The 144179-nt window shown below is 41.0% G+C and overlaps 1 protein-coding gene and 1 long non-coding RNA gene across 2 annotated transcripts; both read left to right on the top strand.

The window, feature by feature from the left end:
* The first annotated feature begins 33077 nt into the window (after nucleotides 1-33077).
* LOC116479554 (cyclin-Y-like protein 2) lies at nucleotides 33078-82717 on the top strand. Its single transcript, XM_032171606.2, has 10 exons — nucleotides 33078-33458; nucleotides 52702-52776; nucleotides 55122-55156; nucleotides 59702-59802; nucleotides 62857-62892; nucleotides 66114-66165; nucleotides 67247-67366; nucleotides 71811-71977; nucleotides 80754-80916; nucleotides 82005-82717. The coding sequence occupies exons 1-10, from the start codon at nucleotides 33248-33250 to the stop codon at nucleotides 82113-82115; spliced, it is 1071 nt and encodes a 356-aa protein (XP_032027497.1). The 5' UTR covers nucleotides 33078-33247; the 3' UTR covers nucleotides 82116-82717.
* A 10657-nt stretch (nucleotides 82718-93374) lies between these two features.
* LOC131380825 (uncharacterized) lies at nucleotides 93375-105298 on the top strand. The gene is made up of 3 exons (XR_009209074.1): nucleotides 93375-93510; nucleotides 102566-102617; nucleotides 105091-105298. It is a non-coding gene; the product is annotated as an uncharacterized LOC131380825 (long non-coding RNA).
* The last annotated feature ends 38881 nt before the right edge of the window (nucleotides 105299-144179 follow it).

The following is a 144179-nucleotide window of genomic DNA, read 5'->3' on the forward strand; positions in this document are numbered from 1 at the left end:
GCATAATTTGCAATTCTTAGGGGCTAAGATAGAGAAAGAGAGAACAGAGGAGAAAGCCGCAGTGGGGGCTGGCCATGATCTTGGACCCTTCATTCCCTAAGCATGGCAGGCCTTAGGTTCCCCTTCAACATAAAGGGTCACTGTGGGTGGTCACTGAGGTCACTTCCAGCCCTGATGGTCTTGGGCAAAGTGTTGGGAGTGCCCAGGGCAGTGCATGGAGGTGGGAAGGCAGCTCAAGCCCCTGGGAAATGATTAACCACTGGCTACTCAGTCCTAGGTGCTCTCAGATCCATCCCTCACCTCTTGCAGACAGGCCAGTCCAGGGAGAAAAGATCAAGGCCTCTGACCGGGGCATCCAGCCAGCCCACTCACCACTGCCCCTATCCCAGGACTGGAACACTCAATTTACTACTTAATGCCAAGAATACGCTGCAGGCTGGCCCTCAGTTGCCCACCAACCTCCCCATCTGCACCCTGACTAAGGCCATGCTTGTCACACTCTTAGCACAGTCCTCCCAACCCTGGCAGGCTCAGTTGACAGTGACCTTCTCTCCTGTCTCCCCACTGAGGTTTGTTGTTCACTTAGGGAGTGAAGCAGAAGTGTGCCTCTCTGTTCCAGGTGCCTCATCAGGGTGATTGTTGGCAGCAGCTGCTCCTGCCCATGGAGCTATACGAGAGCTAAGGCTGGGCAGAGGTGACAGGCCAGGGGCCCCTGTGGCTGAATTGGTTCCCCAGGGCTTCCCTGGCACTTACTCTGGACATCCTGTGGGAACTTGGCCCCACTCATGCACCCACATGAGTCCATGTTCATCAGAGCAATGGACAAGCTAAGGCCAGACTTCGCTCCCATTTCCAGTGCTAGCTGCCGCCCCACACCACACACACCTGTACATATCCAAGTGTGCTTATAGACATAAAATGATATATATCCCACCAGACTGTGAACTTCTGAGAAAGTAGTGTCTGGTTTCCTTCTCACCAGAAACTGTTTCTGAGAAAGAAGGGTCCTTGGCCTACTGCAGGCCCAGAAACCTCCTTCCCACTGGATTGCATGAGGACCCATTCTCCATTTCTGATCAAGGGCTTGGATTCTCATGTAGAAGCTTATTGTTATTCAAATTCTAATTCTATCTTGCAGATAGAATTAGAAGCCAGGGGATGACCTTGGAAAATACAGTCTATTTAGTCCAATTGTTCCTGCATGTCTACTCCATGTAATAATGAAGAATTTGCTCCTTTAGGCTCTAGCGCTGACAAGGGGCTATTATCCATGGGAGTGAGATTAGTCTGATAGAATACAAAAGCCACACACATAAAGGGCTGCTTTCAGCCCCAAGAAGAGGCACCCAGGCCAGTGCCGAAGTGAGAGAGGGAGGGGCAGGGAGGCTTCTGACCAGATTCTGCTCATGGGGAAATTTTGGCCAGAGCTGAACAATACATCTCTACCAGGTCACACCACAAAACACGGCTTGTGTCAAGAAAATACACCTATTTGTGCTTCAGTTTTCTTATATATAATTGGGTGGTGATGATATCTACTCTTGCTCATCTGGTAGAATTATAATCAGTAACAAACAAGTAATATAATGTACGTGAAACCTCATTCATTCATTGATTTTTTTTTTTCTTTGAAACATGGTCTTGCTCTGTGGCCCAGGCTGGAGTTCAGCGGTATGGTCACCACTCACTGCAGCCTCGAATTCCTGAGCTCAATCAATTCTCCCACTTCAGCCTCCCAGGTAGTTCAGACCACAGGTTAGCCATGCCTGGCTAACTTTTACTTTCCTTTTTTTTGTACAGATGGGGTTTTGCCATATTGCCCAGGCTGGTCTCAAACTCCTGGGCTCAAGCAATCTGCCTGCCCCGGCCTCCCAAATGCTAGGATTACAGGCCTGAGCCATTGCACTTAGCCTATTCATTGATTTTCTTTTTAAAAATTTTTCATTTGTTTTTATTATACCATTCATTAATTTTTAATAAACATTTACAATATGTGATATTCATTAGGCATCAGATATGTGACAAACATCATGCTAGGTGAGGCAGCTGATGTAATGAACAAAATCCAGTCTGAATGTCCAAGGAACAAAGCAAAATTTGCACTAACCATAAAAAACAGCAATGATGGTGGTGAGGATGGTGGTGGTGATGATGGTAATGATAGATGTTCACCCCAGAAGGCTCTGATGCCTGGTGACTGATTTGTGTGTGTGGTGATTGTTCCTCCTCTTGTTCATCTTGGCTATGAACTAAGAGAGATTAAAATGCTTTTGTGCAAAGGAAAAAGTATGCATATTCTATGAAATACATTTCTCTGCCTGTTTAAATGTAGGATTTTCAAGAGAAGCAGGGATATTCAGTGTTCACCACTTGGGTGAATGGATGGGTTTTCAGCATCAGGCCTGGGAGGCCCTGACAGTCATGTCGTTGATCTCAGGCCTGTGGGGGTGCGTGTGTGCAGGACGGTTAGGCTGTGGCATGTGGCCTGGGAGCTTGCTTTCCTCCCTGGGCCTCTAGTGTGTCCACTTGCAAAGTTAAAATGTCTACTTTCCCATTGCTTAAGCTTTCTCAAGCTAATTTATCACAACTCATTCTGCTGAGATTCACCATGATGATAATGGTTTACCAGAGAACAAAGAGAAATGTTATATATATATATATATATATGTCTTAGATATAGATTATATATGTTATATATCTGTATACATACATGGGTTTTGTTTTTGGTTTTTTTATATTGTTTTTTTCTGTAGCAGCAGTCTTACCCTGCTGACTGGGCTGGTCTCAAACTTCTGGCCTCAAGCAATCCTCCTGCCCGGGTTCCCCCAAATGCTGGGGTTACAGGCGTGAGTCACTGTGCCTGGCTACGCTTCATGCTTTTGAATACTTTTTGATTGAAATAAGACATGAGAAATACCCATGAGCTAGTATTACAGAACAGGCTTCTAGTGGATAAAGACAACAAACACCCCCTACTACTGAGTGTTCTGCTGTGGCTTTTAATAGTATTTACAGGATAACTAAGTGAAACATGAAGAAAAACAGAAAAAGAAGTGGTGCTTGTATAAAGTTCTTGTATAGAAAGAGAATAAGGAGAAAAAAACTATCAAAAATACGGAATATATAGCAGACCTGTTTTCTGAAGATAGTACCTGTATTTCTATAGTGGTGGGAGGACGGAATGCAGAAGAGAGGTGGTGGGAGAATGAGATTTGCTACAGTACACATCCATATTGAGGGCATCATGGCAAGTTCCTGTTCCCTATGCCACAGTGGTACAGTTGACAAATTCTTCAATAGAATCCACTCTCAAACATCAATTTTATAAATTATCTGAAAATATAAAATTATAAAAGAAAAAAAATCCCAAAGCATTTATTTCAAAGACAGGCTAAATAAAATTTGCTACTGACTTACTTCAAATCTTGCATAGCAATGAGTAACATTCTTTCCTTAGATATTCATCCTCTTTAAGCTAGGATTTAGATTACCGTAACTATATTTTATGATTAACTGAATAGCTTCATTAGCAATTTCTTCATCAGGTAATTTCATGGCTATTTTCCAAATGAAATCTATTCCCATCAACTTCAGCTTTTCTATATTCTGTTCAAAAGAAAAAACAAATTATATAGCACACTAGGATCACAAAATTACAGATCACTATTTTCTGTTACATCTTGAGTCCACAACACTTCAGTTCAACATGAATCAAGGCTTCAGAACCTCAGCTATATATGAAAACACTATCATACTGATAGGGAACTTGAAAACAAAAACCCACCAACCACAGAAGCACTGGCAACCTCTGTGGGAGCTAGAGTAAGTATGGAGAGTTTTCTTCATATGTCCCTAAACCCAAAGCGGACATACACATAGACAGGCTAGTGAAGCAGAAACACAGGAGGAATAAGCTGGGCCCCATCTTCATAACTTTTCTTCAAATGGAAATGGAGTCAGGCTAGAAGCGGCTACTAATTCTTGGGGTTCAAGCTAGTTTCTCCAGAGCTCTGTTAGAAATACCAGGATGGGCCAGGCGTGGTGGGGCTCATGCCTTTGATCCCAGTACTTTGGGAGGCTGAGGCTAGGAGTTCAAGACAAGCCTAAGCAACAGAGCGACACCCATCTCTACAAAAATAAATAAATAAAAACAAATAACAGGATACAGGCTTTACAAGAGCTTGTAAAAATTTCGACCACCCAAAGAAGTCAGATACTGAATAAAAGGGACTTGAAAGGCAGCTCTCACTTTCGTCTAAGGTGGCCAGAAACTGGGGGGCCCCGGGGGAAAGGGCCGCAGACACCTGTGGGCCGGCTCCGCGGGTGGCCCTGAACTTGGATGGTGGTCCTGCAGCTCTGGGCGCCACGCAGACTGCTGTGCCCACTGGGGCTGGGCTCACCAGGAAGTAGGATCAGCAGAAACGCGGGCGCTCACAACTGCTGCCGGGTTCTGTTTCCTTAGGCCTCTACCCGCTGGGCCCCGTCCCTCCCGTGCCTGGTGGGTGCTTCCTCACCTGCTGCTCTCCCCACAACGGGGCTGCTCTTTTGCCCAGGGACTCTGGGGCGGTCCCGGCCACCGAGAGCGCGAGGTCGCAGGTCCCAGTACTCACGCCTGAGGCCCTGACGTGCTCGGGCTGCCCACGCGGGCCTGTGGTCCCCACGCCGGCTTGTGGCCCCCATGCCTGGCTCGGGCACCGGCAGAGGGAGGGCGCCCTCTGGAGTGGGCGCCCTCTGCCGCGCTGTTGCCGCCCCCGCCGCTGGAGGTCAGCTCCTCTCCCCGGCCATCCAGGCCTCAGCTCCGCCCTGCCCCTTGGCCGCTCCGCTGTCCTACCCCCTGGCCACCACCAGAGGAGGACACCTTCTTTCCCTAGCTGTGCCCACACAGTGCGGCCCTACCCGCGGGCAGCCTCCACCCGCTGCTGCCCCAGCGCTGTCCTACCCCCGGTCGCGTCGCCGAGGCCGCCGCCACAGTGCGGTGCTACCTTCTGGGCACCGAAGGAGGGAACTCTCCTTTCCCCAGCCATTCTGCCCCACTGTCCTGCCCTACACGATGGCCGCCTACCTCTGACTGCCCTACCCCTGGTCTGCCTGCCTCCATTACCGCCCGCCTGCTGCCTGCTGCCCCAGTCCCCTCCACCATGGCAGCCGCTGCCACTGCCCAGATAGTGCAACATCCTGCAGCGGTCTCCTTAGCACCTGCAAGTACCTGCCTCCAAGGAGGACGCTGGCGGGTGGCCTTGGCGCCGGCTCCTCCTCTGGCAGAGCACAAAACAGCCCTGTGCAAAAACTACAGGCTACTCAAACGCTGGGCCAGGCCCTCAGCAGGCTTTTATACCAGCTTTATGCAAATAAAGGCTCCTGGAACACGTGTTCTGATTGAATGAGAGCAAGTCTATAGGACAACTCTGATTGGATAATTTAGTCCAATCAGATTAGGTCAAAAGGTTCCTTCTCATCCAATCAGAACATGTGTCCTAGGAGCCTGCACTTGCAGAAGGTGGGTATATAGCTGTTGAGGTGGGTCAGTCTTCTCGTTTGACTCTCTTCTGGTTCTGTGTGCTGTGCTGTCCTGTTCTGGCAAAAGGAGGACGAGCTGGCCTACCTGCTGGGCGGCTTTATTGGAGGCTGGAGTCTGTGGATGGCTGCAGTGAGATGGCAACCGCTAGGAAGGGGACCTACGGCAACAGGAGGTTGGTTGGTGGGTGGATTGCACGGGAGGTAGTATTGCTCTGCTGGTGGTGGCCTAGCTTCAGCGTCAGCGGTACCAGTGCCACCAGGCTACCAGGGGATGAGGGATGTGACTTTGGAGTTGGAGGCTGGGGGGATAGAACACTGCTGGGGAATAAAACACTGCTGGGGGGATACAACACTGCTGGGGCCGGGGGAGGAGGGTGGCACAGTGTTGCAGCAAGTGGCGGGCCCAGGGAAAATAGGGTTCATATTTCTGGTTGTGACCCAGCCAGGCGTGGGGGACAGCATGCCCATGCAGACAGCCTGGGAACGTCAGGATTCCTGCCGTGGGTTCCCAGGTTTGCATCCTTGCACTTTGTGTGGCCAGGACTGCCTAGGAGCCACTGGGCAGGGAGCAGCCCCATTATGGGAGAGCAGCAGGCAAGGAAGAACCTAGGGGGCACGGGAGGGTCGAGCCCTGTAGGTAGCTGCATCAGGAACCAGGAACTCACACCTGGATGAAAAGGGGTCACCAGGTGTGAATGGCACTGAGGGACTGGTTCCCAGTTTCTGCTGCTCCTGATTCCACCACATTGTAGCTCCAGTGGTTGTAGTTTACGTGGTGCCCCGACACTCAGGACCTCCACCCAAGTGCGGAACCACCGCCAGGAGCCAGGGACTGTGTTGTCCGCAGCCCTCACCCCCAGGGCCCCAGTTTCTGCAAAGAGAGGCTGCACTTTGGAGGCTGGGTGGGTGTGAGTGCGTCAGCTGAAACCTGGCCCCTTATCCCAAGTGGCCAGCATAACACAGTGACACAACTTAGTGTCACCACTCTCCTCACCCTACTTTTGAGTCAGATGGTCTAAGGGGCCTGGTGGAGTGTGTTCAACCACAGGAAGGGGCAGATGTGAGATGGTGGTGGGGCAACAGACCCAAGTTGGCAGTCAAGGTCTGGGGGGATGTGGAGGGTCTTCTAGGAGAAGTGGAGGGGCCATGGGGCTACGGGGTCAGGAGAGGGGTGGGTAAGCCAGGCCCACTCTGCACAAGCACCATAGTCCTCCAGCCAAGCTGGCCCCAGCACGCCAGGTGCCATCCTACCCCTATGTGTGTTGTTAGGCACCAGGCAGCCTGGCACAGAGCAGGAGCCTGCCTCCTGGAGAAATCCAGCTCCCATCAGCAGCCTGGCAGCTACACGCACAGAGGCCATTGCCCAGTGAGCAAGTGGGTTTGGGGGAGGGTGGTCGGCCCAGCCAGAAAGAGAAAGAGCTGGGAGTAGAGCCACCTCTGGCTGGGCTTTAAGGTGCGGTCTTCCCAGACCTCCAGGGCTCCAGGCTGCCAGCTGCCTGCCGAGGTTCTGGGTTTCCTCCTTAGCCTTCAGTTTCCTCACCTGACCAGGAGGACCTATATGGCAGTGTTTAGATTATTAGACTTGTTACTTTGGGAAACCCTCAGCCTACTGGCTTTCTGAATTTTTTTTTCCTGGCTTTAAGGATCTTTTCAATGGATTGTCTAGAGATGGGGAGGCAGGAAGGCTGGGATACTTTCTCTTGGCTTAACAGTCCCTTCAGGGCATTCCACTCCTTTTAGGATCTTTTAAAGCACGTGCCTGGCAACTCATCCTGTACCTGAGAAAGCTGGGAAGAACTTCATGCATGTCCAGAACTAGAATGATGTGTTCCCTGACCCTGGGCCCTCATCTCACCCCAAAACCTAAATCCGTCGGGGCAACCAGCTTCAGGCACAAGACTGAATTTGTTGCCTGTTGTCTTGAGATTGACCCAAGGTCTTCTTCTCATATGAGATGGGGATCCCAGGCCCCCTGTATTTAGGATCCAACCACCAGCCACCCTTGTGGGCCCACCTGGGCCTCTTCACTCCACTTGTGTACGAGAGCCAAATGTCCAGACCTGGTGTCCTATTTGTATCTCTCTTATTCTCAGTGTATGTTTGCTATAATGGCAATGATACGGCATTTCCATATAAGTTTCAGGATATGGAATGTTCCCCACCCCAGAAAGTCCCTACCCCAGCAAGCCCTGATTCCACCCCCTTTGGGCTGGCTGTGCATGTGCTCAGCTTGATGAAGACAAAAATGGCCTATGCAGCCCACACTGCTGAGTATGATCTGTGGACATAGCTTCCTGATCCTGCATCTCCTTCCCCCTCATTACTGAGGTCTATTCTGTCTCTCACTTTTCACCTGAACTGCTCCTGAAGCCAAGATGAGGAATGGGGAGGGGTTACTGAGAGGGTCTTCTCCTGGGGTAAATCTTTGCTCTAAAAAGCCTGGGCTTGCCCCACTCTGTTATCCCCTCCTTTGAGCTCCATTTCTGCCAGAGGTTGGCAAGATGCAGCCTATCCCTGTTTGGTCTTGTGCCTCCTATAAGCCAAGAAATAGGTTTTTATTTTCAAATGGTAGAATTCGTCAAAAGAATAATAATACTTAAGGACATTTTGAAATTTTCCATGTCCAGAAGAAAACTTTTGTGGAGGTGCAGTCATGCCTGTTCTTTTACAGGGTGTCTGCAGAAGGCTGCAGTCTTGCTACAGTGGCAGAGTTGAGTCTTTGAGACAGAGAACAGTGGGAAAACCTGAAAATACTGACCCCAGGCCCTCTAGGGACTGTTTTTAGTTCTTGATTTGAGAGTTACATGGTGGGACTGGAGGCTTTACACCAAATCTTTTATCACTCCCACTGCTGTAGTCTCTGCTGCTGTGTCTGTAAAGTTAGGGTGCCATGGTGCCTCCCTTGAGGGTATTGAGCTCCAGTGTGCTAGTTTTGGGGGTGCCTGCTTCATGGTTGCTTATCCCACCTACAGAGGTCCTGAGCCTAATCCGGGCCAGCAGGATGAGTTGGTCATTGGAGGCTGGAGCCTGGAGGTGGCAGAGGCACTATGGAAGCTGGTTTTGCTACAGTCTATGGCTCTGGAGGTGGTGGCTCCTGCTCCCTGGACACCAAGGATGTATCTTTCTGAATTTGGAAACCTTCCTTAAACTGCCAGCCTCAGGACCCAGCCTGATAATCCCCAACAATCACATGTAAGTGTGCATTCGATACATGCAGTGTATTTGCAGAGTTATGGAACTATAGGCACAGTATAATTGAAGTGCATTTCCATTCATCCCCAAAAGGTGATGCTGTTTGTGACCAGTCCCTATTACCTTCTAGCACTAGACCACTATACATCTCCCCTGTCTCCAGAGATTTTGCCTTTTCTGGACATGCCTTGCCAGTGGAATCACAGAATGTGGTCATTTGCTGCTGGTTTCTTTCTGTCAGCTTAATGTGTTTGAGTTCCATTCCTTTTGTAATGTGTATTATTACTTTATTTTGATTGACAAAAAGTATAATAAAGATATACCACCCATGTATTTCCTTTCATTCCTTGAGATGTATTCAGGTAGTTTTCATCATGAATAGTGCTGCAGTGAATCTTGGTGTGCACGTAGGCTTTCATAGCTTATAGGCGCATAACTGGGAGTGGAATTGCTGGGTCAAAACAGTAGTTCCTTCTTAAACATTTTGAGAAATTGCCTCATTGTGTTTTAACTGGCTGCACTATTTTACACTCCCACCAGCAGTGTGAGGTTTTCCTATTTTTCTCATTCATGACAACATTTTTTGTTGTTGTTGTTGGATTACAAGGTGTAAAGTGGTATCTCTCTGAGGTTTTGATTATAATTTCCCTAATGGACTAATATTGAATACATTTATACATACTTATTTACAATTTGTATATATTTTGGCAATGGTAAAAATTTCTATTAAAATCTCATTTTTAAAATTGTATTTTTGTCTCTTTTTATAGTTTGTATTTTTCAGTTTAAAGTTAACAGTTTTAAAAAATTACAGTTTAGAAAACATCTTAAAAACATTTTAGTTTAAAGTTACAGTTTTAAAAAAGTTACAGTTTAAAAAAATGTCCTTCCCTATGTGTTTTTTGGGGGGTTGTATTTTGAATAGTATTGTTTCTTTAATTATATTTTGAGAATATTGGTAGTGCACAGAAATGCAATTGATATTTCTATCTTGATCTCAATAGTCTGCAATATTGCTAAACTTATTACTTTGAGTGAGTTTTTAGTAAATTCCTCAGGATTATTGTTATTATTATTATTATTGAGACAGTATCCTTCCCAGGCTGGAGTACAGTAGCATGAACATGGTTGACTCCTCCCACCTCCAGAGTAGCTGGTTCTACAGGCATATTGCCACCCTGCCCAACTAATTTTTGTTTATTTTTTGTAGGAATGAGATCTCACTATGTTGCCCAGGCTGGTCTCAAACTCTTGGATTCAAGTGATTCCCCCACTTTAGCCTCCCAAAGTTCAGGGATTACAGGCATGAACCACTGTGCCTGGCTAGGACTTCTTATATATGAGATTATGTTTTGGATATGAAAAGGCAATTTTACACTTTCCTTTGGAATCTGGAGTCCTTTTCTTCATTTGTTCTTGCATGGTTTTTTTTTTTTTTTGTGATACTTTAAGTTCCGGGATACATGTGCAGAACATGCAGGTTTGTTACATAGGTATACACGTGCCATGGTGGTTTGCTACACCCATCAACCCGTCATCTACATTAGGTATTTCTCCTAATGCTATCCCTCCCCTCTCCCCCCAACTCCCCAACAGGCCCTGGTGTGTGATGTTCCCTTCCTTGTGATTTTTTTTTAACAATGTCATCAAGGACAATGTTTAATAGAAGTGGCAAAAGCGAATATTTGTGCATCTTGTTCCCAGTCTTATGTGGAAAACATTCTTTCCACTAAGTATGACATTTTCTGTAGGTTTTCTATAGATTACCTTTATCAGGTTGTGGAAATTCTCTTCAATTATTGGTTTGGTTAAAATTTTCGTTATATGCTAGGTATAGTGAATTTTTTTTCTGTGTCAGTCCAATAACCATATCTTGGTCTTCCACCATTTTTACTATATGATATATTACATTAATTGTTTTAGCAGCTTTATTGACATACAACTGATGTACAGAAAACTGAATGTTTATTATATTCAATATGTTAGGTGTGGACAAACACTTGTGATATAGAACCACAATCAAGATAATAAATATATCTATGTTAATTGTAATGACCACAGGGCCCACACATCCAGGGACTTGAGAAATCATTTAGAAGGATGGATATGAATGGAAACATCAAGTTTTTTTAGTTGCCACATAAACTGCATATCTGTGCCACAATTCCTCTTGGTGTAAGGGTCCTTAATTCTTTTTAAATGTTGTTGGGTTCGTTTTTGCTAGTATTGAGAACTTATTTTGTCAAATTCAACAGGGGTAGTGTTCTGCAGTTTTTTTATTTTCTTCTGTGGTTTTTGTATTATAGTAATTCTGGCCTAGCATAATTAATTGGGAAGTTTTTCCTTCTTCTTTTTTTCATATTTGTAAAGGATTGGTTGTAATTGTTCATCAAAAACTGGCAAAATACGCATCACTAATGCCATTGAGATTGGGCATATTCTTGGCATGAAGATTTTTATTATTTTTATTTTAGATTCAGGGAAAACACATGCTTGTTTGTTACAAGGGTATGTGGCATGATGCTGAGGTTTGGGCTTCGACTGAATGCATCACATATGCAGTGAACATCATACCCGATAGGTACTTTTTCAACCCTTGTCTCCTTCCTCTCCCCACCTTCTGGAGTCTCCATTGTTTTTTGATTCCCATCATTAATTCCATGAGGACCCAATGTTTAGCTCCCATGTATAAGTGAGCACATGTGGTATTTGTTTTTCTTTTTCTCTGTTAATTTGCTTGGGGGAAAAGGCCTCTGGCTGCATCCATGTTGTGGCAATTTGCGTGCATCTAGCTCTGCTATACATAATTAACACCAGAGGCCTCAATATTTTTTCTTTTGCAAAGATAGGGGATTGGACTAAATGTATCCAATGGATGTTTTTAAGCAGTTTAAATATAGAGCCTGTTAGATCACTTGCTCATTTTTCTAAAATATATTTGGGGAGACAGAAGGAGCATTTGAGGATTTTAGGCTATGGATGGCCTCACATTCTCATCTAAATTGTCATGGGACCATTGGCTAAAATTAGAGTATTTTACCCAAGAAAATTCTTACTCTCCTCACAAGAGAATATTTGCATCTGCTACAGAATTTTCTTTTATCCTTGATTATCATTTCTGGTTTTCTGGGTCCTTTAGGGCTGTTTTAAGCTTTGTGTGGACTGATAGACAAGATGTAATTTAACTCTTAGAGAATCAACCTATAGCACATTTCAGAGGACAATTCATGTGATCCCTTGATTCCATTCCTATCCAGTGACTTCCCCTGTGTGGGAAAGATTTCCAAAGATTCATCAAGGAATAATATATAACTTTCTTTTGAATTATTTTGCCTGGGTTTTTTGAGCTTGAATCTTCAAAAAGAAATCATTTATAGAATGTATATTATTTAGATACTTTGTAGCTGCAATTTGGCATGCAAAACTATTTTTAAGAGGTATAAGTTTCTAAGTATATTAAATAGAAAATATTCCTTTCTAGATACAGCATTTGTGCATATTAAAAGCTGTTTACTGAAGAAAATAAAATGCGTAATTCTATTTATATGGGGAACCTAGAATGGGCAAATTCATAGAGGTAAAAACAGAATAGAATTTACTGGAGGTAGAAGCAAGAGTTGTTTAGTGAGTACAGAATTTCTGTTGGGGAAGATGAAAAAGTTTGGGGTATAGGTAGTGGTGATAGGTACATAGCATTGTAATTGCATTTAATGCCACTGGATTGTATACTTACAAAGGGTTAAGATGATAAATGTGGCATGTATATATACAATGAAAACCTGTAACTTATAAGAAGATATATATATACACACACATATACATACATACATGTATACATATACATGTGTACATGCATCCATAGGCTTCAGATTAAATTTGCCTCTTCTCCCTAATTTATTATAGAATGCCAAGTTAGGTAGGGAAGGAAAAATAGATTAATTTGATCCTGGGAATTTTTTTGATTTTGAATTTTATTTGGCTTCCCACTGAGAGTAGAAACTCAATTTGAATGTGTGTGCCACTCTTCTCTATAATTCAGAAAATATTTCACTATTTTGTTTATTTGCTATAAGAGCAAGGACTCTATAATTTTTTTCATTATGGTACAAGGATATTTTTAGGACTGAATACTTATCAGATGCAGAGGAAGGTAATCTTGAAGCTCAATTCCCAAATTAAAGTGTTTTGTATACAATTTCTTACCATTTTTGCAGTGTTGACCTTAGGGAATTTTCTAAGCTCACCTATTTGATTTCACTGAGCTATAATATAATGTGCAGTTTCTTTTCTTGTGGGCCAAGAAGTAGCCACGTAAACAGTTGGGATTTGCTTCCATAAAATTCCTCTCTAGTCAAATAAACAGGTCAGAGAATAAACTAAAAATTAATTTGTGGAAGTCAGCATTCATTTATGACTAACAAAGAAGAGGAAAATTCCATGAGAAATAGTAAGCGCAGAGCTGCTTCCTTAATAAAAATCTACCAATCTATTTCAGATTTAAACCCAGTTGTTAATTAAAAGGGACACGTAAAATACATTGGCATTAAAATAACCTCAAAAAAAGGAAACCCGCTATCACCCCTCTCTTTGAACATCATTCTTGAAGTGCTAGCCCATGCAGACGGGAGAACTGAACAAGTGTGTATATAGGAAAGAAATGAAAAACTTGTCATTTTTGGATGATATAATTGTCCACCATGGAAACCCAGAAGAGTCAACAGCAACTTAGAACTAGTAAGAGGTTGGTTACAATTGGAAATTCATTTATAAAAGTCAGGTAGATGGGCATGTCTTCTACCTGCAGATCTGGAAATATATCAATGAGGGAGGTGGAACACAGGTTCTAGCTGGGTCTTACAAAAGTGAGGAGGAAGCACGTGGGCAAGGCAGGGCTCCCAAGGCACCAGAGGGCTCATGGCTTCTCTTTGTTCTCCCCACCACTTTCACTGGGGCCCAGGAGCTGAGTTCCAAGACTTGGGGAATAGTGGAATTCTGAGCCAAAGTGGCTGATGCACCAAAACATCTTTTAAAGAACAGATAAAGCACAGAAGAGTACCTGGGAGAGCTGGCTGAAACCAGGACACGGTGGGACCATTGGAAAGGACTCTAAACCACAGCAGCAGCAGGAGAGCTAGACTTGCAGGGACCCAGGCTCCACACTAGGGACCTCGACCTTGTCCTGCAGGGAGTGGACACCCATGAATGGACATTAGGTGGGTTTGGTTTGCACACAGCCTTGGTGTATGTTGACAGTGTTGTAACTGATGACTAACCCAGCCTCACATTTGCAGCCCACAGCCCCTTGCATACAGGAGAACATCATTCTTCTGGTCCTATGCCATGTGATTGTTACTGAGGAGGATGGAGATGACATCATCTACCACGCCTCCTCCCCAGGTGAGGGCTGTGGTGAGATGCACCCTGCTGGACCCTCCTCAGGAGACAAAGCTATTGGCAGTTATTCATGAATGATGCAATGGTGCCACCTCTGCCACAGACTCGGCTGTCTGCCCCTGCCCTCATACCATGACCAGGGTGTGACTACAGGTGTTAGAGCTGTAGAGAACTGGGACTGTGCTCTCCCGACTCTCCTAACACTGACAGCAGAGGGAGGACCCAGGCTGTCTTACATTTCCCAGCAGAAGCTATTGGGCTAAGTAAGTCTCTGAAGAGAGAGCAGGGCCAGCTTCTCTCATCCCCTAGCCCCCAGGGGCTTTCCAACTGCTGTGGAAGCTGTGTATGAAGCACTCTCCCCACTTTGTGGGGCTCTGGCAGTCCCACAGCACACAATTAAACATGGCCTTGCTCAGAGGTGACATTTGATCAGAAAGTTGTGGGAATACTACTTAGGTTAATTAGAGAGAACTTGCCCGTGAAAGTAGCAGGAATGTAAATCACTCTCCTGGCGAATTAGCTCTAGATCCATGTGCTCCCATTCAACAGAAGCGCTTATTTCAGGACCACGGTGGTAGGAAGAGTGAGTACGCTATACCCTGAGTCCTTACTACTGTGCAGATAATGCCAGGCCTCTTTAACTAGAGTGAGTTTTGCTAATTTGAAAAATGACACTAAACAGAATTTTACCATTATGAGTGATTGTCAATGTTTCACCAACTCTTTATTGACAGATGAAGCTGCTTTGGTGGAAGGTGCTAAAAAGCTGGGCTTTGTACAGTGAGAACACCTTACTCGGTCATCATAGAGGCAGTAAGTGGCAAACTTGTGCACATTTTAGAACAGCTACTTTCTTGACGATTGTGTATTGGACATAGCATGTCTATTGCAAGAATGATAGATAAATGTTTATTTTTCTATCTGTGAAAAAACAGAACTGTTGAAAAGTTGTTAATGTAATTATATTACTAGTGTTATTTGCATTACAATACTTGTTCGTTCTTTAAGATGCTTCCCCACACACCTTTTTACATTGGTGTGAAAATATCAGTAGCAAAGAACTTCAAAAGTCTAATTTTCATTCTACAATAGTTGGAAAATTAATTTTGTGTTGCACATAAGGACATATCCTATGCCTCTTGTAGCCTCAGCACCTAAGATTTCTTACACAGTGAAGCCTCACAGTCCTCTGGGCTTCTGGCTGCCTGGCTGAGAGAGAAGGGGTCAAAGCTTAATATCCCTAATCTATATAGGAGGGTTCTTCTTCACCAAAGTAAAGGGAGGTCATGTATTTTCTGATTTTTTTTTTTTTTTAGTTTTGCTCCTATGGTCCAGAGGAAGAAATTTAGTGATAGAAAAAAAGATTGTATCAAGAATAAGATCAAATAGGGACCTTTGAGATGGGCAACAGGGTAAAATGAAAATGAAGACAAGCAGGGCAGGGGAGTTTGTCATGATGACCAGTTAAAAGGGCTATAGTGCATTCGAAGTTCACTTCCAAGGGGTATAATAGCGTGATATTGTTTCTGACTGTTTAGTACTATAGTCAGTTTTTGCCTTTGCTTCTATGCAAAACCTGTGAAATATCAGACCTTGTACAAAGTGCTTATTTCTTAGCATCTGCAGTTTCTTTTCTTATAGAGTACAAAGATCAGATTGTGTTTATTTTTTTTAACCAACAGAGGGAATTTAGCTTAGGGAAGTGTGCAAAAATAGAACAAAGTGCTGATTGAGTATAGTATTTCCTTTACAGAAGCTTTTTAAAAATGAGGCCTTTCGCTCTTGCGTTTGGGGAGACTTCTAACCTTAACTGGAGAACTTTCAATTGCATGGGTGCTGCAACATCTATCTGTATTGCAAAAATGGAGGTTGGGGATAGTGGGCATAGACTAGTCAATCATAAGTGGGAGAGACAGACAAGAACAGCTGCTTCTGCCTCACTCACATGCCAAAGAAAGACGAGCATCTAGAGAGCCTGTTGATACCGTTCTCTTGGTGTTAGATGCCAGATTGGTACCACTTTGTTATTTCATTGAAGTTTTTAGGTCATATTTCTGGGAGTAAAAAAGAACACCCTATTCATTAGGACTTGCAAATAATCATAATAAATATAATTCTATTAAACCATTAATACTGGGGTGTCGTGGAACCACAAATTGTCAAATTAGATACCAGGTATTTACCAGGTATTATGATGACCTTGCTGGTCATCATAAGAGCTGAGTCCATGGGTGCACGTGGAGGTGGTTGGCATAACCATCGTACCGAGAGATGTGGCTCCTGGGAGTGGAAGCCCTGCTGCTAGACAATGGGTATTATAGCATTCCTCAGCCTGAGGAGAAAGGGAACTGGTGGATCCAGAGAGAGGTGAAGAAAGATGGGTGAAGTCTGGATGAAGTAGATTATTAGTTGTATTTTAGGATGCAGTGAGGAGTAAAGTGTTGTGGAGATGATTATTCAGTCATGTACTTGGTCATTCAAATACATTACTTCACTGATTATTTCTCCTACCCCAAGAGGTGAGTGCTATCACTATTCATCAGTAAGTGCATACACACCATCTGGGATTTTGTAGATGGAAAGAAATTGTGATTCTTGACTTTCTAACTCGAAAGAACCCAAAGAAGAATAGCATTTGATTAATTGCCCTAAAACCAGGTGCAGAGTTACCATCTCTTATCTGCACCAAGATCCAAAAGGCTTTGAATTCAGAAAGTTTTGTCCTAAGTTTGGGGAATAGTCATTTGGCAGCAAAATCTAATCAGAACTGACATGAGGCTATTATAATCTTTATGAATTTCACTGCATGTGATACTCGTACATTTTTCTGCAGAAAGTGGATATGTTATAGCAAACAGTGTTACCCCAGACCCTGCTGGGAACATTATGATAAATGGTCTAGAATGTGCATATACCTATATAAAATTGGAAAATCCTGAATTCAGAAGCATAACTAGCCCCAAGATTTCTGATGGACGCATGCAGCTTTGTGTTCTTGATCTTCATTCCTTGGAGGTAGTTACACCAGCCAATTGTTAGGACAGCCAGATCACTGAAGAAAAATGAGAAGCTTTTACCAGAAGAGCAAGCTATGACCCTAGAAGACTTGTCAGAAAATAGTGCATGTTGCAAGAGGCTTGAGGGTGGAAAGGGGAGAGAAAGCAGAAGAGATGGGGGCAGAGAGAGATAGAAAGTGGGTTTATGAGTGGGAGAAAATTGCTTTGACATTTTAATACTTTACAGTTTTAATAGGTAAGAGCCTATTTATTTTTTCCTTTAGATGGTACAGGAACAGACATTAGGAATCCTTAAAGTCCTGGAATTTTCTAGGCCTGTATCTCTTTTATACATTTAAAATATGTTTTAAGTGTATGAAGGAGTTTATGAAAGTTTAAGTATATGAAGGTTTTTAAATATATCTTTTTAAGAGCTTTATCTCAGTTCGTTTGTATGATTGTATGGCATGACTCAATATAGTACTTAAGCATTAAATACAGTAAACATCTCTCCAAATCTTCTTCTCCTTGGAATTTGAGACTTTTATTAAAGAAAATGAAGTAAGTTATTTTCTTTGTTTTAGTCAATAGAAGTAAAGTTTCATGTGCTCCTTTTCTTTGCACTTCTAGAGTTTGGTGTTCTTGCATCAGCAGCTGCAGACAAGTCTGAATAGTTTATACGTGTGATGAGGGCATTATTTTCATTGGCATTTCCCACGTCCTACCTCCATCTGAGCATGCCTCTAGAGATATGAGAAAGTGACAAATGATGACAGATGAGATAAATTCATCTCATTAGAGGCTTGGTCCATGTAGGACAGTTCTACTGTGCATGTGTGTAAGCATTTTTCCCCAGAGCAGTTTTGAAAATTAAGACGCATAAATATTTGCTAAATTATTTTATTCCCCTAGGATATTTATACTTTGTTATAAGAAAACGCATCTTAATTTTTTTTTGCCTCTTTAACATTGAATGGTCAATGCTAAAACCAGGTTCTGCTGCTATCTGAATTGCATCTTTTCCTGTTATTAAAATTAGGGGAGCTTTTCTGTAACCTTGGTTAAACGATTCATGAATTGTTTGCCCTGTCTGCTTTATAAGCTGTTAGATAAAGGTCGGCACTGCATTTGCTTGTAGGAAATACCTTCCAGATCTAATCTTTAGGTTTGCAAGTGTGAACTTTGGTTAGACAAAAATCCTTGGGGTTACATATTTAACGAGAGAGATTGGGGATGGTTGATGACTATGATAGCTCATGGAGTGGGTGGTGATGGTGCTCTGGGTATGGAGGTGAGGGACGTGTTAGGCAGCTCTCCAGAATTGTTTATGCCCCATCTCTTGTTGGAGACTGTCCATTACTTTCTAGTTGCATTAACTAGGACCAGCAGTTAATGGACAAGCAAGAAGGGAGTTAGATAAAAATGGGTGAATATGGATTAAGATGTGAAGATGAATTTTATTATTATTATTATTATTATTATTATTATTATTATTTGAGATGGAGTTTTGCTCTTGTTGCCCAAGCTGGAGTGCAATGGCACGATCTCGGTTCACTGCAACCTCCACCTCCTAGGTTCAAGCAATTCTCTTGCCTCAGCCTCCCGAGTAGCTGGGATTACAGGCGCGTGCCACCATGCCCAGCTAATTTTTTGTATTTTTAGTAGAAACAGGGTTTCACCATGTTACCAGGCTGGTCTCGAACTCCTGACCTCAGGTGATCTGCCCGCCTCGGCCTCCCAAAGTGCTGGGATTACAGGCATGAGCCACCTCACCCAGCCAATTATTTTTAAATTATATGGGAGAATAGGAAAGAACAGGTCATTTGTGGTTACAGTTGTGGTCCTATTTCTTTTTAATTAATCTTTTACCTGATGTCACTTAAACTTTTTTTTTTTTTTTTGAGATGGAGACTCACTCTGTCACCCAGGCTTGAGTGCAATGGTGTCATCTCGGCTCACTACAACCTCCTCATCCCAAGTTCAAGCGATTCTCCTGCCTCTGCCTCATGAGTAGCTGGGATTACAGGCTCCTGCCACCACGCCCGCCTACTTTTTGTGTTTTTAGTAGGTACAGGGTTTCACCATGTTGGCGAGGCTGGTCTTGAACTTCTGACCTCAAGTGATCCACCTGATTTGGCCTCCCAAAGTGCTGGGATTACAGGCATGAACCACTGCGCCCAGCCTCACTTAATCTTGATAACACTCTTTTCAAGCAGTTGCTTTACATATTGAGAAACTAAGACATGGATTTGTTTTTTTGTTGTTGTTTTCTGTTTTTTGATATGGAGTTTCACTCTTGTTGCCCAGACTAGAGTGCAATGGCATGTTCTTGGCTCACTGCAACCTCTGCCTCTTGGGTTCAAGCAATTCTCTTGCCTCAGGCTCCCAAGTAGCTGGGATTACAAGTATGCACCACCAAGCCCGGCTAATTTTGTGTTTTTAGTAGAGATGGAGTTTCACCATGTTGGTCAGGTTGGTCTCAAACTCCTGACCTCAGGTGATCCACCCACCTCAGCTTCCCAAAGTACTGGGATTATAGACATAAGCCACTACACCTGGCCTCACTTAATTTTGATAACACTCTTTTCAAGCAGTTGCTTTACATATTGAGAAACTAAGACATGGATTTGATATCTTTGGTAAGCGCACACAACCACTAGGTAGTTGAGAGAGAATGCAGGAATTTATCCAGAGCTGAGGAGAGACTATCCTCACTCTTAGGCATTTAAAGTTGATTGGGAAGCACCAAACTGAAGAGCCACAGAGATGGGTGGTCCAGGGCTGCTGTAGTTGAAGTGTGTCTCAGAAGAATAACATGTTGACATAGGCATGGATTGGAATGTACAGAAAAGGAGAATGGTGAGGCTTGTGTGTGCTTGAAGTCTGGAGGTTGTGCATGGAAGGATGAGTGGAAGATGAGAGGAGGCTGCACAAGTGGGTGGAGAGCAGTAAGAAGAATTTATGGGTGACTGGGACTCATGAAAGCCTTGGTGGGTGAGGGTGGACCATGATGAAAGATGTGTAAGGAGCTATAGATGCTTTGGTGAGGAAAGGAGAGAGGAAGAGTTTATTGGTGATGAATTGGGAATGTTCTAGAGATTTGTAATTTTTTTTCTGCTCCAGTTTAAAGATGAAACAATGAGGAGCTTTTGAGTCAAGTGGATCTGTACTGAATCTCCCAGTTTGCTACCTAAAGATCAAGTTACTTGATAATTCTGAGCTAAAAAAGTAAAGAATACTTTTAGACAGTGGATCCAGAAGTCAATCACATACACAGCCAGTGCTAGAATTCTCTTTTTCTTTTTTTCCTACTGCAAATAGCTTTGCTAGTATATTTTTGTGGCAGGGGAATAAATAGGTTTATGTCCATTAGATGTAAATGAAAAGACTAGGAGATACACAGTTATGTTCAACTTTGAGGAAAAAGGTAGGGAAAGATAAAGCTTGACCGTTTTTAGGAGTGTCAGACCACCTTTTGTTTTTATTGGTGTTTAGCTGTAGGACACACATTCTATCAACAGAACAATGGTGACCTTTCATTTTTTACTCTCCCAGTGACAGAAAAAGGATGTAATTGTTCAAAGTCTTTCAGTGCAACTTTAACTCTACTGTAAAGGGGCTGTAAGTATTGGTGCAGTGTCGTGCATAGCAGAGAGTTCTTGGCAACCACTTTGTCAATCAGCTGCTTTTCCTAACTGTGGTCCTCATCATTTCCTTACTGTTTGCCCAAAGTTGAAAGGCTCTTTCAGGTAGGTTGTCAAGTTGACTTAGGTGTAAAAGCCCATGCATAATAATGGTGGTTCAAGGCAGAGTGGCACAGATGGTCAGTTTTAGCCAATAGTTGTTTCAGAAACAGCAAGTCAATGTGTCAAGCAAAATCCTTGGAGTATGCATTCTGATTCCAGTTTTACCAGCATTGTGTTATGACTTTGGGAAGATAAAGAATTTTGGCTGGCCTGTGATGATCTTCTTTAAGTGCTCTGATATGTAGATATATGTTCTCTAGCAGCTATTCTTCTAAATTGTTGTGGTTTATTTTTTTTTTCATCACCAAGAGCTGTGTTGTGGGTATAACACAGCTGTGGCTGCATTATTGCTGCTCCTTTTGGTCAGGCTTTTTGTCCTGTCTGCTTCCTAGTACCCAAATCTAAATGTATTCCCTAAGGGATCTGTGAATCTTACTTTTTTTTATTTTATGTATGCCCTAAGGAATTTGTGAATCTTATTTGTTAAATCGTGATCTTATGTATTGAGGAAAATAATTATTAAGCTTATTTTATTTGACTGTCAAAAATATAAAGCTATTCTAGGATTACTGATTAGTTGCAAATCTTAGTAATCTTTACCAATTGTGGGAAGAATGGTGGTTTCTTTTTTTTTTAATTTTATTATTATACTTAAGGTTTTAGGGTACAAGTGCACAATGTGCAGGTTTGTTACATATGTATCCATGTGCCATGTTGGTTTGCTGCACCCATTGACTCGTCATTTAGCATTAGGTATATCTCCTAATGCTGTCCCTCCCCCCTCCCCCCACCCCACAACAGTCCCCGGAGTGTGATGTTCACCTTCCTGTGTCCATGAGTTCTCATTGTTCAATTCCCACCTATGAGTGAGAACATGTGGTGTTTGGTTTTTTGTCCTTGGGATAGTTTACTGAAAATGATGGTTTCCAGTTTCATCCATGTCCCTACAAAGGACATGAACTCATCATTTTTTATGGCTGCTTAGTATTCCATGGCATATATGTGCCACATTTTCTTAATCCAGTCTATCATGGTTGGACATTTGGGTTGGTTCCAAGACTTTGCTATTGTGAATAGTGCCTCAATAAACATACGTGTGCATGTGTCTTTATAGCAGCATGATTTATAGTCCTTTGGGTGTATACCCAGTAATGGGATGGCTGGGCCAAATGGTATTTCTAGTTCTAGGTCCCTGAGGAATCACCACACTGACTTCCACAATTGTTGAACTAGTTTACAGTCCCACTAACAGTGTAAAAGTGTTCCTATTTCTCCACATCCTCTCCAGCACCTGTTGTTTCCTAACTTTTTAATGATGGCCATTCTAACTGTGTGAGATGGTATCTCATTGTGGTTTTGATTTGCATTTCTCTGATGGCCAGTGATGATGAGCATTTTTTCATGTGTTTTTTGGCTGCATAAATGTCTTCTTTTGAGAAGTGTCTTTTCAAGTCCTTCGCCCACTTTTTGATGGGGTGTTTGTTTTTTTCTTGTAAATTTGTTTGAGTTCATTGTAGATTCTGGATATTAGCCCTTTGTCAGATGAGTAGGTTGCAAAAATTTTCTCCCATTCTGTAGGTTGCCTGTTCACTCTGATGGTAGTTTCTTTTGCTGTGCAGAAGCTCTTTAGTTTAATTATATCCCATTTGTCAATTTTGGCTTTTGTTGCCATTGCTTTTGGTGTTTTAGACATGAAGTCCTTGCCCACACTTATGTCCTGAATGGTATTGCCTAGGTTTTTTTCTAGGGTTTTTATGGTTTTAGGTCTAACATATAAGTCTTTAATCCATCTTGAATTAATTTTTGCATAAGGTGTAAGGAAGGGATCCAGTTTCAGCTTTCTACATATGGCTAGCCAGTTTTCCCAGCACGATTTATTAAATAGGGAATCCTTTCCCCATTTCTTGTTTTTGTCAGGTTTGTCAAAGATCAGATAGTTGTAGATATGCGGCATTATTTCTGTACAAAAATCACAAGCATTCTTGTACACCAATCACAGACAGAGAGCCAAATCATGAGTGAACTCCCATTCACAATTGCGTCAAAGAGAATAAAATACCTAGGAATCCAACTTACAAAGGATGTGAAGGACCTCTTCAAGGAGAATACAAACCACTGCTCAATGAAATAAAAGAGGATACAAACAAATGGAAGAACATTCCATGCTCATGGGTTGGAAGAATCAATATCGCGAAAATGGCCATACTGCCCAAGGTAATTTATAGATTCAATGCCATCCCCATCAAGCTACCAATGACTTTCTTCACAGAATTGGAAAAAACTACTTTAAAGTTCATATGGAACCAAAAAAGAGCCCACATCGCCAAGTCAATCTTAAACCAAAAGAACAAAGCTGGAGGCATCACGCTACCTGACTTCAAACTATACTACAAGGCTACAGTAACCAAAACAGCATGGTACTGGTACCACAACAGAGACAAAGATCAATGGAACAGAACAGAATGGTGGTTTCATATGAGTAGAGTATGACTAGTGGTTTTTTAAAATGAGGAATACATGGGAATTCTCAGGGCATTATATTTTACCCATGAAATAATTCTGTTTTTAGTAATAGCTACTTAAATTACTTTCATCTAGGTTTTGTTTCTCACATGATCTGTTTCTTAAACTTTTTGTTTATTTAACATCATATTTTACACATGAAATAATTATGTTTTTAGTAATAGCTACTTAAATTAATTTCATCTAGGTTTTGTTCTCACGTGATCTGTTTCTTAAACTTTTTGTTGATTTGACATCGAATTCTAAGTACTACAGAAAGTACAAAAGGCATCAATGTGAGGCAATGGAGAGAGGGAGGCTGTAAATATAGAACAGTGTCCGTATGAAAACACCACAGAGGCATATTCTATTTGTATAGGGGTATTTTATTTTTACAGGATTTTATTTTTTCCAAAATTCAAGCTAGGTTCTTCTACTGTTTTTATAAAAAAGCATCCTAAAACTATGTACTTCATAGCATATTAGATTATCTGTAGAATCCAGTACCCTAGCCCTGTCTGTCATCATGGAAATACTCACAGGGCAATGAGCTGTGTACACCCACATGTTTCTGGGCAGAAATGGATTGGCTGCCTACTGGGTTGTGTCTTACCTGATTAGGAGCTTCTTCAGCATCAGGGAGCAAAGTTGTACTTGAGCAATTTAGGATGTGCATTTTACCCTTTCCACTTCTGCACAAAAATATAAATGTTGGGATATGAGTTTTACAGAGTTGGGTGCATGTAGGCACTGATGTTTCTCTGATAACTGTCCTGGAAACTTTGGCTCTCCCCAGTGTTGTTTTTGTTTGATTTTATGTACAGAACAGATTTTAGTCTTGTTTGGACACATCTATACCCAATTTGTTTTCCAAAGCTCATGCCTGAGCCCAACCGAAGGCTGTATTCCTATTTGACCACTCAGCATTCTCATGGACACTGGAAAAACAATAATACAAAGCCATGTGAAGCATGCTGGCTACAAGGTTTATTGAAAGGTTTTCCAGCCACAGTGTTTCCATATTTTTATAGGGTAGTGTATTTTGCGAGACACTTTTAAAAGTATTAAAATACATGGAGGAAACATTATGCCATCTGGATATTTTGCCACAGAAGGTAAGTGAAATGTGAAAATGCTATTTTCGACCATTGGAGTTGTACTTTCTGGCATGTTGGCTGGCTTCACAGGAGCATATTCTACTGCCTGTCCCTTTTCCCTCCCACCTACTCCTCCTGTGCCCATGGCAGGGACTAGATGTGTGGCCAAATCCAAAGTCAATTACCTGTATAGCCCTCCGTAACTCATCACCAGTAGTGCAGAAACAGGAGGCATCCCATGTAGAATCAACTTTAGTTACTGGTCCCTTTCTTAGAAAACTCAAACATTGTCATAACTGTCATAAGAAAACAGTGTTTTCTTATCCCTCTCTTATCTTTATGACATTGGTTGATCTATGACTTGAACAAATAATTCATGGAACCCATTGTGAGCAGGAAAGGAGTTATCGTTATCTGAAAGGCTTTAAACCACCCTGATGTCAGGTTTTCCTGCCAGTGATGATAGCTGGAGATATGCTCAGATGCTGGCTGCTTTCTTGCCTTACTGTGTTCCGTGGAATGCATGATGCATGCACTTGTGAATACATGCACATACATGGGTGTAGCTGCTTGAAAGACTGGATCTTTCATGGGACAGCACATTAGGCTTTTTTTTTTCCAAACAAGGTCTCATAATGTCATCCAGGCTGGAGTACAGTGATGTGATTATGGCTTATTGTAGCCCCAAACCTCTGGGTTCAAGCAGTTGTCCCACCTTAATCTCCCAAGCAGCTAGGATCACAGGTACATGCCACCAAGACTGTTTTTTTTTTAATATTTATTTTGGAGAGAAGAAGTCTCCCTATGTTGCCCAGGCTGGTCTCAAACTCCTGAGCTCAAGGTACATTGGGCATTATGCTGCTATGTTGAAACATACTTCCTGCTTCCTTGTATTGACACCTGCTTACCATACATGTACACACGGATAATGCACAGGTCCTGTATCTCTCTGCTGTGGGGAATTAACTCATGCAACTTACTGTGCACTGTCCATCTTGCAGTAGAAGTGGTTTAGTTAGAAAATGGGAGAACTGTTTTTAAATATCCCTTTGGAACTGTGTAAATGTTGAATTAAAGTGTCCTTAAAAAGCAGTGGTTTCTTTAACTTTTGAGCATGTGTGATGTCCCCTATGAGGTAAAACATTCTGCTTACTTCCATTCACCAGTGGCTGATTTGCAGGCTTGTGCACTCTGTGGCTTACGCTGTTCTCTCTGAGGATGATTATGAGGAGTGGCTGAAAGGCTATCAAGAAGCCAGCACCACATTGAAAAATGGAGCTCAGTGGTTGGAAGAGTGTGGTCAGATCATTGAGAAGTTAACCACACGTGATAGTCTTTACAGGTCCAAGAAGGACTTAAGCAGCTACCGAACAAAATCTTTGAACAGGAATCCTTATACTATATAGTGATGTTTTCTTGTTCTGTTTCTTGTTCTTTTCCTATTCTCTTGTCTTGTTCTCTGAGACATTTCTTTGTTTGCTCTAAAGAAGCACTAAATTTTCATGGCTATCTGAAATATCTAGCCACCCTCAACTGAGAATGACAGCTTAAGAACTCTCAGGTCAAAAACAGCATCAGTGACTTTCTGGCTTTGCGTACTAAAGATTAGGCTTAATGAGATTAGTTCACCGTGTTGAGTTACATGAGCAATCAGAGTGCTGTGGGCTGATTAGACAATGTACACACTAAGCATTCTCACACTTACTTATGGTAATAATATTTAAGTTTTGCCATTGCTACTCTGTATTGCCTACTTCATTTTGTTGTTGTTGTTATGGTGGCTGTCTTCACTCTATCCTAAGGCATTAGGTAGCTTTCTTTTTATGGAAGTCCTTCAAGTCTGAGAGCTGGATTTCAACTTTTTCAGTTTTATGTCAGCAACCATTAGACCGTCCATTCTCCAATTTCTATAACTTTGAAGCCATCACCTGTTTGCTTTTTTCATTTCTTTTTTTATTTTTTAATTCCTTTTAGTTTTTTATGCTCAGTTTTTATGTTTCTTATTCAATTGTTTATATTCAGTCATTTTAATGGAATTTGGGTAGGAATAGAACTGAATTCAAGTGTTCATTTGCCTTGATTTAATGGAACCATCCAAAATCACTTTTAGAATCTGAAAACAGTGATTATATAGACTGGGCAATTTACAAAAAGAAAGAGGCTTATTGGACTTACAGTTCCAAGTGGCTGGGGAGACCTCACAATCATGGCAGAAGGTGAAAGGCACGTTTCACATGGCAGCAGGCAAGAAAAGAGAGCTTGTGCAGGGAAATTCCCCTTTTTGAAAGCATCAGATAATGTGAGACTTACTCGCTATCATGAGAACAGCACAGGAAAGACCTGCCCCCATGATTCAGTTGCCTCCCACCAACTCATTCCCATGACATGTGAAAATTCAAGATGAGATTTGGATGGGGATACAATCAAACCATATCAACACTTTACTTGCAAATTATATTTGAAATTATATTGTTACTATGTTGCTAGTCATTTACAAAACATTTAAACAAATTGCAATGCCAGAACTCATATATTGACATGCAATGATCCCTGGAAATCAGTAGAGAAATGTATTAGAAGAAAAGTTCTGGAAAAGACCAGACTGATTGTTGGCCTTATCACCCAACCTCAGGCATTGGTCACATTAGCTCACAGCGCTAAGAAAAACCAAGTACTAATCTTGTTACTCAAGACTTTAGGTACTATTAATTTAGATAGGCAAAAGATTTACTACAAAGTTATCCTGAAGAATATGTCCCTCATGCAGAGGACCCAGGAGATTATGATGACCCCTGGAAAGCTTGACCAGCAGTAACAGTAAAAGTTACATAGGGACATGAGTGCAGAAATATTATCTCTACTGAAAATAAGTTTTATACTAGGCAAGAGTTACAGGGTATATGTAGAACTTTAGCACACGGGGTCAAACCACATGTATAAGTTCTATACAGTTTATGGGTTAACAATGGTAAATCCATTATGCTTATGAGAAGTGAATTAGCACAAATGATTGGAATAGCAAATAACTCCAGGGTTCATGATGAATTAATTGCTAGAGCACAAAATAACCAAGACCTCTCTGACTTATGATGGGGATGGGTAATAGCAGTTTGGATGAGACAATACCCAAACATCATTCCTAGGTTAATCTAAACTAAAAAATGGAAGACTTTAGAAGGAGCCATTAAAATACTCAAGAATATGGAAGATTATTATTAATGTCTGATGGGACAGTACTTTATAGAACACCTGGGAAATTTCCCATCAAAAATGACTTTTTAAAAAGTCAAGTTAATATATCCAAGATAAATCCAATTACTCACAACATACACATAATATACCATACTGAGGTGGGAAATTGAAGAAAAATAAAATTAAAAAGAAAGAGAAATAAGCTTTCCTGTATTAGACGGACTTGTCCCAGAGGCAGCAACAGGCACATCCCAGACCCAGGAAAAGTCTTGATAATATTATCTAATGTACTCTGGAGACTCTCCCAGCACTCCCTCAACGTAGGGAGAAGAAAAATTTTCCTTTGTTTTAGGGTATGAGTTTAGATTCTTGTTCTCTGTAACTAGTAACTTCAAGTATTCTGTTTTATCTAAAAAGTACAGCGAAGGTCATGAGAAGCCTGAGCAGGCCTGAACTACAGCTATCTAGACACCATAGTGAAGGTTATGGGATAAGCCCGTGCCTAGGCAAACCTAGATAATGGACATCTGGGTTGCACAGCAACAGTTATGTGCAATCCTGAGTTATGAACCTGTTACAATTTGATTAACTTTGTCCTGCCTCTGTATCCCTGCTTTCATGCCACTGTAAGCTTGCTTCAAGCTAGCCTACCCCCTTTTGTAAAGTGTATAAAAGTCAAATGCTGTCTTTGTTTCAGGCCCAGTCTTTGGATGTGAGTCTGCTGGGCCTGAGTGCACTCAATAAAAGATTCTCCTGTTTTAACCCGAGGTCTCTCTTGTCCTCCTAGATCCCACAACAATATAACACTGATCTTTTGACTGCCATAAAATCTTTCTTGCCTCTAAACCAACACTTCATTCTGTAGTTTAATCTTCTTTCCACTTCTTCTGTTCTCTTAGCTTAAGGAAAGATTATGACAAACTTTGTATGTTTTTCATATGTACTTGCAAAAGATTATACAATTTTGTTGTGATTGTTCTTGCTTTAGGCTGAAACTTCCCTAATCTTCCCTTAGAGATTGTGACATAGCATGCTAGTTTCCTTTTCCTATCCAATTGTTTCTTCTGCATTTATCACCCTAGCTATGTGATGATGTTTTCTGAGCTTCCCTGCAGCTTGTTATAGCTATTTGACTAAGCCAGTGATTTGTAAGCACTGTGCTATGTGTACCTTCTATAAATCCTTCCTCCTTCTTCTCTTCATCTACCAAGCAATCTGGAATGAAAATACAATAGGTGGACATCAGTAGCCTTCCTAGGTAGTGCAGGCAGGAGTGATGGGCAACACAGTCTGTTAACTTCTTTAGTAGAAGATAAGTTTCAGAACAATAAGAATCTTGTTTATGTTGGTCAAAGCAATATCCCCAGTGCTCACACGAAGTGTATGGCATGTGCTAAGGGCTCAGGTATCAAATGGGTATTGAATGAATGAATAAATTAATTAGTTCACTCTGGAGTCATGAGTAAACAAGGTCTCAGCTTATTTCACATAATCAAACTCCTGATTAATTCAAATCACATTACTCTATTTTTTTCTCTTTACTGCCTCAGCCTTGCCAATGTTATAGAAAAATAAGACTTTTTAAAATGTACATCAATATTCAGTTCCATTAAAATGTTTTAAAAGCTATTTTTATAACAGTGCTTTCCAATATTTTCCTGCTTAGCAAGTTTAAAATTCTAGGACTTCAGACAATATTATTCTTAACACAGAATGCAGCCACTGGATCCTGAGGATTTCACTAGATGTTAGTTACTGAAACTGAACTTTCTTGAATTCTTTTCCTTTCACTGTGGTCTCCTGCATTTCAACATATCACCTATACTTGTCCTCAAACTTTATTTAAATTTTTCAACAGAATTAAATTAAATATTAATCATCACTCCTTCTCTGTTTTGTGAAGTGATCCTTTTCTTCTTCTGATAACGATTCCTCTGGGCCCTTTTCATGGCCACTTTTGTGGTTATAGGGTTTGTAAATACATTTTTTGCAAATGCATATAATTTTCTTAATTATTTTTTACTCTTCCTCCAAAGTTGTTGCTATTTAACTCTTCGTGAGAAAAATTAAACTCATGTTTTACTTTTGTTATATACTTATTTATACTTCAGCTCCTTGATTTTTGCTCAAATTGCTTTTCAAGTTACCTGCCTTTTAGAGAAGACATTATTTGGTTTTCATTAGGTGTATCAAGCTTTTCTTGATAGGTGTATCAACAAGTGTAGACTTCTCTATACAGAATTTTCTTTTTCCAGAGTAGTTTTCTGAAAAGTCTATTAAAATAGAGAAAAATAGAGGTCTTCAAAAGAGTTCTTCCTAAACCTCCCCTCTACCAGAAATATTTCTATGGTCACATGGTCCTTTCTCCCTTCTTGCTTTTGTCTGAGTCCAAAACTAATCTCTCCTTGATCTGGATTGCATGCACTTGTGCCTTCTCAGGGCCCTTTTGTGTTTTTTCTTCTCTCTTGACTTCAAAAATGAGGTTTCTGTATTGGCTGTTACCCTTTAACATAGAAGTATACCCACCCTTTTTAAAAATCTCAGAATAAAAAGGCTTGCTTTACCATATATCTCCTTTACTACCTCATCTCTCTTCTCAGTGAAATATTTGGGAAGAGAAGCCCTCAGTTTGTGTCATTGTTTTCTCACCTCCAGTTCACTTTCTCCACTGCCTGACATTCAGCTCACTCACGCACATCCCTTGTCACTGAGTTGCCATAGACAATATTTAGCTTTCCTGCCCTCCTGGCAAACTTTAACTCTGTGCATTGGGATAATATGTATTCAGCACCTATTGACCAGGCACTGTGTTAGGTCCTGTTGTTATAGAAATGAGAAGCAGACATCCTCTCCATTCTGATGAGACTCAATGGAGCAGCTATTCCTGATTCATGTGCAGGTCCCTTGACGTGGCCTAGCTTTTGCAAGCTTCACTTAATGCCATGTAAATCTCCCTATTCTCCAAGTCTTTCTTTCCAATTCCCCTTACTATACACAACTTCAAAGGCAATTATCTCCATGCTCATGGCTTCAGTTGCCTTCTCTATTCTTTGAGGACAATACAATTATAAATGTTTTCATTTAATAGCTTTATTTTATACAAGATATCTCATTTGCTATAAACACAGATTCAAAGTTGCTCCATAAAAGTAATCGCTAAAATATGGTGACATTTTTAGCATGTAAATTTTAGGGAATTTCTCCAATTACTCTTAATGGTTTGATTTAGTATGTGTATTATTTTTGAAAATATATGTTGGGATGTCACAAATGGACTTAGTCTACAGAGATTTATATCCAACTCTTGACTAGAGAGCTCCATTTTAATGTGATGCTGAGACTAAAAACCTATCTTTTCCTTCTTACCTATTTTTCTTCCTACATTCTATGCTAGGAGAAAGGCACCACTGTTTCCCCAGTCCCCCACACCAGAGCCTTAGCAGCTCTGTTTTCCCTCTATCTCCCCTCTTTTTAACATATAATTACCAAGCACTACCTATTCTATCTCTCAAATGATCACAAAACTTTTCCCTTTGCTTTAATCACTGCCACTGCCTTTAACATTACTCTTCTTTAAGATGAAGCCTGTTAGTTGGTCCTGTTGTTTCCTGCAATCCTTTGTTATTGTTCAGAGTGACCACACTGCACACACATCGGACAGTGATGCCTCACCTTTGTATGGTTCAAAGATTCTCATGTTTTCAGAATAAAATTGAAACCACCCCAGCACCAAATTTGGAATCAAATAGACCTGGGTTTGTATCCCAGGTTCATGCACTATCTAGAAGTATGGTCTCAGAAAACTGAACTCTCTAAGCCTTTGTTTGCTTATCTGCCTAAACTCTCTGAGAGTGGGGACTGTTTCACATATACAGTGCCTGGCACATAGAAGGGACTTAATCAATTATTATTATGCCAAAGGATAATAAATAGAGACACAAACAGGAAGACGCACAAAGTGGAGGGTCCTATGCCAGCCTGGAAGAATGAGATGAGACAGCAAGAACTGGGCATTTAGGTAGGGAGGAAAGAAATTCACTGGACCCTATGGGGAAAGACTAAGGGGTGGGAATGCAAGGCAGAGCCAGTCTTTGTTCCTGGTGCCCAGCCCTGGGAAAGCTGGCTATAGGCATGAAGGAGGCCAATGTGGAGGATACCTCCCAGGGGACCCTGGGGACAGTGTCAGCCACTGAATGAAGAATGAAGGGGAGGGATTTTTAAATCGACATGAAAAAATCGTTGTTCTTTTAAAAATTATACTAACCTACAATATCACTTCCTCTAAAAGACCGACTTCCACCTTCACTTTCTGATAATCAGGCTGGGGGAATTGGGGAATATAGACTACCTGGGATCAAATCCTGGCCACCCCTGAGCAGTCATGTGACTTTGGGGAGCTTATTTGCTTCTTCATCTCAATTTCTTCTGTAAAATTTGTAAAACGAGATTATTTCTGAGGGTTAAATGAGCATATCACAGTTGGAACACTGTCAGGCACATACTGCTTGCCAGTTGTTGACTATTCATCTTTATTGAATTAGGACTATGGTACTCTACTTTATAGTTTTCAAGTTTGTATGAGAAAATCATGCTTAGTGCATTGATAATCAAAGAAAGGAAATCAGAAAAACCCTGCCATGGAAGGAAGAAACAGAGGGGAAAAAAGGGAGTGGGCTAGTTTCAGTATTTCAGAGCTTGTGGAGACAAGTTAGTTCCCTATTTTATAAACAAGGAAGTGGAGGCAGGATGTGTCCTGGGATCTCATGCAAGATACACAGTGATAACTCTTTATTGAGAGTAGAACTAGGGTCCCAGGAATTGCTATGGACAAAGTTCTGACAAAAATTACCCCTTGGAAGACAGGAGGGGAGTGTTTAGATACAAAAACATTCAACAATTTAGGCGTATCTAAATTCAGTGAGCAAATGAAAAATGTACTACTTGGCAAAACGAACTTGCTAATGGGACCCATTCTACTAACTGGGACTTCCTACAGAACTTATAGAGGAGGATGGCTTCAACTAACAAATCGGCCTGTGTTTTCCTCAGGACCTAAAATCTCAGAAAGCCTGTGATGAATGAAAGCATTAGTCCCAATAGCACTGCACAAGGGGCCAGGAAAGCAGCAGCATCATAAGTGACAGGGTGGGGTAGCCCAGGCTGGGACACTGTGAGCTGTGGGGCGGGGCAGCAGCTGGGCAGGGCATTGTGAACTGTGGAATGGGGCAGCCGGGTGGGGCATTGTGAGGCACATGCCTGGGATCCCCCTGGGTCAGTGGGCTTCAGTCTGGAGGTGACTGAAGAAGGAGGAGCAGCACCCTTTGTAGTCTCTTCAGGCAGTTGTTGTGTCTCTTCAGCATTTGTTGAGTTCACAACCTATTTAAAAGCCAGCTGGTCTTCACCCCTCCCAGACAAGTCAGCTCAAGGGAGGCGGTGGGGTGCAGGCCTTGGCCTGAGCCCCACCCAGGGCTGAGCTGTGGAGCAGGCAGGAGAGCAGCAGGCAAGACCATCTCTGCAGGTGCAGTGAAGCCCTGGCCTAGAGCAGCAGGTGTGAGAGGCCAAACCTGCAAGCTAAGGCACAGGTAGTGGCAGAGAGGAGTAGAAGCACCCCATGGGGAACACACTGAACTGTTGTGTGTGCACCAAGTGGGGCTGGCACCGGGGGCGTGTGTGGCCCTGTGAGCCTGAGATCTGTGAGGCAGCAACTGGGAACACAACGCCAGTAGCACCAGTGCCTGCTGCTGTAGAGCCTACTGAATTTGCTTTTGAAGCTGTTGAGAGCCTCCATGTACACCACATCCAAGACCGAGAGATGACAGAAGGTAAGGAGGTGATGGATGCCATCTGCCTTTGGCACACCTTTGGCTGCCACTGTCCCCAGGGTCCCCTGGGAGGTATCCTCTACATCGGTCTCCTTCATGCCTATAGCCAGCTTTCCCAGGGCTGGGCACCAGGAACAAAGACTGGCTCTGCCTTGCATTCCCACCCCTTAGTCTTTCCCCACAGGGTCCAGTGAATTTTTTTCCTCCCTACCTAAATGCCTAGTTCTTGCTGTCTCATCTCATTCTTCCAGGCTGGCATGGGACCTTCCACTTTGTGCCTCTTCTTGCTTGTGTCTCTATTTATTATCCTTTGGCATAAGAAGCATTATTTGAGGCTTTTTTTTTTTTGGTATATTCTCTCCTGTTTCTAAATAATATCTCAAATACCCCAGCATTCCAGTATCTATCCCATTCTCTCTCTTTACCTATCCAGATGGTGCCTAAGTAAAGGAACCAGGTAAGTGCCCAAGTGTTCCCTTCCTTCCATTTATTAGAGTATGGAAGAAATAATACTAATACTAATACTCAAGATAATTCATACCCAAATATTTTGGAATTTCTTATTTAAATTCAAAATAGAGGTAGCCATGGTATTCTTAATAGGTTGTTGTAAGTCACCTTGATAGAAGCTGCTAATTCCTTCTAACTATAATTTGAACACAGAAGGAAAGAAAATGGAGCATGCTTAGAATAATTGGGAAAGATGTGAAGTGTTATTGCCAGGGCTGCAGAAAAATTAACGTGTTTTCCCCCCAAAGAAATTTACCCATGAAGTTCTGTTTACTTTAAAATTCCCAGTTTATGCTGGGAGTGGTGGCTCAGGCCTGTAATCCCAGCACTTTGGGAGGCCTAGGCAGGTGGATCACCTGAGGTCCCGAGTTTGAGACCAGTCTGGCCAACATGACAAAACCACATCTCTACTAAAAATAAATAAATAAATAAATAAATATTAGCCAGGCATGGTGGCGGGCACCTGTAATCCCAGCTACTTGGGAGGCTGAGGCAGGAGAATCGCTTGAACCCAGGAGGCAGAGGTTTCAGTGAGCCGAGATGTGCTATTGAACTCTAGCCTGGGTGACAGAGTGAGACTCCATCTCAAAAAAACAAAAAAGAAAGAAAGAAAGAAAATTCCCAGTTTAACACAAAATGGGTCTCCACATTTATTCTGGTGACTTAACAGACTTCATTTACCTCCTTGTTCTCAAAGAGAGGTGGAGTGGTTCATGGTCAAAAGTTTCAAAGAGATGAAACATAAGTTTAGACTTCAATTTGTAATGTAAAGATTGAAAGTCAAAATGCCAGACCTTAACTACGCAAGAGTGTTTGTTGCCATGGTTCCTCTTCCCCCTCCTGCCAGAAGCATCTTGTTCAAAGATAAGAGAGTTGGAGTTCTTCAGACTTTAAACTGCTGGGAGAGGCAGGGGAATGGGAGGAGGTAGTAAAGAGGAAACATTTAAAATTTTGCCTCTAAAATTTTGGAAAGAGATAAATCTAGGTAAAAATTATTCTGGGTAATGATATGTCTTGAATAAAAAGTAAATCTTCCAAAATAGAAAACACTGTATAGTAAAGATATTTAAATCCAGTTGGTTCATTGGTTTCATTTAAATGTCAGAGATTTCATTAATTTAGAGGAAGTGTCTTGTAGCTCTTCTATATAAACTTTGGTTGGGCTCTTAAGTTTTTAAAAAGGTAGAATAATTAAGACTCATGATGAACGTGACTTTGTAACTGGGATGTATTATACTCACTTTTCAGGATATTTCAGAATTGTCTTAGAATAAATAAATACGTTATGTGAATTAATTGATTATACCTTTATCCACAAAGCATGTAAGTACTTGTGTAAACTTCTGCTTTGCTTGGAAGTGTAAGGTAAGACTCTGAGTGATTTTATACATGAGTTAGTAGATTGGTAGTTTTGGATGACAGCCCAAAATAGGCTCTTTATTGTCATTCTTCAGGATTGACAACACTTTTTTTTTTTTTTTTTTTTTTTTTGAGACGGAGTCTCACTCTGTTGCCAGGCTGGAGTGCAGTGGTGCGATCTCGGCTCACTGCAACCTCCACCTCCTGGGTTCAAGCGATTCTCCTGTCTTGGCCTTCTGAGTAGCTGGGACTACAGGTGCGCACCAACACACCCAGCTAATTTTTGTATTTTTAGTAGAGACGGGGTTTCACCATGTTGGCCAGGATGGTCTCAATCTCTTGACCTCGTGATCCGCCCACCTCAGCCTCCCAAAGGGCTGGGATTACAGGCGTGGGCCACCTCACTCGGCCTACAACATGTTTTATGTATGTCTCATTTGGCCCCTCCAAATACAGATAAGGCCTCTGTATGTTCTCCCTGTATTGCTAATGAAGAAACAAAAAGAGATCTTAAATGACTAGTAAGACAGCTACTAAACAGCACTAAGGTTTTTAAGTCCTCAGAATGACATGGAAATGGTAGATATGCTGAATTTAGTTCTTTAAAGTTTTTAAAACTCCAGAATGCATCTTATATTTTACCTGTAAAGTAGACCTGTATTTTAAAATGATTTTTAAATGATTTTTAAAATTATTTATTCCATTTAAAGTTCATTTTACACAACTGAAAGGCAACATTTACCTCTTCATTTTTTTTCTAAATAAAGGAGAGTGTGACGACGTTACCCATGCTGGCCTCAAATTGCTGGCCTGGGCTCAATAGATTTTTCCACCACAGCCTCCTGAGTTGCTGGGACTACAGGCATCTGCCATCTTGCCTGGCCCTATCTCATGTCTATACATTTATTTCAATGGATAAGAATAAAAGTAGAGGTAGTGAAATAGCTCAGGTTTGTCATTCAAATAAACAAGCTGATAAATTCTAAAGAATTTCTCTTGGTTACTGTGAATTGAAGCTGAGAGTGCATAGGACAGGAGAAGGTGGCAAGAGGCAGGTAAGGAACCAGGCATTAAGCATGGGGCGATAAGGAGTGTTACAGCAGAATAGCTTTAAAAAAAAGTTTGTGAGCACAGAATTTCTCATTTTGTGTTGATTACCATGACCATTAAATTTTTATTTCAATTTGTCTTTTTAATTGTATTTGTGTGGAATTCAATAAAACAATAAGCAAAATCTCAATTTCATCATTTGCCTATTAACTTTTCATAGGAACACAGCAGAACACCAAATGATAAAAGTATAGACACATTGAAAGTTTGCTTTTAAAATCTTTATTTGAGACAATTTTATATTGGTATTCCTGGAAACTGAGAAATTTCTACTTAGGTGAAACATTTTGGTTTTTTACAGTGAGGAACTGAATTATTTCAGTTGTTTAGAAAAAATTAGACACAAGTTATGCTCTACTTTTGTCTTCTCTCCTGAAACATTTCAGAAGAACAAGATTTATTTAAGGCATTTCAAAAAGCTGTTTCTAAGAACCTGGAATAGATTTCAGATTACTCAAAAGTGTTTTTTACTACCTTACCTTCATTTAGCAGCATAGCTAATGTAACTCAAGGTAGTAACTGTAACACAAAATAAGGTACTGTGATATTATTCAGTTTCACTATTACTCACCAATTTTTCATGCAGCCTTTTATGTTCTGACTTTAGAAGCTTTACTAATTTTGGGGGTAAAGGTGTTCTCCAGTGACCCATTTCTTTCCCCTACCCTAGGGGTGAAGGAAAGAAAGAATGGACAGTATGAAGTGAAAAAGCCTCTGAGCAAGACTTGTCCTCTTTTCAGTAGCTATTTTAAGCCCTTCTTTCCAATGTGTTTAATGGAAAACATACAGAAAATACAGAAAAGTAATTTTTTATACTCAGAATACTCAAAGCTAACTTTCATTATGATTCTGGTATTGATCCTTTCTTAATCTTTATGCATGTGAATATAACATTTCTTCAAAAACAAGATTACTGTATATGTGCTGCTTCCTAACTTTTACCTGACACAGTGAAATAATGACATAAGTTCCTGAAACAGTGCTTGACATCTAGAGAGCACTCCAGGATGTCTTTCCATGCCTGTGCACCTGCACCCTGTTCTACCTCATGCCTTCTAATAGAATCTTGGTAAACTATGGACTGGTTGGAGCCTTACTTATTTACCTGTCATTTATGATTGGATATCTTTTATAGTAACATCATACACAGTTACATTTTGTTTGATCATGGGGACACAGATAAAATATGTACTTTGATAACTGATGCATTGTACCTCCCTATAAAATTCAGATGGTATATTTTTGTCTCAGAACATAAATCAATGGGATGAGTCATTTTGTAGCTAAGGTAGTTTGGTATTAAATGTTCCTTTGCCAAACTGAAGTTAACCATTGACTTTTCACTGGACATTAGCATTTCTCATTAAAGTTTTTGTGATTCTTGGTAGCTCTTTTGTGGTTCTTGGCAGTTCTGAATAGCTGCCCCTTTAAGAGTTCTGATGCTGTCTTAGATGACCAATCAGGAGACAGCACTAGAAGAAATCTTAGAAGATGTGGGAAAACTGGGAGAACTTAACTAGTTTTAGGTATACTGAAACATATCTAATGAGCATATGTGTTCCAGATGCAGGGCAAATGGTACTACACAAGACAGACTCCCCATCCTAACTCTGAACCTTACATTCTAGAGGGAGCTAGGGATCAATAGCACTTGAATAATCAAGAAAGTGAGGTGGTGAAATGTTTAGAAGAAAGCAAAACAGAGCAATGGATTGAGGAGGAGGAGAGTTTTACAGTAGGGAAGGAGGTGGAAGTTGACTGCTTTCCTTAGGTGACATGTGAGCAGTTCTAAAAGTGAGGGGAACCTTGTGAGGATGTGGGGAGCTTCCACACAGAGGAATAGCTGCTTTTGAGTTCCTTAAATGGAAGCAAACTTGGTTTGACCAAAGCACAAAAAAAACACAAGGGTGGCTGCAGCAGATTGAAAGACAGGCCAGGTGGTTAAGACCTTACAGAAAGACACAAGGATGGCTGCAGCAGAGTGAAAGGCAGACCAGGTGGGTTAAGACCTTGTATGCAATATGAGCCTTGACAAAGATTAAAGATTTTGTGATGAGAAGCCATTGGAGGAATATAGCCCAGGGAATACTGATAGTTCTTTAGGAAAAAGATCAGATAAGCTGCTCTGTGAGAATATGCTGGGATGCAGGTGAGGGTGGAAGCAGGCAGACCAGCTAGGAGGCTGTTGGAGTGGTTCGGATGAGAGTTAACAGTGAACAGAAAAATAAGAAGGACCTGAAATAGGCTGACTTGAAGAAATTAAGTGAATCCAGAAGTAGGTAACAAAGTGATCAATAGACAAGTCACAAAAAAATGCAGATGGTCTTTAAACACATCTTAACACATAAGAGAAGGGCAAATGAAAACTATGCTGCAGTTTCTCTCTTATTGGGAGAAATTTCAAAAACTTTCCAATACATTCTTTGGTGTGGCCATGAAGGAAGTTGTGTCCATATGTTGCTGGTGGAAATGCAAAGTGGCTCAGCTCCATAAAGAAAACTTTGACATAATCTTACAGCACTGTAAATGCATTTATTTATTTATTTTATTATACTTTAAGTTCTAGGGTACGTGTGCACACGTGCAGGTTTGATACATAGGTATACATGTGCCATGTTGGTTTGCTGCACCTATCAACTTGTCATTTACATTAGGTATTTCTCCTAATGCTATCCCTCCCCCAGCCCCCTACCCCACAACAGGCCCGGTGTGTGATGTTCGCCATCCTGTGTCCAAGTGTTCTCATTGTTCAATTCCCACCTATGAGTGAGAACATGCAGTGTTTGGTTTTTTGTCCTTGCGATAGTTTGCTGAAAATGATGGTTTCCAGCTTCATCCATGTCCCTACAAAGGACATGAACTCATCCTTTTTTATGGCTACATAGTATTCCATGGTGTATATGTACCACATTTTGTTAATTCATTCTATCATTGATGGACATTTGGGTTGGTTCCAAGTCTTTGCTATTGTGAATAGTGTTGCTATAAACATATGTATGCATGTGTCTTTATAGTAGAATGATTTATAATCCTTTGGGTATATACCCAGTAATGGGATTGCTGGGCCAAATGGTATTTCTAGTTCTAGATCCCTGAGGAATCACCACACTGTCTTCCACAATGGTTGAACTGGTTTACAGTCCCACCAACAGTGTAAAAGTGTTCCTATTTCTCCGCATCCTCTCCAGCATCTATTGTTTACTGAATTTTTAATGATCACCATTCTAACCGGCATGAGATGGTATCTTGTTGTAGTTTTGAGTTGCATTTCTCCGATGAGCAGTGATGATGAGCATTTTTTCATGTGTCTGTTAGCTGCATAAATGTCTTCTTTTGAGAAATGTCTGTTTATATCCTTTGCCCACTTTTTGATGGGGTTGTTTGTTTTTTTTCTTGTAAATTTGTTTAAGTTCTTTGTAGATTCTGGATATTAGCCCTTTGTCAGATGGGTAGATTGCAAAAATTTTCTCCCATTCTGTAGGTTGCCTGTTCACTCTGATGGTAGTTTCTTTTGCTGTGCAGAAGCTCTTTAGTTTAATTAGATCCCATTTGTCAATTTTGGCTTCTATTGCCATTGCTTTTGGTGTTTTAGTCATGAAGTCCTTGCCCATGCCTATTTCCTGAATGGTATTGCCTAGGTTTTCTTCTAGGGATTTCTATGGTTTTAGGTCTAACATTTAAGTCTTTAATCTATCTTGAATTAACTTTTGTGTAAGGTGTAAGGAAGGGATCCAGTTTCAGTTTTCTGCATATGGCTAGCCAGTTTTCCCAGCACCATTTATTAAATAGGGAATCCTTTCCCCATGTCTTGTTTTCATCAGGTTTGTCAAAAATCAGATGACTGTAGATGTGTGGTGTTATTTCTGAGGCCTCTGTTCTGTTCCACTGGTCTATATATCTGTTTTGGTACCAATACCATGCTGTTTTGTTTACTGTAGCCTTGTAGTATGTTTAAAGTCCGGTAGCGTGATGCCTCCAGCTTTATTCTTTTTTGCTTAGGATTGTCTTGGCAATGTGGGCTCTTTATTGTCTTTATTCTTTATGCTTAGGATTGTCTTGGCAATGTGGGCTCTTTTTTGGTTCCATATGAACTTTAAAGTAGTTTTTTCCAATTCTGTGAAGAAAGTCATTGGTAGCTTGATGGGGATGGCATTGAATCTATAAATTATTTTGGGCAGTATGGCCATTTTCACTATATTGATTCTTCCTATCCATGAGCATGGATTGTTCTTCTGTTGCAGGAAGTCAGGGACCCCGAATGGAGGGACAGGCTGGAGCTGCAGCAGAACAACATAAATTGTGAAGATTTCATCTTAATATGGAAGTTTATCAGTTCCAAAATAATACTTTTATAATTTCTTATGCTTATCTTTACTTTAATCTCTTAATCCTGTTATCTTTGTAAGTTGAGGATGTACGTCACCTCAGGACCACTGTGATACTTGTGTTAACTGTAAAAACTGATTGCAAAACGTGTGTTTGCTGTAGTCCCAGCTACTCGGGAGGCTGAGGCAGGAGAATGGTGTGAACCCAGGAAGTGGAGCTTGCAGTGAGCCGAGATCGCACCACTGCACTCTAGCCTGGGCAACAGAGCAAGACTCCATCTCAAAAAAAAAAAAAAAACACCATGTGTGTTTGAACAATATGAAATCAGTGCACCTTGAAAAAGAACAGAATAACAGTGATTTTTGTGGAACAAGGGAAGACAACCATAAGGTCTGACTGCCTGTGGGGTCGGGCAAAAAGAACCGTATTTTTCTTCTTGCAGAGCCTATAAACGGACGTGCAAGTAGGAAACATATTGCTAAATTCTTTTCCTAGCAAGGAATATTAATATTAATACCCTAGGAAAGGAATGTGTTCTGAGGGGGAGGTCTATAAATGGCCGCTCTGGGAATGTCTGTCTTGTGCAGTTGAGATAAGGATTGAGATATGCCCTGGTCTCCTGCAGAACGCTCAGGCTTACTAGGGTTGGGAAAACTCCGCCCTGGTAAATTTGTGATCAGACCAGTTCTCTTCTCTCGAACCCTGTTTTGTGTTGTTTAAGATGTTTATCAAGACAACACATGCACCACTGAACATAGACCCTTATCAGTGGTTCTGCTTTTGCGTTTTGTCCTGTTCCTTCAGAAGCATGTGATCTTTGTTGGACCCTTATCAGTGGTTCTGCTTTTTGCCCATTGAAGCATGTGATCTTTGTACCTACTCCCTGTTCTTACACCCCCTCCCCTTTTGAAACCCTTAATAAAAACTTGCTGGTCTGAGACTCAGGCGGGCATCATGGTCCTACCAATATGTGATGTCACCTCTGGCAGGCCAGCTGTAAAATTCCTCTCTTTGTACTGTCTCTCTTTATTTCTCAGCCAGCTGACACGTATGGAGAATAGAAAGGACCTATGTTAAAATATTGGGGGTAGGTTCCCCCAGTATTCTTCCATTTGTTTGTGTCCCCTTTTATTTCATTGAGCAGTGGTTTGTAGTTGTCCTTGAAGAGGTCCTTCGCGTCCCTTGTAAGTTGGATTCCTAGGTATTTTATTCTCTTTGTAGCAATTGTGAATGGGAGTTCACTAATGATTTGGCTCTCTGTTTGTCTGTTATTGGTGTATAGGAATGCTTGTGATTTTTGCACGTTGATTTTGTATCCTGAGACTTTGCTGAAGCTGCTTATCAGCTTAAGGAGATTTTGGGCTGAGATGATGAGGTTTTCTAAATATATAATCATGTCATCTGCAAATAGGGACAATTTGACTTCCTCTTTTCCTATTTGAATACCCTTTATTTCTTTCTCTTGCCTGATTGCCCTGGCCAGAACTTCCAACACTGTGTTGAATAGGAATGGTGAGAGAGGGTATCCTTGTCTTGTGCCAGTTTTCAAAGGGAATGCTTCCAGTTTTTGCCCATTCAGTATGATATTAGCTGTGGGTTTGTCATAAATACCTCTTATTATTTTGAGATATGTTCCATCAATACCTCGTTTATTGAGAGTTTTTAGCATGAAGGGCTATTGAATTTTGTCAAAGGCCTTTTCTGGATCTATTGGGATAATCATGTGGTTTTTGTCATTGGTTCTGTTTATGTGATGGATTATGTTTATTGATTTGCATAAGTTGAACCGGCCTTGCATTCCAGGGATGAAGCCAACTTGATTGTGGTGGATAAGCTTTTTGATGTGCTGCTGGATTCAGTTTGCCAGTATTTTATTGAGGGTTTTCACATCCATGTTCCTCAGGGATATTGGTGTGAAATTCTCTTTTTCTGTTGTTTCTCTGTCAGGCTTTGGTATCAGGATGATGCTGGCCTCATGAGTTGTGGAGGACTGCCTCCTTTTCTATTGATTGGAATAGTTTCAGAAGGAATGGTACCACCTCCTCTTTGTACCTCTGGTAGAATTTGGCTGTGAATCCGTATGGTCCTGGACTTTTTTTTGTTGGTAGACTATTAATTATTACCTCAATTTCAGAGCCTGTTATTGGTCTAGTCAGAGATTCAATTTCTTCCTGGTTTAGTCTTGGGAGGGTGTATATATGGAGGAATTTATCCATTTCTTCTAGATTTTTTAGTTTGTTTGCATAGAGGTGTTTATAGTATTCTCTGATGGCAGTTTGTATTTCTGTGGGATCAGTGGTCATATCCCCTTTATCATTTTTTATTGCATCTATTTGATTCTTCTCTCTTTTCTTCTTTACTAGTCTTGCTAGTGGTCTATCAATTTTGTTGATCTTTTCAAAAAACCAACTCCTAGATTCATTGATTTTTTGAAGGGTTTTTCATGTCTCTATCTCTCAGTTCTCTTCTGATCTTAGTTATTTCTTGCCTTCTGCTAGCTTTTGAATCTGTTTTCTCTTGCTTCTCTAGTTCTTGATGTTAGGGTGTCGATTTTAGAGCTTTCCTGCTTTCTCTTGCGGGCATTTAGTGCTATAAATTTCCCTCTACACACTGCTTTAAACATGTCCCTGATGTTCTGGTACATTGTGTCTTTGTTCTCATTGGTTTCAAAGAACATCTTTATTTCTGCCTTCATTTCGTTATTTACTCAGTAGTCATTCAGGAGCAGTTTCTTCAGTTTCCATGTAGTTGTGCAGTTTTGAGTGAGTTTCTCAATCCTGAGTTCTAATTTGATTGCACTGTGGCGTGAAAGACAGTTTGTTGTGATTTCTATTCTTTTACATTTGCTGGGGAATGCTTTACTTCCAATTATCGGGTCAATTTTAGAATAAGTGCCATGTGGTGCTCAGGATGTATATTCTGTTGATTTAGGGTGGAAAGTTCTGTAGATGTCTGTTAGGTCTGCTTGGTGCAGAGCTGAGTTCAATTCCTGGATATCCTTGTTAACCTTCTGTCTCGTTGAGCTGTCTAATACTGACAGTGGGCTGTTAAAGTCTCCCATTATAATTGTGTGGGAGTCTAAGTCTCTTTGTAGGTCTCTAAGGACTTGCTTTATGAATCTGGGTGCTCCTATATTGGGTGCATATATAGGATAGTTAGCTCTTCTTGTTGAATTGATCCCTTTACCATTATGTAATGGCCTTCTTTGTCTCTTTTGATCTTTGTTGGTTTAAAGTCTGTTTTGTCAGAGACTAGGATTGCAACCCCTGCTTGTTTTGCTTTCCATTTGCTTGGTAGATCTTCCTCCATCCCTTTATTTTGATCCTTTGTGTGTCTCTGCACGTGAGATGGGTCTCCTGGATACAGCACACTGATGGGTCTTGACTTTTTATCCAATTTGCCAGTCTGTGTCTTTTAATTGGGGCATTTAGCCTTTTTACATTTAAGGTTAACATTGTTATGTGTGAATTTGTTCCTGTCGTTATGATATTAGCTGGTTTATTTTGCATCATTAGTTGATGCAGTTTCTTCATAGCATTGATGGTCTTTACAAATTGACATGTTTTTGCGGTAGCTGGTGCTGGTTAATTCTTTCCATGTTTAGTGCTTTCTTCAGGAGCTCTTGTAAGGCAGGCTGGGTGGTGACAATCTCTCTCAGCATTTGCTTGTCTGTAAAGGATTTTATTTCTCCTTCACTTATGAAGCTTAGTTTGGCTGGATATGAAATTCTGGGTTGAAAATTCTTTAAGAATGTTGAATATTGGCCCCCACTCTCTTCTGCCTTATAGGGTTTTTGCCGAGAGATCTGCTGTTAGTCTGATGGGCTTCCCTTTGTGGGTAACCCGACCTTTCTCTCTGGCTGCCCTTAACATTTTTTCCTTCATTTCAACCTTGGTGAATCTGACAATTATGTGTCTTGGGGTTGCTCTTCTAGAGGAGTATCTTTGCAGTGTTCTCTGTATTTCTTGAATTTAAATGTTAGCCTGCCTTGCTAGGTTGGGGAAGTTCTCCTGGATGATATCCTGAAGAGTGTTTTCCAACTTGGTTTCATTCTCCCCATCACTTTCAGGTACACCTATCAAACATAGATTTGGTCTTTTCACATAGTCCCATATTTCTTGAAGGATTTGTTCATTTCTTTTTACTCTTTTTTTCTCTAACCTTGTCTTCTCTATTTCATTAATCTGATCTTCAGTCACTGATACCCTTCCATCCTCTTGATCGAATTGGCTACTGGAGCTTGTGCATGCATCACTAAGTTCTTGTGCCATAGTTTTCGGCCCCATCAGGTCATTTAAGGTCTTCTCTACACTGTTTATTCTAGTTAGCCATTTGTCTAACCTTTTTTCAAGGTTTTTAGCTTCCTTGCAATGGGTTTGAACATGCTCCTTTAGCTCAGAGACGTTTGTTTTTACCGACCTTCTGAAGCCTACTTCCGACAACTCGTCAAAGTCATTCTCCATCCAGCTTTGTCCCATTGCTGGCAAGGAGCACCAATCCTTTGGAAGATAAGAAGCACTCTGGTTTTTAGAATTTTCAGCTTTTCTGTTCTGGTTTCTCCCCATCTTTGTGGTTTTATCTTCCTTCATTGTTTGATGCTGGTGACCTACAGGTAGGGTTTTGGTGTAGATGTCCTTTTTGTTTATGTTGGTGCTATTCCTTTCTCTGTGTTAGTTTTCCTTCTAATAGTCAGTTCCATCATCTGCAGGTCTGTTGGAGTTTGCTGGAGGTCCGCTCCAGACCCTGTTGGCCTGGGTATCACCAGCAGAGGCTGCATAACAACAAATATTGCAGAGCAACAAATATTGCTGCCTAATCTTTCCTCTGGAAGCTTCGTCTCAGAGGGGCACCTGGCAGTATGAGGTGTCAGTCAGCCCCTACTGGTGGGAGTCTCCAAGTTAGGCTACACAGGGGTCAGGGACCCACTTGAGGAGGCAGTCTGTCTGTTCTCAGAGCACAAACACTGTGCTGGGAGAACCACTGCTCTCTTCAGAGCTGTCATACAGGGACGTTTAAGCCTGCAGAAGCTGTCTGCTGCCTTTTGTTCAGCTATGCCCTGCCCACAGAGGTGGAGTCTATAGAGGCAGTGGGCCTTACTGAGCTGCAGTCGGCTCCGCCCAGCTCAAGCTTCCAGCCACTTTATTTACCTACTCAAGGCTCAGCAATGGTGGATGCCCCTCCCCCAGCCACTCTGCTGCCTCACAGTTGGATCTCAGACTGCTGTGCTAGCAGTGAGCAAGGCTCTGTGGGTGTGGGACCCACCAAGCCAGGCATGGGAGAGAATCTCCTTGTCTGCCAGTTGCTAAGACCTTGGGAAAAGCACAGTATTTGGGCCGGAGTGTCCCATTTTTCCAGGTACAGTCTGTCATGGCTTCCCTTGGCTAGGAAAGGGAAATTCCCTGGCCCCTTGAGCTTCCTGGGTGAGGTGATGCCCCACCCTGCTTTGGCTCGCCCTCCGTGAGCTGCACCCACTGTCCAACCAGTGCCAATGAGATGAACCAGGTACCTCAGTTGGAAATGCAGAAATCACCCATCTTCTGCTTCGATCACACTGGGAGCTGCAGCCTGGAGCTGTTCCTATCTGACCATCTTGGAACAGATCTCCTGTAATGTATTTAATCCAGAAATTCTACTGTGAATAATTTTTCCTGAAGGTGTATCCATGAATATAAAATAACATCAACACAAAATTTTTGTTCTATTATTTTCAATAGCAAAATATTGCAAAAAACGCAAACGTTTAGAAAGGGACTGGCAAAATAAACTGATACAACAATGCAAAGGAGAACTATGGAGCTGTAAAAAAGAATGAAATCTCTCTTTACTGCTGTGGAGTGATTTCCAGGTTATATTATGTAAAAAAAAGCAATGAGGGGCTGGGTACAGTGGCTCACGCCTGTAATCCTGCACTTTGGGAGGCCAAGGTGGGAAGATCACGAGGTTAGGAGATCAAGACCACCCTGGCTAACACAGTGAAACCCTACTAAAAATACAGAAAATTAGCTGGACCTGGTGGCAGGCACTTGTAGTCCCAGCTACTTGGGAGGCTGAGGCAGGAGAATGGTGTGAACACAACAGGTGGAGCTTGCAGTGAGTTGAGATTGCACCACTGCACTCCAGCCCGGGCAACAAAGCAAGACTCCATCTCAAAAAAAAAAAAAGCAAGGAGGAGAATGTACAGTAATATACATAAAAGAAGGCAGGGGAAACATATATTTGCTTACTGTAAAAAAAAAAAAAAACTGGAAGGGATTCTTGATGATGATGTGTGACAGTTTTTCCCTTAACTTCAGTGGGTAGACAAAGTGCATATTTGCTCAAGATGTTATTTTGGCATTGGTTTTCCAGTGAATGCTAACCATTCATTTTTTGCTTTTGAGTTAATTTGTGAAAGCTTTTCTTTGTAATTTATTGTTCATTTTTTAGTATATAGTTTGCTCTTGCGTTCCATTTGATCCTCATAATGTTTTGAATTTGTTGATATAAGAATTATACTTGTTTTACATGTGAGGACAAGGCCTCTGAGAAGTACAAATTAGGTTTTTCAAGGTTTGGATATATAAGACTTGGTAAACTGAGAGTGTAAATTCTACATAAGACTAGAATTTATAGAACAACTCATGAGTTTATTTGAATACCCTTTTTATTTTACTTCCTTAAAGTTTATTAAAGTAATTAGGCTTTAGAGTTCAAACTGCAACAGTCAATGGTGAGAAATGAAAAGGAGGTACTTATAACCCAGAAGTGTTCTTTTTCTTTTAAAGACAGATTATTGCTCTCACTCAGGCTGGAGTGCAGTGGCATGACTGTAGCTCACTGCAGCCTTGAACTCCTGGGCTCAAGCAATTCTCCCACCCCAGAGCATCTGAAGTAGCTATGACTATAAGCGTGTACCACTATGTCTGGCTAATTTTCAAAATATGTTTTATAGAGATGAGGGTCTCACTGTGTTGTCCTGGCTGGTCTCAAACTCCTGGTGTCAAGCAATTCTCCCACATTAACCGCGCAAAGTGTTGGGATTAGAGGCATGAGTCACCACACTTGGCTCAGAAATGTTCTTAAAAGCCTAAGAAGTAGAGTTAAGTGCTCTTAAGACATATATAGGCCAGGCACGGTGGCTCACACCTGTAATCCCAGCACTTTAGGAGGCTGAGGTGGGTGGATCATGAGGTCAGGAGATCGAGACCATCCTGGCTAACAAGGTGAAACCCCGTCTCTACTAAAAATACAAAAAAATTAGCCAGGCATGGTGGAGGGCGCCTGTAGTCCCAGCTACTCAGGAGGCTGAGGCAGAAGAATGGCGTGAACCTGGGAGGTGGAGCTTGCACACCACTGCACTCCAGCATGAGTGACAGTGCGAGGATCTGTCAAAAAAAAAAAAAAAAGAAACATATAAAGGGGGAAAGTATACTACCTAATATGAAATGTCACAGCTCAGTCACAGTCACTAAAACAGATCAAGGAGTTGAAAAGTTATGGCAAGACTGAGAACTGACGTGCAGGAACAGCAGTGGTTAGGAAGCCCAAGGTGAGGTTGTCCGACCTGGGAAAGCAGAACCAAGGCATGAGTGAGCTTGAGATGGGCACAAAGGAGCTCCACATGTGCCCTCAGGTGATGCAGGCAGGCCAGCTCAAGGCTAGCAGGTAGGTAGCATCTGATGTGTGAAAAGTCTGGCCTTAGATAAAATCTCAAACTGCATCATAATTGAGAGACTTGGAATGATTTTATGGGCCATAAAACTAATACCAGGTACAGTATAGGGATAATAGAGCAGGTCGCTAAATGCAGTAAGCCTTTACATAAACAGATGCCCAGCAGTTGGCTCAGAAAGTGTTGACGTATTTTATTTAATTGGGATATATGAAAGTAATATGTTGAAATTAATCTCTTTCTCTGAATATGCTCCTTCTGTCAGTTAATTCCTTCATTACTGCCCTCTTCCTGTTAATATTTTGACAGGAAAAGTTATTTCTTGCCAGTTTACAGTTGCATAATTTTAACACCTTTGGCCTTTAATAATGCATTTTAGTTATTCTAAATTGCATACATTGTTTTGTTACGTTTTTAACATCTTTACAATTGAGATAGATCTTACGACTAATAGAATCTAGAGAAAAACCAGTATTCAGTGTCAGCGGGTCTACAGATTCCTTCCTCTGAAGGATGTTTACATTTAGACCTGGGCACAACTGTTTTTAAGTCATATGTTTCCCCATCATTCTATTATGCTGCCAGATTACGTTGTAATTTAAATTGATAATACGAAAACACTGGGTCTTAAAATACGTGATAGTTATAACCCCTAATCATGAGATCAAAATTATTTTCCTAGTTTCAAACATTTTAGGAGGTTACAAAAATAATTTTTGAAGGCATTCATATATAAGTTGTGTAGTTACTGTGTTTTTATCCTCTGGATATCTCTAAATCTCTGCATGTGCCTGTCTATGGGGCCTAATATTTTATTTAATAGTTGGCAGTCTTTTGTGACAGTGAAAAAAGAGTAGTGTGATTTCTCAGAGTCTCCTTAGGCTCTTGGGAAAAGAGTTAATGGAGAATGCAGAAATAACAGTGTATGTGTTTAAGTTTCTGTCTAATGGCTTAAGTGTCCATTCTATAAAATAGCAATATGTGGTATTTGTCATCAGCAGAAATTACAAGTTATATAGAAAATTGTGGTAGGCTATAGACATAAAATGAACATTTTCTGAAAACCTCATGCAAATAAACACTAGTAAATTCCTAGTGAATTCAGTACATACAGTATGTACAAATGATATGAAACTCATCAAAGTGGAAATAACATTGTTAACTATGGAAAAATGGTCAAAGTGTATAATCTAATAAACAAATATAAGTTAGAGCCTCAATAATGTTCGTCCTTCACATCAGTAGGAATTGTTTTAAGTATCCAAAGCTGAACTAGAAGCTAAAACTGGTGTGATTTGAAGCACTGTGCCCTAATATGCCCATATCTTCTTTAGAAAGCAACTTAACGCTATATATTGATTCATGAAAACAATCTCACCTTTGTTCTAATCATTCCACTTTTGAAAATCTTTCTTAAGCATCTCTAGAAAAAAGTACAAGATACTATACATGAAGGTTTTCCTCATAAGAACAAAACTTTGTAAATGCCTAAATCACCAACGATAGGGCATTGGCTAAGTAAAGTATAGGAATAACACTTGATGAGCCAATATTTTCCAAAGGGGTCAAGGTCATTTGTAAGAAAATAAAACATGAATGGTGTACTGCTTAGAGCTTTTTTTTTTTTTTTTTTTTTTTACCATGCATAAGGAAAACAAAAGGTAATGGTTGTGAGTTTTAAACAAGGCATTATTTTGGCTCTTGCAAATTTCCGTTCTTGAAAAGACATTTCTTAAGAAGTAAGCAAGAGACTTTTACCTATTCCTGCCTTTAGCGTAATCATCAGTACTATCAGTAGTGCTGACTAACCAAGTCTCTTACAGTTGCCAGTTGAAGAAAATCTACCTCAAAATAGATAAAAATGTTTATTGAAAAATTAACTTGTATAGCCAGGGAGTTAACAGGAGTCAGTGAGGCACTACTTGACCAAGGAATCAAATGATATCCCCAGAACCTATCTCGGTTATGCTCTTCTCTGTTGATCTCTCCTGAAAATACCCTTCTCTTGATGGCAATGGGAGCCACTGGCAACTCCTGGTCAGCTACCAGTCCTGTGAGCCAGTTCTTCCTTTCTCCTCTAATTCTTGGGAAGTCCCAGATGAACTGCGATTGACTGGCCAACCCCTTGGTCAGATGCCCAGCATAAAACGCCAGGAATGGGGGAGTGACAGCTTGTTACTTGGGCTGATCTTGTTTTATTTCCTGTATGTTTTCATTTCTTCTTGATTCTTGTATTGAAATACACAATAGCACATCTTGGTTTTATGTGTGGGGTATATGTGTATGGGCGTAAGCCTGCTACTTTTTGAATCTTGTACATAATTTTCCTGGGCTTCCATGGAAAATTCCAAATTAAACATTATGACACAGGTACTGAAACATTATATGAATTCTGAAAACATTACTTGTTATGTTTCACACTCAAATGATAATATATTTGCTTTTTTGATACAAAGTAGTCATGGACTTTTTCAGAAGCTTTAGGTTAGGGACGGCTATACAAGTCTCTTCCTGTCATGTTGTGCACAAACGATTTTATTTTTCCACATAGCTAACATTATATCATCAAATTTTCAAATATGTGGGAAAAAAACTTGAAAATGACTTTTGTGTAAGTTTTTTACATAAGAATGTTTTCTCCCAATGAACTTCAAATCATGGAGAAAAAGCAGATTTGTTAGCTATGTAATATTCTAGTGAGACGGCAGTATTATTAAAATGGATGATTCGGATTTCTGCTAAATCAGAAACTCCCAAATTATTTTTATACTAGATTCTAACCACTTTAGTTGGAGGGAAGAAAAGGATCCTGGGTAGATAAATTTGTGAAATGCTGAGTTGGACAGTATTCACTAACAGGCTGATTAGTTTTTACTGTACCACTGTGCACTTTGATTTTGTAAAAGCAAGGGATAGAGCGGATTGTGATTTGCCCACTAAACCCCTTTTTAAAAAGTAGAACAGTTATTAATATGTGATTTGGAAAATATTGCCTTAATTATTACTCTGTGTGGATCTTCACCTAGTTTCTTACAAGATTGCTTAAGATAAGTGTGTTGAGATGGACAGTGCTGAGGAGTGCCATAGGTTTTTATTTTCCCTTATTACAACTTTTATTATATGATGACAAAGTTTGTGTAATAAAAATTCAAGAATATGATTTTTAGTCTTGCTTAAATGGATTAGCTCCCTTTGGTGCAAGGTGGACTGTAAACAGACCTACCTTGACATATATAGGGCCAACATTTTTTAGAAGAAGATCTAAGTAAGATCTGTTTCAAAAGTACTCTTGATGAAGTCCCAAATGAATCATGTGCTGGAAAGAAGTGAGATTTTAGCTTTGAAAATGGAGGGCAAAAGTTAAAAATCATTTTCTGACATGAAAGTGTCCTTATAGATTAGAGCATTGAACTTTTTATGTAGTCCACTTAAATCTGCCATGATGAATTGCCCCTGAATAGATCACAGACAAGTAAATGAGTTAGCCATGTTATTTTCTGAGGGATAGTGGCCAAAAACCAGCTCTTTGTTTTAGCATGTTTGATATATTGAGCTAGTGTCTGACAGTAATTTTTCCACAGCATCACTTGCTGCTTGAGCCTATTCCTAAAATGTGCTGCGAATATCACTAGAGAGGCAAGTGGTTATCTTTTTATTTGATAAGTAGAAGTGGTAGATGCAGGAGGCAGATGAGGGGGAGGGTGTCCAGAGAGTCTGTGACCTGCCTATGCACTGGGAGAATGGGGTGGGGTCACGAGAAGTTTGCATCTTGTGCAGTGGGGAGGAGCCTGGCTTCTTCAGCTTGTGTGTGGTGGCCTGGTATTCAGTCTGTGAGTTGGGAGCCCGCTGGAAGGATCCCCTCTCGCTTTTCTGAGATTTTTTTTTCCTTTTTGCCAAGTAAATTCTGTTCTACTCACCCTTCAATGTGTCCTTGAGCCTAATCTTTCTTGGTCGTGTGACAAGAACCTGGTTTTAGCTGAACTAAGGAGCAGAGTTTTGCAGCAGAAGGAGCAGGGCATGTATATGAGTCCTCTTTTGTATTAGATTATTTAGTTTTAGTCTCTTTGAAAGTCCTTGACATAGCCCAGTTTTATTCTATATATATGCAGAGAGGCTATAATTTTGCATTCCCAAGTAGAATTATTATATTTTTGCCTTTATTTCCTTCATATTTATTACTAGAAACTTTTTTCAGAACTATTTAAAGTGATTAAAATGAATGTGTAGCTACTTTAAAAATCATTTTTTCTATTTGCATAAATTATCACATTTTTTTTTTCTCTGTAGATAGCGCTTTGGAGCCAAACCCTTCTGATGATCCAAGGGCAGGCACAATCTTCTTGCAAAAAGCTCAAACAGATGGTGAGACGACGCTGTTTCTTCCACCAAGAAGATGACTGAAAACTCTCTGTCATAATGAGTGTATTATAGACAGTATTTAGAGAAACTTACATTGGTTTAAATTTTTCAACTTTTCATATATTCACTTGTCCTATTTTAATGTGTGAAATACTTCTCTTTAGTTGTTGGTGAAAACATGTAAACTTTCTGTTTATACATTTTGCTACCTTTTAGCAACACCATTTGTCATGTGATTTAGGAGTAGTCATAGATTTATCTTTATTCATAATATTTTATTGATAATTTTTTGTCTTTCACCCTTTTTCCCTTGCTCCAAAGAGTTCATTTTAATGATGAATGATAGAATTTAGGCTTCAGCTTGGTTTTTATTTAAACAAATAAAAAAATCATTTGTTCATCAATGGGGATTAAATTTGTGATTTCAGCCTCCTCTTATACAGTGCTTTAACCATATGAGTTTATCACATCCAAGTTTATGCTACTCAAAACTTTTAAGCTATTAAACTTTTCCTGTTAATGTAATATAAATTTAAATATCTGGTACTCTTGCTTATATTTTAAATGTTATGTTAAATCGTAGTTTATTTGATCAAAAAGCCATATACAACCAAGTTTTTTAGTTGATTTCAACAGTAAGAATATAAATGAGGGTTCTGTAATAATATTTGAAGTAATGCAGCACAATAAAATTTGGGTTTCTAATTGTGCTCTTATGGTTTGTGTGGATTTTGCCTGCGTTAAGTCAGTCATCTCTGGTCAGGACTTGTGTTTGTTCATTTTTGCATTGCTATAAAGAAATACCTGAGTCTGGGTAATTTATTTTTTAAAAAAGTTTAATTGGCTCCTCGTTCTGCAGGCTTTACAAGCATAGCTTCAACACCTGCTTCTGCTGAGGACCTCAGCAAGCTTACAATCATAATGGAAGGCAAAAGGGGAGCAGGTGGTTTCACATGAGAAAGGAAGCAAGAGAGAGGGGAGGGGGGAAGGTGCCACACTCTTAACTAGCTCTTATGTAAATTACCAGAATGAGAATTTGCTCATTATTGTGAGGATGGCACCAAGCCATTCATAAGGAATCCACCACCATTACCCAAACACCTCCCGGGAGGCCCTGTCTCCAACATTGAGGGTCACATTCTCATATGACATCTGGAGCGGGAGAAATATCTAAACCATATCAGAATTGTATTTATCAGTTCCTTCCAGAGCCATGGGCTTCTCACAGAGTGTGTGGAAGCAGTGAAGGCTATTTCATGTCCCTCAAGTCTTCAGTGGTAGGATTGTTTGCCTTCAAGGCTTCCAGCATCAAAGGAGGAGGGAGTGTAGGAAACAAAGCATGGCCCAAGTCCCTCTTGGAGCTTTTGTTATTCTGGCCTTTGTTAGAAAAAAAAAAATGATTTTGTTTGCTGCAGATGCTATGTCCAATTAAGTTTGCATACTCATTTTAAAATTTAAATGTAAGATAGGTTACTTTCCAGTTGTGCAAAGACACATTTTTTTGTTAGTGACATATTAGTAGATGACCAATAAGTGGTTTGAGATGCTTACGGGGATTCTGGTGCATCTACAGATTTGTACCTGGCCAGGAACTAGTTCTTAGAGCTCCTAGCTCTTAGATTCTGGTAATTAAAGTAATCCATGTGTAAACGCAGAGTGAGAAAATACCATATATGCAACAGTTAAACTTATTTATTAGGTAAATTTGTCATCTGGCTTAAGTTGTTATGCCCCTTTTTTTGTACATGAGGATTCTTTCATTTGACTGTAATAGAATAGATAGATAGATAGATGATAGATAGATAGATAGATAGATAGATAGATAGATAGATAGATAATAGATAGATGATAGATAGATGATAGATGATAGATAGATAGATTAGATAGATAGATGATAGATAGATAGATAGATAGATAGATAGATAGATAGATAGATAGATAGATATAGATAGATAAATAGATAGACAGATAGATATGTTTTTTACCCGGAGACAGAGTCTTGCTCTGTTGCCCACAGCTGGAGTGCAATGGTGCGATCTTGGCTCACTGCAACCTCCGCCTCCTGGTTCAAGCAATTCTCCTCCCTCAGCCTCCCACGTAGCTGGGATAACAGGCACATGCCACCATGCCTGGTTACGAATGTAATAGAATATCTGTTAGGACAAAAAATAAAGCCAAGTTTTTAGATTTTACTTTATGAGATTTATTATGCCCTATAATTTAAATTATAAATAGTTGGAAATTATTTTTAAATGGAATTTTGTCTCATTTTGCATAGGGATAATCAATCAGATGTTAGCAACTATTTTATTTTATATTCGTATCAGAACTGTTTTTTTTATTCTTAGTTCAAGAAAAGAGAAAGAGCAACCACATGAACCATGTAAGTAAATAGTCACAAAGTTAAGAAATTCATAGTTTGAAGTAAAATATGTCTATCTTGATTCCTTAAAAATAAAATGAGGACCCAGTGCTATTAGCATGGAACTCTCTTTGTGGACTTTGTAAATCTCTTCTGTCTTTCCAAGGATCAGATTTATGCAGAAAAGTCTTTAGCTTAGTGTGTCCACCTTTAAAAGGATCTGACATGCAAGTTAAATTTTAAGTATGTGGTTGTGGTATAAAGATCTTTATTTAATCTTAAAATAAATCAAACAACAAAATTAGAATAGCTAAGTTAATTTTCCACACTGTCTATTGACTTTCTGGTATAGCAGGTAAAAGCACAGCTTTCTGGGTATACCATGACGTTATTTTTTTCCCACTGTTTTGTCCAATTGTAGCACACTTTTATTAAATCAGTAATATTTACATGATTCTTCTTATGCCAGTATTATTTACTGCTAAGTCATACAGTGTTTCAGCTGTGCATCTGCATTACATATCCTTCATTCATTTAAACCGTTCTGGCATCTGAGCACTTCTTCACTTCTCCCAGATAATCCTTTTCCTGGCCTAACATATTTTACCCGGCCAAATGCAGTAAGTAGCCCTTGGCTGGTCTCTCTGCTTTATCACATCCTGTAATTTTTAGCATGGAATTAATTGTCTGACTATATTCATTTGCCTGTTCTCTAACAGTTATTCTTACCGCAAGTGTTGTAACATTTGTCACATGCTTATCAAAAATATTCATCAGCTCAAATACATCTGTTTTATATTTCTCTTGGGGCAACTTTCCTTGGCCTTTCGTCATCCTAGTTCAGTGTAGAGTGGCTTTCCTAGATGTGCTACATGCTTACTTTTCTAAGCTATCTCTTGAAAGTCTTCTGAGATCTCACTTAACTGCCCTCTTCTGTGATATTCCCTGAGTCCTAGATTCTGTGTTTCTTTCTGCCTTGTTACCCTCTCTACTTGTACTAGAGCACATTTTCCTGGGAAAGGGCACATGGGAACATGTTTAGAGACCCAGCTAGTCTTAAAGCACTTCCTCTTTGATACAGTATAAAATTTCAGGTTGAAACTAAATGTTAGGGTTCTAAAGATATTTTGTAATTGTGTTCTCATTATAGTATTGTTTTTTAATCTGTTGCCATTGTGTGATACATTATTTGTAACCGGGTTTTACATATCTCTAGAAGCTTTTTAGGACCTTCTTTCTCTCTGGGATTCTGAAATTTTATAATGCAGCTTGGTGTGAGGATCTTTTCCCTTTATTGGGGCTACTAAGTCTTCAGATTATCTCTTCTAGAGAATTTATTTTCTTCTCTATTTTCTCTGTTAATTTTTTCTGATATTCTTGTTATTCAGATGCTGGGCTGCTTAGACTCATGTATCCACATTGGTTTTTAATCCCCCCACCCCCTCCTATTTTCCAGTTTGTCTTTTCATTCTACTTCTTGGATATTTTTTACTTTATAGTTTAATATTTCTTGTGTTTCTCTTGTTGAGGGTATTTTTTTAAAGTTTTGCTCCAAAATTTTTACTGGTCCCATGAATTATTTTTTCCTGTTGTTTTGCTCTCTCTTGAATGGTGGTCCTTGGCTTTCATTGGAAGCCGGACTTCTGTTCACTAAGGAGACTCACTGTGAGGTTTTGGAAATAAAGCCAGCATTTCATTTGGGGGACTTCAGTGTATTATCTGGGGATCTTTACTCTGGGACCATTCAGTTCCTTCTGAGAAGGCTCTCCCAATTTTCTGCCTGGGATGTAAAAGCATGGTGACTTGCTTTCCAGAAGCAGCGGTGGAGTTCTGCTTCTTGATGTACAGGTTTTTCCATCTCTCAGGTTTTAGCTATGGTATCTCTGAGCCCATAATTTTCAGCTTTTATATATCCAGAGAATACACATTTAAATTCCTTGTAAGATGGAAGGACAGGTGGACTTGGGGCTCTAACCACAGATTTTCAACTGACCTCACTTTTATTTTATGTTTCACCCTACTTTCAAAGGTGCCATTTCCCTCTAAGTTGAATTCTGCCTTGGGTTCTAGAAGACAAACTGGCTTGCTTGTTTCTGTTGCAGTCACTTCCCGTAGGCACCAAAGTTGTGCTACCATGCCAGTTACCACTCCATTATCTACTTTTTATAATTCAGTATTTATTAAAAATCATCAATGTCAATCTTCTCTATTGGTCCTGCATATAACTTCAGTTATATGAGTAATTCTAATGAGATTTTAGGAGGGAGAGGGAATAAATTTATCATCAATCTATTATATTTAACCTAAATTTATGACCTATATTTAAAGTGTAAATTATAATTTAATTTCAATATAATTAATATTAATCCAGAGAATTTTACTTATATATTTATAATAAATGTATTACACTTTTCTACCAGGGCCTTTTTTAGTTTTATTTTTATTTCTGAGACAAGGTCTCACTCTGTCATTTAGGCTGGAGTGCAGTGGTACAATCTCACCTCACTGCAACCTCCACATCCCAGGTTCAAGCAATTCTCCCACCTCAGCCTCCTGAGTAACTGGGATTACAGGCACCCACCACTGTACCTGGCTACATTTTAGTAGAGACAGGGTTTCACCATGTTGGCCAGGCAGGTCTCGAACTCCTGACCTCAAGTGATCTGCCTGCCTTGGCCTCTCAAAGTGCTGGGATTATAGGTGTGAGCCACTGTGGCCGGCCCTTGTTTAGTATTCCTATTCAAATTTTATACCCTGCCATATTGTTCCATTACTTCACACTATAAATGGAGCTGTTTTCATTAATGCCCAAAGTGTTAGAAATATTAAATTAAAATGTGTTCATTTTTAGCCTGGTCAACATAGCAAGACTGCATCTCTACAAAAACATTAAAAAACAAATTAGCCAGGCACGGTGGCATGTCCCTGTTGTCTCACCTACTCAGCAGGCTAAGGCAGAGGATTACTTGAGCCCAGGAGTTTGAGGCTGCTGTTAGCTCTGATTGTGCCAATGCGCTCCAGCCTGGGCAGCAAAGTGAGACCCTGTCTCAAAATAAAGGCTAATTCTTTAAAAACATACCTAAAATTTGTCCTCCCAAAAAGGAGAGAGACAAAAGTAAACTTTAGAATTTTCAATGGACTAAAACAAAAGGCAGCAGGTACAATGAAAAAAAAGTCAGTATAGGAGTTCAACAGATACTCGACCTTTGATGGTAATGTTTTGGTTTTGGCTTACCAAACTATGAGGTATGATGATTTTCTAGTCTTAAGACTAGAAAGTAAGACTTAAGACTACTAAGTAACACCTTCCATTTTGTGTTAAAGTTTGTAAAATTTTATATTCTTGGCATTTATGCAGACTGAATGAAGATAAGTTGTTCCTTTCTAGTTTTGACTACCTGAAATAATACCTATAAACAGTAAATTGTTAGTGTATTTGACATAATTAAATATAGTAAGATTTATCTTCCAAATTGGAACTGATTTAATTAATTTGTCAAGCACTTGTTGAACTTTTAAACTTGTCCAAAATTTTGTGCTCAGCATCTCCAGGTAGAGAAGAAAGGACTCTCCCTTCCTTGGAAAGACCTACTTTCTTATGAGGGGAATACTCTGTAAGAATTGGTATCATGTAACAAGTCATGAATTAGACTGACTAGTTTACAAAAATGGAAATATTTTGTGGTGTGGTTGCTGGCAAAGGAATCCCAGAGGGTAAATGGGGTCAAGCTTGCTGGGACAAAGAAAAAGAATCCTAGGCAGAGAGCAGAAGGAAACTGTGTGGCAGGAGAATGCCTATGAGCAGGTCAAATGACTTGTAGAATAAAATGAATCAACTTTTGAAATGAATGGAAAGTATTCTCCGAGAGTCTCATTTGAGTGATGTCCTGGCAGTCTTATTGAAACATGAAGTGAAAGTTAGATTCCTAGAGTTGTCTTTGTTATCTGTTTTCAGGGTGTGAGAGTATATTAAAGTGATAGTCTTTTTATCTTCCACGTGAGAAAACAGGACTAGAGAATGCTATGGCTTTCTCTATTGTTGGTTATGGAGCAGCCCTGGCACACAGAGCATCTGAATCTAAAACACTTGTTTTGTCCCACTGTCTTCTCGAAGATTACATTTAGGGTTAGTAACTTAGTAATGTAGCATTAGTCTTCATTCATTGCAATAAAATGCTCTTGTGCCAACATTATTTAATGCATTACAGCTTATTGTAGTAAGTAAATAATAGAAAATCTCAGCTGCTTTATATTGCTTTAAAAACACTGAAATCTTAAACATTTCTCATTATTTATAAAGGGGAATTCACAATAGACGCTTGCCAGGTCTGATGACAGGTACCATATTTAGGGCAGCCTTTTATAACCCATTTCTCAAACATCCTCTGTTGAATTTAAGAGCCTCCAGTGGGTTTCCCATGGAGTGCACATGATTCCACACTCAGTTCATGAAGTATAAGAAGTACCTTAGTACTTTGTCATTTGACATTTTAAGCAATGGGAAAAAATACACTTTTATAGGTTTAACTTACTGTGATGTTTTCTTCTATTTCCCTTCCCCTTCAGGTATCTACTAAGCATTTTATTAAAAAGTGCAGCTCATGTTCAACCATATACCTAGATGACAGCACAGCCAGCCAGCCTCATCTTACAACCGTAGTAAAATCGTGAGTACAACTATTATGTCAAGGGACACAGCCCCTTATTCTAAAATCATCCCAGCCATCCTTGGTTATTTCAGCTGTTTGATTGTCCTTTTCGGCAATGAGTTTAAGAAACTGGTGTCAACGATATATTGATTTCCGATTCTAAATATTAATTTTCAAAAAAATATTAATTTTCAGTTTCTCCTTTAGCTTTAGACTTCACATTGGAAGAGAAAATTAGTTAGCAAATAATCAATCCTTGGAAAAGTTTAGTTATTTATTTGATGCTTTTATGCCTTATGTTGAATACAATGAGTAGGATAGGTGTCCTTTATAGGATGTTTTCCCCCCCAAAAAAGGTTTTTTTAATGAGTTACAGGCCTAAATCAATGTGTACTACTTTTGACATTAATCTTGGAAGAAGGAACAACTTTTTCTCTACTGGCACCGTAATGTATCTGCATTTGACTTCCCTTCATTTTGCATGAACACCTCATAGGGCACAATTGAAGATGCACTTTTAGAACAACCTAAGACAAGCCTTTCAAGTTTATTTTAAAAGCAACAATAACAACACCAGCTCCGTTGGGGTTGTCTAGAGAACATCATTATCATCTGCTTGGATTATGAGTGTTTAATTTTTGGAACACAGTTTGGAGAGTGCTAATTTAGAATATTAATGTCTTCTCTTTCATTTTACTTCTTTTTCTTCACAAAAGGACGGTTGTCAGTTTTACTTTTCATTCTATAAACATAGCTAGCTTATAAACAATTTTGTTTCTAATGCACTAGCTTTCCTAGCCAAACCAATTGTTAGTAACTTCTATTTTAATTAAAAGTAGGAAGTTTACACTCATAATAATGTCACTTTTTTATCTCACTTCTAACAGTGGTTGAGATAAAACTGTGTTTCAGCAAAAACTTAACTAACTCTGTCTAAAGTCTTACACTTTGTTACCTATTAAGTAATCACTAAACTTCTGTATTCAGCCAAGTCTCTAAATCCTTGGGCAAAAAAAAAAAAAAAGAAACCAGCAAAAAAACCAAACAAACAAAAAACAAAACTGTACTTTGGCTAGAGTCCCTGGCTTCTATTCAAAAGATTGTAATATGTTAGTATACAATTCAAAAGTAGTTTTAAAGATTAATCTTGCTCAAACAAGTATTCATAAAGTTTATGTTTTTTCCTCCATCATTCTAATTTTTAGAATTCTACTTTTGGAAGTGTAGTAAGTTTTAATTTTCTGTCAGAAATGATCACTTGGTATATTCACTATTGTAAAACAAAGGTTTATTGAGCAAATTAATCGGGCAAAATGGGTTTATGAACAGATTTTGGAAAATGTTTTATATAGGTGAGTAGAGCATTGTTCGCAATGGAATGCATGGACCACATTTGATTACTTATGCAAGTTTTCTTAAAATATATGTCTGTAATCACATGCCTCTTCCTACCTCCACCTCTCCTTCAACTCCAGGCACTCAGAAGCCTTTTAAGAAAATAGGGATGGAGGCCGGGTTTGGGAGGCCAAGGCGGGCAGATCACGAGGTCAGGAGATCGAGACCACGGTGAAACCCCGTCTCTACTAAAAATACAAAAAATTAGCCGGGCGTGGTGGCGGGCGCCTGTAGTCCCAGCTACTCGGAGAGGCTGAGGCAGGAGAATGGCGTGAACCCGGGAGGCGGAGCTTGCAGTGAGCCGAGATTGCGTCACTGCACCCCAGCCTGGGGGACAGAGCGAGAATCCGTCTCAAAAAAAAAAAAAAAAAGAAGGAAAATAGGGATGGATGTGAGGCATTCTTATACGTATAAAAGCATTTCAGAAGATTCTGATTTGAACCCCAACTCAATCATTCGGAAACCCTGCTGTACGTTGGAATCACTTGGGAAATTTTAACAACAACCCCGATGTTCAAAGTTATACACAAAGCTAATTAAATCAAAATGTCTCATGTTAAAAAGAAGGCAGTTTTTAAAGCTCTTCAGGTGATTCCAACGTGCAGCAAAGTTTGAGAGCCACTGCTTGATTTGAATTTAGGACAACAAGCTGCTCCTATTTGGTGGGACCTTGGGCAAGTCAATTTTAAACATTGTTTTTCTTATCTGTAAAATGGTGTTGGATTAAATGTCATTTAGATCATTGGTCCTTTTCAGCAGGTAACTTCATATTCTGTGATTTTAAAATTATTTTAGAGATTAAAAACTTCTTGAAGCACTATAGACATAGCCATCTTACATACTAATGTTACAGGCTTTTAAAAACATGCTAATATTATATAGACCTACTGTTAAAATTCAGATTTGCCTTCCCTCAATTATTTCAGCCTCATTTTAGTTGCTGTGGGCAAATGGAAAAACATAACTTATGTTTCCTGATACACAGTATCTGTAGATAACTTAAAAATACAGTAACATATATCTGAAGAGTTTTACTTGTTCATAAATATTTCATTTAAACTAATTGAAAGTACCTGCCCTTAATATTATACTTTGTAGTGTTATGCTGCATTATCTTAGCACTGCTTATTTTCAGAAAGCTATCATTGATTTTGTGTGTACTCAGGTTTACTAACATGAATTACGCAAAAGTTATTGTAAATGATTTAATTTGGTATAAAACACTTTTATCATTAATTTTTAGGAAATAATAAAACACGGATGGTTAGGAGATAGTTGATTAAATCAACTAAAGTGCAGGGCCTAACAACTTAAAAAAAAAACACTACTGTATGTCTTAAATTTAAGCATATGTAACACATAGGTATAAATTGCATGGGATGAAAGGTTTTGTGGGTAGAAGAGCATCTAACAGGGAAATATGTTATTATTTATATATTATAATCATCAACAGAAACATGTCTTCTAACAGTATATTGCCTAGCATTTTGATCCTCGTATTTTTGTTAAAAGACAAAAAACTAAAACAAGAATATAGTGCCGTAATGGTACTGTTCTGAAGTAGAAGATTTAAATTTCAGGGCCACTGGGATAATTTCTTCCTCCCCCCTTTTAAAAAAAGCTTTTAGACCCAAAAAATGATAAAATCCATTGTTATGATTTTTTCTCTTTCCGTAGTGTGGCCTTAGCAATATATTATCACATGAAGAAAAGGTGAGCTCTTTTAAAAACTTTCTTATTATTCCAACTCATTACTTTTTATAATATCAATCTCAGTGATAGTTCATAGCTATAGACACCATAAGCTGTATTGTGCCTACTAAAATATTGAAGCATATTATTTGTGTTTTCTTTCACCCTTGAGACTCTTTAAGTCCTAACTTATTGAGAATCCCAAAGAATCTGTGTTTATATACTGTGTAAGAAATTAAAATTGAGATCTTTAAAAAATCTGCTTCTGGTTTAGATTTTACTACCTTAGCACTATTGATATTTTGAGCTAGATAATGCTGTGTTGTGAGGAAATAAATGCTTAGTTGGTGCATTGCAGGAAGTTTAACAGCATTGATGGCCTTTACCCACTAGATGTCAGTAGTAAGCAATAACCCAGGTTGTGACAACAAAAATATTTTCTGAAAACTATGTCGTTAACATAAATAGCATTTTTTTAAAGAAAAATAACTTCTCTACAATAAAAAGTTGAGTAAAAAGTGTGTCATGCATTGATATTATTGCAAACCTCTAAAGTTTGGCGTAATAGAAGACAGATGGATTCCCTTCGCAATTTTTTTAGAGAAGCAATAAGATGATCAAGCTTTTTGCAAACATGTAGTTACTAAAAGGTGTATCTTCAAAGCTTTTAGATAATTGTGAGTGTTATTTAATACTACCTCAAAACTCCCCTGTAACTAGTTTCTTAGTTACAGGGGAATTTTACATACCAGTACATTTATTCCATCAATACTCACTGATTTTTCTTGTGCAGTAAATGGGCCTTTCCCCCATGCTTGCTTGTATAATAGTATGCATTAGTTATTTGGGAAATAATGGTTTATGTTTTGTTGTGTCAAAAACTCACTTTTGTTAGTATCACTATGTCTTATTAGGAGTTCTTTAAGTATTGAGAAGCTGTTGAGTTTATGGTAGAAGGAGTGTGTTTTCCAAAGTTCTGGTTTTTAGCCTGAAAGCTTGACTATTATCACTGAGAACAGTTATTCTCTTTTTTTGTTTAACTTTTATATTAAGTTCACGGGTATATGTGCAGGTTTGTTACACAGGTGAACTTGTGTCATGGGGATTTGTTGTACATATTATTTCATTGCCTGGGTATTAAGCCTAGTACCCATTAGTTATTTTTTCTGATCCTCTTCCTCTTCTCACCTTCCACCCTCCAAAAGATTTCAGTGTGTGTTGTTCCCCTCTATGTGTTAATGTGTCCCCATCATTTAGCTCTCACTTACCGATGAGAACATGTGATATTTGGTTTTCTATTCTTGTGTTAGTTTGCTAAGGATGATGGCCTCCAGCTCCATTAATATTCCTGCAAAGGACATGATCTTGTTCTTTTTATGACTGCATAGTATTCCATGGTATATATGTACCACATTTTCTTTATACAGTCTAACATTGATGGGCATTTTTGTTGATTCCATATCTTTGCTTTTGTGAATAGTGCTACAGTAAGCCTATGTGTGCGTGTGACTTTATAATAGAATTATTTATATTCTTTTAGGTATATAGCCAGTAATGGTATTGGTCGGTTGAATGGTAATTCTGTCTGTAGGTCTGTGGGGAATCTCCAGACTGTCTTCCACAATGGTTGAACTAATTTACACTTTCACCAGTAGGGGAACACTTATTTTCCGTGATGTAAAAGGCTCACTTTATTCATTTTTGAGAATGATAGTCAGTTGTACTTTTAAATAAAAACAATATTTTAATTAAAAAAAGTGATTATTCAGTTTACATTTAAATCATTGGTTCTTTTTCTTAACACAACCATACTACAGTAAGAAAAAGTGCTTCTTGTTAGCTTTCCACCTATTCAGAGTATTAAATAGGAAGGTAAAGATTTAATAATACCATTAGTTTTTACTGCTTCATCAAAGACATTCCTAACTAAATCAGGCTCTCTTTTTTAACTGTAAGGGGCTGTGGAGAATAGAATGACTTCTAGTGTAATTTGATCACCTTGATTTATGCTGAGAAACCTCGATTTATGCTGAAAAACCAGCTATTTCACCCACTTTTGCTTTTATAAAATCATGGCAAGTGTCACAGTGCGAAAGCAGGCAATGCCTTCATATCCTTTTAAAAATTATTTTAATTTACTTTTTATTTTTAATCAGCTTTCTCAGGCTGAAATAGTATTTTTATCAGAACAGTTTTGACTGCTTCGGCCTCATGAAAAATGGTCTAGGGGATCTCCAGAGGTCCACAGAGCACATTGCAAGAACCATTGGTTTATTAAACAGGCAAAATGTATTAGTTGTATTAACCTCTTAAGTTCATCAAAGACTGGCCTGTTTCAAAATAAAAAGACAGATTAAGTTTTTAATTCAAACTACTTAAAATAAATAAATATATCATGAGAATCTAATACAGAGAAAATGATGATAAAGAGAATAATTATACTATTATCAGTAATGATAGTCATTATTATTATTAATACTTTTTAATTAGTAATTATTAAGAGAAAAAGACTAGGAAATCTGAATCGCATTCACATTTATTTATTTATTTTATTTTATTTATTTATTTATTTTTTGAGACGGAGTCTCGCTCTGTCGCACAGGCTGGAGTGCAGTGGCACTATCTTGGCTCACTGCAACCTCTGCCTCCTGCGTTCAAGCAATTCTCCTGTCTCAGCCTCCTGAGTAGCTAGGACTACAGGCGTGTGCCATCATGCCCAGCCAATTTTTTTTTTTTTATGTGTTGTAGAGACGGTGTTTCACTATGTTGGGTAGGATGGTCTCGACCTCCTGATCTCGTGATTCGCCTGCCTTGGCCTCTCAAAGTGCTGGAATTACAGGCGTGAGCTGCCGCGCCTGGCCATATTCACATTTATTAAAGTTCTAAAGACTTTATTGCCCATTACTACTGCTTTCTAAAACATTCTTGTGTTCCATTGTCAGGTTAGAGGAGTAAAAATATAACAGGTTCATTACCATGGCCTGTTAGGGAGGGTCAGTACTTACTGGCAATCCTGACTGGTAACTGTAATAAAAGACTTCACAGTACTTGATGTGCTGAGTAAGAAGAGTCCAGGAGACCCTCTGAAGGTCAGGCTCCAGGAGAAGGATTTGTAAAACGGTTTGCCTTGGTGAAGCAAAACAGCAAAACACAAAGGAGGCATTATTTTACTAAACAGATATGTTACTGAGATATTAATCATTTCTGAATTAATTTCTTAAATGCACATTTTTACTTTATAGAGATGCAGATAAATCCCTCGATATATTTGATGAGCAATTACATCCACTCACTGTGTCACTTTTATTGAGGCCATATTTTTCTCATAGACTTGTTTTTGTTTCACGCTGAAGTCAAAGACATTTTTAAGTCTTCTTCCCCATGCCATGTTGCATCTAATCGTCTTATTTAAGAAGTGTTATAAAAAGGATGTGCTGGAATAAGAAATGACCTGTAGCTCTGGTTAATTAGTGAGCTAATGAGAGTAAATATATAATCCAAATAACAGAAAATTTATCTTTTAAAAAGATAATTGTCAGTAGCATCAAATAGTATACATTTTTGTAGATGCCTTTAACACATATACATGATTTCTGTGAATAGAAATTAAAAACAATGTAAATTTAAATAAATGGTGTACAAATTAAAAGAAGTACTTCCTCAGGTACATAATAGCCACATGTGGCTAGTGACCATTGTATTGAATAGTGCAGCCTTAGAGCCTTATGGTTACAGAAAACTAAATGTGTTTTTCCTTTTTTTTTTTTTTTGAGACGGAGTCTCGCTCTGTCGCCCAGGATGGAGTGCAGTGGCGCAATCTCGGCTCACTGCAAGCTCCGCCTCCCGGGATCACGCCATTCTCCTGCCTCAGCCTCTCCGAGTAGCTGGGACTACAGGCGCCCACCACTACGCCCGGCTAATTTTTTGTATTTTTTAGTAGAGATGGGGTTTCAATCTCCTGACCTCGTGATCCACCTGCCTCGGCCTCCCAAAGTGCTGGGATTACAAGCGTGAGCCACCGCGCCCGGCTAAATGTGTTTTTTCAAAGTTTGTTGCAGAGAAGAATGAATTATTGTCAGTAAGTAAGACTTTAAAGCCTAAAAGTAGTTTACATTTTTATAGAATTCTGTGGGGAAAAGAGTAGAAAGGAACATAAAAATTTTCTGAGCCTGAGCCCATTTTTTTCACTGAATGTTGATGAGTATTGAATCATTATAGTATCTTAAGATTACACTGTTCATATTTTAGAAACTAAAAGACATCTCCCCAGTCCAAATTGTTCTAAGTGACACATAGGCACAAGTCTGAATACTGCTGTCCTTATACTTCATTTTTTTTCCAATGGATACTTACATCACTTACTTTCTTCTTTCAGCAAGAAAAGATGCCAAAGGAATACTTTGAGTATGTTCCTGAACACAAGTTTATTTACAGATTTGTCCGTGTTCTTTTTAAAGCCACAAACCTAACAGCTGAATTTGCAATAGTAACTTTGGTAAGATATTTCTTATTTATAAAGCATTTTTAGAAGTTGGTACTTGTACACAGGGTATGGTGCTGTTTTTAAATAAAAGTTGGCTTCTGGGCTGGGCGTGATAGCTCACATCTGTAATTTCAACACTTTGCGGGAGGCTGAGATGGGTAGATCACCTGAGGTCAGGAGTTCGAGACCAGCCTGGCCAACATGGCAAAAAACCATCTCTACTAAAATTACAAAAATTAGCCAGGCGTGGTGGTGGATGCCTGTAATCCCAGCTACTCAGGAGGCTGAGGCAGGAGAATCGCTTGAATCTGGGAGGCAGAGGTTGCAGTGAACCAAGATCTCCTCATTGCACTCCAACCTGGGTGACAGAGCAAAACTCTGTCTCAAAAAAAAAAAAAAAAAGTTGGCTTCTGAAATTATTATCCAAACTTTAAGAGAAACTTATGAAAGCGAAGTAAATACACACATTCAAGTTGAATCATCATTACAGCTTAAAATGTTGCCATTGCGTTTTTCATAATAGAACCATTGCTATTAAAAGCAGCGGGAGAGATTTCTGATTTCCCCCCACACATCAGTGCATATGCAGTGTGCACACATGCAAGGCAGGTGGAGGTGTTGGGATGGGGAGCAGTAACAAAACCATCCGGTCCATGGGCAGAGATGGATTCCAGTGGAGCTCTGAGTTGAGTCCCAGGCTGCATTCCTCAGGCAGTTCTCATGCAGGCTGTGATTGACAGCTGCTGCCCTGTCGTCTTTGTTCCTCGGGCCATGAGTCTTAATCTACCCCTGCTGATCACTTGTGCCTGCTCATGAAATTGCCCAGGAATGTGGTTCCAGTAGGCCTGGGACACAAACTTTGCTCGTTAGTCTTCCAAGCCATAGCTGTTTCCTTACATTTACATCATCCCTACAGATTTCCTATTGTACAAATATCATTTTGAATAATAAAGTCTATTCAAATGGTTGAAATTGTTTTACCCCTCTTCACAGCCAACCTATAGAGGAAAGTCAACTGCATGGCTGGGAAGGAAAGAATACTTAGGTCAATACTTACTTATTTACCATTCAATTAGAGTTTAGGAGAGAAAGCTTCTGATGTGTACTTGAGTCAAAGCCCTCAATGGGTGCTGGACCAGACACAGGCCTTTTCGAGGAGCTGCAAGTCATTTGGAACTCTTAGCACATGCTGGAGGGAAGCAGGAGTGGTGCTTCCAGATTTAGAGAGATAGATGATGCTGGGGGGAAAGCTGGATTGGAAAAGGGAGAGTTTTGTACTCAGGCTAAGCTAGATGTGCCTTTTAGACAGCAGAGTAGCAGTGTCTAGTCATCATTTGGATATACGGGACTAGAGCATGGATTTGTGGTAGAGATGCAGAATGAAGTGTAATAGCAGCTGTTCAAATGCAGAGTAAGTGTGTAGAATAAAATTGGACAAGCCAGGCATGGTGGGTTCATACTTTTAGTCCCAGCTACTTGGGAGGCTGAGTTGGGGAGGATTACTTGAGCCCAGTAGTTTGAGTCCAGCCTAGGCCACGTGGTGAGAACCCATATCTTAAGAAAAAAAAAAAATGAAGCCAGGTGTGGTGGTTCAGCCTTGTAATCCCAGCACTGTGGGAGGCCATGACAAGAGGATTGCTTGAGCTTAGGAGTTCAAGAATAGCCTCGGCAATAAGGTGAGGCCCCATCTCTACAAAAAAATAAGGAAATTAGCCAGTCATTATGGCACATGCCAGTGGCCCCAGGTACATGGTAGACTGAGGCAGGGAGATTACTTGAACCAGGAGGTGGAGACTGCAGCGAATCATGATCATGCCACTGCACTGCAGCTTGGGCAATAAAGTTAGACCCTGTCTTAAAAAAGATAAAGAAAATTGAGAGACGATAGGTCTGTAAAGACTTATAGTGAGTAAAGGACAAGCCCCCAGAGGAGTAGCTACTACAGTGGGAGGAGGAAAAGCAGGAAAGGGTAATAAAAGAGTTACAAGAGGCTGTGGTCACAGTGCTGAATGCTGCCGAGAAGTGACTCATTCCATAAACACTGGATGCTGACTCTGTGTCACTCTTCTAAGTGCTGGGGTAGAAGGGAGGACAGGTTGAACACAGTTCTTGCCTTTATGAGCTTATGTTCTAGTGAGACACAGTAGTTTTTCAGGTAGTGTCAAATAGCAGGAAGAGGAAGCAGGATAAAGGGATTCAGAGTGTTGGGGTGCTCAGTACTTTAGATAGAATGATAAGGAAGAGTCTCTCTAGAGAGCCAACATTTGAACAGTGACCTGACCAAAGCAACGAAGGGAAGGAGTGCTGGCATTACAGGCAGCAGAGACAGGAATGTGTTTCACATGTGTTCACAGAACAAACAGCGAAGTGACCAGTGTGGTCAGAGTGAGGAATAAGGGAAGCAGTGGAGATAAGGCCACACAGGCAAGGCCACAGCTCACAGGGCCTTTTGGCTTCAGGCCATAGGAAGATGTTAAGGTTTTATTCCAGTTTGATAGGGGACTCATGCAGATCTTGAGCAGGGAAGTGAGTGCTGTTAATAAAGAGGTTATGGTGACTGCTTTCAGGAAAGTAGGCCACGGTTGGGAGGAAGATTGGAGGCAGAGAAGAGGGCTAAAAAGCAATTAGAGTGATACAGGTGAGCAATGAGAGATTGTGGCTCATAATCGACCCAGGCAGACTACCAGTGAAGGCAGACATAACAGGCATTGGAGACATTGCAGAAGGGTAACTCAAATGCAGGTATTTGGCCCCAGCAGCTAGGCAGATGGCAGTGTCTTGTACAAGATTAGAAAAGGCTTGGGGAGTTGGTTGTTGGGCTGGAGACTTCCAGTTTGTAAGTGGGAGGGCACCAGAAACCTAGGCAAGAGAAGTGTTGGAAGAGTAATGTCAGTGGGGCAGGCAGTGTACATTAAGGAGAGATGGAAGATGAGGAGCTGGCATGAGGGCATGGTGCTGTGAGCACCAATGAGATGACACAGCTGGAGGAGTAGTGGGGAGTGAGATGGGAACAAAGGAAACACAGTGAGATTGGGGAAAATTGCTAGTAGAGAGGCATAAAATCTTCAAAGAGGTGATTGTAGGAACAGTGTTCTGCAAAAGTGGGATGGGATCAACTGCACTGAGAAAAGTTGGCATCAGTGGGGAAAAAAAATTCCGTGTCACACTGACCCAGGAGGGAAAACACTGATGAGTGAGTGTCAGCAGGTCAGCGGCTTAGCAGTAAGGCAACTGGAAGTTAAGGGCTTGCTAGTGTTGTTTCAGTGCTCTCTGATTCCTATACAAAGAGTGAGGTTCATTCTCAAAATACTTGAGACTTTTCAGTTTGGGGGAAAGGGAGCAGAATATCTGTAAAACATGTCATGCTCAATAGCCATTTGTTTTTGAAAACAGGCGAGTTTGGAGAACACTTCTATATCTGAGCTGATGATCATAACCTTCAGACAAGAAATAAACTCCTATAAAATAAACTTTTTCCCTTTGTTTTGACATAAAGAGTTCAGGTAGCTTGCAGACATACTCTTCTGCAGAGCACCCTCTGAGGTAACACCTCCTCACAGCTCACCTTTAATCTTTACTCAGCTGTTTACTTTGCCCAATTCTTTGTAAAGTAGATGTTTGATAGATGTAAACTATCAAACACGTGCTAGTTCATGAGATTGTCTCACAAACTACTCAGCAGGCTTAGAGGAATCCCAGGGATGCAGAAACTGGCAGCTGTTTCCACTTTTAAACCAACAGAATTGACTAAGTTGCAGGATGTAAGAGAGAATAAATTTTCATGAAGTGATCATGAAGATGGGAAAATAGGGGCTGAGAGGAGGACCATTCTTTTATACACATTTGTTTTTTATCAAGCAACTGACTACTGGGAATGTTTTACAACCCCTGAGACCTGCACCTGCCATGCTGCTCTGCACAGCGGCCACTGGGAGGCTCTCTTGACCAGCAGTTTTTTAAGCTAGCACCACAAAGGGGTTAGTTTTTGTGAAAAGGAGATTAACATTTGCTCGCTATCACATGGGTTTTACATATTCAAGCTTGACATACCTGTAGAATTTCTATCTGCCTCCCAGCTGGGTATGAGACATTACATTTGGTACGCACTTGAGTATTTCCTAAACAACTTTAATCCACACTGGTCCTTAGTGTGTGCTGCCTTTTATGAGTGTGAAGATGATGACACTGCCTCTCCTCACGGTGGCCTTGGCTGACATATGCAGGCATTCTTGTCACTGAAATTGGGCTGGACATTCCCGTAGGCAGAGTAGGCAGCAGAAGTATCTGACCTATGATTGTAATGTGGTCTCTTGCTTTGCCTGACCAAGCAAAGTATGTAGGGCGTAAGAATAAAAGACACTTTCTAGTCAAAACCAGAAGAAATCTGTCATTCAAAAGAGTTCTTATCACAGCACTTAAAGTGAACTTAATCAAAGGCCAGTGCTCTATTTTGCAGATTTACATAGAAAGACTCTTAAGTTATGCGGAGATAGACCTTTGCCCAACCAACTGGAAGAGGATTGTCATGGGAGCCATTCTTTTCGCCTCCAAAGTTTGGGAAGATGTGACTATATGGAATGGGGAATACTGCAGGCTCTTTGGGAACACTAGCATTGAAGACATGTGAGTTTCTAAGGTTTTTGTGAACTTTCTAACCATTTTCATTATCTTATTTGCTCCCATAAATGTAACACTTTAAGACATATTTTTAAAGGCTACAGTATGCAGATAAGGAAAACACATAAAACCACCTACTTCTCTCTATCCAGCTTTAGTATAAAAGTTCATATGTTTTTACTGTTAATGGGTAGGTCTTGGTGAGTTACTGTTGTAATAATCTGCTCTGCTCAAACATGGAAAAGTATTTTTCTGGTGGTTTTTGCCAAATACTTCACAAGTGCACTACCAGAACAGCACGGTACAGTAAATATCTTTCTGGCTTTTTAGAAGCTGTCTGTAAGTTCCAGTCTCTTTTTAAGGGACACATGTCTGGCTGTTGAAATAATTGGCCACTCTTAAAGTCTAGGGCCTCCGGACTATGGAGAAGTTATAGCCTCAGCTTCAGTCGCACATTGTGTATTTGCTTTTGCTGATGTTTTCTCCCTTTTATTTAAATGTCTGTTTTTTATAGAAACCTTGAGATACAGAATAGCCACAGATCCCTGTGCCCTCCCCATTAAGAGTGTTGCATGTGTTTAGAAATTGAGTTGGTGAGTTTGCAGCTCCAGTGTTTCCTCAAGGCAGTATGCAAAAAATTGCTGAGGCATCACACAATGCCCACCACACTCAAGAGGCTCCTGGGGCACTCATACAACCACAGCAGCAATCTGTGGGACTTGAGTTACCAAGGAGAGTGCGAGAAATCTTGCTGAGTCATGGGGTTGCTCATAGATGGTGCCAACATGATACTGAAACATGGGCTTCATGGGGGCTTTCTTCCAGTCTGGCCTTATGACTGTTGTAAAGGGAAGAGCCTTGGAGCTTGTAAGCAGGGTGAGCTAGGGAGGCATTTCCAGCAAACACTCTAGCAATGTCCACAGGACAGTGAGAATAGCTATATGGGTGACACTTAGGAAAATATAAAGGAACACCTGTTGCTGTCATTGAGCAGCATATGAAGATCAAGATCATGACAGGCAGTGGCAAGAGTTTGTTTTTTTACATTTGCCCATTACTCCAGATAAGACTGTCATCCAGAATGTATGTGATCACAAAGGTGGAGCTTGATGGCTGATTAGAAGTCTCTGCCAATTGAAAATTGTTCTCCTCATAGGAATAACAAATTGAGTAATTATCTAAATAAAAAACACCTTTATTAGAACTAAAAATGGCTAAATAATTATAGTACCTGGTTTAAATTTTGTATCACTGAAAAAGGCAGTGAACACGGTAGGAAAGACAGTCTTCAGTTGCTGATGCCAGCCCTCCCTTATGTCCTAGCATTGGCCATGTGACAAGAAGAGAATCTGTATGCTTGGGGGAGGGAGAGCACAGCAGTGTGAGACTTTGCATTGAACTCAGTGCTGCGTTGTCATAGCAAAAAGCAAAACTGGGCTGAACTCAGCCAGTGCCCACCCACGGATGGAGCATTTCTAGCCCTAGCCTGAAGGGAATCACCGATCCCAGTGGCTGAAAACTGAGTTGTCGAAAGCCTCACTGCTGTGGGATAAAGTACTCTGGGGTCCTTAATAAACTTGAAAGACTCTCTAGGCCACAAGGACTGCAACTCTTAGGCAAGTTTGAGTGCTGTGCTGGGCTTGGAGCCAGTGTATTTGGGGGGCATGTGACCTAGAGAGACAGCAGATGGGGCAGCTCAGGGAGTGCTGTACCACCCCTCCTTCAATCCTAGGCAGTGTAGCTCATAGCTCTGACAGAGACCTCTTTCTTCTGCTTGAGAAGAGTAAAGAGGACTTTGTCTTGCAACTTGGATACTAGCTCAGCCACAGTAGGAGAGGGCACTGGTCAGAGTCATAAGGCTCCCATTTTGGGTCCTAGCTTTTGGATAATACCTCTAGACAAACCCTGGGCCAGAAGGGAACCTGCTGCCTTGAAGGGAAGGACTCAATAAGGGCAGGATTCGTCACTTTCTGACTAAAGAGCTCTTGGACTTGAATAATCAGCAGTGGTAAGCAGGTAGTACATGTCATGGGTCTTTAGTGAGCCTCAGAGATCTGCTGGCTTCACGTGTGACCCAGCACATTCCCAACTGTGGTGGCTATGAGGAGAGACAACTTCTACTTGAGAAAATCTGAGGGAAGAGTACAGAGGACTTTGTCTTGAGCTTAGACACCAGAGCAGCCACAGTGGAGAAAAGCACCAAGTGGGCTGTTGGTGTCCCTGATTCAGGCATTGGCTCTTGGATGGCATCTCTGGGCTTACCCTGGGCCAAAGGGGAGCCCAGTGCCCTGAAGAGTGAGTTCTAGGTCAGGCAGCATTCACCACAAGCTGACTGAGACCCCTTGGGCCTTAGTGAACATCAGTGGTGACCTGGCAGTACACCCCAGGGGATTGTGATGCTGGTGAACATGGGGACAGACTACTCTGCCTGGGTAATGGGGAGGGAAGAGTGGAAAGGTGTTTGATGGTTTTAGTGCCAGCTCAGTCACAGTAAAATACAGCATCAGGTGGATTTCTAAGGTTTATAACCCCAGGGACAGAAGGCTCTCTGGCTTCACTACCTGCTAATTGTAGAGCCTTGGGGCTTACAGCAACGTAGCTGGCAGCCAGGGAGTTGTTACAGTAGGAGCCTTGGGCAGTCAGAGTGCTGTGTGGGCTTCAGATCAGACCCAGTGCTGTCCCAGATGTAGTGGCCACAGGGGTGCTTGTATCATTCATCTTCGAACTCCAGGAAGCTCAGCACAGAGAGACTCTTTTTGTTTGGGGGAAAGTAAGAGAAGAAATGAGTCTCTGGCTGCTAATGCAGAGAATTCTTCCAGATCGAATCCAAGATCACTAATGTGCTACCTCTACATATCTGCAAGAACGAATGACATTCTTCACAGACATAGAAATAGAAAAGACAATCCTAAAATTTATATGGAACCACAAAAGACACAGAATATTCAAAGCTGCTCTCAGGAAAAAACGAAAAAAAACAAAACAGAAGGAGTCACATTGTTTGACTTCAAATGATACTCTACAACTATAGTAACCAGAACAGCATGGCACTGGCATGAGAACAGACACATAGACCAATGAGACAGAAGACAGAACTCAGAAACAAATCCATGTGTCCACAGTGAACTCACTTTCAACAAAGATGCCAATAATACACAATGGGGAAAGGATGGTCTCTTCAATAAATGGTGCTGGGAAAACTGGATATCCATATGCAGAAGAATGAAACTAGTTATTCTCACCTTATACAAAAATCAAATCAAAATGCATTGAAGATTTAAATTTAAGACCTCAAACTATGAAACTAAAATAAGAGATGAGGAATATTCTTGAAGACATTGGACTGGAAAAAGATTTTTTAATACTCCATAAGCACAGGCAACCAAAACAAAAATGGGTAAATGAAGTCACATCAAGTTAAAAAGCTTATGCACAGCAAAGGAAACAACAAAGTGAACAGACAACTCACAGACTGGGAAAAGATATTTGCAAACTATCTGTCAAGGGATTAATTACCGGAATATATGAGAAGTGCAAGCAACTCTGTAGGAAAAAAACTAATAATCTGATTTAAAAATGGGCAAAAGATCTGAATAGACATCTCTCAAAAGAAGACACATTAGCTGCTGATGGCAAATGCCTCTGGTTCCTGCTACAAGGGAGGCCTAGATGGGAAAATTACCCGAGCTCAGGAGGTCAAGGCTGTGGTGAGCTGTGACTGTGCCACTCTCCAACCTGGGTAATAGAGTGAGGCTCTGTTTCAAAACTTTAAAAGATACATACAAATGGCAAACAGATATATGAAAAGATACTCAACATTATTAATCATCAGAGAAATTCAAACCAACACTACAGTGAGAGATCCATCTCACCTCACTTAGAATTACTTTTATCCAAAAGACGTGCAATAACAAACTCTGGCAAGGATATGGGGAAAAGGGAACCCTCGTACACTGTTAGTGGGAATGTAAATTAGTACAACCCCTATGGAGAACGGTTTGGGGGTCCTCAAAACTAAAAATAGAGCTACAATATGATCCAGCAATCCCACTGCTGGGTATATACACAAAAGAAAGGAAATCAGTATATCAGAGATACCCGCACTCTCATGTATGTTGCAGCACTATTTACAATAGCTAAGATTTAGAAGCATCCCGAGTGTCCATCAACAGATGAGTGGATAAAGAAAAGGTATATGGACACAATGGAATACTATTCAGCCTTAAAAAATAATGAGATTCTGTTATTTGCAACAACAACATGGATGAAAGTGGAGTATAATGAAATGGAGTATTAACTCATTATGTTAAGTGAAATAACCCAGGCACAGAAAGACAAACTTCCCATGTTATCACTTTTTGTGGGAGCTAAATGTTGAAACAATTTTACTTGTGCAGATAGAGAGTAGAAGAATTGTTACCAGAGGCTGGGAAAGGTAGTATGGGGATGGAGAGTAAGAAGTGATTGTTAATGGGTACAAAAATGTATTTAGAATAAGATCTAGTATTTGATAGCACAACAGGGTGACTATAGTCAGTAATTACTTAATTGTACATTTAACAATAATGAAAAGATTATAATTAGATTATTTGTAACACAAAGGATAAATGTGTGATGGATACTTCATTTACCTTGGTAGGATTAGTACACATCGTTGGCCTGTATCAAAATATCCTATACACCCTATGAATATATACAGCTATAATGTATGCACAATTTTTAAAAAAGACTATCATTCAGCTGGGCTCAGTGGCTTACTCCTGTAATCCCAGCACTTTGGGAGGCCGAGGCGGGCGGATCATGGGGTCAGGAGATCGAGACCATCCTGGCTATCACAGTCAAATCCCATCTCTACTAAAAATGCAAAACATTAGCCGGGCATGGTGGTGGGCACCTGTAGTCCCAGCTACTTGGGAGGCTGAGGAAGGAGAATGACGTGAACCCAGGAGGCGGAGCTTGCAGTGAGCCAAGACCTCGCCACTGCGCTCCAGCCTGGGTGACAGAGCGAGACTTCTTCCCCCGCCCCTCCCCCAAAAAAAGGCTATCATTCAGAATTACTACACTGCGTATATACAATTGAAGTGAGGATGTTGTGACTAACAAAAGACTAGTGACTGTTGGTTGCTGTTGAAATGGCTGTTGGTGAAAATGACCACTTTGCTGACAGTATAAACGAGTGATGATGGTGATGTTGCTAGTAGCCATTTTAGCAAAAGATGTGGCAGAAAATGAATTTGAAACAGAAGTACTTTGAAAGTTGCAGACACTAAACTGACTTTGATCACTACTGTCATCAGTCTGCAGACTGATTTCTCAAAGGAAATAAAATTTGCAATTATGAACACTTAGCTCTGCTATAATTGCAGCTAAATTATTCCCAAAACTTGCAACTAAGCTGGCTGAGCTCTAGTTCTAGTTACAAGGTCAGGGAATGTGCAAGTTCCCACAGATGTGAGCTCCAGGAGCAGTGGTGTCAGAGGCCTGCTGTAAGAAAACCAGTTCTACACAATGCTGTTTGTGAATGTGGAAGCACCAGAAGCTATGCTCTGAAAAGGCTGCTTTTGTTTATGATCTTTGGAAATTGGAAAGCATTACAACGAAGTGTTTAATATACATTTACCTTGTCTCCCTGCTGTTGATTATGCATCATAATCTTGTTTTGACTGTAAATTGGACCACTTAAAAATGAGTGTCTATCAGGTTTTTCTTAAAACTCCTCAACATCTTCATGTCTTGTTGGAATATATTTTCCTTCAAAATATCGTTAAACTGAGCAGCTGCGCTTAAGAAAATTTGCTGTGCCTGTAAAGGGTATGCTATTCAGTCATTTAAAAAAACAAACAAAAAAAACTAAGAAGATCCATATCCTGTAGGCATATGCTTATCTTCAGTAACTAAACTTCTATTAATAGGTGTAATAATTGAATAAAATATTGTATTTCTACACAGTCAAAATGTGTTCGTGGAAAAATGTGAGATAATATAAAAGAAATAAATACAAAAGTCCTGATTGGCTGATTATTAAAACATTGTCTGATTTACATTTCTATAGCCTTATGGTCATATGAACAGGAAATTGATGTTGGAAATAGTTTCAGATGGGTTTTCAGTTAAACAAATGAGAAAACTACATCTCTGCTCATATTTTAACTGCTCTTCCAGGAACATCAAACATTTGTTGACTTAGCCAGTGGATAAGATATTAAAACTTTAAAACCAAGAAACTAAATATGTTGTTCAGGTATTGATTGTTTTTACACAATTAAGTCTTTACAGGGATTACTGTGAAAGTGGTTCTATATTATTTTATATTCATTTGTTTAAACATTTAACAGGAAGCCAGGTACACTGGCTCACACCTATAATTCCAGCACTTTTGGAGGCCAAGGTAAGAGGATTACTTGAGCACAGAAGTTTGAGACCAGCTTGGGCAACAAAGACCCTGTCTTTAATTGAATTTTTCCTTTAAATTAGCCCAGCTCAGTGGCTGGGTAGTCCCAGTGACTTGAAAGGCTTAGGTAAATGGATTGCTTGAGCCTGGGAGTTTGAGGCTGGTGTTAGCTAGGATCATGTCACTGCACTTTAGCCTGAGTGACAAGACTGAGACCCTGTTTCTTAAAAAAAAAAAAATAGGCGAGGGCAGCTGTATGATCATGTGACAGAAGGCTGCTCTCAGCCTTTATCTCTCCCAGTGCCTTCAACTCATCCCCCACATTCTGTTCTGGCCGTGGGTGACAGAAGCTGAGCACCTTGGGGTTTTATTTCCAGCTCAGGAGAAACACTGAGTGTGTAAGTCCAGTGCCCTGCCAGAAGTCAAATCATAAAGTGAATTTAGTCTAACCAAGATGTCTCTCTTTAATCTTTCCGCCTTCCAATGTTTAAAGAGTATTCCTGCCCTGTCTAGTGACAGTTTCTCACCTTCATAATTTCAAGGTGAGTAGAAAATGGCATTATGCCCTTTGACATAACCTCATGCACTGAAGCAGAGGGAGGGGATTCCCTTTCCCATCAAATGTAGCATATGTATGTATTTAGGACCAATCCTTGTTGTTTTAGAGCTTTTCCTCCTCAGAAATAACGGGGTGGCTCTCCATGGATCCATTTGTTGCCATGGTGATCTGCCCATGGCTTTTGTTGGTGCTTTTTTTTTTTTTTTTTTTTTGAGACGGAGTCTGGCTCTGTCACCCAGGCTGGAGTGCAGTGGCGCAATCTCGGCTCACTGCAAGCTCCGCCTCCTGGGTTCACGCCATTCTCCTGCCTCAGCCTCCCGAGTAGCTGGGACTACAGGCGCAAGCCACTAGGCCCGGCTAATTTTTTTGTATTTTTAGTAGAGACGGGGTTTCACTGTGTTAGCCAGGATGGTCTTGATCTCCTGACCTCGTGATCCGGCCGCTTCGGGCTCCCAAAGTGCTGGGATTACAGGTGTGAGCCACCGCGCCCGGCTTTGTTGGTGCTTTTTGACTTCAGTAAGCCTCTTTTTGTTATCCTTGTGAAAATGTCTGGAAGCTCTTCAGAGCTAATAAATGGCATTCATCATTCCTGTCATCTGATCACTATTGTGGGGCCTCGTGAGTGAGCATGGAGTCTGAGCTGTGTACCTGTACTAAAAGAACTCTCAAGAATGAGCCCCGAGTCAGCAGCACATATGCATAAGAGGTGGTCACCTTTCTCCTCATCCCAGACTCAGGGTGTTGGATGCAGAAGGGACTGCAAGCGACTGTGCCTTGTTTGGACATTAGCATAGGAATCCAACTGGGTAGCCTTTATTTGTTTGGAAACAGAATTTAGAGACATCCTAGTAGCTCAGAATTATATTTTTAAATGAATAGAAATAAATTTTATTAAATGACAACAGAAAAAAACCACTATATGTTCAGTACATGAACTAAACTTCTGTAGTATTGTTTGAAGGGTATCTACAAAATTCTCACCCTAATGTTTTCTTGCAAAAGAAGTGAAAATATAAAGTGCAGAGACATTCTGTAACAAGGAACCACTGAGAAACACAAAATATTTAAAAGTCATATAAAATTTATGTGCATTTTTGAGGATTATAAAATAATCAGTTGGCATCAGACTTTTCATTTTAGCAACATTTATAGAATTATTTTCTAGTGGGAGTTTTCACATAGCTTTTGAAAAAAATGTTAAAACTGAAAACTTTCTGGTATTTTGTAAACTACTGGGGTTCCAATTCAGGGTGCTTTTTTATATTTATAAGGTCCATCTACAGCATGTAATATCATGGGTCTTTGAGTGAATATCAACTAAGGCATTCTGACATTCTGTACATTCATAGGTTTTACCTCAGAAATGAGTTTTTTCTTGTCTTCAGGTGGAACTGGAACGAGTAAAACACTACCATATGTTTGTATTTATAAGGCTTTTCTTCATTGAACCCTTTTATGTTTTCAAAGAGAAATGACAAAAACTGAAGGCTTTACCATGTTTCTTAAAATTTTCTGGTTCTTCTCCATTTTAAATCCTAAAATGTCTTTAAAAGCAAGTGGGAAAATCAAGTTTATTATCACATTTTTACATTTATGCTTTTTCCCCAGTGTGAGTTTTTCTAAGTTTTCAAAGAGAACTGAGAAAATTTCAGGCTTTCCCATATTTATTTTATGGAGAGTTTCTCTCCAGTGTGTGCTTTTTCATGTGTTCTAATAGAACTAGAACTTATAACTGCTTTGTCACATTTCTTACATCAGAATAATGTTTATGAAGATAGCCCAGTGGTCTAACATTGTCCCACGTTGGTTTTGTTGTATTTCTCCTCCCACAGGAATGAGCTTGAAAGACAGTTTTTGCAGCTAATTGACTATAACGTCAAAGTTTCTGGAAGTGTTTATGCCAAGTACTATTTTGATCTTCGATCCTTGGCAAAGGACAATAGCTTGCATTTGCCAGTTTATCTTCTCAACAAAGAAAGGGCACAGAACCTGGAAGTAAGGCGATAAAGTCATTAAGGGCGGTTTTCTGTCAACCACCAAAGCCAATATCTGTGACTAGATTAGATTAAGTAGTGATGAGAAAAATGAAAAGCTCCAAAATTAACTTAAGTACTGAAGAGCTTATTAACCTTTTGGTATCTTATTTCCTGTATCATTTATGGTTTATACAAGAATCCACATTATTTAAAAATTATAGATCTCTTCTGTGACCATAATTCAGAATATTTTTAACCAAATTTAATTCATTCTTAGTGGTATTCTTTTTGAATCTTTGCCCTTTCAAGTAAGCATACATGAATAATTTCTTGCAATTCCATTTTAAATGATATCTGCATATATAATGCACTTACCACTTTTGCCTGTTTTTTATTGCTTAGTTTGCAAATTTATGTCATTTTGCATTGTATATATTACAGTGCGGCCAGTCCCATAAGTTTGTTAGGCAAAGCATTAGTGCTTAAGCCAAGAGACCTACACTTAGTCTGTATAAGGTATGAGCATCTCAGGTACTGGATGTAAGAAGTACATGGGTTTTACTGGAAATGGTAACTTTTGGGGGACAAAGCAATATTTATGGTTTGTGACTTCTGGTTTCAGTTGTGAGCAAAGTTACAACTGAAATGGGTGCATATTTACAATTAGTACTTTTTGTGGTACCTTAAAAGTACTTTAGAATAATATACCTTCTACCATAATTAATGTGCCAGGTTCTGCCTTTTGCTGCTTTAGTCGTTCGACCTCTTTGATGTTCCAGTGCACTCCAGCACACGTCTGCTTCATTCAAATTTGCTTTGAGGATATAATAACTACTGCAGATTGGGTAGAATCTGAATAGATTAATAAACTATAAATTTTCCTTTGCTCCAGCAATCTAATCATAGCCCTTAAAGGAATTTACCTTAGTGAGGTGGCAGGGAGTAGCATCCCAGGAACCTGGCAGTGTGAACCTCAGCCAAAGTAGTTGTAACTGTGAACTATCTAAAGGAGTGTCTGCATGTGTGGCTTATCATCAATGGTGCTTGTTAAAAGGTTGGAGCCCTTTTTAAAATTGTACCTCTTTTCTGTTTCATTTACTTTCTTAGGCTATTTCAAGGATGGAAGACGCCAAAATCTTTTATAGTGCTACCATGAGAAGGTCCTTCAGGGCTGATAATTTCATTAATTTTCAGCGTTCTAAAGCCATTATCTCTTGAAGGAAGAAATGAGGGGCTATATCATCTGAACCCCTCATCAAAAAAGACTGGAAAATATTACCTCTCCTGCCCAACAACTAGAAAAGTTAGTATTTTCAAAAGAAGAAAGATCTCAAAGTTGAGAGGCTTGTGGACAACTAGGATTGCACTCCACAGGAAAAAAATGGGACCTTTGCAGTGCAACAACTCTCATACACTCTTCTGTCTTTTTAAATGTAAACAGGTATAAAAACCACTCCAAAGTGAAGACTTCTTGCCCACACATAAATATCTTTTTTAGTGTGTGGACTGATAGCTGTGAACTATGTAAGGGTTTTAAAACAATAGTTTAAATTTTTAGATTTCAGACATAATTTTCTGTTTCTTTTCTATTTTTATTTTCCCCCAATATTGCTGCAGATGCATTTAAAATAAATGCAGTATTACTATTAAAACATGGGACTGTAACAACTCTTGAAGCCACTAGAAGCAGACTGCTCATTTTCAGGTGTTGAAGGGTTCTTCCTGCCTACTTTTACCATCGGAACTGCTCGTCACTGGCAATCATTTTAAACAAAAGTTGATGGAGGACACTTGCCATTCATATCAGCATTACTTGCTAGCATGTTTGGGGTCACAAAAGAAAAACTATTAGTTATTGGTTACCTACTTGTATTAGGGTCCATGGTATGTTTCTTATAAACTATAATGATCCTTTTGTGTGTGTGTGTGAATTTTATTTATTTATTTATTTATTTATTTATTTATTTATTTATTTATTTTTTATTTGCTGATACATTTTCTTATTTGTTAAATAAATGTATTGAGAGATATTTTCATAATGCCAAACCACATGATGATCCAGTGGTAATATAAAAATAATAATACGTGATGTGACCTGAAAGTTTCAGGGCAGATTCTAGTTTTAATGTAGTGTACTTAGACCCTCCAGTGCACTGCAGCTTATCTATATATGCTATAAATCTTTATAAAATACCATTCAAAAGTTTAATAGTATTTATTTTTTCTTTTTTTATAAAAGATGGGGTCTTACTATGTTGCCCAGGCTAGAGTGCAATGGCTATTCAGAGGCACAATCAGGACACCACAGCCTGGAAATTCTGGCCTCAAGCAATCCTCCCACGTCAGCCTACCAAGTAGCTAGGACTATAGGTGTAGTACCACCGCCTCTGGTTTTATTTTGCAAAAATTGAATATTAAGCTTCTAACTTTTTGTTTCAGTCAATATCTGCTGTCTCCAAGAAATACTGAAACAAAAAATTAAAAGCTTAATATTTAGGAGTTGGGCATGCCTGTAGTTCCAGCTACTCATGAGTCTTAAGTGGAAGAATCACTTGAGGCCTAGCATGGGAGGCAGCAGTGCTCCATGATTGTGCCTGTAAATAGCCATTGCACTCTAGCCTTGGCAACATAGTGAGACCCTATGCCTTTAAAGAATTGCAAAACTAAATACATGTATAAGCAATATAATAAACTTTCCAATGATGTTTTGTAAATGTTTGTAGCATTGATACTTTGACAAGTATCAAAGCTTAAAATTACACTAAGACTTTTGGAATTCTTGTATTTTTATAAAGTGCCCTCTTCTCTTTTAAAGTAGTTCTTAGCAGAGCTCTTATCTACGTTGATCACCTAAAATTATTTTCCCTACATGTGGTAAAGGAAGAATATGATCAGTGTTAATTTACATGTAACAGATTAGAAGGAATTGGACCCTAATAGGAGTAGGTGATTAAACATTTTATTATCCCACCCGTTAGCCTGGCTACAGGTATTATATTTCATGTCCTGCTGTTTACAAAAAAGAACTTCCATAAACCTTAGAAATCTTACTTCCTCAAAAATTATTGTTTATGGAGTTTAGAGCTTGGAGATTTAAGTATTTATTGCAGTTTTATTTTCAAATGATAAATGCTATCTATAATTTACGTGGTTTTATTTCTCATGTTTACATTAAAAGAAAACCTGATAAACTGTTTTAATTAAAATGTGACCAATGTGTTTATAACATTTGTATTTACATTATGTTACATATCTGCCTAACTTACATGGTTTAAGTCAGTCTTGATGTGTCCGAAGACATTTTGATAAGTTGCTTTCACCGTTCGTAAGTTGGTTTGATTCATGCCTCTGTTTAAGATGTAATATTTGTTTTCTCTCTCTTAAGCTCTTTTCAAAGTGAAGATAATTTGTTACACTTAAAATCACTGTCCAGCCACAGTACTTAGTGGCATAGTGCATTAGATGGCATCTTTGAATAAATGGTTATTATGCCTGCGAGAAAAAAGCATAATGTGCTTATTAGGATATAAAATTATGTAAATATACAAAAGAGAAAGGATTTTCAGAAATAGTACAGAATTAGAACAAGAGGTGTTTGAGGTATTCAGTTACACAGAAAAAAACTGGAAGTACAAAAAGTAGAATTAGCGTTGCTGTACAGAGGGTGACAAACCACATAATTTGACTTTAGCACACTGTTTTCAAGCTTACATTTTAGTTAAAAATATATCAAATCAGTTAGGTTGTTTTTTAGAACTAAGAGTCTAGCCACTCAGCTTCAGTGATTCTCACTAAATCTTTAATTCTTTAGTACCTAAGGTAAAATCTTTAAATAACTTATCACCTTATCTTGATAAAGTGCTGACTAAAATCAATGATCTCATTTAACTTAAAAGAAAATATTTATAAATTACTGTTTATAAGAAAGTTTGCAGCATATAATATGACAATAAGCAGAAATCCTGACATATATGAGTGGTCAAAGTTACAAAAAACAGTTTGGGAGAGAAGCACTGGACATGAATTTGTGACTTCAGGAGTAAGTCAATAGAATAAAAATCACTAACATTGCTCTCCCCTTTGGCTTGAATTCTAGAAGGCAACACAGTCATTTTGATAATTGGGAAATTGGGTCAACTTAGGATAAGAATATAAATGTCACTGAAAGCGGGTAGGTTTTCTGACAAATGTTATGTGAGAATGTGAGGTGGCAGGGAGTAGCATCCCCAGAACCTGGCAGTGTGAACCTCAGCCAAAGTAGCTGTAACTGTGAACTATCTAAAGGAGTCTGCATGTGTGGCTTATCAACCATGCTGAGCATGGAAACCAAGCTGCTAGTACAGTGGCAACTGTGGCAGTTTTCTTAGAGTCTGATATCTAGGAAATATTTCAACTGTTGCAATATAGCCACCAGTGAAATTTTAACTCCAGTATATTGTGAACTGAACTTTTACATTATTACAAGGAAAAGACAAAGATTTGAAATACACATTTGAACCAAGTGAAATTGCCATTCTTGTAAGTCAAAAATGGTTGTCTAATGGCAATTTCATGTGGTTCATCCTAAGGTGACTGCTTAGAGCTCAGTGTTTCTGGAGAAATCTTATCCTGGCCCTTTCCTTCACATTTCCTCTTTATGTAACCTATATGCCCACATGTTATTAAAATCCAACAACACTAAATCCCAGTTTTATCACAGTTCAAGGTTCATTTTTGACCTAGTTTTTTTTACATTTCTAAATACTCTATTTCTTGATTTAAAAAAAAATGCCAAAGCCAATTTTAACCAAAAATCAAATCATTCTTAGTTCTGTATTCAGCTCATTCAGTGTTTCTGGAAACTAATTTAGCTGCAGTATGCAAGTTAGCTTGAATTTTTCATCACCAAGGGCTTCTCCCTAAGCACATTTAAGATGACTGTGGCCTGACTGTTCCTTCACACAGCATTGTTGAGTATGAAACTACTTGGAAAATCATTTCACAGATGGCAGAGAAATCTCCCAGATAAGTGCTAGTTTCTATGCAGGATCTGTAGAGTACACCCAGAATCTATTAAGTTAAGGATTAAACTTAAATCTACTCAACAGCCACTTCCAGACCTGATTGGGCCTAACATTGTGCCAGCAGGCAAGGCAAAAGATGTAGGAGCCCTTCAGTGAAGTCTGCACCCCTATAACACAAGTTTCTAAGGCAATTTCCATTCAACTATTTTAAATATGTTCGGCAAGTGTCAGAACATGTACTTAATGTGAAATAAATTTTAAGAATATCAGCTTGTGGTTTAGGATCTCTTTAAACAAAATTCTTTCGGCATTATCCTTGCTTTTTCTGCAATGTTTGATGTTGGTCATTATGACCCACTGCCAAACCATTATTAGGACCAGGTTCCAGAGCATGCAGGCTATATGTGGCTTACAGACTAACTGACCCCTTGTAACTCCCTGTCATCACTTATGTGAATCCTGTGTTCTCCAAAGCAGCTCTTCCCAACTTGCTGCACTTACCTATTCTCCTGACCTACTCACAACCCTCGTCATGTATTCTCAATCTAGACTGAGGTTAAGGTTGCACCCCCACCTTCCAAAACCTACTATTTCCTCTGGCATTAAATTCCTTGTTCTGAAGGTAACCCCCTCCCATCTAATGGAAAGCATTCCATTTTTAACTCTAAAATTAACCTGTTATTTACACCTGCTCCATCAATTATCTTCCTTAAAATTACACTTACCTCCCCAACTTGGGGAAGTAGCAATTTTGGTTTCGTTCTCTGAATGTCCGAGTGTTTTCTCAAAATGTGGTCCTCAACTCCCCTGCCTCTCTTCCACTGAAAGAGCTTATGAAAAATGAAGGTTTTCTAAGTGCAGTGTGGTATCCTGGATTTGATCCTGGAACAGATAAAGAACTTGAGTGGGAAATCTGATGAAGTCTGGGGTTAATAGTAATGTGTCAACGCTGACTTTAGTTTTAACAAATGTGCCATGTTAATAAGATGTTCGCATGAGGGGAAAACTGGCAATGGTATTCAGAAACTCTGAGTTATTTTGGCGACTTTTTGTAAATTTACTTTTATAAAATGGCCTCTTGGGCCCCAGAACTACTGAGTCTCAATGCCTGGGGCTGAGGCCCGGGAATCTAAATTTTTAAGAGGCAACCCGAATGATTCTTATACAGCCTCAAATTTTAAATCCTCCTCTTGTCAATTCCCTTTCATTCCATGTCTGAACAGTTGCTTCTCCCTTGTTTCACCTACCTAACTTAACCTGAGTTAATCTGTTAAACCTTCTGAATTCTATGATGTAAGTACTATTATTATCTGTTTTTCCCTGATGAGAAAGCTGAAATAGTGGGAGCTGAGGTGTCCAGGATCACACTGCTCAGAGAAGGTGGAGCTGGGACTTGAATTCCCAATCAGCCTGGCTCCCAAGTCTATGCTCATAACCACTCTGCATCAATCCTATTTCTATCCATGGTGAGCTAAAAAGCTCTGTAAGTAAAGCACTAAAAGCAGCATTACTACCAATAATATTATCCTAGGCCTACCTATTTCTTTAACTTTCTAAGTCCAACAAACAGTCTTTCTGCTTCAGCATATGGACTTTGCTTCCCCTGCTTTTCCACTGGGGATGAATGAGCAATGAGAAAGCATGGGGAAGATGTGCTGCCTCTAAAGTCCTGAACATAGAAGGAACAGTTGCTCTTCTCTTAGGATTCAGCTCAACTATTATATTTTCTAATCTGCCTCTCCCAACTGCCTTATGTACCAATTGAATGAAGTTGACAGCACTCACCCATGTCACCCACCTTGACATAGAATTTCATGCTCCCATATTGCTAATTCACCTCTTCCTGGATTTATGTTGCCTCCCCCAAACATTTTAATCTCCTAATTACTCACATAGCTGTGTCTCCCACATACTTATGTCTGGGATCATTGATGGAGAATGTGGACATACCAGGCATTAAAATGAGGTGGCATTTGGTAGATTGGTGGCTAATCTTTATTTTGCCAAAGCAGAAATCAGCAGAAGGTGGTCTGACAGTACTCTCAGTCTCACTAAGCATCCTTCTAGATTTTAAGGGAGAAACCAACTCTCAATCAGTTTCTACGTTCTCATCTGGGCTGCCTGACTTTAGAGTTTGACAGCAAATTGTGGATACAACAGCTGAATTAAAAAGACTTTTCTGTCCTCCAGCCAGACACACAAAAGAGCACCATGTCTATTCAGATGATTTCAGTGTAAATGAAGGGCTCGTAAAATGGAAGGCAATCTCAGGAAAGAACTGTTTTTTTCATGTCTCTCCTTATTTCTTCAAGTGAATAATTGACAGGAGAAACCTAGGAAGTATTTTCAATTAAAACATGTTTTAATTAGTTCTGCTTCTGGTGATTAGAATTTGCTTAATTTTACTTGTTTATAAAATTTTTCTGCTTATATTTAAGTACATCTGAAAAATCTGATTATAAAGTTAAAATCTACATCTCTCCCCAGATATTCTTAAAAAGCAGTGTATTTCTTCATAGAAACATGAAGAGAAAAAGAATTCCATGGCATCTTTTTATTTTCTTCACTATTGCTTTAATGCATTTTAAAATTAATCTATATTAATTGAGAATAAAGGAACAAAGACACTTTTTGTCATAACTAGTCTTTATATTTGATTTTTAAAAAAGCTCAAACTGTTATTTCTTCCTTGCTACAAACAGAATACATACAAAAATTTTTGCAGTAACAGTATCAACTAATTAAACATTTCTGAAACTAACATAACCACATAGCCATTCTACTGACTCCTAGGAACAAAACAAAAAATTCCTAATCAAGATGCTCTGGGTTTTGTTGTTGTTGTTATTGTTAGTATTCAGATTTATAATTATCATCTGCCAGTAAAAATTTAAAGTGTTCAAAGTTGATTATCTACAAATATATCACTGGCTCTGACATGTAAGTTCTGGAGTTAGCATGACAGTGACTACACTGCACGGGATAGGTATGATACATGTATAGAAATCATAAAGAGCATTGAATGCCTGGACTTGAACCATTGACTTGGTATGTGCTTCATCTGGCTCACTAATAAATATACCTGTACCAACCTCATATCAAAAGTCACTAAATATTTCATCTGTATCATATATACTCTGTAGATACACACCCATCTACAAAGCATACTATACATTCAGTTTTTACAAACAGGAAGTCATATTGTTTTTACGGTTTTGTTTTATTTTGTTTTGTTTTTGAGATAGGGTCTTGCTCTGTTACCCAGGCTGGTGTGCAGTGGCATGATCATGGCTCACTGCAGCCTTGACCTCCCAGGGTCAAACAATCCTCTTATCTCAGCCTCCCAAGTAGCTTTGACTACAGGTGCACACCACCATGCCCAGCTAATTTTTTTACTTTTAGTAGAGGCAGGGTTTCACTATGTTGCCTAGGCTATGAAGTCACATTGTTGTAAAATGATATACCACAGATGAATATAAATCTGGCTAAAATAAATATTGTAATTGTCATCAAGCTGCTAGAAACTTTTGAGAGTTTTGAGTCAGGCGAGTTACTTCCCTCCTGCCTACCCTCATGCTTCTGTAATGTCTTGGTAGTCTGTTCATACAAAACCATTTTCACCAACGCAGTTAAGATTTCTTTTCCAGGATGACTTGATTGGGTTTTGGAGAAAAAAGGGAGCATGCAAAAGAGGCAGGCATCTCTCTGCCACTTTCCCTCACACCTGCTGAGATGCGTGCTGTTTTCTGTCTCATTGGACACATTTGGGGTTAGAAAGCAGTTATTCAAAGTTCTGTGTCTGCTACTCCCTTTGGTCTTTCTGTAGAGCACCAAAGTGAAAGAAGCTCCTTTGGCAAGAATAACCGTTTTATTAAAATGCAACTGCATGTCCTAGCTCTAAGGTTTCCATTCTCTACTGGAGAGTGCAGGTCATGGATGCTGTTATTGAGGTTTGGTGTGTGACAAAACAGGACAAAATAGCCTAAAGAATACTAACTTTGAAATGGTGCTGTGAGTGTGTTATTTAAAGCTTGTACATGCACACAGTTACAACACACACACAGGAACAGTTCACTGGCAATTATCACGTGAAAATATGACAAAAGTTTGCAAACATATACCAATAAGGCACCAAGAAAAAATATTTCCAGTTAATTTCAGTTAATTTCCAGTTAACTTCAAAATATGAGGTTGTACCAGACTCAGGTTCAGCTGCTCACCACTTAAAAGCCAGACATGAGAAGTGAGGGTTGGTGGAAGGAAAAGCAGGTTTAATCAGAGCCAGCAAACCCAAGGGATGGCAAACTGGCTTTCTAAAATACCATCACAGATTTTTAAATATTACCATAGGGTTTTTAAAGAAAAACTTGCTATAGGAGACATGTGGGAGCCGTGTGGAGTGCAGCATCTGTGTCTTTGTTGCGATAGCTGTCAGGGGTAATCACCCAACTGGAGGCCTGGTTGGTGTTATCTTGACTTTGGCCTTAATGTGGTGGACTGATTGTGACTCCCCCTAAGCAGGAGAATTTCACAGGGACTCCATGCCTTACTTGTTCTAAGATTACCTTCTGATATTTCTTAAGCAAGGACATAATTAGATAAGCTTGGAGGGTAGTCTAGAGAGGGAAGGAATAAAGGGGTGAGAGGGGAGAAAAGGAAGAAAAATAAAAGGATGATTAAAAAGTATTTTTAGAATAGGTTCCCGATTACAATGTGTGAAATTAAAAAAAAAAAAAAGACTCCTGAAAATCTGGTCAACTGATTCACCGAGAGTTCCCATTACTTTCTTTAGATAACCTATCTGAATTCTCATCCCCTTGTCTACAAAGTGAGACATTGCTTAAAATCACGCTGTGAAAGTGACAGCCCTCAAGCTGTCCATATGAGACTCCACTGGGTCTAAGTCTGTCCCCACTTCACAAAGCTAGCTGTAAAGGAGTTGCTGTACCACCCCACAACCTTTTATTTTACAAGTATTTTTATGAGTATAACTTGTTTTCATAATCAAATGCAAATTATATGGATGGAAATAGGGGGTGGCTGTAAATCCAGCTTCTCTTCCCTAGGGTGGCTGATGGTAGACTTTGGGGAAGCAGATGGCCTTTATCTTTGTGTCTTTTAGGAAATGAGGGAATACAGGGATAGCAGGGATGAGAATTTTCTTTGAGTGCCTCTGAAAGTTAGTCTGGAACTAGATGCCAAAGACCATGATTTATACTACCTGCCCTTGGGGTTAGCATGTTTTCTAAAACTGTCTTATTTCTGAGTGAATTAATTGTTCTTAGGTTTATCATGTTGCTAAAATTTTTTTTAATCTAAAAATAAATAAATCAGATTTATCTACTTCATTCCACAGTATTAGGTAACTGTGCATCATTTCTAGATTTCTCCACTAAGAAAAGAGGGAACACCCAAATTAGGCAGCATAACTGAAGGAGGCAGGGCAGTCTACATACATTGTGGGAATACATACTAGACAAGGGGAAAGGTCAAGGTGACCAGAGATTCTCATCTGAAAAACAGAAGAGGAACTGTTGCCCAGACAGGCAATCTGTTTCAAAATATGAGTAAGGAGCTTCTTCCTCGAAGAATAAATAAGATAGGCTAAAGTTCTGTAGCTACGTGTAGTAGGTTTTGTTGTGGCCACTGAAATTTTAATTATGATTCAGAGGATGAGTTGTGTAAGAGCAGACACACACACACACACACACACACATATATATATAAATGTTAAGAGCTTTTGAGAGTCCTTAAAACTATAGTACTAACTTTCTCCCTCAACCCCCGCTGTTCCCCATAAAAAATGTTCAAATTGCCTGTGGAAACTATACATTTATCTACTCAATATCCATGAAGTAAAAATTGACCTAGGCTTAAATATTACTTTTCCAATTTTGGTGTAAATTAAATCCAAATGCCTAGACTCCAGGTGTTTTTCCAGGTAGGTTTTCTCAAATGTTAATTGCAGTAGCAATTTTATCTTTCTAAATTTAGCACTCACTCAATCTTGGTCATTGGTATTTTGCTTGCTGATGCACTGCTACTCTCTTGTCCAGTAATGACCTCAAACCCTTCATGAATGAATGCTTAAACAAATTTTTACAAAAATTCTAATAGCAAAGAAACCTCTGTTTGTGTATATGTGTGTGTGTTTATCATTATATAGGCTTTCAAATATGAATGAAGGAATGGTTGAACAGTTTAGTAAAGCAAACCAAATTATCTAATAGCAAAGAAGTTCTGTGTGTGTGTGTGTGTGTGTGTGTGTGTGTGTGTGTGTGTGTTCATCAAAACACAGGCTTTCTCAGAAGGAAAGAAACAGTGTAGTGCTAGAGGTAGCACTACACTACCTTTGCAGCATTAACATAAACACAGACCTTAAGTCTGATAAGAAACATTTACAATGCATTCTCTCTGAAGCCTGCTTATTGAGGCTTCCTCTGCCTAATAAAACCTTGGTCTCTGCAATCCCTTATTGGAACTCAGACATTCCTTACTACTAATAATACTTCTTTCAACAAATTGCCAATCAGAAAATTTTTAAATCTACCTAGGACCTAAAAGCACCCCCTCCCCCACCACTTTGACTCATCCCATCCTTCCAGATTGAATCAATGTAAATCTTACATGTATTGATGGATGTATTATGCCTCCCTTGAATATATAAAAGCAAGCTATGGCCGGGCGCAGTGGCTCATGTCTGTAATCCCGGCACTTTGGGAGGCCGAGGCAGGTGGATCACGAGGTCAGGAGATCGAGACCATCCTGGCTAACATGGTGAAACCCCGTCTGTACTAAAAATACAAAAAACAGCCTGGTGTGGTGGCAGGCGCCTGTAGCCCCAGCTACTCAGGAGGCTGAAGCAGGAGAATGGCGTGAACCTGGGAGGCAGAGCTTGCAGTGAACCAAGATGGCACAACTACACTCAAGCCTGGGCGACAGAGCGAGACTGTTATCAGGCCCTCCTGAAGTTGTTTCATGGACGCATTTTTTAAGTCTGCAGAGATTTCTTTTGCCTTTTGTTCGGCTATGCCCTGCCCCCAGAGGTGGAGTCTACAGAGGCAGGCAGGCCTCCTTGAGCTGCGGTGGGCTACGCCCAGTTCGAGCTTCCGGGCAGCTTTGTTTACCTACTCAAGCCTCAGCAACGGCGGGCGCCCCTCCCCCAGCCTGGCTGCCGCCTTGCACTTGGATCTCCGACTGCTGTGCTAGCAATGAGAGAGGCTCCGTGGTGCGCATCCTTAACTTTGGCAAAATAAAGTTTCTCAATCGATTGAGACCTGTCTCAGATACTTTTGGGTTTACAAGTTGGTAACCATAGAGGATTCTGAGTGGAGGTGTCCCTGACCTTTGACAAATCTATCAATGCTTGGTACCAGTTTGAGCTATCTTTATGGTGTAAACTAGGACAATTTCTGAGGCCTGGGAGCTCCCCACTCCAGAGAATTTTTGATTTCCCAAAATTTGGTCAAGATCTGAAGTTGATTTTGCTGTACAACTTCTTTCCTGGAGTTTTACTTGCTTCCGAAAAGGGAAGGCAAGTTTTCTGCTTCTGTGACAATAAAGTGCAGGCAACTCCTTCCTGGAATTTCAGCTCACTTTCAACAAAGAAGGTGAGTTGTTTCTTCCTGCTTCTAGGAAAAGATTAACAACCAGCTAGCTGGCCTTAATTTCTCCTTACCATTAGAGTGCTCAGTAATCATATTGTTGGCTTTGTTTGTTGTCCTGGTCTTTCTCCCATCGTATTTGACCAACTCTACCTAGTTTACTCAAATCATTCTTATTCTACGAAGCCAGCATCATTTTGGTAATACAAATCTGCCAAAGACACACAAACACACACACACACACATAGAATTCAATATTCTGATTAACATAGACGCAAAAATCCTCAACAAAATACTAGCAAACAAAATCCAGCACCAAATTCAAAAGTTAATTCACCGTGATCATGTAGGCTTTATTTCTTGGATACAGGACTGGCTCAACATATGCAAATAAACAGAATTTGCCACATAAACAAAATTAAAAACAAAAAATATGATTGTTTTGATAGATGCAGTAAGAACTTTTGATAAATTTCAACATCCCTTATGATAAAAACCCTCAACAAACTAGGCGTCAAAGAAATATGACTCAAACTAATAAGAACTTTCTATGGCAAACCCACGGCCAACATCGTACTGATGGGCAAAAGCTCAAATTATTTCTTTTGATAACTGGAACAAGACAAGAATTCACACTCTCACAACTTCTTTTCAACATAGTGCTAGAAGTCTAAGCTAGAGCAGTCATCAAGAGAAATAAATAAAAGGCATCCAAACTGAAACAGGGGAAGTCAAATTATTTCTGTTTGCAGATAGCTCTGTATTCTAGGTTCTCTATTCTGTTCCACTGGTCTTTGTGTCTTTTTAAAATTCCAGTAGCATACCATTTTATTAACTGTAACTTTATAGTAAAGCTTGAAATCAAGAAGTGTGCTGCCTTCTGCTTTCTTCTCTTCCTCAAGTTTGCCCTATTTGGAGTCTTTTGTGACCTCATATAAAGACTAAGATTGTTTTTCTATATTTGTGAAAAATTCCGTTGGAATTTTGGTAAAGATTAAATTCAATCTGTAGATCACTTTGGGTGGTATAGACATTTTAACACTAACAAGTCTTCAAATTTGTAAACATAAGATACACACCATTTATTTATGTTTTTCTTAAGTTTTTTATCTATGTTTTATAGTTTTCAATGTACAAATCTTTCACCTCCTCGGATAAATTTATTCATATGTATTCTTTCTGATGCTATTGTCTTTGGATTGTTTTCTTAATTTATTTTGGATAGTTTGTTATTTGTGTATAAAAAAACAAGTTATGTTTGTTAATCATGTTTACATTAATGTTTTATGTGATTATACTGTAAGTTTACTGAACTTATTAGTCTTAATAGTTTTTGGTGGAGTGGTAACATTTTTCTATGTTTATTATTATGACATCTGCAAACAGAGAAAATTTTACTTCTTCCTTTCCAGTTTGTATGCTGTTTAATTCTTTTTATTGCCTAATTGCTCTGGTCAGGAATTGCCATACTAAATTAAATAGAACAGTTGAGAGTGTGCATTCTTGACCAGTTCCAGCTCTTTAGGGAAATTCTTTCACCTTATTCCCATTCAGTATGATGTTGGCTATGGTTTGTTATATGTGTCTTTTATTATTTGGAGATTTATTTCTTCTATGCTAATTTGTTAAGATTATTTTTAATCATGAAGGAGTATTAGATTTTATCAAATACTTTTTCTGCAGCTATTGGGATAATCATACGATTTTGTTTTTAATTTTGTTTATGTGGTGAATCACATTTATTGATTTGGATATGGTAAGCCATCTTGAATCCCTGAGATGAAGCCCACTTGATTATAATATATTATATTTTTGATGTGCTGTTGAATTTGGTTTGCTAATTTTGTTGAGGATCTTTGGATTTTTGTTCATCAAAGATACTGGTCTGTAGTTTTTGTTGTTGTGTTCTTGCCTGATGTTGATATTACAGCAATACTGGTTGCATAGAATGAGTTGATGAAGAATCTCTCTTCCTCAATTTTCTGGAATAGTTTCTGCAAAATAGTTTCAGCTCTTCTCTGTATATCTGGAAGAATTTATGAATCTGCCTGGTCTTGTTTTTTGTTGTTGGGAGATTTTTTTCTACTGATTAAATTTCATTAAATGTTATTGGTCTGTTTAGGATTTCTATTTCTTCCTGGTTTATTTTTAAGGTTGTATGCTTCCAGAATTTATTCACTTCCTTTAGGTGTTCTAGTTTGTGTGCTTAGAGATGCTCACAGTAGTCTTTAGTGATCTTGTATATTTCTGTGTTATCAGGTGTATTGTCACCTTTATCTTTCCTTTTTGTGTTTATTTGAGTTTTCTCTTTCTTGTTTAGTGTAGCTACCAATCTATCAATTTTGTTTATCTTTTCAAGAAACAAAGTTGTCATTTTGTTGATCCTTTTATCTTTTTTTTGTTCTCAATCCCATTGGTTTTGCTCTGATCTTTGTTCTTTCTTTTATCCTCTAGGTTTAGGCTTAGTTTTTTGTTTTTTTTTTTTTTAATTTGTTGCGGTGCAACATTATGTTGTTAATTAGAGATATTTTTCTATTTTTTATGTAGGCATTTGACACTATAAACTTTTCTCCACTGTTTTTGCTGTACCCCGAAGTTTTGGTATGTTGTGTCTCCATTTTCTTTGTTTGAAAATTGTTTTCAAAATTTATGCCTTGGTTTTGTCAGGTAACTAGAGGTTCTTTAGGAGCAGATTGTTCAGTTTCCATGTATTTGCATATGTTTGAAAGTTTCTCTTGGTATTGATTTTTAATATTATTCCACTGTGGTCCAAGAAACTTGATTTTTAGAAATTTCTTTAATTTATTCAGATTTGCTTTATATCCAAACATATGGTTTATTTTGGAGAATTTTTAATGTGCAGATGAGGAAAATGTGCATTCTGCATTGTGTAAAATGTTCTGTAAATGTCTGTTGGGTTCATTTGATCTGAAGTCTAATTTAACTCTAATGTTTCTGTATTGATTGTTTTGCCTGTTTTTTGTTCTCAATCCCATTAGTTTTGCTCTGATCTTTGTTCTTTCTTTTCATCTGCTAGGTTTAGGCTTTGTTTGTTTTTGTTTTTTAAACCCGTTGCAGTGCAACATCATGTTGTCAATTTGAGATATTTTGTTGTCAGTGTTGTCAGAAGGGCGTTAGTCCCTTATTGTATTACTGTCTATCTCTTTTCTGTCAGCATTTGTTTAATAAATATAAATGTTTCAGTGTTGGGTGCATATTTAGATAGTTATTTCTTATTGTTGAATTGAGCCCTTTATCACTATATAATAATCTCCTTTGTCTTTTTTTTACTGCTGTTGATTTAAAGTCTGTTTTATGTCATGTAAGTATGGCTATTTCTGCTCATTTTGGTTTTCCATTTGTATGGTGTATCTTTTCCCATCAGTTTTCTTTGAGGCTTGGTTGTCTTTACCGCTAAGATGCATCTCTTATATGCAGCAAATGTTTGAATCTTACTTTTTCTATATAATTTGCCACTCTGTATATTTTAATTGGAACATTTAGGCCATTTACATTAAAAGATAATATTGATATGTGAGATTCTATTGTTGTTGTAATGTTACCTGGTTGTTTTGTAGCAACAGTTGTAGAATTGCTTTATAGGATCTGTGAACTTTTTACTTACATGTGCTTTTATGATGGCAAATTTTGTTCTTTCATATTTATCTTTAGAACTCTTTTTAGTATTTCTTGTAAGTCCAGTCTAATGGTGACAAATTCCCTTAGCATTTGCTCTTCTTAGCATTTCTCCTTCATTTATGAAGCTTAGTTTAGCAAAATGCAAAGGTTTTGGCTGGTAGCAGTTGTCGTGCCATCAGCACATCACCCATCCCATGTGAAGGAAAATAAGACATGTTGCATAATGTGGCAATTTGGAAGTTAGTCATCATCTCAATGCAAGTAGATATGAGTAACTAAGGAACCTTGCACTTGTTCCTGCCAGCAGATTTTTTTTTTATACTTTTAAGTTCTAGGGTACCATCTCACACCAGTTAGAATGGCGATCATTAAAAAGTCAGGAAACAACAGGTGCTGGAGAGGATGTGGAGAAATAGGAACACTTTTACACTGTTGGTGGGACTGTAAACTAGTTTAACCATTGTGGAAGACAGTGCGGTGATTCCTCAAGGATCTAGAACTAGAAATACCATTTGACCTAGCCATCCCATTACTGGGTATATACCCAAAGGATTATAAATCATGCTGCTATAAAGACACATGCACACGTATGTTTATTGTGGCACCTACCAGCAGATTTAATGTCACTGCAATGGAAGGTGCTGGCTCTCACCTGAATTGCCTGCTTCTACACTTGATGGTAGTCTGCCGAGAAGCCTGTTTCTCGCCAAGTGCTCTGTGGCTCTAAGAGCTGGATATTCATTGGTTACAAACTTTCCTAAGTCCAGTGCTTCTGGTTGAGGGTGGCTGCTTTCAGTAGCCTGTAGGAACTACATTGTGTAGGCAATCACCATTGTTTGTCCAATCACCATTTAGCCATCCAGTCAGCCTCCAGCCACTTATCTAACAAATGCTAACTGAATATGGAATATGGAACTCATTCTAAGACCTCAAAAAGCTGCTGTTGACAAGGAAAGACAAAATCTCTATTTTTGCATAGCTGACTTTCAGTTATTTGGAGCCACTATGGTTACATTTTTGAATGTCACAAAACAATTTATCAGAGTTACCCAGGTTAAAAACTAATTGACGTGGAGAAGAACTCTTTGAGGAGGTGGCATTTTAGCTGGGACGGAAGGTTGAGAATTCAGCTATGAGGAAAGTATGAGAGAGTATATTCCAGGTGACGGTGACCACAAGAACAAAGCCATAGGGTCAGAAGGAGCTTGATGTGTTTGAAAAACAAAATAAAGGCCATGATGGCTGGGTTTTAGTCACATGAGATGAGGTGGAGGAGGAGATTGGGGATAAGTCTTTTAGGGCCAAACAGGCCTTGGTAAGGAATTTGGATTTTAGTCTCATTTGAATGAGAAGTCATCAGAGGATTTTAAGCAGGAAAGTGACTTAACAGAATGTGTATTTTAAAAAGATAATTCTGGATGCACTATGGAGAATGGAAGACAGGAGGATATGGATGAAAACTGAGGATGGTTTTAGTCTTTCAGAGTGAGGCAAAAGTAGACTAAACGCCTGTAGTGGTGATAAAATGGAGAGATGTGGAATAATTTGAGACACACGACACTTTTTTTTTCTATTATTTTTGCCCAAATCTGCCATTGCTGCAACTTTGGGATGGAAGTGTCTCAGTGTAGTTCTCCCTTCAGTAAATCCCCCGCTAATATTTCCCAGGGCCACTCTGGAAGGAAGTTTTGGTCATCCATGCTTTTGGTAACCAGACAGCATGCTTGGCGCTACAGCTCAGCCAGAGGTCTCTTTCTTATTACCTAAAACTATCTTTATTCTTTAGAAACTGCCACATCAGGAGAGCCACCTAAAGCCTTTCCCCAACTCTAATCAGACCCTGGCCATCTCTATCTCCTGGTTCTATTTTTGCTGCTTGGCCAAACTCTTGGGGAGTCCACCCCAGAGGCCTTACTGGTTGCAATTCCTAAGACAAGATAATGTCCCCTTTCCCAGTTCTAGAAAAATGTGTGGGATTGGCCCATAGTAGACTGACCTATTTAATATGCATACTCCTGAAGCAACCTCGAGGTTCATGGGATGGCAAAGTTGTCATCTTGAGTCAGCTGTCAACTGCTCAAGATGGTGTGTACAGGAAGGAGCTGGGCACCAGACCCACATTGTCTGAGACCAACAGGAGGATGATTCATCAAGGCAAATCAAAGTGCTGGCACCAGCAGAAGGGAGAATAGATGGCTGGAAGACAAACACAACATCTCTGAAGTACCTTTCAAGCTGCAGCTCCTAAGCTCTCTCTTCCAGTAACCATTCTGAATCTAGACTGGTTGGAGAGCCTGGCTTGGTCACAGAGTTGACTTTCTTGTCAAGGGGAAATGCAGACAAATGTTGTCATTGACCAGGTCTAATCTTTCAGGGAAGTCTTGCAAGAGCTTAACCCATGGTCCACAGGTTTCTGTGCATGCACTGCGAACAAGCACCCACTGGTAACGATTGCACCCAGAGTTGTTTCAAAAATTTCCAAGAGGAATCTCAGCCCTGGAAAACGAGAATGGGTTTGACCCAGAGTTGCCTGCATTGGAGATAAACTTTGGAGAACTCCCTTTGTTAGCATACTAAAATCCCCACCCGGGGAGGAAGGAGCTCGTTCACTTTTTTTTTTTTTTTTGAGATGGAGTCTCTCTCTGTAACACAGGCTGGAGTGAAATGGTGTGGTCTCAACTCACTGCAACCTACGCCTCCCAGGTTCAAATGATTCTCCTGCCTCAGCCTCCCAAGTAGCCAGGACTACAGGCACATGCCACCACACCCAGCTAATTTTTGTATTTTTAGTAAATACAGGGTTGTACTATGTTGGCCAGGCTGGTCTCTATAATTCCTGACCTCATGATCCGCCTGCCTCAGCCTCCCAAAGTGCTGAGATTACAGGCGTGAGCCACCACGCCCAGCCCATGTACCACTTTTTATACATGCAAGGTATGTGGAACATGACCAGTGACACCCTTTACTCCATCTCTACAATTAATGACTCAGCCCGCCAGCCCAGTAAAAGCCCAGCTTTCACCTTTGTTCTGGGAGGCACTGCTTGAGAACTATCCATGATTTCCTCCTTACTTGCTGCATAAAATCCCCTTGTTGAACCTGCCTTGGCTGTGGTCATTGGACGTCACCCGCCAAGCCATTGAACCCACCTGCCCTGTGGGTAACAAGATGAGGAAGAGAACCTTAAGTGATGGGTCTGATTGTCTGACTGATGATCTGAAGACCTGATATGAAGATATTTTTTCAACACATAATTGTAGGTGTCTACTCTGGGCCAGGAGCTGAGCAAGGTGCATGAGGCCCAAAGGTCATTCACACCCACATGACCTTGGAAAGAGCCCGTGCTCGCCTCATGGACAGAGCACAGCACAGGCACAGACGGGTGCTCAGTGGAAGTTGTGAGTAAATAAATGACAGCTTAGCACACGCGTTGGTCTGGAAGAGGCGGTGAAGTTAAGTGATGAATAGAAAAAGTGATGAATAGAAAGCGCTGCTCTCAGAGCCCTCTCAAATGCTCTTCTCACAGCCATGCCTCTGATCAGTGACTATAGGCTCTTCCTGCCTACAGAAATGAAGCTTGGTTGCTTCACCTGGGAACACACCCCAGATGGAGGTCCCTCGTCATCTCTGGCATCATTCCCCCTGCCTGGCATAGCTTCCTGGCCTGTGGAAATCCTACTCACTTCTCAAGACTCAGCTGCAGGAAGCCTTGTTCCCTGGGCCAAGTTCCGCTGCGTTGCCTCCTGCCTGTGCGCTTCTGTATTCCTGCTGACACCCCCTGTCACTCTCCCCGCCACCTGCCTTACAGAGGACCCAGTGCTCACCTGCCTCTCACCCAGGATCTCAAGCACTTGAGAGCAGAGGCTGGCCTCCTGCAGCCCTGTCCAAGAACCTCCCACCCAAGACACAGACGACGCTCTCACCAGGTCCCCGCTGGGCTTGATTGCTTTATTTTACTCTTGGAAACAGTTTCTTAATATGTTGGACATAAGTAGCCAAGACACCAAGGGAAGTAATGGTCTCTTGGCAGAAAGGCTTCCTTGTGCCATGGCTCTCTTGGGCATAGAAAGCTGTCTCATCAAACTCAGTGGCAAATCTTTTTGCAACTACCTGTTGCCAGCCTGTTAATTCAGCAGCAACTCGCAGTGGCCTGTAGGGTACTTGCTGGCTCTGTCTTGTTGCCACTCATGCTGAGAGCCCACCATGGGCACCAACATGCCAGTTGTGGGCAAGACAGGACGGGAGACCAGAGCCGCCACTCTCCACAGACTCTGTTGGTCACTGTGTGGGATAGGGAGAGTGGAGAGGGAGGGTAAAGAGTGTGTATGGCTCTTCTTTCCCACTGCAATGCTAATATCTCCGTAATTTCTGCAGAGTTATTAGTTCATGTGACATTGCTACTTTGTGTTTCCCTTAAAATGCCCAAATTAGGGTCTGTTGATGTAGTCTTTCAAATGAGATTATGCTGGATATATGGTAGCAGCAAATACTCAGACTCTAATTTGAAAAGGCATCATTATGGGAAATATTAATGAGTGCTTGTTCTTAATCAGTATGGGCTGGGCTTAATGGCTCTGCAGAAAGCTTCCTGGATTTTAGAGTTAAGCTCCTGGTCTGTTGGGGAGAGAATGGGGCCAAGGAGAAGCTAAAGAAGAGTACAGCTATGCTTCAGTGATTCACTTCACTGTTATTTGGTTCATTAAGGTTTTACTGGGGAAATGGTGATCATTGAGGCTTCTGGGAGAAAAAAAAAATTCAGGTGATTGATGAAATTTCCAAAAGCAAAAGAAGAATAAGGTGAAGACAGTGACACCAGGTTTTGCATCCTTGCTTGCCAGAGGTCTAAGGTTTCGACCAACACACTGGATCTTACTGATTGAAAACAGCAAATATGCCATGATTGACTAGTGATGTCTGCCATGGGTGTGGAATAGCCAAATGAAGACAAAAATTCAAATACCTCACTGAGCAGCAAAGAGTCTTAACCCATCAGGAATGCCTATGAAAAAAGAAAAACAGTCTTCATTTATACATTTTTTCCTCTGTAACAAAGTATGTTTTATGTTGAAGAGCGGTACGTAATTTCTACTGGGGCTGATCAGATGAAAAGAGAGAGAATTCTGAAGCTGGTGGTAGCGGTCTTGCACAGAGGAGAGAAGCTATCTGAAAATGAAGACCAAGCTATTCTTTTAGTCAAGGAGAGCTACCCTATGGCTTTGATTACATGAGCCCATTTTTCCCTCTGTTTACTTATGTCAGTATGACTTGGGTTTATGTTATTTGCTACCCAAAGCACCCTAATAGATTTATTAAAAGAACTAAGAGGGGAATATCTTATAGGAATATCACTTAATTTCTTTTGGCTTTGAGTGGTCTTACCTGTCAGTGGAAAATAATAAACTTTTCTATATTTATTTAACAGGATTGCAGTAGAAACCAGCCGAGACGAAAGATGCCAGAGTTCTTGGAAAAATGTACGTGAAATTTCAAAAATTAAATTCTAGGAGGATGTGTGTGTGTGTGTGTGTGTGTGTGTGTATGGTTTGTGTGTATTATAAGGAAGAGGACACGGTGATGTGTATTTCAGATCATGAAGTAGATAATCCACTATATTCTGTTTTTGATTCTGGAAACACTGATCCATAAAAACATGCTGTTCTCTATGTTATTCCTGCCACATCCACCAAAGCCAGCAAATTCTTTCCTTTGTAGAATCTGCTTTTCCAATGAGGTTTCCTATATGATTGAACACTTTGATTATATATGTATTTTTGATTACATATTTTCTTACAGCATCCTGAAACTTTATCTGCACTTAGTAATTTATTCATGTTGCCTGCGGTGCCCCTTCATGTAGCACTTTGAGATGATTCTCTGTGGGCCTGGCCCTCCCATTGATTTTGAGTCTCTTATTGAGGACCTAGGTAGCTCTCTGTGACTCCAGAATATTCTAAGAGAGCTGCTGGAACAGCAGTGCTGGAAGTCTTCATCTGCACTCTTCAGGGTCACGAATGCCAGCTTCTTCCCACCATCCCTGCTGTGGTCCAGCATTCAGCTCCTGCGTGGTGTTTGTCTTCCACGGTTCAGGCATCCTTCAAAGCCACTCACACAACCGAGATTGTGTCCCATGGGCAGGGAGGAGCATCCTCTGTTTCTGTCCCAACACTGAAGGTCTTTTCTGGTTTGAGACTCAAAGATCAAGTCTACAGATTCCAAATACAAAAGGATATCTAATCACTCAGGAAGCCAGCAACCATGGTGATTTTTTTTTCTGGTTTTCACTTGAATCTTGTTTTTGAGATATGGATCCTTTGAAAGACCTTGAAAGATCTTCCAAGAAGACAGTCCAAATATCTATTAAAGTCAATCCCTTCTTCTGCCATCCAAATAGAAGGTGGTATACCCCTTCCCAGCTGCATAGAAATTCCAGTATCTCCAAGGACTCCAGGAGGAATTTAAGTTCTCATAGTTACTGCTGGCTCTTTTGGCCTGTATCATTTTCTTTTACATCATGCTTTTGTTAGTAGTTTCATTTTTCCACACCAAACTGCCTTGCTTAACATCAGCCTGATTCTTTTGGGTAGTGGTAGCTGCCCAGAACATGACTGCCTCACAGCTGTGCATGGTAGACTTTCCTGGAAGTTCAGAATAATCCAAGTGTGAGGTTTGGCATTTCTGCCCTTAAAGTTTTCCCAGCCGTCTCTTCTCTCTCCCTTCCCCCAAGTCCACCTTCTTTTATTTTTTAAATTTTGTTCACATAGTAGCCTCGCTAATCACATTCTGTGCTCAAAGTGCTTTGCCTTCATCCTTCATATGCTTCTCAGGTGGTGCTTCTAAATCCAAAAGGGTTCTCTAGAATTCTCTCCCCCAGGGGCATTGTATATCAGCTTTATCAGCTCTTGGAATAAACTATTTCATTTTCACCATTATTCTTAGCATGAATTTGCAAAAATTTAATGGATAACAAATGAAAAAGCATCAGGGACATGTCCTGACCCTTATTATGTTTGGCAAATGTTAGCTACTATTACTGGCATTATCATTATACAGAGTAGATGTTTTGTATACATTGAATCATTGAATAAGTAAGTGACTGAATGAATGAATGAACTGATCATGGTCCTGGGGGTAACCTAAAGTCTAGGAGTGTTTTAGGAAGATCACCATAGCCTCTCTCACTTCTCCTTAGTTGCTCTGGCTTTTCTCACTGAGGTTGCAAAGAGACTTTCGATACCTTAGTGACATAGGGGACACATGTTTCATTAGTATCATTTTGAAGATGAGAATCAAGGCCTAGAAATACGACTTTTACAAGCATGTAGCTGGTAAGATTCTAGGCAAGCTGAGAAATGCACACAACGTGGGCTTTGGCGTAAACTTGCCTGGGTTCAAATGCCAAGTGTACCACTTAATCACTTCCAGCCTTCAGCAAATTCTCAGACTCCCCTTAGCCTCAACAACCTTGTTGGCAAAGTGATGGTTATAACAGTACTTACCTCTTAGAGGTGCTGGACAATTAAATAAGAGTGTCCATGTGCAGTACATGGCATGTCCTCTGCCCAGATACCAAGCACACCAAGATGGGGCCAGCTCCTAGTCAAGGACTTTTTTCCCACATTTTCCCTTCACTTCCCTTCACCTCTTACTACAAAGGGTGGATCCATCCTGTATCATCACAGGGAATGTTCCCCCTCTCTTTAGGGACTAGCCCAGATGTTCTAGATATCTTGAGTCTGTCTGACATTGCCATCACTTACAATTATTCTGCAAATCCAGCTTTCAAGCTCTGGCAGTGTTATGGGATATCCCCCCAAAATTCATATGTTGAAATCGTAACCCTCAGGACCTCAGAATGTGACTGTATTGGGATGCAGGATCTTTAAAGAGATAAACTGAAAAGAGGTTACTAGGGTGGACCCTAATCCATTATGACTGCTGTCTTTATAGGAAGAGAAGATTTGGACATGACATACACAGGGGGAAGCCCACAGGGAGAAGATGGCTGTCTGCAATTCAGAAGAGCAGCCTCAGAAGAAACCAACCTGCCAACATCTCTATCTGTGACTTTAAGCCTCCGAAACTGTGAGAAAACTAATTTCTGTTGTTTAAGCATCCAGAATGTGAGACTTTGTTATAGTAGCCCTAGCAAATTAATACAGGCAGCAAACAACCAGATGTCCCACTTGAAAACCTCATCCAAGAAATAGAAAAATAAATGTTGTGGGAATGATGTTTGATGGCAGGGTTTTATTCTGCAGTTGCCTACAGGAATGACAACAGAAAACTGTAAGACGGTGTATTTCAAAATGAGCTCTGCAGAAAACCAATATGAAAGGCTCTGAAAAAATTGAAATAATAAATTTTCAAGAACACTGAGTTTGGGAAAATTTATATACTCTAATGCCCTCCTACCCACCCTTTCAAAACTGTAATGCTTATTTAAAGATTTGAGAAGTCCCAGAGAAAAGCCAGCATTCTGTTATTACAAAGGAAGAAGATGAGCAGTCTTTAGCCTCCACAGTCTTCAGCCTGCAGCTGAACTGGGGTTCAATGAAGCCCACTTTCTGACATCTTTACTTGGCAGTCCCTCTGTGTCTGGAATTGGTTCCTTCTGGTGGGTTATTGGTCTTGCTGACTTCAAGAATGAAGCCGCGGACCCTTGCAGTGAGTGTTACAATTCTTAAAGATGGTGTGTCGGGAGTTTGTTCCTTCAGATGTTCAGATGTGTCCAGAGTTTCTTCCTTCTGGTGGGTCCGTGGTCTCACTGACTTCAGGAGTGAAGCCGCAGACCTTCGCAGTGAGTGTTACAGCTCTTAAACGTGGCACGTCTGGAGTTGTTTGTTCCTCCTGGTGGGTTTGTGGTCTCGCTGACTTCAGGAATGAAGCCGCATACCCTCGCGGTGAGTGTTACAGTTCATAAAGCTAGTGCAGACCCAAAGAGTGAGCAGCAGCAAGATTTATTGTGAAGACCAAAAGAACAAAGCTTCCACAGAATGGAAGGGGACCCCAGCAGGTTGCCTCTGCTGGCTTGGGTGCCCAGTTTTTATTCCCTTACTTGGCCCCACTCACATCCTGCTGGTTGGTCCATTTTACAGAGTGCTGATTGCTCCATTTTACAGAGTGCTGATTGGTGTGTTTACAATCCTTTAGCTAGACACAGCACTGATTGGTGCATTTACAATCCTTTAGCTAGACACAAAAGTTCTCTGAGTCCCCACCCAACCCAGAAGCTCAACTGGCTTTACCTGTCACCTCCAGTATGCAAAAAGCCAGCAGGGAAGAGATTGAGTTTAGATGAGAAAGGAAGCAGGTTGTGCTTGGGCAGCCAGCAGGGCCCTATAAAACTGCATGAAAATGCTGCTCAGAACAGAGAGGGCACATTTCAATAATTAGCACATGCTTTAACACCAGCTCATATCTGTCACAGAGACAGGAAATCGTAACTTCTGTGTACTGGGCCATTGTTCAAAGCTGTTGTCAGGGTTAACGAAGTACCTGCTTGATTATTGGTAGCTGGAAATTGAGGTTGTGCTCACATGTCCATAGGTCTTGCATTCCTCAGAGCTCAGAGACGGCCATGCTCACATGAGAAAGGGCACAGCATGTTAGTAGAGGGGAGCAAAGAGGGAGGCTGGGAGAGGAGGCTGAGGCCGGATGCTGCAAAGACATGGATAAATCTCAGGAGGTTGGACTTGCTCTGGCAGGGAGTGGGGAGGTGATGAAGGACACTGAGGTGTGAGGGTGGCCTTTGGTTTTAATCAAAAAGAAGTCCATGCTGGCATCTAACTAAGATAACAGCACCAAGGGAAGGAATGGGAAGCCGGGGAGCTAGAAAGCAGGTATAGTAGGAGAGAGTTCTGACCCAAAGGCTTTGGGCAGATTTGAGGAATGTGGAGGAGTTTGGGGATGAACAGGTTCTTTGTGGTTTGGTGGGACAGACAGGAGGATGCATTGCCTGTCACTTGATCAGGGAGTCAAAGGGGAGCAGGGTTTGGACCAAGAGAGGTTCTGTATTAAATGTCAAGTGTTTATATATCAGGGTGAGAGTCCCCCTTCTTGAATCTGCCTCTTTTATCTTGGCTGTTCCACAACGTAGATTCCATTGTGCAAATGATCATACGGACATTGGGTGATGTTCTAAGCCAAAAAGTGACTCTGGCAGTTCCAGCCCATGAGTATCTTTTGGCAAAGTTCTAGTGTGAGAAGCAGTTCCTGCGCAGCACTGTCTGTCTGACTCAGCTCTGCAGGAAAGACTGGAACCGCAGAGCCCATGAGGGTACACTGTTCACAGGCAGGGCTCACACACGCTCTGAACCCAGCTCCCACACCTGAGCAGGTCACACCAACTTTGAGGCACCCTGACCCTAACATGTTTTAAAATTTGAATCATGCTTCAAGTGACTCTTTTGAGATTGGCAGTGATGGAAAGAGTCTAAGGAAGGGAACTTAGTTTTAAAATAGTTTTAATTGTAGAGATGACAGTTGACACAGATATGTCAGAAAAACATGTTGGAATGTCTCGACTGGCAGTGGTAATTCTGTGAGCTCAGTTCAGATTGCTCTGGCCTCTGACTTGTAGCATTTAGGAACCTGTGAAACATACAAATCTATGCACACGAAAAATCCAGTCACTAAGAGCTCAGCCTTGATTAGCCATAAGTGTGCTCTCTTTTGAAGGGGAAAATAACATTGTAAGGAATACGTTTAATCTTTGTAACCAAATCCATGGTTTTTAACATGGAATATGGAAATTGGTGCCACTAATTATAGTCATTTTTATCGGTTCATTGAAATTGGCTCAGCAGGCTCTGTTTCTCCCACTCTTCTCTGGCACCACATTTAATTGTTCTGTGTAGTGTAAGGTCTGTAGAATGAAACAGCCCTCCTTTCCAGATAGTGTCTAATGTAAGCCTCAGTAATCCAGACCAGACTCTGCAATGCCCAGCAGCCTGGGTGAGAAGTTTGAAGAGTTTGTGAGAACAACGATGTCTTGAATGGGCCATGAGGAACACCGAAACTCTGCTTTTAGATGGATTTCCATGTTTCTCTTCTGCAAGCGTTTTGGAGAGGTAGCATGATGCACTTCTCTGAACAAAATATTTTCATAAGTTATGTTAATGGAGAAATTTCTTTTGGGGCTTAAGTTTCTACTTACCTTTCGTGACATATTTTTTTCAAAAAACAACAACAAAAAAACTCATTATCTTCCTCTCCCACAATCGTAGCAGTAGAAAGGAGATAAGGCAAGTCCCACGTGGACCAGTGGCTGGGTGTGCTGCCAGGATAGCTAAGGCGCCCCTTTTACAAACAGTCTTTAACATGCAGTCACACTCGCAATCTCGATGCTGGGTAATAAGAATAATTGTATTCATTACACAGTTGAATACAGGAACCTATTTCTGAAATGATTATTCTTGTCTAGAATTACACAGAATTCCACCGAGTGGTATATTCAAGAGAATTTTTATTAGGGGAGTTCCAAGGAACTGCTTAGTGGCAGAAAGAATGTATATTTAATTTAATTTGACTTCTCAGAACCAGGGTATTGCAGAGAAAGGCATCAGATAACCACGGAGTGCTGGTTAAGGGAGGGAAGCCTCACTAAGCAGCGTTCATGCGTTCAAGCCCCGCAGCCAACAAGCATTCATTGAGACTCTCATTCGGGAGTGGGCACCAAGACGCCTCAGGATCCCAGGGAATTCATACTTCCTGCCTCTTATATCCTTGCATTTGGTTACAGAGGTGGCACATGCTTTGTTACTGAGTCTGGTTGAAAATCAGCTCTGGTCAGACCTTTTACCAGTGTGGAGAATTCTCCTTTTCTCATTTTGCTCTTGCATAAACAAAGATCTTTAAAACAGTTTACATCATTAGAAAGTTATATGAGACTGCTGTGAGCACCTTTGCAGAAAAACAACTTAGCAGTAAATTCTGATGCTTGTCTGTAGTGTGTTAATGGTGGTCCCTGAAACAACATGTCCACATCCTGGTCTGTGGGTGTGATCTTATTTGGAAAAAAAAGTCTTTGCAGATCTAACTGAGTTAAGGGTCTCAGGAGAAGCAGATAATCTTGGATTAACTTATGGGCTCTAAATCCAGTGATAAGAGACACACAGAGAAGAGACACAGAGAGAAGAGGTGAGGGCCATTGAAGGTGGAGGCAGAGACTAGAGAGAGGCTGCCCCAAGCCAAGGAGCACCTGGAGCCACCAGAATCTGAAAGAAGAAGGAAGAGTTATTTTCTAGGGCCTTGGGAGGGAGCATGGCCCTGCCAACATCTTAATTTCAGCTTCTGGTGTCCAGAGCTGTGATAGAATGCATTTCTGTCATTGAAGCCACCAAGTGTGTAAGAATCTGTTACTGCAGCCTCAGGACACTATCACATGGTCTCATCTTTAGGCATAGGGTAAGCTCCTCTTCTTCATTCTCCTGGGCTTTAGTACACCACAGTGTGAACACCACATCTTACATTTCCTCATTGTCCAACAGCAGTCTCCAAGGCTGGGATGGTTGAGTCTGCAAATCATATTTGACAGTCAGAGGATGTCAGAGCTGGAAGGGGTCTCAGTCTCCTCTTAAAGAGAAGATGTTGGGTAAGATACTCCCTTGGACCTGAATTCTAGGCCTGTCCTTTCACTCATGGGCTAAGTGCTTTTTCAAGAAGGTGGTAGACGTTTTTTTCCAGGTTGTGCTAGCTTGGTCTAGAAAGCTCCCAGGATCTGGTTCTAGTTGTGTCCTTCTGTAACCTCACCTTCCACCCCCACCTCCTGGCTCTCCAGCCACAGGAACGTTTCTGAACATGTTCTGATCCTGCCATTCATATGCTTTTCTCCACACCAGGCTGAGAGAGGGACAAAGCATCCTTTAAACCCAGATCCCCGTCCACGGGCCTTTCCCTGATCCTCCAGGTGGGGTCACACTTTCCCGTGCTCCCTCTGTGCATTGTATGCAGTGGGTGGATTCTGACCACACTCCAGGGCTACTCACAAGGCCCAGCAGACCTGCAGGGTCTGTCCCCAACCTTCCTCCTACAGTGACCTCTCATCACTCCCACAGTGTGCGGCGTGCACCAGGACCCCTCCTGCCATGGGGCCTTTGCAGACACTGTGCTTTCCCTAAAGTCCTCTACTCCTCTTTGCAATGGCCTTGGATTATAGTTAAAATGTTCCACATCTTTGTTGGGATTAATTGTTCAACGTCGGTGTCTTCACTGAGCAGCAAGCTCCATGGGGGCATAGATTATGATGGATTTTCTCCTAGTATAGAGCCCCAGCATGTAACAGATCTAACAAACAAAGACTTGGTGACTATATGTTAAATCTATATCGATGATCCTTCATGACTTTATGAGCTCCTCAAGTGTAGGGTCTTCTTAATTTTATATCTCTAGCATTTAGTACAGAGCCTGAGCTCAGGTACTGTTTTGGTTAGCATTCATTGACTAGGTGAACAAAATTCTCCTTTTCTAGAGTTTAGTTTTCTCAACTAGAAAACTTGGGAGGTGGACAAGATCAGTATTCCTTACACTCTTTTTTAAAATGGTCATAGCTTCTTAGATGGGGCAAAGGTCCCTTTTTTTTCTGAGCTAACTTGTCCCACTTACCAGTAAAAAAGTAACAAGCCAAATAACAACAAAGAATTGGATATAAATATAATAATTTAAAATATTCACTCATGCTTTTTTTTGTCTGGCAACCCTCTTGTTCTTTTTGCCTTCTTTTTTTTCTTCCATTCTCTCTATTAATTGTCAGATTCAAACTAGACCAGAGTTTTCCATCACCTTAAGGAAAAAATTGTTGCTGCAGAAAGGCAAAGAGAAAAAAAGTCAGTTCTCACCTCTCAACTTCAAATCAGACTATTGAAACCAATGGCTTGGTGTCACCAGGGGCTCTTCTGGAAGCAGACACACAGAGCTGAAATTGAGAGTTTACTGAGTTAAGGGGCTATTTACAGAGATTTGGGCCACATTCAGGGTAACACATAGCCATTGGCATCAGGATGCCTTTATCACCTTAAGCTAGAGGAGTGAAAGGGAAGAGAAAATGTGTTAGGCTGTCCTTGCATTGCTATAAATACCTGAGGATGGGTAATTTGTAAGAAAAGAGGTTTCATGGGCTCATGGTTCTGCAGGCTGTACAAGTAGAGTGGCATCCACTTCTGGGGAGGCCCCAGGGAGCTTTGATTCATGGTGGAAGGTGAAGCAGGAGCAAGAGAGGGAGGGAGCAGGTGCCACATACTTTTAAACAGCCAGATCTTCTGAGAAGTCACTCACGATCACCAGGACACTTCCAAGGGGATGGCACTAAGCCATTTATAAAACAAACAAACAAAAAAAATCACCCCCATGATCCAATCACCTCCCAGCAGGCCCCCCTCTGACATTGGGAATCACATTTCAACATGGGGTTCAGATGGAGACACAGTTCCAAACCATACCAGAAAGCCTAGCAGAAAGGACTGCTTGGCAGGAGCTGTGGCATTCAGCCAGGGACCCAGCAGGGATGGAGCTGGAGGACGACGTGCCCCTCTTCGTGCTTGTCTTCCTTTAGACTCTGCTAGGTCCACCCTTGCCTAAACTCAGCCAGGAACCAGGAGGCAAGGGAGCCATGGATAAAGGCCTTGCAGGGGAGCCGCCCAGAGCAGAATGAGGGGCAAAGTGAAGGCCTCCAGAATGGACCAACCCTGGCTTCAGAGAATGAAGCTTAGAAGGACCTCAGCAATGCATTTATGCCACAGCAATAAATGTGGGAAAAACATAACAAGTTCTCAGAGCCAGTTTTCCCTCCCTCTCCCATCTTCATCCCTCAAAACAGATAAAGACCCTTGAAACTGGGGCAAAGAACAGGCATTCGGGGTGGAAGGTATTGGGTGGCGGGGTTGAAGAAGCCCACTGAGGGCTCTGTCATACTGAGGTAAAAGTGAGACTCCAGTATAGAGGTGAGGCTCAGACACTGTACCAAATTAAGGACTAGCTAAAATAGGGCCTGGGTGGAAGCAGCTTTCCATAAGACATGCCCACCAGTGTGCCACATCAGCTTACCATTACCATGGCAACACCTGGCAGTTACCGCCCCTTTCTATGGCAACGACCCAATAACCTCAAAGTTACCACACTTTTTCTAAAAGTTCCTGCATAAACTACCCCTTAATCTACATGTGATTAAAAGTGGGTGTAAACATGCATGCAGAACTGCTTAGAGGTGCTGCTACTCTCAGTGCACTGCTCATGGGGTAGCCCTGCTCTGCAAGAGCAGTCATGGAGCTGCCACACTGCTGCTTCAGTAAAGCCATTTTCTGCTGGGTGCAGCCAAGAACCCTCAAAGGCTGAGACCCACTTAAGGGCTCACCTGCCCCGCGTCAATATCCCCTGGGCTGAGTTCCTTAACAGTAAAGAACTGAAGCCCTAGATTAACGCCAGAAGCTGAGTGCCTGGGGAGCCTGAGCCACACTTCCAGTGGAGCCTAGGGAAGCAACAAGTCTCCTGAGAGCCTCCAGCACAAGCAGGGTGTGTCACCATCAGAGCTGTGGTCGAGTCTAATCAAGGCACCAGAGCCCCCCAGCCCATGTTTCCTGCAGGCCCACGCAGGGCAGGAGAGATCCCTTTAAGTTCCATGTGTTTCACCTGTGTACACCCCAAGAAGGTATAGAGGTTGCTGAGACCAGAGGTCAGGGGACCATGGAGGTCACTGAGCAGATGTCAACATTCACAGAAAATGATGCTTAAAAGCCAGACCGCACACATGAGCTTCTTGAAGTTCTTCTGCAACTTCCCTGAGGAGGAGAGGGGAAAACTCATGCAAAGACTGAATTTACTCAGTTACTAAGATGAAGTTTCAGCTCTGGTAGGGAAGGGAGGTTGAGAGAGAAACTAAGTTCAGCTATAGAAACATCAAGCTGTGTTTCTTTCATGCACACGTGAGTTGTGGCCCTGTTCAATAGACGTCTCCTCGATTGGATCAGGTGAGCCTTTGTGTGGCTCAGCAAGGCTTCAGAACTCATTTGTAAAAGTATAGAAAGGACAGGTATCACAAGAGAGGGGACACTTGCCTGACCTCCCCATCCTTTCCTCTGTCATTTAGCTTTTGTTTCGAATACAGGGTAAGTAAAAAGATTAAAAGCCCCACATGACCTTGGAACTTCATCACTTGGATGGTAGAGAGACTCATGAAACACAACATGCCTTTGAAACCATTTTACCCTCTGGCCTGTGTCACCAGGAAAAATCTCTCTCATTGCTCTGCTGGCCCCTGGCCATAGGCCCACACCTTGGAATCCTAGTTTCTGGTCCACTGAAGCTGGTTGATAATAAAAAATGAATCCATTAACTTTGTACCTGAATTTTTTCCTGCAAGCATCTAAGGAACCGAAACCATCTTCTTACCAAAAAATCTCTCACTTCTACTGCATTTCATCAGAGTTGCAAGGGATTACAGCTAAGTCTGTAAGGGAATAATAAAATGCAAGAAATGGAAGATCATTTAGGGCTGAGGGATGAGTTAATTCAGATAAAAAAATGAAGACCCAAGGAGAAAAAAATTATTTCCCGAAGACCACCTTCTAAGTTAAAGACTTAAATCAGGCCTCTTGATTGAAAGACCAAAGTCTTTTCTGTCTGCCATTGTGACTCCCCACACCACCACAATCCCCATCTACATCAGGAAGTTATGGCTGGCACCTTCCACAGATGGACCTGAGTACTCTGTCTACCCCAGGCCCCATACTCAGCACTGGGGGATTACATGAGGAGGAAGACAGAACCTGGTCACTGCCTTTGAAGTGTATGTACCTGCCTGCATTGAACTGGAACAAGAGTCCTGATTTAGCTTATTTGGAGTGGCTGGTGTGTTCCAAAAGCCATCTTTCTTAGCAAGCTGAGACCAATCAAGAGGTTGATGCCAAAATCTCACCTGTGCAAGCGTGAGAAGACATCATCAGCTTTGGACTTTCCATGTCCTGGTTAAAACCAATAGACAATTTGTGCCTCCCTAAATGAAGCACTTAGTGAGTGGTTGGAAAGATGGCTGAAGCCATCATTGGTGTAAGCGCTGTCAAGAGCATGCCTGTATGATTGCTTGGTTCACTCAGGCTGATGTTTAGTGTAACATTTTAAACATCTGCTGGGAGGGAGGCTTTGGGGCTAAATGATACTAAGAGTCCACCTCAGGAAAAATGCTTTGGTAGTCAATGAGGACTGTGTTCTGAAAACTCAACCACTGCACTCCCCACGCCCTATGCACAGGTTCCCATAGGACCCATGAGTCCTCCACACCTGCCAGTGCAGGCAGCCAGGGCTTTCCAACCCCATGCCCCAGGAAAGGGGTGCCTAGATACCAGAGCAAAGAGAGGCAGTTTGGGATTTATAGCTTCAAAATTGTCTTTGGATACAAAGAGTCTTGATTTGTAGAGACAATAATTTTTTGATGCACTAAAGTCTCAAGAGGCCAGGCATGGCAGCTCATGATTGTTATTCCAGCACTTTGGGAGGCCAAGGTGGGAGGATGGTTTGAGGCCAGGGGTTGGAGACCAGCCTGGCCAATCTAGTGAGACTCCATCTCTACATTTTCTTAAAAAAAATTAGCCAGGTATGGTAGCATATGCCTGTAGTCCCAGCTACTCAAGAAGCTGATGCAGGACGATTGCTTGAACCCAGGAGTTCAAGGCTGCAGTGAGCCATGATTATACAATTGCACTCCAGCCTGGGCAACAGAACTTTGTTTCTTTAAAAAAAAAAAAAAAAAAAAAGGAAATTGTTATCCTTTAAGAGCTTCTCCTTGCCCTTTAGATGAGACACTAACTTATACTGCATCTATAAATCCCCACATCCCCTCTCCTCAGTTTCCAACCTCATCTCCTGCACTTTCCCTGCTTGGCAAGGCCTTCAGCTCCTCACACAGAAGCCTCTGCCCTGCATGGGGCCTTGTGCAAGCTCTTCCCTCCCCTTGGAACTCCTCCACCTGCTTCCCCTGTCTGTATTTGTCCTCTTTGATTCCCGTTTGTCTTTTCAGCCTTTTAATGTCACTTCCTCAGAGAGAGCTTTGCTAATCTTCCATTCTAGCTTCTGGTTGCTAGTGACTTCCCCTCTAATTTTCCTGCATGGCAGTTCACGAAACTCTTAGCATGCTTCAGTGCGTGTCCCTTCTGTTAAATGCCTGCCATCCATAAGCTCGCAAAGCTGGGCAGAACTTTTTTTTTTTGAGACAGAGTCTCACTCTGTCACCCAGGCTGGAGTGCAGTGGCGCGATCTCGGCTCACTGCAATCTCCGCCTCCCGGGTTCATGCCATTCTCCTGCCTCAGCCTCTCCGAGTAGCTGGGACTACAGGCGCCCACCACCACGCCTGGCTAATTTTTTTTTTTTTTTTTTTTTTGTATTTTTAGTAGAGATGGGGTTTCACCGTGGTCTCGATCTCCTGACCTCGCAATCCGCCCGCCTCGGCCTCCCAAAGTGCTGGGATTACAAGCGTGAGCCACCGCGCCCGGCCTGCGCTGGGCAGAGCTTGACGGTGGCTCTCTGATTTCAAAGATCTCGACTCTTGTCACTACACAATGCTCCTGAAGAAATGAATCTGAAAGAAACAAAGAAGCAGAAAGTATACATCAAGCCTATGTGAAAGAAGGCCACTGTAATGATGTCTGAAGCTCCTGTGGGCCTCTCCCTACCTGGCAGGAGAAGTGCACTGTGCCTCAGGGACCGCAGGGAGGAGGCGGGGTGCTGAGTATGGCTTTGGTGTGACCCTGGGATGTCACCCAACCTTCTTCCTGGCCCATCTACAGCCTCTGCTTGTTATAGAGCCAAGTAGCTTCCTTATGCAGTAGGAACTCTTATCCCTATTTATCAGAGAAGCAAGCCAAGGTGAGCAAGGGACAGATCTGGAGCTGCCAGCATGATTGTGTGATTGCAAACCCTGAGCTCCTTCCAATAACCGTATCTTATAAATAACGGTGATGGTGTGAGCTGTGCCCAGCACCACTGAAAAAAATGCCCTAGAGACAGTACTGTCAAATGGAGAGACAGACAGGTAGACAGACAGACAGGAAATCATCCCTTTGCTACCACCCAAGACGTTGCTTCCTCTCAGTCCATTTCCCAAATCCTCCTTTCCCCGCACCCCATAATCTTGTCAGGGCTTACCTCCTCCCTATGCTCTGAGCTTTCATTAATTTTTTATCACCTATCCCTCAGCTGTAATCTAGGACTTTGTAGGGACAATTAATTAAAGTGAGGAGGTTCTTAAAAGGAGGTATCGACCTGCAGGTCAGCCCTTTCTGTCCGCAGAATTAATCTTCAGATTACGGGTCAAGAGGAGACATCTTTAAAAAAGTGCCCAGCCAATTGATTTTTCAGATGTGTTCATGAAATCGCAACAGCTGTGTATGAACCTGATTGCATATCCTGCTTACTGCCTAAGAAAAGCATACCCGACTGAGTACACATGGGAGTGCAGCTTGTTTGAAGAATCTGTTGCTGTAGAAGGATTAAAGGGAAGAAAAAGATAAAATGTGTATTTTTAAAAGCATCTATTGATCTATCTATCTATCTGTCTGTCTATCTATAATATATATATACACTTCTGATCCTCAGTCCTGGGCAGGGTGTCTGCTGTCAGAGATGGGCAAGGATGGGTGCCAGCCATTGGAGAGCTGTTCCAGGGAGGGAGCCGGACCACTCTCTGGCCTCAGCCAGCCCAGGCAGCACCAGAGAAAGATTCATCCAGCACTGAAATAGATGGCCCCAGTGTGTGCATTATGATAGCGGGTGAGTAAAACTGTCTATTGTACATATGCGGATGTAGGATCTTTGCGATTATCTAGCCTAATGTGCAGATAAGGAAATCAGGGCCCTGGTAGGTACATGACTTTCTCAGTCTTGCTGTGTGTAGTCCATTCCCCAAACTGAAATTCAGGACCTCTGACACCCAGGCTGGGCTCTAAGACAGCTGCCATTTCTCAGGGGAGAAATTGAGAGAAGCAGCCAGGCATTTTCCTGTCTGACCCCAACACCAGGGTTCTAATCTTCCTTAAGCTCACACAGCACCTCCCCAACCACTTTTGCGGAGAGAACAAAAAGAAAGATGTCGATTTACCCGGAGAGCATCTGTCACTAAGAGTAACACACGGCTTTCACTGAGGGTTAACTGTATCCAGGAGTGGTTCTTATCTTCTTACAAGTATTAGCCCATTTACAAATAAAGTGTGGGAGGCTTAGAAAGGTCAAGTGGCTTGTCCAAGCTCACAGAGCAAGTCAAAGCTGGAAAGAGAATTCTGGGATTAGTCCTGTGTTGCAAACAATTCTTTATTGCCTCAACAGACAAGGTGCACATTCATTTGAATTACTTGAGCTAAGCTGAGTGACTTGATTCCTGTTCCTTACATTGATAAGGATGCCAGGCCTGTGCCTAACCCTTACCAAGAGCTGGAAAGCACAGATGACGGGACAAAGAGAAGTACACGGTAGCCGAGTATAATGAACAAAATCTCCCGCTTAGGTCAAACGGGCACGGTTGTGTTCTGCCGCATCTCAAGAAAAGTTAGGACCTAAGCTCCGTGATCATCGGTTTTCTCATCTCTAAAACCGGCATAATAGCATTCACCTTTTAGGGTTCCCAGGGATCTTGGGTTTGTCTGCACACATTTCCAGGAACATGCCAGGCACCTGGGGAGCAGTACAGCTCCTTCACAAGGTCCTCTATCATCATGAACAGATGTTAGTAATCATGACTGACACAGATGCTGCCTGCGGGGTGATGACGGTGGTGATGGTGATGATAAAGTTGTGGTTACACTGCTGCTGTGATGATGGGATGACAGTGAGGACACAGAAGAAAGAACATGGCTCTGCCATGTCAGGACCATTTAGGTCAGGGGTTCCGAACTAGGAATGATTTCACCCACAGGGGATGTTTGGCAATGCCTGGAAACACTTTTAGTTGTTCACACTGTTGGGGGAGGTGCTATTGGAATCCAGTCGTGGGGGCCAGGGACCTTTTTAAGCACCCTACAATGCATAGGAAAGCCCCCACAAGAAAGAATGATCCAGCCAAAATGTCTGTGTGGCCCAGGTTAAAAAACCCTGGTCTAGGAGGACGGAAAACCTGAACACTGGAAGTGAGAGATTGAAGCTTCCAGGAGCTTTGTTGACTACTTAACACACCTCTTTCAGCTACTGCTTTGAACCATACAGGAATCTGCACCTAAAAGGAAGAGGGCAGAGCTGTTGACAGTCAGGAAGACTATAGTGAAGCCATTCCACGGGACCTCCTCCCTCTACTCGCAGGGCAGCCTGGTGCAGCTGCGTCTCCGGCCCCTCCAAGTCCACGTAGAAACTGTCCCCTGGTTGTCTAGATGTGCAAGAGGGTGTCTGCAGGAGCAGTCTTGCTCTCCCAAGTCTCTGACACTGTGACAGATGGACAGAAGCAGGAGTGGGAGGAGGAGGGGAGAGGAGAAGGAGAGCCAACCATAAATGAAAGAACAGTGGAGCATAGATCAGTGCTTTTTCACAGCGAGGGAGCTGCTTTGCTGAGCCCCAGCACTGTCAGACAGACCCTTGATTAAACCTGTGCAACTGCCGGCATGAATGGCTGTGCTTAGCTCCCATCAGCAACTCTGCCAGAAAGGAAGAGGTGCCACAGAAGTTATGAAGGGGCCCAGGGCTGGCGGCTGGGTATCTGGAGGGCTGGTACCTTCTTCCCTCCACCAGAGATGGCTCCAAATTTCAGACTCAAAGCAGAAAGTTTATTCCATGTTTTTCCAGGAGATGGGGCTGGTTGGAGGTGAGAGCACGGGGAAGGCTAGATTCCTTGGGAATGCCCTGTTGTTTTCCTCTCTGGGAGGCCTTGGTGTGCAGGTTCCAGACACCGCCCTGGTTCTCGCCACAGGGCAGGGACATGGGGAGTCCTCACCAAATTCCAAATGCCTCCACAGAGAGGCAGGCTCCGTGTGGCGATGAAACCTGCTCTGTCCATTTTGTCATTTGGAATTCCTTGGTTGTCCTATGAGTTTTCTGTTATAGAATCAAAACCACATTTTCTTAAAAGATGAGAGACTGTGGTCTATTCTGCCTGAGACACCCATATGATGCCAGAGAAGCCACAACTCACAGGCCCTGCATCACCTGCTGCTGTGTGCAGATGAGAAAGTCTGTCTTCCTGGAGGGGGTTTTTATGAGCACAAACAGTGATGAACGACATTAAATGCATGATGAAAAACTAAGCCACCACAGAAAGCTGGCTGCTCACCCCACAGAGGCACAGAAAGCTGGCTGCTCACCCCACAGAGGGAGAACACTTTGTGGATGAGACCTGATTTTTTTTTTCTTTTCTTTTCGTTTCTTTCTTTTCTTTCTTTCCTTTTCTTTCTTTTCCTCCCTTCCTCCCTTCCTTCCTTCCTTCCCTCCCTTCCTCCCTTCCTTTCTTTTTTTGACAAAATTTCACTGTGTCACTCAGGGCAGAGTGCAGTGGTGGGATCACAGCTCACTGTAACCTCGACCTCCTAGGCTCAAGCAGTTCTCCTATCTCAGCCTTCTGAGTAGCTGGGACTACAGGTGCGCAACACCACACCCAGTTTATTTTTTTTATTTTTGGCAGAGACAGGGTGTTGCTGTGCTGTCCAGGCTGGTCTTGATCTCCTGGCCTCAAGTGATTATCCCACCATGGACTCCCAAAGTGTTGGGATTACAGGTGTGACCGCCATGCCTGGCCAAGACCTGCTTCTTAATCATTGTTGGATTCATAGAGCTTCACACTGTGCCAACCATGGTACCATAGAGAGAAAGGAAAGCACTTGTAAATGTGTACATTACCATCCCCACTGCCTCCCAGGGAGGTGAATCCCTCATCAGGGGCCACTGCTGAGTGGATGATGGGTATGGAGATGTGGGGGAAGGGATCCCTCATCTGGGCCTCTGCTGAGGGGGTGATGGGTATGGAGATGCAGGAGAAGAGGAGTTGGTACAGAGCTGAATTGTCCAACACACGACAGAGAAATAAATGAAAAGTAAGGCAGTGGCTAACATGGGGTTTGGGTGGGGCCAAGGCAAATTGAGTGGCTGGCAGGCGGGTAGCAGGAAAGGGGAACGACGGGGGCTGCAATGTTACAGGGTAGGTTCTGAAGTTGTCTGACAGGTGGTGAGTGATAGAGACCTTTTTCTGGGTCTCCCAGTGAAAACTTCAGTAATCACATGACTGCCACTTTTGTAAAAGGGGCTTGCATTTGGGGGCTGCAAGGTTGGCTCAAGGTTAGATCTGGGGGTGCCCGTGGGAGACCTGCCACAGCCAGTCTGCGTGGCAACAGAGCACTCGCTTCTTCTCATGGCTGTACTGGTGCATGGCAGCCCCTGACTCAGGTCCACAGTCTGACACTGCCAGGTTCAAGGTCGAATTTTACACCTGACCCAGATCTCCCACAGGCTACTTATTCCTATCTCCTTCCAAATTCAGCAACGTATTATACCACCTTGAAGAAGATGGGGCAGAGCGGAGGGGAGGCTGGAGGGACAATCCCAAACAGAGCTCTAAATCTACATCAGATTTTCCTTTTAACCAAAATCTATTTGGTATTCAGCAGAAATTTTGAGTCTAGTGTTTGACATAATTTAATAGTGTGCATTAATAACTATAATTTTCCCCTGTAGTCGAGATACTAAGAAAATGAGATGTGCTTCATCTACACCACACACAACAGTAACCAGGACAGACTTGGAAATGACAGTAAAGAACAAAGTCCGTGAGGGCCAACAGCTTGTGGGGAACTTCAGAGACACGCAGCCCTCCGCACAGAAAGCACATTCCACTCCAGTTGTAAGAAGGTTTGAGGCTCCCTGGTATTTGTTACGTTCTTTTACGCTGACTACATTGCTGTGTGGTGGGTAATACCGTTCTCATCGTGCAGGTACCAAAACTGAGGCCAGAGGTGTTAGGAGATGGTATATGTCCAAGGATAACATTAAGATGCTTTAAGTTCAGTTTATTTTATTTTATTTTATTTTTTATAGACAGAGTCTTGCTCTGTTGCCCAGGCTGGAGTGTTGTGGCACAATCACAGCTCACTGCAACCTGGAACTCCTGAGCTCAGGCAAACATTCCTCCTCAGCCTCCTGAGTAGCTAAGGCTACAGGCATGCACCAACACACCTGGCTATTTTGTTATTATTATTATTATTGTTATTATTATTCGTAGAGACAGGGTCTTGTTATGTTGACCAGGCTGATCTTGAACTCCTGACCTCAAGCAATTCTTCCACCTCGGCCGCCCAAAGTGCTGGGATTGCAGGCCTGAGCCACCATGCCAGTCCATAAAGTTTTATTTTAAGTCCTTAGATGTGGGGTTTCTTTTTTAGAGCAGCAAGTACTACCTGAACTAAAACAGGTGGTCTTGCAACTTGCAATGGATTATGGAAGTAGTTGGCATCTATATTGGTGAGGTTCTCACCAAAACTCAAACAGAATAAATACCATTTGAAGAACAAATCTCAACTTTAATCTTCTTTCATCCATGGGTAAGTGCTACATTTTTGAAAAAATATGAACTTAAATAAAAGTAATTTATTATGGTGAGAATATATATTACCTATCACGAAACATGTCCTTCTGTATGTTAACTTACCCAGGCAAATGAAAACTTTAGTAAAAACATTTACATCTATGTCTGTCTTCTAAACTATACCTGTGTGTGTGTGTGTGTGTGTGTGTGTGTGTGTGTGTGTGTGTGTGTTTGAGGGGTTCCTACTTTCTGATGTACAGGACTCTGAGGCCTGAATTGTTCATTGCCATAAACTGAGTTACTTCTTTTGGAAAAACATAAATTTTGTTATTTTAGTCTTCTTTAACTTTCATGTGTTTGACTTGCCTTAATTATATATTGGTAGAATTAAATGTTTCATGATTAGAATTTGGACTTTTGCACATGAGTCCACAAGTGTTGGAAGCTTTCTCAGGTGCAGCAATGCCGATCTCCAAAAGGTCCAACTCGGTAAGCCAGTGTTTGTGCCACTATTTATGTGTTTGTTATTTTACGCTTCAAAAAATAAATTAGAACAGAACAGAAAAGTGATACTAGTAACAAAGATGTTGGTCCCATCACTGTAATATAATTAAGGCCAAGATGGAATTGATCAATGAGCTGCATGCTTAAGTCTCCATCTCAAATAGACTTTCAAATGATTGTATTATAAAGGAAAAAAAACTAGATTCAATGAAATGTGTTAAATATTGTGCATAAAAGGCACAATGTGTTCAGATATTTTATACTAGTTTTCGGCTTCTGGCAACAGAGCACATCCACCCAGCTACCACCACAGCTAAAACTATAATACTATTTGTTTTATGATGTCTTTTATGCATGCTTTCAAGAACATATTATATACAAACTAGGTGTTTCTAATGTGCTTCACTCTTCCTGTGGCCTCCCAGAGGCTAAAAGCCACATTTGTAGCCCAGTTTTCATGACTGTAGAGGCCCTGAAGGCCTGAATGTCATCTGTTCCCCGCTGCTCACTCCTTTAACTAGTGTTATACCCCAACTCTATGGAACACTATTAAACATTTTCTTTGGCTCCAATGTTTTAAAACTCAATTGTCTTTGTTCAGCATGAATTTGTGATCTGTGTCAAATCCTTGTGTTGTGTAGTGAGGTGGGAAACAGGTGAATGCATAGGGGTTGAGTAAAATGCTGAGCATGCATCAGGTGCTGGGCAAGTGACCGTGAATGCTGGGAGGACCCTTCTGCCCATTCTTCCATAATGGCAGAAGTAGACAAGCAGACATTAGTGTACAGTGAGACCACGTCTACAGCGTAGGTGTGCACAAGGTGACTGAAGACCTGGGAGAAGGATGTGTAAACCAGCAACTAGCCAAGGGCTCTTCAATAGCAAAACTCAAAGCATCCCTTCAGCATAGAATATCATCTATCTAAGGAGTAAAAATTTTAAGTTGACTTTTGGGTCTGGTTCAGCTACAAGTGAGCATGTATTTATTTCCTGTAGTGGATTGAATGTTTGTGCCATTCCAAAACTCATATGTTCAAATTCTAAACCCCAATATGATGGCATTAGAAGATGGGGCCTTTGGAATTTAATGAGCTCTTGAAGGCTTGAGGTAGATATCCCACTCTCCCTTTGATTTTCCTAAATATTGCCCACATCTTTTAATATCTGTCTCCTTATCCAAATTTGCCCAATTACCTAGTTAAGGGAACCATCTGAGACAGATAAAACTCTGATAGAGTGCAGAATTTCAAATCTAGAAATTCGTACTCTTCTAAACTATTAAGAGGATAAGAAATAAGATGCATGTATATTATCTATGGTTATAAAAGTAACTAAAAGCATAACTAAAAATAAAGTTATAATATTAAGAAAATGTGTGAGGAGGAGATGAGAGGGTCTAAGGAAGTGCAAAGAGATAAGCTATTTGTCTTCTACATTAAAGTTAGGGGAAAAAAAAACTTTTATCTGAGAAATGTGAGCCCTTTCAAATTATCAGGCCTGGAGAGACATAAAAATGAGACAGCAATCATGTCCTACTCCTGCTTTTGAGCTATGATTTACCTATTGAAATGGCTTGCTATTGTCACATGCAGCTATGAATTAACCTAATAATGCCTCACCAGACACTATATTCCACACTCCACAGTATAACAATGTATAGCTGATCAGTGATCAGTTTTATTTCTGTAAGCCAATGAGAATTCCTGACAGGATTTTGCACACTCCCTTCCCCCTTTCTTTTCTTTTCCTTTAAAAACATACCTGTAACAAAGGCCGAACAAATCGCATATCCAAGATTACTGGGTCTGAGCCTCCTGGGCAGCTTGTCCTTATTTTAGCATGTGATCTGAAGACTCACAAGGCTCACAACTTTGGAAAGGAGACCCTTATTTCTCATAAAGGGCTGCACCCTGCAGGCTGGCCATTCCACAGGCTGAGAAGCATAGCCTCCAGCAGAAGCCCAAAGCTTGAGGGAGGTGTAAAGGGAACAGGAATTTATGCTGAACAGGTTGGGCTAAATATACATATTTAATAAGCTATAGAAGATGTCATGAATATCTGTGAAAGGAGAAACAGGCACATGTGCAATTAAGCTTCATGCCTCTTCATGGGTCACATGTTCAATAAATGGTGATCTTGGCATGATCTAAAGGTGGAGTCTTTGGCCCTCTGATGTCAAAAAGTGACAAAGAGGGGGACACAAAAACTCTCACTGAGCATCCTCCACAAGTTGGCCAAAACTAGTCCAGAGTTGGTGGTCAGTTTTTAGGAAGGAAAGCACTGTGAAACTGCTGAGCTGCTGTGCCAAATGTGCAGAGAGAAAAGGAGAGTCCAGTTGTGGCCTCAGATGACTGGCTAAAGGCGATAGAAAAATGAGTTGTCTGTTTCTTGCTTTCTAGAGCTAGTTTCTGCCTACTCCTTAGGAAAGAATTCTGGTTAAAGGTTAATGAGAAAGGGACTTACTCCCATCCCATCACAGCCAGGAAAACTCAGTTTTTAAGGTTTATCTGGGATCCTCCTGGCTAACAGGGGGATCTGTTTAGTCCACTGGGGGACTTAGGATTTTATTTTTATTTCTCGGTCTCAAGTAAACTGTTTAAATCTCACTTTCTGTTTCATTCTCTTCTTTTTAAGTGGACAAAAGAGAAAAAAAATAGAAGAATTCCTAGAATTTACATTTATTCAGTAAGCAGCAGTGTCAATGCCTAAAAAATTATACAGTAATACTAAAAAGTTCCTTTCTGCAAAGCTGTGGTTGAGTGGGTAATGAATTCCTAAACGCTGGAAATGACAAGATGTGTAAAACTACCCTCTGTTTTTTAAATATTTGGCTAGTCCTCTTCTCCCACAAGCTTCCTTTGTCCCAAGATTAATTATTCTAAAATGGTTGGGCCATTTCTCCAGAATATAGAATATGTTAGCTGTCATTACCACACACTTGTGAAATGGTAGCATTTGAGTCTCTTGCCTGAGCCTGGCTGTGAGAGGTATTCAGAGGATGCTGTGGGCAAGTAATGTTTTGGTTTCATGAGCAGGAACTAAAATCCAGAAGGATCTCACACTTCAGTGCATTCCAAGGCACCTCTGTTGACTATTGTATAGAGGATCCCAAAAGATAACAGCCACCTGAGGAAGGAAAGCAGCTCATAACAGACTGAGCTGTGTATCTTTAAAAAAAAAAAAAACCTCACTTGTAACTGCCACTAATGAGAGTGTGGATTCAGGGCAACTTGAATCTATGCTCCCAGGTGACCATCTTCAAGCTCAAATAAACTCTATACTTAATCATAATTTCTGAATCTCGTTTAAGGTTGGTACACCACAATGGCCTAGCATCCTCCTGTTCCATGAGCAATAGACACCATTCAAAGGGCTCTTCCTCCAGTATCTAGACTCTCTTTGTAGCAGCAATGTTAACTGTTGAGCAATTATTTGGTAATTAACCAACCATGGCAGTGTTATTAGCTCCACACTCTGAATGACATCTTTAAGCCTCTCTAATGTGTTAAGCATGTCTAATGTGTTTTTCCACTTTTGGATAACTTAAGAGACCAGAATATACCATCTCAAAATATACCCCTTTGGCATAAGCATTATTTTGAGCCAATTATTTTTGAGAAACAGCAGACACCAGAGAAACAGAGTAGAAGTTACTGTTTTGCAAGGAAGACTTACTTCTATAATGAAAATTTTCTTTCATAAGGGTGCCTCATTCCTAGGATGAGAAGGATGGCTTAATCACAAGAGACTCTCATCCACAGAGAAAGCTGTGACTTAAATCTGCATAACAAACTTCACCCTTTGTCTGTCATGCTTTTCCTGGTCACCTCCCCAGAACTGGCCTCCCCCACAGCCTCCTTTCTTTGTTTCAGATGGAGACGGTAGTAAAGCCTGAATTCTAAGCATTTTTTTTTTTTTTTTAGATTTTCCCGCTTTTCCTGAGTATCTCCTATGTGTATACAAAAGGAATACATGTTGATAAACTTCTGGTTTGTTTTGTTCTAGTAATCTGTCTCTTTTTTTTAACAAGGGATCCTAGCTAAGACCTTAGAAGAATAAACAAAAAATTACTTTTTCAACTCCTGCAATAATCAACTTTATTGGGATAAAGATTCATATTTATTGCAATATGTCTTATCTTTATGGAAATTCAAAAAGAATTCAATCACAGAATCAAAATTCCAGAACTATACCCAAATATTAGTGAAAATTTAGTATACAATAAAAGCAACATCTCAAATTAGTGGAGAAAAAATAGAATTATTAAAAAGTAGTGTTGGAAAAACCATATAACCATATAGAACAAGGTAAAATTGAATCCATTCATTACATCCTATACCAAAAAGTTCTAAATATATCAGATATTTAAATGTAAAAAAATGCAACAAAATAATTTTTTTAAACTTGATAAATTTTTCTATCATCTGGGAGTGAAGAAAAGTTTTCCTAACATAAAATTTTAAAACATAAGAAAATGTTTAATACATTTACATAAAATGTTTACAATCTCAGTATAATAATGTCAGAGGCATTTGAACCAGAGTGACTCCATCTTGAGTAGGCTCTGGATAAAATAAGGCTGAGACCTACTGGGCTGAATTCCCATTCTTAGTCACAGGATGAGCTAGGAGGTTGGCACAAGATACAGGTCGTAAAGACCTTGCTGATAAAATAGGCTGTAGTAAAGAAGCCGGCCAAATTCTACCAAAATCAAGATGACAAGGAAAGTGAGCCCTAGTCGTCCTCACTGTTTGTTACACACTAACCATAATGCATTAGCATGCTAAAGGACACTCCCACCAACACCGTAACAGTTTACAGATGCCATGGCAACATTAGGAAATTACCCTAGATGGTCTAAAATGGGGAGGAACCCTCAGTTCCAGGAATTGCCCACCCTTTTCCTGAAAAACTCATGCATAACCCTCCCCTTGTTTAGCATATAATCTAGAAATAACTATAAGTATCCTTAGTCCAGCAGCCCAAGCTGCTGCTCTGCCTATGCAGTAGCCATTCTTTGTTCCTTGACTTCCTTAATAAACTTGCTTTCACTTTACTCTGTGGACTCCCCTCAAATTCTTTCCTGCCCAAGATCCAAGAACCCTTTCTTAGGGTCTGGATTGGGACCACTTTCTGGGAACAATAGAAAAAATAATCTAAGTAAATAGTTAAATGGCAAAACAGAATAAATTATTTGCAAAGTATATTTAAGGCAAGGGTTAATACACCTAATACACAAAGAACTTTTTTAAATGTTGGTGCAGGGAACCAATTACTTTATAATAGGCTAAGATTATGAACACACATTTCACAGAAACATAAGCACAAATATCTCTTAAAATATTTTGAAAGGTTAAATCTAACTTATAACTTAAAATGCAGATTGAAGGTGTACTGAGTTGTGTGTAACCAGACACAAAAAATCTAAAAGCTTGATGACATATTTGATTGGTGATTCTATAAGAAATAGGCCCTCGGATAAATTGGCAGTATAAGTGCAACATAGTGCAGTGAAGGAAAATTCAGAAATATCCATCAAAACCATGTATGCATTTATCCTTTCAGCCAGCCATCCTACTTCTAAAGATCTAGCCCAAAGATGCACCGGGAAAGAAAAGAGAAGACAAGAAAAGAAAACATGAAAAGAGGCTATTCATTGCAGCACTATTAGAAATAGCAAAAGGTCAAATGCCCAACAGTAGAAAGTTGGTTAAATAGAGTGCACAACCCAACTGAGTTCCATGCAGCTGTGAAAAAAAAAAATAAGAGATACCTTCATACACTATATCAAGTAACCTCCAGGCTATAGTAAAAAGATTCTTAAAAAGGAAAATAATGTGCTAGTACACTATCATTTACTAAAACATAAAATTACAAAAATTCAAAAGGTGTGAAGAATACATATATACACACACACACATACACATACATATGAATGTGTGTGTGTGTGTATATATATATATATATATATACACACATATATATAATGTATATGCAATTTCCTTAAATTAAAAAAGGAAAGATAAAAAATGGTTACTGTATCTGCCAACTGTACCTACAATAATGGCATGTGACTTTATTAGTCTCTTTTCATGCTGCTCATAAAGACATACCCAAGACTGGGCAATTTATGCAGGAAAAAGGGCTTAATGGACTTACAGTTCCACATGGCTGGGGAGGCCTCACGTTCATGGTGGAAGGCAAGGAGGAGCAAGTCACATCTTACATAGCGGTCAGCAGGCAAAGAGAGAGCTTGTGCAGGGACACTCCTCCTTATAAAACCATCAGAACTCATGAGACTTATTCATTATCATGAGAACAGCACAGGAAAAACTTGCCCCCATGATTCAATTACCTCCCATTGGATCACTCCCACAACACATGGGAATTCAAGATGAGATTTGGGTGATGACAGAGCCAAACCATATCATTCCACCCCTGGCCCCTCCCAAATCTCATGTCCTCACATTTCAAAACCAATCATGCCTTCCCAATAGTCCCCAAAAGTTTTAACTCATGTCAGCATTAACTTAAAAGTCCACAATCCAAAGTGTCATGCCAGACAAGGCAAGTCCCTTCCAACTATGAGCCCTTAAAATCAAACACAAGTTAGTCACTTCCAAGATACAATGGGGGTGTAGGCATTGTGTAAATACAGCCATTCCAATTGGGAGAAATTGGCTGAAACAAAGGAGCTACAGGCCCCATGCAAGTCAGAAATCAAGCAGGGCAGTCAAATCTTAAAGCTCCAAAATGATCTCCTTTGGCTCCATGTCTCACGTCCAGGTCATGCTGATGCAAGAGGTGGGCTTCCATGGTCTTGGGCAGCTCTGCCCCTGTGGCTTTGCACGGCATAGTTCCTCTCCTGGCTGTTTTCACGTGCCGGCATTGAGTGTCTGTGGCTCTTCCAGGTGCACAATGCAGGCTGTCAGTGGATCTACCATTATGGGCTCTGGTGGCCCTCTTCTCACATCTCTACTAGGTGGTTCCCAAGTAGGGATTCTTTGTGGGGGCTCTGACCCCACATTTCCCTTCTGCTCTTCCCTATCAGAGGTTCTCCATGAGGGCCTTGCCCCTGCAGCAAAGTTCTGGCTGGACATCCAGGCATTTCCATACATCCTCTGAAATCTAGGTGGAGTTTCCTGAACTTCAATTCTTGACTTCTGTGTACCCACAGGCTCAACACCACATGGATGCTGCCAAGGCTTGGGGCTTCTACTCTCTGAAGCAACAGTCTGAGCTGTACCTTGGCCTCTTTTAGTCATGACTGGAGCAGCTGGGATGCAGGGCACCAAGTCCCTATACTGTACACAGCATGGGGACCCTGGGCTTGGCCCATGAAACCATTTTTTCTTCCTAAACCTCTGTGCCTGTGATAGGAGGGGCTGCCACTAAGGTCTCTGACATGCACTGGAGACATTTTCCTCATTGTCTTTGGGATTAACATTAAGCTCCCCCTTACTTATGCAAATTTCTGCAGCCAGCTTGAATTTCTCCTCAGAAAATAAGATTTTCTTTTCTATTGCATTGTCAGGCTGCTAATTTTCCAAACTTTTATGTCCTGTTTCCCTTTCAAAACTGAATGCTTTTAACAGCACCCAAGTCACCTCTTGAATGCTTTGCTGCTTAGAAATTTCTTCCCATAGATACTCTAAATCATCTCTCTTAACTTCAAAGTTCCACAAATCTCTAGGGCAGGGGCAAAATGCTGCCAGTCTCTTTGCTAAAACATAATAAGAGTCACCTATGCTCTAGTTCCCAACAAGTTCCTCATCTCCATCTGAGACCACCTCAGCCTGATAATGATTGTCCATATAATTATCAGCATTTTGGTCAAAGCCATTCAACAAGTCTCTAGGGGGTTCCAAACTTTTCCACATTTTTCTCTCTTCTCCTGAGCCCTCCAAACTGCTCCAACCTCTGCCTGTTACACAGTTCCAATGTCACTTTAACAATATTAGGTAACTTTTCAACAATGCCCCAGTTTACTGGTACCAATTTACTCTATTACTCCATTTTCATGCTGCTGATAAAGACACTCCTGAGACTGGAGCAATTTATACAGGAAAAAGAGTTTAATGAACTTACAGTTCCATGTGGCTGGGGAGGCCTCACAATCATGGCAGAAGGGAAAAAAGAGCAAGTCATGTCTTACATGGATGGCAGCAGGCAAAAAGAGAGCTTGTGCAGGAACACTCCCCTTTTTAGAACTATCAGATTTCATAAGACTTATTCACTATCATGAGAACAACACCAGAAAGACCTGCGTCCATGATTCAATTACCTCCCATTGGGTCCCTCCCACAACAAGTGGGAAATCAAGATGAGATTTTGGTGGAGTACAGCCAAACCATGTCTTGACAAACTACCTTAAACTCAGTGGCTTAAAAGAATAGCCACTGATTCCCATGTTCCCAGGCCTGTGGGTCACACCAGGTTTGACTTCTTTCTTTGAGATGTGAGTCTGGGGTCAGGAGGAGCAGCTCTGCTTTAGGCTGTGGGTCTTCAAGGCAGCTGGTGTAACTGCTCATGTGTCTCAATTGGCGACCCAGCTGAAAGACTGGGCTACCAGAAATGAAACTGCCTTTGCAAAGATGATGACAGTGAGAGAAGTCTAGCATGGCTGACTCCATCTTGCTTCCAGCCTCAGAGACTGGTTGTCTTTGCTTATGTCTGGGCAGAGGTCAAGCCAACAACAGGAGGAATTTAGTTTGTAGTTTAACTTTGAAGGAAGGATGAAAATAGTCTTTCTCTAAAACTGAGCCCTCCTTCTTTGGGGGCTGAAACCACCTTTGTAAAACTAACAAAAGGCCACAAGATTATGGGAGAACCTTGAATTCTCCTACTGTGCAGTTGTAGTTTCTACAATTCCTTATTGCCCAGGAGTCATGTGGCCAGAGGTCACTAGATTTGTCACTTCCCCAGTTGCTCCTACAATGCTACTATTATAGAACCTAAGATTGGTCTCTTGATGTATTTTTTAGACTTTTGCATTCTGGCAACAGACTGACCCCACCTGGACCTGTGACTCATCACTCAACCGGTCCTATGGCCCCTACCCAGAGGCAGGCATAGCACATGAGGACTATTTTCCACACCCCTATGATTTCACCCCCAACCAGTGAGCAGCACCCATTTTCTAGCCCCTGCCCAATAAACTATCTTTGAAAAACCCTAACCTCTGAGCCTTCAGAGAGACTATGTAAAGAAATATAAATAAATCAATGGAACAGAATAAAGAATCCAGAAATAGATCCACAGATGAATGATCAATGATATTCGGCCAGGATGCTAAGGTTATTCAATGGAGAAAAGATAGTCTAATGGAGAAAAGATAGTCTTAACAATAATTGGTATCATATCCATATAGAAAACAGGAATCCTTAATCTTTACCTCACATCATATAAAAGATAACTCAATGCATCATGGACATTAATTTAAAAAATAAAACTATAAACTTCTGGAAGAAAATATAGGGGAAAAATATTTGCAACCTTGGAGTCAGAAAGTTTTTTTGATAGAAAACAAAATGTATATTTTAAAAATCTGCTTTTTGAAAGACACTTGTGATATTGGTCTTTAACCTGGTTTCCTGACATACAACTCCTTTTGAAGATTAGAATCTTCAAAATGATGTATTTTGTTTGCTATTGAGTTGACACATGGCCAGGGGACAGTAGGTAGCTTCAGGATGGGGGCAGTTACCAGAAAGACCAAGGCAAGATTCCAGGGTCAGGACTTTCAACTGCACCCCTCAATCGCTGAGAAGAGAAGAGGAGCTGAGGGTTAAGTTCATCAACAATAGCCAATGATTTAAATTATCATGTCTACATAATGAGGTTTCCATAAAATCCCAAAAGAACAAGGTTTGGTGGCCAGGCATGGTGGAGGCCAGGCATGGTGGAGGCCAGGCATGATGGAGGCCAGACACAGTGGCTCATGCCTGTAATCCCAGCACTTTGGGAGGCCGAGGCAGGCAGATCACCTGAGGTCAGGAATTCAAGACCAGCCTGGCCAACATGGTGAAACCCTGTCCCTACTAAAAAATACAAAAATTAGCCAGGCGTATTGGCACCTGTTGGCGCCTGTAATCCCAGCTACTCGAGAGGCTGAGGCAGGAGAATCGCTTGATCCCGGGATGTGGAAGTTGCAATGAGCCGAGATCGCACCACTGCACTCAAGCCTTGGTAACAGAAGGAGACTCTGTCTCAGAAAACAACAACAACAACAACAAAGAACAAGGTTTGGAGAGCTTCTGGATAGCAGAACACATGGAGGTTGCTGGAGGACGGTGCACCCAGGGAGAATGTGGAAGTTCCACACCTCTTCTCCACTACCTCACCCTATGCATCTCTTTCTCTTTATTCTTTGTAATATCCTTTATAATAAACTGATAAACATAAGTGTTTCCTCGACTTCCGTGAGCCACTCTAGCAAATTAATTGAACCTAAAAAGGGGATTCTGGAAGCCCTGATTTATATAGCTAGTCATTCAGTTCTGAAGGCCCGAACTTGCGACTGGAGACTGAAGGGTGCAGTGGTCCCCCTCACAGGCTCAGTGACTGAGCTCTTAACCCGTGAGATCTAAACTGTCTCTAGGTAAACAGCATTGAATGGGAGGAGGCCCAGCTCCTGTCCGCTGCAGGCTTGATTGCTTGCTCATTGGTGGGGAGAAATTCCCACACATTTGGTCACAGAAGTCTTTGTTGATTATTGTGTGGGATGACAGCAGAGGAGAAACAGCTTGAGTTTTTCCACCTTCAATACCATTAAGAAAATTTAAAGGAAAGGTGCAGTTTGGGAGAAAATATTCTCTAAACATTAATTTGATAAAGAACTTCTGTTAAGAATATATGAACTCCTAAAACTCAATTTAAAAAAAGACAAACTTGGATTTTTTTTTTTTTTTGAGACAGGGTCTCACTCTGTCACCCAGACTGGAGTGCAAAGGCATGATCTCAGCTCACTGAAACCTCTGCCTCCTAAGTTCATGTGAATCTCCTGTCTCAGCCTCCCAAGTATCTGGGACTACAGGCATGTGCCACTGTGCCTGGTTAATTTTTGTGATTTTAGTAGAGACAGCATTTCACCATGTTGCCTAGGATGGTCTCAAACTCCTGTACTCAAGCCATTCACCTGCCTCAGCTTCCCAAAGTGCTAGGATTACAGGCATGAACCACCGTGCCCAGCCAAACTCTGATTTTTTTAATGGGCAATGGATTTGAGTAGATACTTTACTAAGTAATGTAATAAATGGCAAGCAAGCACATTAAAAAATCTATAATCAGATGATCTTCAATGGGTGAACACATTATTGGCACATCATGGCACATCCATACCATGAAATTCTACTCACAATAACAAGAAATGAATTACTGACAAATGCAGTAACTTGGATGAATCTCCAGGTAATTCTGCTAAGTGAAAAAAACCAATCCCTAAAGGTCATAGACTATGTAATTCCTTTTGTTTCACATTCATGAAATGACAAAATTATAGAAATGAAGAATGGATTGGTGGTTTCCAGGGGTCAGGGACTGGTGGGCAGGAGTGAGGGAAGCATGGCTATGAAAGGGCAGCAGGAGTTAGCCTTATGGTGATGAATGTGTTCAGGATCTTGGCCGTACTAACGTCAGCTTCCTGGCTGTGTATCATACTATGGCTTTGTAATATGGTACCATAGGTAGTAAGCCAGGTAAAGGACGCACAGTCTTTCTGTATTTATTTTTTAAACTCCATGTGAGTCTACAATTATCTTAAAACGGAAAGTTTAATTTAAAAAATAACCTTGCAAATAAAAGGGGAAAACCAAAGCATGTGTAACGCCTTCCCTGTGTGCATGCTTTCTCAGTGGAACCACAAAACTGATAAGGGAAAGTTTCTTTGTATGGACATATTCCAGCTGACAAATTTGATGGGACTGGAATATCCCCATGTGTCACCTTCTGTGAAGTGACAGATCTTTACATGATCACCGACAGCTGCTGACATCACATAATAAGGCCTTATGAACCTCAGGCAGCACCACCTCTAAAGCAGTCTTGCCACAAAACATCAAACCTGGACCTGATCAAGTATCTGGATTGATTACGGATATACATGGATATAGAGAAAATATGGATATGGATATAGAGAAAATGCAGGAGACAGACGAGCAAGGGAAATGTCTCTGTGGGACAAAATCCACAAAATCCAGATTGTTGGAAACTCTCCAGGACAAAAGATCTAGATTCTTCAAAAACAACAACATTGAAAAAAGAACTGCCAGAAAGAAAAAATACGGAGGGAGAAGATAAATTAAAAGAAACATGAGTTATGCCAGCCAAGTACAATGAATGGGTCTGTTTTGGATCCAGGTACAAACAGTGTAAAAATTTTAGAAGCATCCATATGATAGCTGAGAAAATTTGAACACTGTCTTAATGTTTGATGTTATTAAGAAATTATTAATATTTTAGAGGTGAAAAATTGTATTGTGGGTATAATTTTTTAAAAATTTGATATTTGAAATTTTTTTCTAGATATATACTGAAATATTTATAGATCAAATTGTAAAACTCTGAAGTGGCCATTCATTCGTAATTGTTGAATCTGGGTGATTAGTACATGGGGGGTTACTATATTAGGCTTTCTATTTTTGTATACATTTGAAATCTATTGTAAAACTGTTTTAGAAAATATAAACAAAGTAATCTAATATTCCCCATATTGGCCTCTGCAAAAATGATATCCCATGTAACTTGGGAAGCTTGGATATTTTTATGCATGGCATAAAAATGACAACATACATCCCTCTCCCCTCAGGACACAGAACATATTTGTGAGTCTTTTCACCCTCATCTCATTGGAGATTTTATTGGGCAAAGAACCTTCAGTAGGCACAAAATTCATTCTCACAAGCAGATGGATACATTATGCTCCATTTATTGTCCATCCTAAATTACAAACATTTCCAGTGAATGTAAACAAAGATACGATTGAAAAGGACTCTATAAAGACAGGATGTTTCTATACAGTCCTCGTATCTGCTCACCTATTCCAAACTTTCCAGACATTTTACCAGAGGTTTAAGACATTCTCCTGAGGGTTTGTTGTAGAGGGATTTTTCTTAAATAAGGAGTGCAAGTAGCAAGCAATAGCCCACCCAATTGGAGATAAAAAAAAAAAAAAAGAGTGTCAGTGTTCCCCAGTGTTAAAAAAACAAAAAAGGCATCAAACTGCACATCCCTGGCAATTATACAAGGGGATGTACACAGCCTCCACCTTTCCTGAGTTCAAAAGGAAGGTGGGTTTTGAAAGAATAGGAAGAGTAGATCTCTTTGGATCTCTTGACACTCACAGCAAAGGGATTAAGGTATCTGAGTCAACTCTTGAGGCTTCTTTGAATTCAGGGATGAGGAGAGAGTATGGCAAGCTTGACATCAGGTCCCAGAAGTTTTGAGAGAAAAGAACAGATTGCTCTTTGCAAAACAAACCAAGTTGGGTGCATGGAGCCCCAGTGAATGGGAAGCAGAGAAGACATCAATGGTCTGAAATGTCAGAGGCACCATCCTTCGTGGGTGCCAAATCTGTGCTCCGCATAAACTTCTTCACCTAGAGTCAACTGGCAGGGGCAACTGGCTCACCAGGAGACCTAGCTATCCTCTTCTCCAGGCCCCAATTACACCTCCCTGCAATAGGGACTCTGCCATCTAACAGACAAGGAAGTGATTTGGTTCCCACATGTGGCTTTTTCTGCTGGGTCCCTTGAGGTCCATGGTAACCTTTTCCCCATTCACTGTAGGCCACACTTTATCATAAGATTGGAGGCAGAGAACTTCAACAACCACCCCCTTGCCCTCTGGCCCTGGGGTCAGGGTTACTCAAACAACACCTGCTGCCCAAACCTGGAGAAGTGTAGATTTTGCCACTGATGGAAGGATAATAGCTATTGTTAATACTTAACCTTGGGGGCCTAGAATTCCCACTGTTTTCACAACTCAGAGCTTATTTCTACCAGCCCTGTCAGTGAGGATAAATGGGCATGAATAATGAGCAGACCAGTTTCCCAAAAGCTTAGACAGGCTGCAGGGAACATGTAATGAGCAGACAGTGCAGTTCATGCCGGGGAGCCCAGGTTTATCCAGGCCTCATCCTCACTCCCTTTCTCTACTGATAATTGGACCCAACAGGACCATTCCGAGTCATTTTTCTCTCTTCATTTATTCTTCAGTTCCACTCAAAAGGTCAGTTTAGGGCATAAAGTCAATTACCTTCTGCAAGGCAATCAGGACAACAGTTAGAGAAAATGATAGCAGCCTCACTCTTCCTGTAGGAATTACCAGCTTGTCAGCCTCCAAGCTCATGGAGACAAAGGATTGAAAAGTTAGGAAGATCCAGGTGCTCACCTATGTGTTCACTTATTCTGTGTGTGTGTATGTGTGTGGGTGTGTGTGACATTTGTTGTAAACCAGAGGGCAGGAGTCAGTGACACAGTGGTGCAGAGAATAATCATATTCCCTGCCTTCATGGGGCACATAGCTTTGTGGAGGACAAAGATGTGAATTCAGTAAGTGCCCCAATAAATATTCTCCTGCAGTTGAAGACAGGTGATATGATGTGATGTGCAACAGAGACTTTTACATGGTGGGGCCCTGGCAGGTCTCTCTGAAGCTGAGACTGGCAGGATGAGCAGGAGTTCACAAGACAGAGAGGGGTGAATGTATTTTCCAACCAAGTCTTAGCGCAAACTGTTCTCTTTGCTGAGAGCTGAAAAAAGACAGTGTGGCCAGAGACCATCAGGTAAGGAGCTGAACATGAGATATGACCTGAACAGGTGGAAGAAGGTGGTGAGAGATGAAGAAAGGAGTATGGTACAGTAGAGAGGGCACAGAAGCTGATGTCAGGGTGTCTCAGTTTGGAACCACTGGCTGCCCTGCTCCTCTCCCATGTGGTCCCACCATGGGTCTCTAGGGTCTGGGATAAGAGGTTAATGTGTACCTCATACCTTAGGTAGGGGTGGTCCCTGCACTTTGGCAAAAAGTTAAGGAACTAAAGAGATGGAAATGAAGAAAAAGATAGGATGAAGACTTAGAAGACCAAAGCCCTGGGATGTTTTCTTTTTTAATTTTTATTTTTTAATTTTTTATCAAGACAAGGTCTCACTATGTTGCTCAGGCTGGACTCAACCTTCCAGCCTAAAGCAGTCCCCCCACCTTGGCCTCCTAATGTGCTGGGATTACAACATGAGTCACCATGCCCAGCCTCCTGGGATGTTTCTCAACAAAACACTGGATGCCAAGATTGGTTTTTGTGCCACGTGCCAACTTCACAGAAGCCAGTCTATGAGCTACCAGCTGCACTCAGCAATTCCACCGCCCCAAGCTTTGGCTCAATTCCCGTAGATGCACCACTGCTTGTGGCCTGACTCTTTGCCACCCAAGTGCGCTCAGCCTCCCCTGGGGAGTCTGCCAGGCTTGCATGGCTCCTACTACACTTGCTGTGCTGGGACCTAAAACAGTTATTGTGCCCCTAGCTTGACTCCACTGTATTTATGGAGGCTTTGACTTCCTCAGTGGCTGCCCTGGGACAGGGAGGCTGGTTAGCACAATTAACACAACCTGGTCATGCAAGGCATTGATAGTCAATAAGGTGAACTTTGACCAGTGAGAGACAGGAAATGGAAAGAAGCCAACAGATAAATCATCTGGCCTTCCTCCCCTATGACAGAGTGTTCTGAGCCACAGTGTTTCACATGTCCTCCCTGGAGATGTCCCACATGACTTGAGCAACCAACTGGAGTTCTGGAGAAACTGTGGCCATCCTGGTAACACATGACCTTGTATTTGCTTTCTCTCCTTCCTGCTTTATTTCCCTATGTCCCTTACTTTGGTTGTTGGGATTGCACCTCCCAATAAAGCATTAGCATGTCCGCTCTGCTTGGGGCTCTGTTTCCTGGGTTAAGACTTTGACTCTTGAATGCTGAGGCAGTGTATTGAGAAGGAGTCCAGGCTGGACTCACACCTGGTGAACAAGAGTGCTGTGGTGCATGAGTGAGTTCTTCCAAAGGTGTGAGAAAAGATACTCAGCACCTGTCACCCCTGAACTATTCTTCTGTGGTAAATATGTGCTTAAAGTCAGCAGCCCTTAAACATACTTGAGATCACAGATGAAGCAAAATCAGACTAGCTCCCAACATAGTAAAGCACAATAGGAAAGAAATATTTGGTGCTGAAAAGATTATAGCTATGAGCAAATTAGGCAATCCCTCTGTGAGAACCAGCATGCACTATGGTAAAGGATGAAAACAAATGTGTGGATACAATTGCTTAATAGGTATAATAATATGCATAACTGTGTGGCAGGCAGTGTACTAACACCCTCATCTTTCATCCCATTTGCTCATCAAAATTGTAATAAAAAGGCATGAACTTTTTTTTTTTGACAAAGTCTTGCTCTGTCACCCAGGCTGGAGTGCAGTGGTGCAAACTCAGCTGACTGCAACCTCTACCTCCTGTGTTCAAGTGATTCTCATACCTCAGCCTCCCAAGTAGCTGGAATTACAGGTCTATGCCACCACACCTGCCTAATTTTTTTTTTTTTTTTTTTTTTTTTTTAGTAGAGGTGGGGTTTCACCATGTTGGCCAGGCTGGTCTCTAACTCCTGTCTTCAAGTGATTCGCTCACCTAGGCATCTCAAAGTGCTGGGATTACACAAGTGAGCCACTGCACCCGACCAGGCATGCACTCTTACAAACCCTTATTTTACAGGCAAGAAAACAGGGCCAGAGAAGTTGGGTAACTAGTCCAAGACCACACTAAGAATAGCAGAGTCAGGCTTGGAGCCCAGGAAGTATTTATTCAAGTTTCATGCTTCTAACCTGAGTGCTGTACTGCCTGGTGGAGCTCTCTGCTAATCCTAACTTTCAGGCAGAAGTAAGCATTGCTGATATTATATGCCTGTTCCTGAGGGCTAATACCAGGAGGGAGATTAGACTTTTCTGTCTAATCTGTTGCTTGTCCCTTCCATGAGTCTTGGGATCAGAATCCTGAATCAGAGAGAGATGGACTCTGGCCAAGGTAGGTATGATGGTTTGTATGTGTCCCCCAGAAAGCATGTGTTGGAAACTGAATCCCCAACACAACAGTGTCAGGAGGTGGGGCCTAATGAGAGGTGTCTAGGTCATGGGGGCTCCACACTTATGAATGGATTAATGCCCATTATAAAGAACTTGAGGCTGTGAGTTCCATCTCTTGCTCTTTCTGTCTTTTGCCCTCTTGCCTTCTGCCATCAGGTGATTTAGTGAGAAAGCTGCCACCAGATGCAGCCCCTTGATCTTGGACTGTCAAGCCTCTAGAACCACAAGCCAATAAAATTTTTTCTTTATAAATTACCTGGTCTCTTGTATTCTGTTATAGCAGCACAAACAGGCTAAGACAGTAAGACAGTAGGGAAACAAGCTCCAGATGTACTTGAAGGTTCTTGTTCTTATTTTAGGAATTAAAGAGCAATCTCCACCAGTTTCCATTAGAAATGCTTCTTCCATATCAAATATTGTGGGATAGCCTGAAACACCTCTCAATACTTCATGACCCTTCTTCAAAATTCAACAGATATGATTTCTACAGACTTTACTCACAGGGGCTCCAATAGAAGAGGAGGAGGGTTGGGTTTAATTGAAGGTGGCCTCAGGCATCAGTGAGGAGCAGCCCCTTTGGAGACATATCCCCTACAAAGAAAGCATCAGAATTATTATCTTAGTATGTGGACATTTGCAGTTCCTTCAGCACCATCGAAATGAAAAGACCATAGGAAGATGCAGGGAGAGGGCTCTGCACAGCACAGCCAACTTGTCAGGTTGAAGACAGACAACCTCCAAAGAGCACGGACTTCAATTAGTTAATTCCCCACCCCCATTGTCACTTACTAACATGGGATGCTGATTAAAAATTAGATTTTCAGATTCTCTGTGAGAAGTTTCACTTATAATTTAAGAAATTTTGCTGTACAACCATTGCAAAACAATTACATAAAGATTAATTAGCAAATTCCCAAAAGAGTAGTAAACAGCAAAGTAGTTTAATTAAAATCATTATCTCCAAAATCTGAACGTTAATGAAATGAGAAATGAGAGGCACACTGGCACAGAGGTAAAGGGAGGATGTCCTTTGACACCAACAGTCGGCCCAAGTCTCCACAGCTGCTGTCCTGTTAATTAAACTCCAGAACTCTCTGGCCACTGCATCTTGAGAGGACCTGGGCTCCTCCTATGAGCCTCTGCAGCTATAGCCTTGACAAACATGTCATTGTCGGCCTGCCTCCAAGAAGAGGTCTTTACCACTCAGGAGAGAGGAAGGAAGCAGGAGGAGTGAACTAGACTTTCTAGTGGGGAATTCATAAAATTTGGAATTGTCAGCAAACATCTGTAACCATGACTCCTGTCTTTCAGAGGACACATAAATTTAACCCCACCCCTTAACACAAACTCTGAAGTAAAAGTTTGGCAAAGGAAGCCAGTGAAAATTAAATGTAACAATAGCAAGTATGCAGTCAGCACACACACATACGATCTCACACAGTCACAAGATCCTCTCGAAGCCACACTACCTTCATTCTGTTGTTATTTACTTATTTATTTATGAGACAGGGTCTCGCTCTGTCATCCCAGTTAAGAGTCAGTGACACAAGGTAGTGTGCAGTGCTCAGTGCAGCCTCCAACTCCTGGCTCAAGTGATACTCCTACCCCAGAGTCCCAAGGGACTGGGACTAAGCTCAGCTAATGGTTTTTAGTTTTTGTGTGTGTGTGTGTGGAGATAGGGTCTGACTACATTGCCCAGGCTGGTCTCAAAGTCCTAGCCTCAAATGATCCTCCTGCCTCAGCCTCTCAAAGTGCTGGGATTACAGGCATGAGCCACTGCATGCTGCCATATTACCTTTATTCTTAAGCCTAAGTCACTCGCTTAGCCTCGCACATGGAGAGCCTTCTCTTTTCAACTCTAAAGCCCATTGGTTTACCTCAATACCACACGTATGCCCTTTGGTGGTGCAACATTTAGCCCATTGAAGGTGGAGACTCACCATTGTGTGAGTCTGGCGTGAGGTATAGCCTAGACTTGACAATGATTGATTTCTCCAAAGAACCCCTTCGGCAGGGAGATCCCAAATCAGAGAGCCCTTGCCCTCACCCGGGACAGCCAATGTCTGTGCAGCTCCACACGGAGCACCAGCTACCGTGGAGGGGTTGACCTAGACCAGTCTAGGACAGGCTGAGGACTGCACCTCCCCAGGCCCTTCCATGTGTCAGCTCCTGTCACAGGGGAGGGTGTGGAAGCCACCTCTCATCAGAGATCCACATCAGCTCATGCACCTGGCTCTGGTGCTGTCCCACCTCAGGATTATTCCACTTTCTTCTGCAGGGCCTTGTCTGATTTCACAAAGACCTCTAGGTCCACACTAAGAGACAGCCCAGAGGTATGGGGTAGGTGTTTACAGTGGAGGTGTTGACAGTCATCCTCATCGTGGAAGCCACTTTCTGACTCACTGCACCCATCCCAGCCATACCTCCTCGTCCAGCAGCTATATGTTGATTTGTCTCTCCCCTAATACAAGGCCCTGCCCTCCACCAGCAGGGCCAGACTGTCTGCCTGCAAGCCTGGCTTTTTATTCTGCTGCACTCAGAAATTATGCAAATCACAACTATTAGTATAATAGCTTCTGCAGAATTCAGAAAGAAAAGAAAAAAAAAAAAAAAACAAGATCCTGAAATCCCTGCGCTTGGTTAAAAGACCATTAATTTCCCCATTGTCCTCACTCACTCTCTTGTCAATAAGAGATGTATGCATCTGAAGCCTGCTTTTCAGTCATATGAACATCTATAAAAGAGACATCAGTCAGCAGAAACCTCTGGAACTGCAACATGAAAGAGAATGAGGGAAAAGCCCAACTCTAGCCAGGATGGAGAAGAGAGGAAAGGCGAGATGTGGGAGGCAGCCCTGGAAGGCCCAGGCAGGGTCTCTAGAGGAACCTAGGAAGACTCTGGTGTGGAACAAAGCTCCAGTGTACTCTGAGCACTCTCGCTGTCCTTCCAGAGGGCCTCATTCCCCTTCTCATTCATCTCACTCACCACACTGGAAGCCTCCCAAGGGCAGGAGCTGCACACCTGCACACCTGCGCCCCATCCCCTCCACAGCCCTGAGCAATGAGCAGGCACAGAGCCAGGGCCCGGGGAGACCATGGAGAAATTGAGCTCCTTTGCTTGCCATCATTTCAGGGAGACCACAGTGGTCTTAGTCCATGTGAATGGATTGAGTTTCTTCTATCAGTCAGGGTCCCCAAAGGAACAGGTGGCACACGGACATCAGAGGATTCAATAACCTGACAATTTGCAAAGATTTCGGCGGAACAGTGACAGCAGAGATGAAGGAGCACATGATCCCAGGTGCTCAGAAGGAGGAAGCTGCCTCAAGAGCAGGGACTCAGTCAGCCTGAGGAAACCAGCAGGGAGGACACAGGAGGAATCAAGGTCCTATCTCCCTCCTCACTCCCTCTGCCTTCCTCCCAAGGGCCCCCTGGGAGCTGAGGGAGTAGAGGCAAGGAAGCCAGCTGGGCCATGGCTCCAGGTCCCCTCCTGAGGCTCAGAGCAAGATGGAAAAGCTTCTGGGCCAGGCTCTGGCAGTACCAGTTGGATTTCCTCTGTAAGATGAAGACAATGGTCCTGGGAGAGCACAGCCGACGACCTGGCACCCTGGACCATGTCACCTTCCAGCTCACCTCTCATCTGAGTTCCACACCAGCTGATGCACCTAGCTCATTCCACTTTCTGCTGTGAGGCCCTGTCTGATTTCACAAGAGACCTCTTCCACAATAATACAGCCCAGATGTATGGGGTAGGTGTTTACAATGGAGGTGTTGACAGTCATCCTCATCGTGCAAGCCTGGGCATTCAGAGGCATTCATAGTAGGCCTAGCCCAGGTGTTCACAGCCATTCTCATCACGGCCAGCCCAGTTGTCACTGCTATCCTCACTAGGCCCACCTCAGATGTTCACAACTCACCTCAATGGGCCCAGGCAGGTGTTCATAGCCATCCTCATCAGGACGAACCCAGGGTTCATAGCTGCCCTCACCGAGATTTGTTTATATTTTCATGTGTTCACAGCTGTGCTTATTGGACCCTGATCTGGTGCTCTTAGCCATCTTCATTGAGACCAGCCTAGGTGTTCACAGCTTTTCTCATTGGGTCCAGCCCAGTTGTTCATAGCTATTCTCATCAGGGTAAGCCCAGGTATTCACAGCTGGCCATGGATCTCAGCCAAGTTGTTCACAGCTGTCCTCATGAGACCCAGCCTGGTGTTTACCGCCCCCTCCCTGGGTTCAGCCCAGTTTTTTACATCCATCTTCACTGGGGCCAGCCCCAGTATTCACAGCTGTCCTCATTGTGCCAACCCAGGTGTTTACTGCTGTCCTCATTGTGTCCAGCCCGGGTATTCATAGCTGTCCTCATGGGGTCCATGCGAGGTGTTCACAGTGATGCTTTTCGGAGCCAGCCAAGGTGTTCACAGCCATCCATATTGGCTTCATCCAAGATGTCCATAGCCATCCTTATTGGAGCCAGTGAGTTTGTTCACACCCATGCTAATACGTGTCAACCAAGGTATTATAGCTACCCTCATCTGGGAGAGCCAAGGTGTTCACTGCTATCCTCATCGGGGCCCAGCCCAGGTGTTAATAGTTGTCCTTACGGGCCCAGCCCAGGAGTTTATAGTGGTTTTCATCAGGGCAAGTCCGGGTGTTCAGTGCCATCCTATTGGGCCCTGACCTGGTATTCAGAGCCATCCTCACTACTCCAGCCCAGGTATTCACAGTCATTCTCATCAGGGCCTTGTATATGTGTTCATAGTTGTCATCATTAAGTGTTTATGGGTAAGTCCAGGTGTTCAGAGCCATCCTATTAGGCCCAGTTTAGGTGTTGAGAATCATCCTTGTGGTGCCTAGCCTAGAAGTTCCCAGCTGTAATTATCATAGCCAGCCAGGGTTTCCACAGTCATCCTCATCAGGAACAGCCCTGCTGTTCACATCCAT

This window comes from Hylobates moloch, unplaced genomic scaffold, assembly GCF_009828535.3.
Source record: "Hylobates moloch isolate HMO894 unplaced genomic scaffold, HMol_V3 SCAFFOLD_12, whole genome shotgun sequence".
NCBI classification, from domain to species: Eukaryota; Metazoa; Chordata; class Mammalia; order Primates; family Hylobatidae; genus Hylobates; species Hylobates moloch.

Excerpts from the sequence above, each read along its gene's own strand:
- LOC116479554 (XM_032171606.2), top strand. The coding sequence starts at position 33,248 with ATGGGGAACACACTGAACTGTTGTGTGTGCACCAAGTGGGGCTGGCAC. Across the intron at positions 66,166-67,246 it reads AGCAATTACATCCACTCACT|CAAGAAAAGATGCCAAAGGA; the intron begins GTGTCACTTTTA and ends TTCTTCTTTCAG. Across the intron at positions 80,917-82,004 it reads AAAGGGCACAGAACCTGGAA|GCTATTTCAAGGATGGAAGA; the intron begins GTAAGGCGATAA and ends TTACTTTCTTAG.